We start from the raw sequence: 139,189 nt of genomic DNA on the forward strand, positions 1-139,189 counted from the left end.
TATCCATCTATCAGAATGCAAGATTCTTGCAAGTATCGCTTATAAATCAGACAATTAACTATTTTAAAAACAGAACGTATAAAGAAGCAGCAGTCTGAAAATTTAACTTTACCCCACACGCTAGAACTTTGCTAGATTCCTAGTTAGGCAACAATGCTCGGCTGTAGTCCTTCAGGTATTCCTGCATTATTCAGGTATTCTCAGCAGCTCCAGTCACCATAGCCAATGGGTGTTATAGTTTGACAGCATGTAGAGAAACAAGGATTACCCTCTAAATCTGTTTTTCAAACTTGGCAACCATGGGGGCAGGGGAATTCTGGGAGCTGAAGCCCACACATCTTAAAGTTGCCAAGTTTGAGAAACCCTGCTCTAAAGCATGCAAAGAGTTCTTTTTTAAAATATAGGAATGGCTCAGTCTTGTTTTAGGAATTAGATCACCAAAGAGAATATAGCATGCATTAAAGGGCAGGTAGCCATGTGTTATGGCCAGTCCCATCACCCAAGGGTCTCCTCCCCCTCACTGAACAGGGGTACCTGTGGGAGATTCCTATTCAACAGGCAATTGGAAAAACAAAATTGCCAACTCATTTCTACTCACTTTTAATTTATACAAGTAAATCATTATTCAAACCTTGCCCCTTAAGCAAGCATGGATAGGAACAGGAAGAACAAGGCCATGAATCTCTGATAGATTTGTACTGGATACTTTGTTTGAGTATATGGACTGCCAAACAAGGTAACAGTGATTTTCAATGTATGTAATTTACCCATGTGCACTGTGACATGATATCGTTCAATAGCACTTTTGCTACATGATCTGCTACATAATAGACTTCCATGTGCAGAACATGAAGCTGATGAATATCATAAATGGTTGTCATGCAAAGAATTGTTGGACTCAAGGTGCAGAGTTACATCTCATATCTGTATTTTGAAAGAATACATCTTCGGTCCCAATTAAATTTAAAAACTCCATGGAATAAATTATAATCTCTGGCATGAACAGAATTTAGCCTCACAGGATTTTATTTCTTAATAGGGAATGCAGAAAAATTGTCAATCTGAAAAGGGTTTGGGAACAAAACTTTCTTCTAAGCAGTCGTGGCCCACTTGCACAAAAAAGTTGGGATTTAACTCGGCAGCTTTGCAAAAATTACTTTGGGGGTATTTATTGCTCTGATAGGGTCAGTATTCACTCTCTGCATGTTGCCTTCTAAACATATGTTTCAGGCGAAGAATCAAAGCTAATTTCACTGTGTGAAAAGCAAGCAGATTTCATTACCGATTGTGGCTCCCCTTCAAAATGATAAGGATGTAGGATATAGGTTCTCAAAACCAAGTGTCCAAATGGGAATTTATGATGTAGAACTTGAACTTTATCATCCATAGGCTTCAATACAGGAAAGGAAAATTTCTTGACTCAGGAATCTCATAGCTAGCTTCTGAGCTAATACACTTCCCTCTACCACAACCAAGACTGTACACAGAGAGAGAGAAAGATGGAGAGATTTTACTTTCAGCTATTTCCTCTTTATGTGACATGTTAATATCACAAATAGCTGTTGGCACCAATGTTTTCAGGAGGGAAAGATCAAGGAGAGTCAATATGTGAACTGCCAGATGCTGTCCAATTTTCATCATTTCCAGCTAGCCTGGCCAATGATGAAGGATTATGGAAGCTGTAATCCAACAATATCTGGAAGTCTGTATGCTGCCAGTCCCAGCTTTCATATATATGAAAGAGGAAATCTAGTATTTCTCATTCATCCCTCACTTGGAATCTCCTCCTTACCAAATTGTTAGCAAAATTCAAAGTGAATTTCAATTAGAAAGTGCCATGAAGTTCTTTCTTTAAGCGGATTCTTCCCATATATTATTCTGACACATCTTGCAAGAAGTCATCTGTACTAAAAAATTCTCATAGTAAGCAGGTATATGAGCTAAACCAGCTGTGTGGAGTTACTAAAGTGGTAGAAAGAATATCAGCCTTAAATACAGCAGTATGAATCCTGCAGTGGTTAGGCCAGGGGTTAAAAGAGGGGAGTGAACAGACATCTGCAGTCATTAGAATGTTTTCTTCCAAGACAATCCAGACAACTTTAAATGTACCCCATCAGCACGTGTAAAGTAACTGTCCTGAATAATTATTTGGGGGACGAGATGGTAGAAATTTTTATTGATTTTATTCAGATTTATATCAGGGGCTTCGACGGAATGATCAAGATAGTCTACTATGATATACAGAAAAACGCTACCAGAAAATAACAAGTACATAAAAATAAGTTTTACAACTAACCCATTTTTATTTGAAAAAGCGGCATTAAAATAATACACAAGGCAGAACAAAATCGATCATCACAATAAAAAAAACCTGAGCAAATAAAAAAGCTCTTTGGTGCTAGAAAAACAACAAAGTATATATAAAACATCTTTCTATGGTGAACCTTCCAAAGCCAGAATACTATCGAGAAAAGATCCCTGGCTACGCTGGACTATCTACTTAACTCAGAGCCTGAAGGGACTCAAGAGAGAGACTCAACTGTATGCCCAGGAGGCTAATCCTCACGATAATTTCTCAGCATCTCCTAAGCAACCTGGTTCCTAAAATCCTCTGGATTTAGGAAAGCATGCACACTTTATGCTAGGTTGGTTGATTTTGCAACTAAAGGCTGCACTTCCAAGGGGAACAAAGAACATGGCATTCATGCAAGGAGGCTATCAAAGGGGAGAAGCCTGGGAGGAGGTCTTCTTTTCATTTGGGGATTTGGAGAAGCTGCGGTGTAACTACTGGAGGTGTAACACACCAGTTGTAAAGCTTACTGGGAAATTGGGAGTGTATGCAGCCTATAGGTTATATGTCACCTCCCTTTTACTTTGAAATGTACTTGTTGTACTTTGGCTGTTCCCTTTTATCATACAGGTAGTCCTTGTTTAACGATGCTAATTGGGACCGGAAACGCCATCATTAAGCGACACAGTTGCAAATCGAAAAGCCACGTGTCTGCACAGCTTAGCGATGGCAGTTACAGCAGTCCTGGTTGCCATTGTTAATCGAGGACCACATAGGTCATTAAGCAAGGACCTCATGTGATCACAACTTCCTACTTCCTGCCACCTTCCCTATTGATTTTGCTTGTGAGAAGCCAGCAGGGAAGGTCACAAATTGTGATCACATGATTGTGGGAGGTTGTAACAGCCATAAGTACAAGGACCAGTCATAACCACCACTCATTCAGCTCCGTCATAAATTCAAATCATTGCTGAACTAGTGGATGTTAAACGAGGACCACCTGTATACAACAAAGTAAATCCCTAAGTTCTGTGGACTAAGCAGGATCTTCATAACTATGCAAACACCTGTATCAAGTTCCAAACACACTCTACTGATCCTACCTGAACTGGCCATCCTAGAGCCCTAGTAAGGAAAACTCCATTTGAATTTTACTTGACAATAAGGACCAATCTGTACAATTTTAGTGTTCTAGTCCAAAAAGCCGTTGTTCCTTTTTTCATACCAGGACCAAATATGAGAAGAAATACCTGTGACTCATCTTTTGTTCTTTCTCTTAACATATTTTCTCTTGTCTCTTCCCAACTTGTGAGCGCTACTCCTACAACCTAACCCCAGCTTCAATACCAATTAGACCTAGATCTAGATCTTCTTTCTTTCATAGGAAGCTCCATTTCCTCCCTTCTTTCCAAAGACCCTGCATATTGCTCCATCCTTCTTGGTTCTTTTTTCTCAATCCTAGTCTCTTCTAATACTGCCCATATAAAACTCTTTTCTGTCTTTGTATACTTTAGATAAGACTATTTGAAAATGCAAGCTGCTTTGTCTTCTGGCACTTCCCCAATTAATACCATGATACCCTATAATATTTAGCTTAATTTCCTTAACTTTATTCAGTTATATGTGTGTAATCAGACATGTACAGATTAGGACTTCTGATAATGAATGATATCAGAATGCAGATTGGCCCAAATGAAGAAAGTCTGGAGATCAAGCAATGAAGCACTTCAAAAATTAGAACTTTGAAGTGAACCAAGAAGGAGAAAAATGAATAGCATACTTTGCTGGTTGTTGCTTATATTTAATCTTGTTCCTTTGCTTTCTAGTTTAGGTGTTGCTTGCTTGGCATGTAAATATGCCTGGGGTGAAGACAGGAATTCTTCCAACTGAATTATTTGATTATTCTACAATTGCGTAATGGCTGTTTGTGTAAAAAAAAAAAATGCCAAAGAAAAGAAAAGGGTGGTGTTATTCAGGACATTTGAGAGGATCAAATCCAAGTAGAAAACTGCAGCTTTCCAAACTCTTCCTTCGCTTTCCTCTTTCTCTCATTTTAAACTACAGTTGATAAAGTGGTTAAGAAGGAGGTGCTCAGAGCAACAGATTACCAGAACGGTTCACCATTTAGGTTTTTCCATAATGTTCCCCATCAAACCACTCCGTGTTAAAAAAAAAAATGCTATATTTTTAGATTATGACCACTGACTATATTTCAGAAAGATGATCTTACTCTGGTATCAGCAGGTCTTCTGATGAGGTCAAAAAGGCGATAAGATAACGAATATTGAAGAAGGGGATAAGTCGAAAAGAACGAGGAAATTCTTAGTCATTCTTCCAGTTCAATCAGTAGCTGAGCTGCTTAAGCAGCTGAATAGCAATCAATGGGTTAGTATTCCATCCAGGTTTAGATCCTCCTGAAAAATCTACAAGAACGTTGTGTATAATGAACGAGTCTCTCTTGCTTCTTTGGTTTCCCATCTCAGAATTAATCTGATTAGTTTTGTATGCTGCAAAAACCAGTTGGGGATTTGATTTTTGTTTTTTTAAAAAAAAGATACTTACCCTCCTCCCATACACTTGCCACACCATCTCTACCAGAAACCAACCCCATTGATTTCCCTGGTGATTTCAGCCTGACAATAACCAGCAACACAAATATTCTGCACAAGACAATGCCAGAGATGGCTTTGTCTCCTATTGGAGCGACAACAACATTTCTTCCTGCACAATGTCCTACCCCCCTCCCCACCTTCTTTGCTTTAAGAATCTCACATAATGCTCGTAGGGTTATACCATCTGCTGAAGCACCAAAGAAATGATAATCATCTGGCCCCTGAAAAGCTGTAACTGCAGCATCTATAAATAAGATAAAGTCAAAGTGCTGATCTGTGCGTGTTTATATTGTGGCACGCTCTCGCCAGCCGCCTGCCCACCCACCCACCTCCAAATACACTTTTCCATTTCAAATATATTTCTTGAAGGCTTGAGAACCGAACGGAACTGAAATACCAGAGAGAGTGCGGAAAGCCATTCCAGAACCTACAAATGAGAGGAACAGGAGGCTGACACATTATCGACTGAGGCAGGATAAAAGAGGAAGCAATTCGACTCTTACATCTATTTCACTTTGGTGCAATGAAGCGAGATCAAAGGCTTAGTCTCACATTAACCCAGAATAATACATACTCTGTATAAATGATGCAAAGAAAAAGACACGTTCGCAAGATGCGACAATCCCATCAAATGCCCCACTGCAAAGTTCAGGTCAAGATAGATTTTTCTGCATACGATTATGTTTATTTTATCATTTTACTATGGGCTCTAAATACTTGACTGCGCGTTAGTAATTATGTATAGATGGAGGTCAGCCTCTAACACTATCTTCTGCTTAGTTTCTGAGATAATACAGGAAAGATCTACGCACTGTATCATGCCAGCTGAAGAGCATTATAGATCTACTCTATAGATATGAAGTCGGTTTTAAGGAAGCAAATAAAATAAAATGTCATTAAAGCTCTAGAGGATGATGATATTATGGTCTATCACGTGTTAATCTCTGCCTAACCTCACAAACGTTGTTGGTTTTGTTGTTGTTGTCATTTCCTTTAATAGATCTCAGATTAAACCACAAGTCAGCAACTTTTTCATGCCCTGGAAGATATTAGATGACGGACGGTGCCCAAGATTTGGGCCATTAAAAAGATTTAAGAACTTTAATATTCGTATCAGAAGTGGCTGCAGGTGGTTTCGTGGGGTGGCGGTCCCCTAGGTAGACACGATCTGAGGTAACTGTCTGCTGAAGCAGATGCTCTATCCTTAGAAAAAGCCATCTGTAAGGACGAAGATCGCATCATAATGAACACCCCAGTCAGTGCTGCGTGCTCCCAGATGCTGCCATTCAGTGCTAGTGTGAAGGCGTGCTTCTTCCTTTCTTCACCCAACCCCAGCTCGATTGATACATCTAGGAAAGGTGCAAAGACTTTTCTCTTAATGGCTTTTCATCTGCAGGTAACCCAAAGAGACCTTTCACTTCTTTTTCCCTGCTGAGCTGAGACCCCTGCAATTACATATGCCTTAAAGAGAAAACAAAGCCCATTGGCTTTGCGGAGAGAAGAGTCTTTGAAATGGAACTTAGCCCGGCAGTTTTCCGACCTCCTTTCAAGTGAAGGATCCTTAATGGGTCTCATTGGCTCAAAGCTGTCAAAACCAAGGATTTCCAGCAAGTTCCTACTGTGAGCCCCATATGTGGTCACAGATCTGCCCTTCCTGGGTTTCTTTTTTTTCCTCTTTGTTTTATAGATGTCTGTTTCTAATACATGGTATCTTTTGTGGCTGTTTTCACCTCCTCTCCTATAAAGGGCAGTCTTTTCTCGGCTCTTTTTTCCAGAGTCCTTTTGCTGAAATAAATCAGGAAGGAGAAAACAGGGGAGCCTGTAAGATGGATTCAGTGACACACCTCCCCAGCTCTGCAGAAGAGAGGCCTCCATCCAGCCCTGGATGAGCCATTAAGCAAGATAAGCACGTGCTTTGGGCACAGAGTTTTTTCCCCTAGCTATCGTGCCCTTAATTTTTTTCACTGTCGCACTCAACCTTAGTTGATTTTTTTGTAATTGTCCTTATCTGCTATGTTCAACTTTAATCTGCATTGTTAAAAAAAAAAAAAATTCTTTGACATGGTGAGTGAGTTTGGTTTGAAGGTGTCATCAGATATCACATTTGTTTCCATCTCATGTGTGAGAGTTTGCTTCTGTTGAGGGGTATCGTTGTTGGGCTGTACTTAGGGCATCAGTTGGCCTTAATCCGAGCCTGTTAAGGGCTAAATTCAAAAGTGGGTGGGCTGGATCATTTTTAGAAAATTTGTGTTAGCCTTGCGAGGTAGTTCTGACAGGAAGCACGCCCAGATGAACTAATTCTACTTTATTGTAAGGTTACATTAACAGACTCTTGCAAGTCTGACAGTACATTTCTCTCCCATTGCCTTTACAGCACAAGAAACTAGGGAGGATCCTTTCTAAGACGTTTGCCATGCCCACATTTCTGCTGTGGGCTAAGCTGCCTCTTATCCAACCACTGCCCTGGCTATGGCTCTTCCCCCTGATTCCCCCTGATTCCCACATACCATTACAATTTGTTACATGTAACAGGTATCTGCAAGATTTATGGCACTCTTTTGCCCCTTAAAATTTCTCACATAAAGGGACCAACCTATCTGCAACTTTCTGTTACAGCCTATGTCACAGTTTGAAATTCTGCTTATGCAAATTAGCCTAATTTGCATCTAATCCTGTTCTGGAAATTTTCCAATTCAAGCTTTTCTAGAAACCCATGTTACTAATGAACTACAAATATTTTTTAATTATTCATAAATGTATGAATAAGTATATTCATATATATTCATAAAATACAGTGTGACTATATGACAGAAATACCAAGGAAACATTGCAAAAGCTCCAACCATTCAAGCTATATTCTCAAGTTGTCACAGCCATCTATGAGGAAGAAATCTTCCTCCACAGAATCTCTTGAGATGGGCAGATCCATCTTTTTCTGCTCCGTTATCTCTTTAGCCTGGGTTCGCTCATAAATGTAAGCTGTTCTGTTTCCACATGCATTTAAAAAACTGCATGAAAAACTGAATACAATGTTTTGAACATCTTCTCACACACATACATTTCCTATAATTTTAAAATGCCTTTTTAAAAAAAAATTGAGCAAGAATTATTCTGCAAGATTTGGAAAAATGGGCAATCCGAAGAATATATTCTGTTCCATACATTCATCTGGGAAAGGCAAATCACTTTGGAAAAGAACGATTCCAAAATGAACCTAATAAATGTTTTAATTCCATGTTTGATATGCATATATAATGTCAGCCTTATGACTAAAGCCATTCTCCTCAAGGAGAATGTAGAGTATTTTAGATAACATAGCAATACTTATCATTACATAGCAGTTAATCACATTGCTGTCAATTTTAATCTGCCTTTTCCTGCCCCATTTCTTTATTTCTTTACCTCAGTAAAGTATAAATCTCTTTGACTTTATACTTCTGTCTTGTTCTTTCCCTGGATTTCTAGCGAATGACTCTGAAATGAGTCATTCTTGGCCAAAAAAAATTATCTCTAGGACTGAGTTGAATATATATTGGTAACATTGTATTAATACGTTTCAGAAAAAAATATATATATTTGTTCACAGTTTTATTCACAAATGCAAGAATTATTCTGGAAGTAAGTGAAAAGGGTTAAACAAGGAGCTCTCAGCAAAGTGAATGAAATCAAGAATAAAAGTGATGAACATATTCACAATGAAACTGAAGTGAGCGAATGCTGGAACATTTTAGAAATCTGTATGGGAATAATGGTGATATGTCAAAGAGTAGAATTGAAATGAATGCTATAAAAATGGGTCCAAGAAAAAAATTATGGAAAGAAGTGACAACTGCTGGGAGAATTCTGAAAAATAGTAAGGCTGCAGGTATAGACTATGTAATTCAAGAAACATTAAAATATGTGCATGTTTTACTTGTGAAGTGCATGTGCAATTAGTTAAACATGTTCAAAGAGCTCATTTCTGCCTGATAATTGGAAGAATGCTGTTATTGTTCCCCTATCCAAAGGGAACGATAGCAAGAGTGAAGGCAAAAAGTTCAAATATATTAATTTATTAAGTGTTTGATAAAAGTCTGATTAAAAGGATATAAGAAGTGACCATGAGAAAAAAACTGGAAAGTTCAATATGGCTTTAGGCCCAAGAAGGTGTGCAGACCAGATTTTTGCTCTTCAGCAGGATATTCAGAAACAAATGTGAGAAGGAATTGAATTGTATCTTTGGTGATTTAAAAAAAAAGTATGTTAATCTGAATGAGTTTGAACTGTAGAATGTTTGCACAAATATGTAACTGAAGGGTGACTGCTTAACATAGTATATGATGGAACTAAAACTTGTGTGAGAATAAATGAATGCTTAGAGAATGGCTCAACACTGACAAGGATGTGCAATGTCATCTTGATTATTTAATATATTTATAGATATATATACACCATCTCCTCATTTAGCAACTGAGTTGTTTTCCAACAACTTGGTCATTAAGCAAAATGGTCACTAAGTGAACATGTGACTGAGATTGAGAGAGAGATGTTGCAAGGATCACTGGTTGCTGGCATCTCATTCAGATAAAGTTCTCTCCTACAGCGTCCTGTGCCTGACCGGTTCCCCCCCCCCTTTTTTTTTTGCCCCCTCGCAGGGTGAAGAGATTGCTTAAACAACCTATCTCTTCTTGAGTTGTTTTTCTCCACAGTGCAGCTTGTCCCTAAAAAGTGCTAACTGCAAGTTAATAAGCTCAACTCTGTGATGTTAATTAGTTGATCAGAACCCTCCTCCCAGCTGGCATTGCTGCCTGAAATTGACCAGACCTTAATCAGTTTCACATTGAAGGCTTTTGTCGCACTGGATTTGGTTGTTAAGTGAGCACATTGGTCAAATGTTATTTTTTTATTACCATTTACTACCGTCCTATTTGCAAATGGTTGTTAACCGAGGTAGTCACTACACAAGGAGTGGCCATATATACAGCATGAAAATGCATGTTGTGATGTGAGAGGTCTGTTGATGGGGGTGTACAGTAAAACTATACTTTTTCCTGCAGACAATGCTATGTTGTCGGCTGAGAACCCAGCCGAGTTACAGTGCATAAACTGTATGATTGCATGGTGGAACAAGGAATATGGATCTGCAAATTCAAAGACTAAGGAGGCTGTGTTTGACAGGGGAAACAGAAAGAAAGACTGCAAGTTATACATAAATGGCAGAAAACTAGAGAAGTAACTGAATTTGTCTACCTTGGCACAATGCTCACTAAAGACAGGAAATGGATAGAGAAATGTTGAGACATCCAAAAGCTGGCAGAAAGAAAGCATTTATCTCCTGCCTACAATTTCTTTTGCTTACTACTTTGTACTCCACTTTGGGACTTTACAGAACATTGCTAACTCCAAAAGGGAATAGCGTGATAGGGATATAGGCACATATCCTGCATATGTAAATACAAGTTCTAGTAACTGAATCTGTTATAAAATCATATGATGCTAACACATGCACTATACTAATCAGCTATGTGCCTACATAGTTCAAATTGAATAGAGCTAAAATATCTATTCTGGGATTGTAGGTGGGGGTGGGGAGAAGACTTTTCCTCCTGGTCCTGTGCGTTTCCTCTTTTCACCCCCTACTTCTTACAGGCCCACATATTTTCCGGAATGTGGCTTTTGACACGTCGCAACAAAGCAGGAGCCTGTATTCAGCAATGCCCACTCCTGCTTTAAATAAATTGTTTGAACATGTAGGGTTCGTTCCTAATAAATATCTTTTATTATTGTTTAGGAATTTCCCTATTCTTGATGGCACTTGTAATCTCAAGGCTAAAAGATCTTTTATATGACTTTGGTAAGTGTGGAGGAAGCATGCCACTTGAAAAGCAATGTGTCAGTCACTACCTTTGGCAACAAAAGTGGCTTGACACTGATGACAACTATCAAAGCAATGTAACAGCAAACCAGCAATTCCTTACGTTACAATAAATACAATTATATCCACATTAGCCAACATTTCTGCAAAACCTACTTCATTAATTAGATTAATATCCAATTTTCATTTGGGAGCACAAGACAGCATATAGAGCATTCCTCTTCCCATTCTTCCCCCTCAACAACAACCCTGCAAGGTAGACCAAGCTGAGAGACAGTGTCTGGCCCAAGTCACCGAGTGAGCTTTCATGGCTGAGAGTGGATTTAAATCTGCATCTCTCTCCCTATTCTAATGTGACATTTTAACCCAACTGCATCAAATGCTTATCAACTCCCTCTGAAAATTCTTATTCCAGTTCAGCACTTACAACAGGAAATGCTTTGTTTGGGGACGATATTCGGTCCACCCTTCCAGGTATCTAGTAAAACTTGCTGAATACACATGACTTAATTTATCTGGAATGGGAAAACAATATGAGGAGACAAAGTAGTGTATCTTTTGAAACAAAGGATACCTGATAGAACAATAAAAAATAATGAGAGGCAAAAGATTCCTTTCTATTTGCACATTAAAAAAATACAAATCTGCTCATTATCATTTCACTCTTTTCTGTTTCTCGAGTTGCTATTCATGCTGAAAACAAAAATGAAAGGTGCAGTGCAGCCAATGTTAATGACATTTAAGTCCCATTAATTTCAGCACGACGTTTAAGCACACGCATAAATCCCTCAGATTAAGAATTCTCAACTTTGGCTGGATGGCGTCTAATGATAAAATTAATCATGCAGATATAAATATAGAAGCCAGTAATTGCTACAATTATCCTAGGAAGCAGGCTGGTTTTGTCCCCACTTTGTGGAAGGTTCAGCTAAACTATGAGAAGGGAGGCTTCCTCAAACCCCGCACCCGAACTTATGACAAGAATAAAACATCTCCAGTAAAGAATCTCCATCTTTTATTCTCAGGCTTACCTGAGAAAGAAGAAACCGAGTGGACTTAAGCAAAAATAAGATCGTATGAGTCTCAAGCGCCTGCATTGCACCGAGGAAGGGGAAAGACTTTCTACAAGGTTATAGTCCAGTTTCTTTCCCCCCACGTTTAAGATTCCCCTCTCCCTGTACCCCACAAAAAATTACAATAGCCTATCGTTACAAGTTTCCTTGCCTAAATACCTGGAGTCAGGAATTGGCACCGTTTTTAAATGGACTACTCTTTTTCAAAGGAGGTGGGTCACTGTTTTGTAAAGCAAAACAGAACCAGTCTGATGTGGTGGGCAGGGTCCTGGGCCGGCCCTGGGGAGACCCAGGTTCTTGTCCACCCTCAGCCACAGAAGCTCACGGGGTGATTTCAGGCCACTTACTCTCGGTCTCAGGCTTACCTACCTCCCAAGGTGATGGTGGTGGTAAAACAACAGGAGGAGGAAGAGTACAATGTACTCCATCTTGAACGAAAGGTAGTATAGCAAAATGATTAACAAATGAGAGCTGTGGTGAAGACACTGCACGGCGACTTCACTAGAGTGAGTGGGACAACGTTCTTTTTTGCCTTTTTCCCATTGGGAAGGGTTGGGAGGGGTTACACAAAACTGCTGCATTAAGCCCTCTATCCCCAGATGCTTAATTAATTCATTTTAATGTGCTCAAATGTCAAACAATCCCACCCCCTATCTATACCACCAGACACCATTAAAGATTATTATTTGCCAGGTTGGGTAGATCGTCCTAGAGGGCTCCAGAAGCCATAGAAATGGCCTTGGAGTCATTTGCTGCCAAAAAATTATGGGTTGCCCAATTCTACTCTAAGCTGGACAAACAACCTTTAAATTTCCAAAGACTCCTTCTTTACTCTAGCAATCCATAAAGTCTTTGGGTTTCCTTTCCCAAGCTGGAGAGTACATGGAAATCAGTACCTTTTTGGAAAATATTTTTGAAACCCATGGAAGTAGCTTAGCCACCATGAGATTTGAATACATAGGGAAGATTTCAATGATTTTTTTTTCTTTTCAAACAATGCCACCAAAACATATTTTACCTTCATTGGAAAATGCAATGCAGGATAAAGTAAATGGGGGGATATTGATCATTTTGGTTTGCATGTCACCTCAAAGAGGGTGTTTGGTAAAAGAGCATTTTGTTGAATGAGCCAAGGGAACAAAACACATCTGACATTAGGCTTTGTCCTGATTTTATGGAAATTTGAGACCAACAAAGTGGGTGCTTACCCCCTCGGGTCCTGCTAAGTTGCCTCCTCAGGGAAGATGGTGTTCCTAGGAAGGATGAGCAAAGAACATTGGGAGTGTACACCAAGAGTATATAATCTCAGCAGAGTTGGCAGAGGTGCAAAGATCATCGCAACTGTCCAGGTAAAGTAAGCAGGTGCGATTGGCCCCCTCACTCCTGGCCTTCCAGAGGACCTTGAAGACCTGGCTCTGTCACTTGGCCTGGGGCAGGGAGGGAATATCTCAAGCAGGGAGATGGCTAGCCCCACAGTGGCCGGCTGTCCCCGGCCCGATTTTCCATCTTCTTGGATTGTCCTTTTTTAGTATTGTTTTAATTCTATATATATTATGTATTTTATATATATTTATAGTTTAATGTCTTTGTAAGCCGCCCAGAGTCCCCTACTGTGGGGGAGATGGGCGGTGGAGAAATCCAATAAATAAATAAATATTATATTGGGCAACAGCAATATAGGAAGATGCTGGAGGCAGATTATCACTTTAACGGTAACAGCAAAGGCACCACTTCATACTGTGTGGGAGAAATCATTGACAAACCATTCCTGAATTGAATTGGATTGAGATGGACTGGAACTGGACACTTGCAGTCAGAAGATGATACTTTTTACTACTCAGGACACACAAAAAAGAAGGAATAGCATTGCTTATAGAGTCAGGAAGGATATAGCAAGGATTCTACCTGGGTACAATGCAGTCAATTACTGAATAATATCAATCAGACTTCATGGGGAACTCTTTTAATATGATGATTATCTAAAGTTATGCTCCAACTACTGATGCAGAAAAAGAGGAGGTTGATGAGTTTTATGATCAAATTCAGCCTGAAAGTGATGGAATATGCAAGCAAGATGCACTGCCTGTGTTGGAGATTGGAATGCCAAAGTTGAAAATATTAAGGAGGAAAACGTAGTTACGACTGTATGCCTAGGAAACTGAAACAAAAGAGGAGAAATATATGTCAGTTTCTGCCAATCCAATGATTTCTTCATGGCTAACACAGTCTTCAAACATCCAAAATGTCATCTATATAATTATCATCACTGGACAAAATACATAGAAATCAAACTGACTATATCATTGGTACAAGGAGATGGAAGAACTTAGTTGTAATGGCAAAGATCTTGCCGGGGGTTGATTATGGAACAGATCACAAACTGCTCAGAAACGTCTTCTGTCCAAGCAGAAGAAGAAAGCCAACCATTTTCCACAATGTGATCCTGAGCACATACCCATCATTTTAAAGAACATCAGGAATCATTTTGAAGTCCTGAACCTACTGATAGGGAACCAGAGGAACAGTGGAATGGTATCCAATAAGTTGTTAAGAAGGAATGTGAAAAAAGAAAACTACTAAAGATCAAGGAACAGAAGTAAGCAAATGGAAGAAATTGCCAAGAAGAGAAGCCAAAGATCTTAGGGGGAAATAATAACAAAGAATTTCAGAGAGCCGTTAGAAGAAACACAAAGTAGTATTGCAACAACATCTGTAAATATGGCAAGCAACAAAAGAAGAATCAGCAAAGGTTCTAACCAAACTATGCCAGCAAATCTGGAGAACAATACAGCGGCCAACAGACTGGAAGAAATCTGTATTCCAATATCAAAGAAAGGAAAATTAACAGGGTGTGCAAACTGTCATACAATATTCTTAATTTCACATGCTAGCAAAATAATGCTTAGGATCATCCAACTCAGCTTAGAGCCCTACAAGGAAAGGGAGATGCCACGTGCTCAAGATGGCTTTAGAAAACGCCAAGGAACAAGAGGGATTATTGCTGATGCATGCTGGATAATTGTGAAAGCCAAAGCATACCAAAATGAAATCAATACCTGCTTTATTTATTATGGAAAGGCCCTTGATTGTGTCAACCAGATCAAGCTGTGGAAGGTGCTTAGGAAAATGGGAATCACAGCACATCTCGCTGCTCTCATGTGAAATCTATACACATGTCAGGAAGCCGCAGTCCAGACAGAACATGGTGAAACAGACTGGCTCCAGATTGCATACTCTCTTCAAACTCTCTCCTAATTTATTCAACCTGTGTGCTGAATATATAGCGAGGGAAGCTGGATTGGAAGTTGAGCTTGGTTTTAAAACTGGAGGAAGACACATCAATAATATGTACCATGACACTACTTTGGTAGCTGAATATACAAATGATCTGGAAGCTCTAGTAATAAAATTCAAGACGCAGAATGAAAAAAATTGGACTAAGGTTGAATATAAAGAAGACCAAACTAATGACAACAGGCACAGCAATCAGCCTTAGAATTAACAATGAAGATACTGAAGTGGTAGATAACTTCTGCCTTTTAGGATTAACTAACAACGGTAAAGGAACAGGCAGTCAAGAAATATGCCACAGACTAGCACTTGGTAGAATAGCAGTGAAGGTCTTGGAAAAGATGTTCAGATGCAGCGATGTGTTTATACCTACAAAAATCAGATTGGGCAGACAGTGGTTTCCCCGTGACACTCTATGGAAGCTAAAATTGCACTTTGAAGAAGCAGGATGGGAAGAATATTGACAGCTTTTAAGCTTTGGTGTTGGAGAAGATTCCTGAGAATACCATGGATAGCTAAGAAAATAAAAAATGGATCATTAACCCAGAGTGCTCACCTGAGGCACAAAGACCAGGCTAAAATTATCATATTTTGGACACATTGTGTGAAGACCTAGCTCTCTGGAGAAGTCTATAATATTGGGAAAGGTAAAAGGAAAGAGAAGAAGAGGAGGACCAGCAGCAAGGTGGATGGACTAATTTATAACCGCAATGGGTGCACCATTGGAAGATCTGAAGGACCAGGTTGGGGACAGATCATCCTGAAGAAAATCAACGTAGTTGCTAACAGTCGACAGTTAGTTATTGGCACATAAATTAATCAAAGTGGGTATTTGACTGAAATGGATTGTTGTGCTATCCACTAGTGAGATCAGCTACATCTCTGATGTCAGTAGTTTTGAAGAATCAGAAAAAATAATCCCATGCATTGCCAACTGGTGCCAGGTCCAATGTGAAGTGCTTGTTTCAACCTATAAATAGCCACGTGGCTTGGTTCCTATGTACCCGCAGCACCATCTCTCCAACTAGATGGAGCCTACCCTGTGTTATTGTGAATGCTGAAGAAGGGTGTTCCACAGTGTAGGGTCTGGAGATCTCGCTAGGTGCCCTACTTTGCTAATATTTCACAAGACATTAAAAACTATTCTGTTTGGCCTTGATTATGATAATGATGATTATGATGATCATCCTAATGAGGTGGCTTAATGTTGCTGGGGTTTATGATTTGGGTAGTCTATTTTTTTAGGGATTGGGTTTTTGATTTATTGATTTGAAGTATAAACCAATTAGGTTCTCTGGACTGAGGTAATATTCAAATGTTTGTGAATGAATGAATGATGCCTCTCCTTCCTCTTTAGATATGCCAGGCTTAAAATTGTCAAAGGCCTTTGCATTATTATGAAAACATGGTTTTCTCTCTGAGGATAGGGATTTTGATAGATCAAGATTCCCAAACCCATACAGCGGAGATAAAAGTAGAAGTGAATCCCCCATAGCTTGAATGGCCAGCATTAGAAGAGGGGGATTAGCCTCTTATGTACCTGCTGAAATTTCATGAGTTCCCTATCCAAAAGTAACAAAAGCCATAATAGGCCTCAGGATCCATCAGAGCTATTATACATGTATTTACTCTAAGTAGTTGAAGCACAAAGTACGATCTCATTAAGCACAAAACTATTGAGGTTTTGTAACTTAAATAAACAGGCAAATATTGATTTCCTCTAAGCTAAATCCTTATATGATACAACAAAGAATCCTGCATACCATTTCCAGAAAGAGTGGCCTTGAGTTTTTCCAATCAGAATTTTCAGCATCTCTTCCCTGACAGTTTCCATCTGAGAAGCGTTCTTCTTTATTGATTTGTTATAGATCTCAAGTTTATTGCTTTTCACCTGCCTGGTTTATCTGATTGAAGCTTAGTGAAAACATCCAAAACACCTCTCTTATTTCTACCTTAAAATGTCTGGACTTAATTAACTAATGAATTAGGATCACTAGCCACATTACTTTTAAAAACACATTAGTTAAAACATACATAACCAACACAATTATTACAATTATTTAAAATATTAATATAAAATCCTACAGAATCAGCTAAAAAGTAAAATCCAATTCTTGGAGTTTCTTACACAATACAGGTGGTCCTTGACTTACAACCATTCATTCAGCAACCAAAGTTACGAACATGCTGAAAAAAGTGACTTACGACAGGTGCCCACAGTTGCAGCGCCCCCATGGTCACATGATCGAAATTCGGGTGCTTGGCAGTCTGGCCGCACTTAAGATCACAGGGGCGCTTCAACTCCCCCAATTGCCTATCTTCCCCCATCTATGCCCTTTTATCCCCCTGCCGCCCTTCACTCTGCTGCCCCAGCTGGCCTTGCCATCTTCTTGCTCCTGCTGTGAGAAAAAAAAAGCCAAAAGCAGTCCCTGAACAGCAGCATGCCAAAACACCCCTTTGCTGTTGGGTTTCTTTTTTTTCCCACAGTGCAAAGCAAAAGCCTAGCCCAGCCCAGCCCCACCCAGGAGCTTTTTGCAAAGGGGTGTTTTTGGCACGCCTCATCAGCAGTGGTAGCAATAAGATGGAGAAGGTCAGCTGGAGTGGCAGAGCACAGGGCGGCAGGGGTCTTGGAGTGCAGGGCGGCGAGGGCGACTGCAGTTGGGACTGGACTGGGGCAACTACAGCTTCCCAGGGCGTGGCAAGCAGCCCCAGAGTTATGTGGTTCTGGGCCCGCTTGCTGTCCCACAAGGCAGGGTGCAGGATGGCCAGAAGGGCAGAGATGAGGGGGAAGATATGCAGGGGGGGGAAGTTGGTGGCAGTCCCTGAGTCTTGGGGCTGGGAGGGACCAAGCCTGGAATGGCTTGGCTTGGGGTGGGTACTTGCATAACAACCCACGATTCTCGGTTGATGACAGCAACTGACACTGTTGGGATTGCGATTGCTAAGTGACGCAGTCACGTGATGTCTTGCTTTACAACCACATCGTTTAGCGATGGAAATTCCAGTCCCAGTTGTGACTGTAAGTCGAGGACTACCTGTACTAATTTCTCTATCCAACTAAGTAACCCAGAAAGATCTTCAACTCTGTTCATACGTTCTATGTCAGCTCAGATGTTCATGATCATATGTCACAAATGTAACATTTTCAGGCTTTTGTTCTTAAATTGGAGAAACGTAAGATGCTCTATTCCAGTATTCTGAGAGCCCATCCTATCTCAAAATGAATTTGGAAAGTGTCTCCAAATGTGGACATTTGTACGATATGGAATGATCTGTCGTTTTAGCTATGTGAGGCATCTATTTTCAAAGAAAGTAAGAGCTGGAGGAAAGGAAGGCAAAGCTATTTGCGTGCCAAGGCAGAGAAAATTACAGTAATGGGTAGGTCATGAGTGTGTGAAGGGACCCCAATGATACAATTGCATGGAAAAGGTAAGCACCCCTGTAAACATCTGGACCTAAGTATGAATTTATATTTGCAGGGGGATGTTGTTTTTGTCACACGAAAAAGTTTGTCAGCTCCTGTTCACTTAGGAATTCATGAAACATACAATCTGGCCAGGGGGTCCTACATTTTCAATGCAGCTCTACAATGCTTCTTTCCCCCACCTGGGTTCAGTATTGTGTTATCCAGATTATGGGTGTGTGTGTCCAAAATAACTGAATAACTGCCCATCCCACAAATAAAGGGCAAATAAGATAATCAAGAAAGCACCCATTCATACCCCCTGGATTGAACACAGAATGAATGAAAGCTTAATGAAACAGACCCGATTCCACTCTTCACCTGTCACTGCACCCCTCTTATCACTACCCTGTTCGATATCTTGAACAGTTAGAAAAAAAGGAGATACACATGCTAAATATCATGCCCTACTTGGGACCATCTCAGACATCTCCGGTGACTGGTGGAAAGTGAACTGCCACCAAGGCAATCCTTATATAGCAATTTTGTCGTTCTAAACTCAGCATAAACAGTACATTCAATTTTTCCTTTTCCTTTTTAAGCACATTACAATAGCTTCCTAAATCAAAACTTGTCTATCTAAATAAATGGGCTGGCTTCCAAAAGTGCTGCGAATGTTGAAAGTTTACCAGGAGTCCTGCATGCTCAGCGCCTTTCCAAGGCATCTTACTTATGCCTGATCATTATGACTAAGGGCAGGTATGCCCCAGGTGCTTATGATAGGTCAGGGCCGATTTGAAGCATCTCTAACATAACTTTGACCTGCAGCTGACCTCCTTCTTGCCTGAATAACACATGTGAATCAATAAGGAAGATAATACTGCACTGGTGTGAAACGGGGGCACTTTCCCCACTTAGCTTTATTGTGCTTTAAAAAAAAAACAACAAATCCAGACAACCAGTCATTGTGACTCTCTTCCTCAGCACTTTCACTACAAACAGTGGGTTTCAAAAGATAGACTTGTGATTTGTATTCATTTCCTTAATGTACTCTTTGCACTCATGCAAATTCAGATAGATAGTTGAGAGCCAACACTGGTATTTTCTGCAACAGACTCTTAACTCCCAGGACTTGGGATGATAAGATGTGAAGATGATCATATATCCCTTGTATTTCAGTCATGTATGATCAGCCTTGAAGAGAATCTATCTCTCTGAGAATGACCAGATGCAAGTAAAGTAATCCCACCCATTTCTCTTTACCACATTGTTATACACTCCATGCCTTTTGAAGCAGGGAGATTTTCACTTCTTCAACAGTGAAGAAGACTTTAGCATCCACAGGATGAGGGAAACTTAGAGCCAGCATTTGACATGTCTTTGTAATATTAATGTTAATCACAAGTGTACAAGCAAGGACTAGAAATAAATTGAAATCCACTATGGAAGGCAGTAAATCCACTTACCATACAATACATTCATCCTTCCATCTTTCCTTCTTCCTACTCCAATCCATGCTTCTCCTGAGGTTATTCCTATGACTCCCCTAGAACTTACTGCCAAGTAAGCATCATTGCCATCTTAATCTTAACCATACAACAAGTAGACTTTCATAATCTTAATATAGATTTTCTCCATCTCCATGCCCTCACTTCACCCACAAAGCCTCTAGGCCAAATGTGCTGTTAAAATGGCTGCTATTTAAACAATAAAAATGTGCCTGAACAAACATTCTTGGCATCTTACACTATCTCGTCCTTTGTGTTCCTTCAAGCAATATCTAAATGGCATTGTTTTCGTTTAATTCTCTTCCTCTCTCCATTCAGAGCATCTACATTTCTGATTCTCAGTCTGTCATTTCCAATTGAGCCACTGGAAAGCATGAAGGTTAACGGTTCCAGGTCAAGATCTCAACACTGGAGAAGGAAGGAAGGAAGGAAGGAAGGAAGGAAGGAAGGAAGGAAGGAAGGAAGGAAGGAAGGAAGGAAGGAAGGAAGGAAGGAAGGAAGCTGAATACCCTTTACCTTCTGAAAAGGCACACATGTGTTTACAATACATTCCCAGAACCATCTCCTCATTTCTTGGAGAAATCTCTAGGAGGTGTGTTTCACGTATGCACAAAGAGCAGTTGTCGCCAACTAGATACAGAAGGGAGGAAAATTGCAAGGGAGAATCTATTTCTTCTTCCTCCTCATGAATATTAATCTTCACAGCAGTGCTGATAGAGAAGTGCCACAAGTGAAATACAAAAGCCAGACACTGCTGCTGTAGCAAAGTCATTCTTCCTCTTTCTGGAAGTAATGTTGCTTATGCTTAAGGCTATTCTATGGCAGAGAGTTAAACAGCACCTCATCTCCTGCGTCCTGAATAGAATAAATGCAACCTCCCACTCCAAATTAGGATTCAAAAGCTCAGGAAGTGAAAGCGACAAATTAAAAGGAAAATCTCTGTATAAATAAATCATTTCACAAGTGTGAATTGCACTTTGAGAGAGAAAGTGATCAGGACCGTGATCTGGACTGAAGTATTGCTCTGTGAAAGCTACAGCTGAGTCAAACATGATAGGAAGATGGAGACAGAGGAAGCAGGCTCAACAAAACAAAATAATTTTAGCTGAATTTCACCGTTGTATAGTATAAATTTTTCCATGTTTAGAAGGCTTTATAGAACTTTAAAATTCATTAGGATAAGCTGAGCAGGGACACAATACGTTCTCATCCGGGATACTGGGACGGAACACACAGACGTACGTAGATCCATTCATTCGAGAGCTCAGAAAAGAAAGCCACAAATTTAAAGGAAAACTTTTATGTGGGATTTTGTCAAAAATGATAGCAAGAAAGAGGGTTGTTTGGTCTATGTATTACAAGGACATGTTTTAATTATAATCACATTATTTGATTTCAGTGCTTACTTTTATGTAAACTGCTATGAAAGCTGGGATCAGGAGTTATATGTATATATGTGTGTGCGTGTGTGTGTGTATTTATATTTAAAATCTTTTGGCTACTGAAGCACAAGTTGCAGAATAACAGTAGCTGCCAACACACCTTTGTAGCTATAAGAATTATACAAATTCTCACATTTTACCAAAATAAATTTAAATTCTCACTGGATGCCAAGAAGAGCAGTTTGGATATGGAGTCATCTATGAAATGAGACTGCTTTAATTTTACACCAACATCTTACAACCACCTCCTGACTTCATGAAGTTTCCACCAACATCAGAAACAATGTGTATTTCTTCTTTCTGGATAACGTCTACCACTTTCTGTAAAGGTTTCTTGAAAGTACCTTTATTGTGTTCAAATATTATGCTGGATTGTATCCTAAGAAGCAATTCCAGAAGGATGACATAAATTCAAGACAGTATTTCTTTTCAAAATATGTGTATGTGAATTTTCTCTTCTCTGCACCGTGAATCAGAATTGCAGAGGAAGCTTTGGAATTGCTTCTGAGGGTGATTAGCAGGCTTAACTTTTCACAAACGTTACCTCACTGGTGATTCATTATTTAGGAGAGCGATACATACAAACTATTGGGATATTCCAAACAGACTAATAGGAGAGGACTAAAGATTTGTTTTCTTAATAACTACATTACAAAATTTGCCAGCATGGTTGTATCTGTCAACACCCTACATCAAAATATGCCTACTTGATCATACCCTGACAAGACCAAAAATATGTTTGAATTTCAAACTTGCTGAGCGAATGGAGGGATGACTTTCCCTGAGGGCAGATAAACAAGATGGATGGGCTAAACTCTGAATTGCTTAATGATCAAAATGCAGCAAAAACTGTCACAGAGAGAGTGCTTGACTCATCAAAGCTGGCTTTATGATTTCTGCAAAGTTCCTCCTCTTTTTATAAATAATAATTAATATATTATATTTATATAACAAATGGATATATTTATATAATAAATTTATATAATTAAATGTTAATTCATAAATGGAAATAATTAAGTTCACAGATCTAAACTACTGACCTGACCATCATCTGTTCCACTAGAGATGCACAATGGCATAACATAATCTTGAAAATTATAACTTTTTGACAAAAAAATACAGCCAAAAAAAATGCTCTAGAAAAAAATTCAGATCATCAAAAGAATAAGATTTATATGGTGGGTCAATAGAAAATTCAATATATATATTCATTACAAATCCAGCTATTGTTTAGCAAATAGCACAAATGCATATCCAGGGAGTCTTACATTCAGGAAAATGGGTCATAGCCTGAATTATCAATCACTTTACGTATCACCTGAGACAATAATTTAAGATTGAAAGCATTAATCAGATCAACTAATTAAAGATTTGAAGGTAAATGTTGGAGAATATATGCTTAGAATAAATCTTTGTGAGGCTATTTTAGTTTTGCTATTATAACAAAGTATAACAATCATTTTATTTCTTTGTACAACAGAGGGTAGTTTAATGAACTGCCATTTGCTATTGCAAAAAAGGAACATAAATTGATAATATGAAAATATGAGCCATTTATTGGTCAATTGCTTAAAAAGTAGATAATTAATGAACTAAAAAGTCTTCCACTCAATAATAAATTCCAGTTAATTCAGATTTCTACTTATCTAATCAATACATTGGGGTGGAAAGGAAGTTGAAACTCCTATACTTCATATGAAAATTATTCTGTATGTTTTAAAACCCAATTAAGTTGGGCTTCCGGGGGAGTAATGGCGGATTGAAGATGGCTCCGTTTTTGCGGAGCTGATGGCCGCAGCAGATAAAAGGAGCCAGCAAAGGATCCGGTTCTTCAGAACCATCTCCAGACAAAGGAGATGATTGGATCACCCACAAGTACTCCTTACAGGGGCTCCCTGTGAAGAGATCACAAATTAGTGATCTCCAGCAGGTTGAGCACTCTTGGAGTCGCAGGAAACATCAAGCCCAAGCTGTGGTTTGGAGCCTTCAAAAGGACACTCGATTCTCATACACTTCCTCTTTTTATTGACAAAGGAAACTACCCATTATCAATCTATTAGGAAATTAAAAACTGAAGGGCAAGTTGCTGCACACCAGAAGAATTTCCTTCTATCCTTGAAGAAAGAAGATTTAAGTAAGTTTAAAGATTAAAAAGAAAATTTTTAATTTTTGAAACAGCAAATGGGAGTTTAGAATGTTGGCTATGGACAGTTAAGGCACCAGATGGATTTGAAAGAGCAGTTTTTATAGACTGTTTCAAATTTTATAAAAATACAGCTGATGATTTTGGAATTCACTGTAAGAAACCTTACTGTGGGAAAGTTTTGACTCTGAAAACAAACAAAAGATAAGACTGGGTTTTGAAGGTTAACTACAGGGAACCAGAGAGCAATTAAAGGAAAAATACTTACTAACTTAATGGAGGAATATTATTTTATCTATAGAAGAATTTAAGTTGGTTTCGGAACAATGTGTTCAGGATTTATTTTTAAAACTTTTTCATACTCCTAAAGTGGAGTTAACAGAGGTTATAGAAGAAGAAAAGTTTCTGTTGGATAAAACAGAGGCTGAGGATGATTTGAATAAGGATCTTAAAATGGATTTTAAAAAACCGCCAGACTATAAAAGAGATATGGAAGACACAGAAGTAGTAGTTGTGGATTTGAAAAGGGACTTAAAAATGTTTGACTATAAGTGACGTGCAGAAGTTGCATTGGACCTACAAATTATGCTAGATGATGCTTTAACAATTAAAAGGGATATTCAGATTATTAATCAGAAGAGTGATTCTGAGAGCTATCTTATTCTGGAACCACAGAAGGGAAGTATAAAAACAGTCAGGGAGAAAATGATAAGAGATCATCATGCGGGACTTTATTTGAAGAAGCAACTGAAAATCAAGCCTTTTAAAAAGAAGAAAAAGGAGTTCATTTGATCAAGGTTAAACTGTATACATTGTGATTCTGGGTTGTTACTATTGGAATCTTTTCTTATGACCAGGACTGTACGACGAGGATTTAAAGATTTTTTTCATATGGGGATAAACTTTCTATGTCCCATTTGTTAGAGAAAGTTATAGGTTTGAATGTAAAAGGGACCTATTTGATTTAGTTTAAGATATATACAGTATGTTATCATTACTGGTATTTTTTATGCCTATGTGGATAAATCTTTTATGTTTTACTTATTAGAGAAAATTATAGTTAAAATGCATCATGGGTTTATTTGTCCACGATTAAAATATATGGGTTATTATTACTGGTACTCTTAATGCTTTTGCTATGTAAGATTGATGACTTTTTTATAATTTGGTTATTATTAAGGGATGACAAACGGGAAGAGGGTGTTTTTTTTTCTGTAATACTAGAGAAGGTCTTAAGTTATTGCAAATGTTTTTACCTGTTTGGAGGGAGGGGGAGTCACCTTTTATATGTCTTTTTCTTTTCTTTCTCTCATTTTTGTTTGCATATCTTTTTTAGTTCTGCGTTAGCTTTTATCTATGTACAACTTTAATAAAAATGTTTTTAAAAAAACTCCAATTAAGCTGAAAGAAGTAAAAATTTATTCAGAGACATAGGGTTGGTTTTTTTAGCATCTGTCCCCCATGATTGCAGAGTTGGCTTGTTTTGTCATGGCGCTTGTCCAGTTCTTACAGCAAAGCTATCAGTGCATGATGTCACAAGACGACTTGTTTATTAGCCATGGTTGCCCAGCTGGCTTCTGAGCCTAAGGGAGGGCTAGAAGCTGAGCACCTTAACCAGTATGCCACACTGGCTCTCTCAATTAAACTTTTATGTATAGAGGGAGTACATCTGTGAAAGCCAAGGGAGGTGTAGATCACGGCAAGACGGGGTGAATCTGCCTTGATCGATTGTTCTGTCTTGCATGGGCTGCTCATGTAAAGAGATTATCATAGCGGTTGTTGTTCTTAGCATCTGTCTTGCTTGGTTGCTGGTGGGAACAGGCAAGAATCCAGACATCAGGCCCTCCTCATTCTTGCCGTGATGCCTCACTAGAGAGGACACGCCAAAAAGGGATGTAACCAAGTCAGAGGGGACACAAGGAAGAATCACTTTGCCTATCACAACTGGCAGATTCACAAAACAGGACAGCAGCCTTCAGCAGTGACTTGAGACAAACACCCCAGAAGCAGGACGGGGACTGGCAATGACAATAGCAAATGTTATGCTGGTACGGTTTCGTGCCAGCTCAAGGGTGGGTGGATGGATAACATTTAACTTAGTAGGGTAATGTACAGATTAAATTCTAGCTTTCTAAGAGATTTTGCATATCTCTAAATATTGCAGTGCAATTTCAAACTGTGTAAAGGTACTGAAATAATAATTTAAACACACCCTTCGGGGAAAAATGTCCATTTCAATAATATTTTGAAGTGTGTTTTTCTTTTGCAATTTAAGGTAGAAGTGGAACAAACTTTGGAGTACAATGAAGATACGTTCACACTTTGTTTATCAAATGTGGACAAACAAGTTTTGGGATTTGTTTTGCAGGTTTCTGTAAAATCTGTCCTAGACCATCGGCTTAATACTGCCATTTGGGGGTTGGAGAAAATGATACTTTCCAGCTGACGGCTCCAAGTCTTGCTTTCCAGCAGGAAAACATCCCCCCCCCCCAAAATAAAATATTTAAGAGTGGGAGCAAGGAAAAGATTATCTGGTTTCTGTTAAATGCCCCCTGCCACCAAAATCATTTGTAGAAGCATGAATACTCCTTAGGCTGAAAAAGATCCACGAATTCATTATCCAAATCCCTTACCTATAAAGGTGATTGGGAAATTGTGATGGCCAATCTGTATATAGGTAATCCTCACTTAGTGACCACTTGTTCAGCGATTGTTTGAAGTTATGACAGTGCTGAACGAGGGGGGCTTATGACCAGTCCTTAAAGTTATGGACATCTTAGGGTCCCCGCAGTCACATGATCGCAATCTGGGCACTTGGCAACCAGTTCACAATTACAATGGTTGCAGCACCCCACAGTCAAGTGACCACAATTTGCAACCTTCCCCACCGGCTTTCCACAAGAAAAGCCAATGGGGAAGCTGACAGGAAATGCAAGCCACTCCCTCAAGTCACTCCTGCTCCCACTGCTTTTCCTCTGGGGAGCGTGGGGATCTTGTACTCCGTAGCGTCCGCCCACCCGTACTCCATAGTGCCTGCCTGCCCTCTGTAGCGCCTCCCTGCAGCACCCACCTGCCCACCTGTATTCCGTAGCACCCACCCATGACACCCACCTGTCTGTTGCTCTTGACCGCTGACCTGCTTGCCTGGGATACAGTTTCACCAGTGTAAACATGTTTCTGGATTCCTGCCTCTTCCCACATTGCAGTCATGTGATGTCCTTGTTTAATGACCCACAGAGTCTTCACTTAATGATGGCAATGGGGACTGCTGGGATTGCCATTGCTAAGCAATGCGGTCATGTGACGTTGCGCTTTACGACTGCATCGCTTAGTGACAGAAATTCCAGCCCCAATTGCTGTTGTAACCCGAGAACTTCCAGTAATTGGATGTGACATACAAAACAATAAAGAAAGCTGCAACTCTACAATGTAGCTTTGCGTTCCTGGCTACTGCATTCTCCACCCAAATCTAGGGCCACTGTATTTGGAGTGCAAAACCGTTACCACTAGAGGGCAGCAACACACTGGTGCTTTCTGTATCCCCTTGTTGCCATCTAGTAGTCATACAAAGTTTTGCAGGCTTGGATATGGTAGCCCTACCCAAATTCAGTCTTTCACAAACAACGGGACATTCACATGCGTGATATTTTGCTTCAGAAGGAGACAACTTGGCTTGTTCTGCTGGAATACAATTCATGAACCAAACCGATGGCAATTTCATGCATAAATATCTCATTCACTGCCTTTTCTTTTAATATATATTTCCTGGGTTCTATTCAGAGCATACTTAATTTGCTGTAATGCCAGAAAGTACCTGACCATCAAAACACTTCAATATTGCTTCTCCATTTTCCTTCTCTAATTAGAGATGTACACCTTTTCAGATTTCCAAGTATTTTTCTTTAGGTGTTTTACTGTTTTAACACTATCTGAATAAAAACTGGATATCAAAATAGTAGTGGCATTATGTACTTTTTAATGTTTTTTATTGTAAACATAATACATTATTTCAATGCAGATTTCAATGCAGTAATGTTTATATGAGTAAACATATTAACATTCTATTATTTAAAAAGCTTAAAGTATTGAAAATAAAGAGAAAGTAAAAATTCTATCAGTATCGTCATTTAGGATGTCAGTGTTACAACAGTATAACATAAAAAAGAATCACTGCAATTCACATTAAATTATTAGTTATAATAGTTTTAGTCTTGAGCTAATTATTAAGATAAAGATCTCCACTGTATTGTTACTTAATGTGTGTGTGTATAGTGTGTGTATTTATACTGCTATATAATATATATATACAGCATTACATGGTATTTTTCGGTGTGCATAGAACTACAGGTAGTCCTTGGGTTACAACAGCAGTTGGGACTGGAATTTCCATTGCTAAGCAATGCAGTGGTAAAGTACAACGTCACATGACCCCATTGCTTAGCAATGGCAATCCCGGCAGCCCCAGTTGCTGTCACAACCCCAGAATCGCACAGGACATTAAGCGAGGACCTCACGTGACCGCAACATGGGAAAAGGCTGGAGTCCCAGGCAAGCAGGCCGGTGGGTGAGATCTATGGGTGGGTGAGCAGATGCCACGAGCAGGCGCTATGGAGTGCAGGTGGGTGCCTCAGGCAGGTATTACGGAACACGGGCAGATGCATGGGTAGGCACTACAGAGCGTGGGCAGTTAGGTGCCACAGGCAGGCACTACGGAGCGCAGGTGGACAAAAAAAGCAGTGGGACCGGGAGCAGCTAGCAACCTCCTGCCAGCTTCCCCACTGACTTTGCTTGTGGGAAGGCGACAGAGAAGGTTGCAAACGGCGATCGCGTGACTGCAGGACGCTGCAACTGTTGTAACTGCAAGCTGGTTGCCAAGCCTCCAAATTGCGATCACGTGACTGTGGGGACGCTGTGACAAGGACTGGTTATAAGTCCCCCTCATTCAGCACCACTGTAACTTTGAACAGTCTCTGAACAAGTGATGTTAACCCAAGGACTATCTGTATGAAATACTACTGTTGTAGCAAATTGAGAGGGACTACAAAAATCAGAGTCAGAATGAAGTGGATTAACTCTCACCCCATTTTTCCCCTTTCTCAATCTTTTCCCCAATCCAACTAACGAGATCTGCATGTAGAAATAGGCTTCTCTAATCTTACTATTTGATGAACTAAGAACTACCACCAACCACATGTGCACTGGAATGTGTACTGCACAGCCCATTAAATCTGTGCAATGCAATATGGATGTGCATCTGCTTCCACCAAAAAGGCAGCCAGCTTGAGCAGAGGGATAGTGGTGTCTCCAGAACTTTGTGGAATCAAACCTAATAAAGATCAAGTAACTTTGAATACAAGTGCTTCAAACTAGGCCCATCGTTCAGCCAAGATTAAGGACTACTATTATCAAGTGAGCACATGTCTAGATTTTCCCTGTTGAAACAGAAGGTCTTGCTGGAATGTTTAGGGTTGATTAATGCTTCTTGTAACATTTATCTTGAATGGCAGGGATATTCTTGAACAATTTGGCTGGCTGTATTTGCTGTTGTATTAGACAGCCGTGTTAAAAGTGCCACCCATCATGATGAGCTGGAAGAAAAGAATGCTTCCATAAACTGTGCTGTCCACGCTGCTGACCTCTATTCTGCCTCAGTAAAAAGGCCAGCATATAGTGCTCCCTGAACCATTTTATGTGGGCCAAGTTAAGAAATGCAGTGCATGGAGGACCCTGGCTTTCTTTCACTCTCACCGAGCATCACCTGCAGACGAGAAAACAGAACAGACCCATTTAGAGACCTGACATGGTGATGGACAAGGGCACAAAGTGAAGCAGGAAAGTGCTCTCCTGATAATCCTGGTCACTCCAACCCCTCCTCCATCCCTGGAAGCTGTTACCCAGGCTAGTTACACATGTCTAGTGCTAGCCTGGTTACAGTGACCACCAGGAAGCACCACGCTACCAGTTTCAACCTTATTGAGAATCTTCAAGCATAGGTTGCCAGATGTTATTCCATGGGGTTCAAACCCTCTACCAGGAATTGAACTCACAAACCTTTGCACTTTAGATGACTATATGCAGTGCATCAGCTTAGGGAGCTAGCCAGGTCCTGGCGCTCAGCAACTGCGGGTAGGGTTATCATGGAAGTGCTATCAGAACGGGGTATATAATTTTTACAGTCTACACATGGTTTATACAGTAAAAACAGTCTGGCTGTGAGGTCACAGGCACTGAACGTGAAGCAGGAGAACAAATCACAACCATGGTTTCCTTCTCAACTAGTGGCATATATGAGAGTGTCAGCGCTATCAACAAGTGACCAAACAGCAACCAGAAGCTGCCATGAAGACGATGTAATTGTGACCGGCTTGCGCATATAACATTTGTCACCAGAATGCCTGAATGAAGCAGGAAAAATGGTGACATACGTAACCATGACACGCTGCACAAGCAACACAGGAATTGCAGCTGCATCACATCGGTTGCGAGAACATTGACTGGTTTGGATGAAAATTATGGTGCTCATGTAATGAAAGTGCTCAGAAATAATAAACATAGTGAAAATAGTAAATAATAATAACAGCCACACAAAACCCATTATTAGCAGAAGCAGCAGAAAACATGGAATGCAACCAGTAATGGAACCAGCAACACACAGCTAGCCAAACTCAGCTATCTTTCCTGGTTTAAACCTTCAGTGCAGCACAGGACTAGAGTTCTTCCAAGGCAGCACTAATCTTGGTTTTTAAAGCACAGCTCTTTCAAAAGAGCATTAAGCCATGTATAACAAATAGGTATGCCCTTCTTTTGAAAGAGTACTTAACCTGGGTTTCATAAGGAGCCTGCATAAGACCCGTCAATCATTTTGGAAAGTGCCTCTGTAGAAGTCAGGTGTCTGGGCCCTCCTGCAGCCAAAGCCAAAACAGCCATGGAGGGCAGTGTCTAATGACCAGGGCAAGGGGGCAATCCCATAGAAGTCTAAAGTGGCCAGAAGGAATTGGACAGACCTCAACCCTTGAATAATCAGCAACTAAATGCATACAAGATCATATCCATTGCCCAAACTGTAGTGATTGATGAAAACTACTACTTTAAAACCAGAACAGCTAAGAGGTCTTCAGGATGCTTTGATTATGGGCTATCAGAAGAACATGGCAGGAAAAATGTGATTCCAGGGCCATGTCTGTCTAGTGCTTAGAAGGAATGAGGAAGAGCCCGTAAAGTTCATTCATTGCTGCTAAACATGCTGACATATGCCCATCTCATTTAATCATATAAACTGCAATGTTATCCCTAAGCCCTACCTTATGGGTTAATGAAATACAAGTTGTTTAGAGGAAAAAAGCTTCTTATACAAAAGGCGTTGCTTTTTTAAAGTAGTGAGAACTTTGTAAAACATACCAGAGTTTTCACCCAATGTTAGCACCAGGCTAGGGACAGAATTTCAAAATAAGGCCACCCAACTTCAACAGTCTTCTTAGAGTTTGGCAGCCTTAACAAATCCAATCCAATTCATCAATATTTAAAAACGGTTCCCCAGGCAAAAACAAGGAAAGGCTAAATACTAAGGCCATAATGGTAGATAACATCAGAATGAAATCCAGGTCATTTAATTCTGGGAAAATCCTCCTTGAAAGTCATAAACATTTAGGCTCTCCCACAACCCCTCCCAAATCCATAAAACACAAAGAAAACAATATGCTAGCTTGCCATTTATCCCTACTATTTTCAACACAGTGAATATAACACTGGGCTTGGAAAAATAAAACAGGGCTCCAAATATCCACTTAAGCTAGCATGAGAAGCACCAGTGTTACGTGAACCCAGAAACTTGATATGATTGCTATAGGAACCACTGGTGTACAAACACAGATAAAGTGGATGGCTATGAAATAGTATTCTTGACATTAAACTGGGCAGCCTTGGACAAGTCACCATCTCTCAGACTAACTTATTTCCTTGGGTTTTTGTTACAAGGGTATAATGGGATAACCTTAAGTATAAATAAGTTTGTCAGCAAATCCTGCTGAATGTATCTAGCCACCACTACTCCTGCTTATTCTTCAGAATTGGTTCAGGAAAAGACATATACAGGGCAGATATTCTTGAAAGAAAATATTGCTTCGCAGCATGGTCCTAAAATTCATCATATTCTAAGGTGCTTTTTACATCAAATGCTGCAAATTGGGTTCTTGCTGAAAGAACAAAAGGTTGATCCATGGTGAGTGTTTCATGGCTCTCTCCAACAAAAGAATACAAAAGTTCTTCTGCAAATTGGAGCTGCGGAGTTTGGGCAGGGATTGATCTGTATCTAGAACACTGCAGAATTGTTGGAGAGATTCTTGCAGTGCTACCCAATTCCAAACTGGAGTTTGTTATTTTTGGCGCAGACCTACTTTGATGCTCCAAGCACTTCATCAGTCCAACACTAAAACAAATAGCTCCCATCCTTCTCTGATTCTAAACATGGAGATAGTGAGTGGGGCAGAGATTAATTCTATAGTTGCATTGGGGTTCTTCTGCAACTGGAGGGACAGTCTTCATCTTTGCCACAACTGAGCATTTGGAGCTAAGGAACTGAACAGGGTTTGCCTCCAACCCAAATACAGTGCAAATTTAGGGTAAGGGGAGGGGAAGTAATGTACCGGCATTCATGACCTGCAATTTGGCTATCAAAACAAAATGTGTAAATCCTTATGCAGTTGTACAATTATGTAAGCCTTAGTGCTCAGACAAAGTTCTAGTACACCCTAAGCTTTTCTCCTCAGCTCAAGAACATCATTCTGCAAAGAATGTGAATCTGACCTGCTTTCTGGCATCACAGGGTCCTTCAACATTATTGTTGATATTTTAAATGAAAACCATCTTCAGCAATACTGAATCTGGGGCTGTTGATGTTAGAAGGACAGAGGATTAAGAAATCCTTTGCTGATGTCATGGTTCAAGGAAATGCAGCTGATGTGCAAAGCTAGTCCATGCTTGATGCTACACAATTCCACAATATACCTGGTTCGCCTTAGTCTATTTTGTTAAACTAGGTATGAAGAAACTAGGACTTCATATACGGCTCAATTACAACCCCAAATGCACCTCAGATAGCATGCTGAACAACTGGTCCTAACCAAACCTGTTGTTGAATGACTAGTCCTCACACCTTTCATCCAATGCCCGTGCATCTCAGTTAGTATGGGCAACAGGTGAAAGGGGTTAGGAACTGTTGTTCAACATCATCTGTAAGGGTTGTAGATTCCATACTCCTGCCTTAAGTGAAGCTTCTTCAACCCAATGCTCTACAAGTGTGCTAGAATACAACTTACATACAATTTCCAGCCAGGGTAGAAGTTGGTCCACTGGACTGGAAATTATGAGATGTAATCAAACACATCTTGAAATTACCAGGTTGAGGAAGGTGGGCTTAAGCAGGGCATAAAGATCCTGAAGTACAGAAGTGGACACCAACAGGGTTGCAGCCAAATCAGCTTTCCAGCCTCAACCTTTATGAGAACAGATAAAGCAACTTCCACAGCACCATGAAGATAAGCTCTTTAGAAGAAAATATAAAAGCATTAGTGCAGCAATTCATCCAAACTTCATCATGCATCGTAGACATTTTTAAAATTTCACAAAGAAAAGCACATCATTAAAGAATACTGCCGTATCACCATTCTTATGCAAATCCTTCCAGATAGTTGGGTGGAAAAATTCCATCTCAGCACGCAGTGAAAAATAAAATGTTGCTGTGTGAAAATTTCTGCTGTACTGAGCGCATCTATCACATGTATAATCCAAACTACTGTATATGTGCCCCGACTACAGAATTAGTATCGATCCATTCACCATGTAAACATCAAGTACTTTCTATTATTACCTGAAATAGCATGCTATCACAATTTCTATTTCCTTCCCCCCTATCTTAAATAGAAGTCTTGCACATTAGCTCTTTCCTTCGCATACTTTTTTGCACAGCTATCTAACTATAGTGTTCAAGGCTTTTTCCCCCCTCTGGGTTTCCTGCAGACATCTGCAGTATTACTGTCAAAGCACTTTACTTCCAGTCGCCTCTGACAGAAGGCAGTGCAACTTTCATTTACCCAGAATCCTGTGCCTGTGACATGGTTTGGCAAAGTTTGCCCAACAGTCTTGTTTCAAGGCCATCTTTGCTATAACTGCCACCTCTATCAAACAAGGCTTTCCAAGGGTTACAGGATTTTCAAGAGGTCCAGCTAAAGCAAGAATGGGTCACCAGTGTCAGGACAAGAACACAGAAAAGGCATTAGACTTTCATTTCTAGTTTGCACTTTCTCTTTCCTGCTCTGTTAAAAAGAGAGACAGGGAGGAGGAAGAGAGAGACGCTCATACTAATACAGCCTTGGAAATGCATTGCAAGGCTTAAAAGATTGCATTTGGTCTGAGAAGGTTCCTCAGAAACTGATGTTCCTTCAGTTCATCCCAGAATATTAAAAAGCTGGGAACAGCTACATTAGATGTGAGATGAAGGGTACTATCACACCATTTAACCACTGCAGATGAAAAGTAAAGAGCAAGCAGACTCTTACTGATGGTACTACTTAACAAAGGCAGCGAGTCTCAGCTGGGAAAGTACCACCTAGTGCCTAGATTATGGGTTGGGCTGCAAAAAGTCTTTTCAGCCACTAGATGGCAGCAAAGAGGAAAAAAAGTAGTAACTCTATCTTGCCATCTAGTAGCTATCTTGATTGTTGCATGTCTCTATCATGGTTATCATTCAGTTAAGGCATAAGCCTCGGTTAAGCTCAGATCTTCTACCCATATCCTCATCACCAGGCTTGCTGTTTTGGGCACAGGCTCTCAAACCAAAATTTGCATCTCTTACTTTATGTGTATGCTTTCAAACTAAGGCTAAATTGAAGAGAGAGAAAAATCTTCTTGGGATGCCAAGAAGTATACTGCATATGGATTGAACCCTCCATCCCAGCTATGGGAACTACTATTTGTGTGCAAACTAAAGTAAAACAAGTTTGGTTCAACATCGGCCATGACTTCTCACACAAGCATATGCACATTAGCCTCTCTTCCTCCCCATTCACCAATCCATTCAATTGCTACAGATGGGTACTTACTGCTGACTTACTATTTGCATTCACGTATAATCTCCAGCAACTAGTGACCGTCACAAGCCAAGCTATTTCTGTAATAGAATTGGAAAGTAGGATAACGCTGTGTGCAGACCAGAGATTTCAAAAAAGTTATTATCAGAAAATATATCAAATGATATCAATGAATTAAACACACAGAAAACATTTGCCTAAGAAAACATAATTTTTAAACTTCAGATGTGTGATGTATGCTGGATTTTTTGAAAAAAGCCCAAGAAGTTATAAACCAGTCTTCTCCCAGTAGGTAACAGCAATTTGTGGTAAACTTCCTAAGTTTGTTTGGTTTATTTAAGTTTGAACCTGTTAAGGAATTCAGGATACTGTAGACTGTTCTTCTCTGTATCTTCTCAAAACAACTTTTTGAGGAAGGATTGTATGGAAGTCATCATTAGCTTCACAATGGAGCAAGATCATGTGACACCAAAGTAATTGCAGAGTAAACTAGTTAATATCCCACGTATAGTCAATACCTTTCAATTTGATATATTCCCCTCAGCATTAATTTACTTCGTCTCAGGTCTTCCACTTTTATCTACTATTTAAGAACTTCATGATCTTCCCAAAGATGGGTTCCACCCGTTTGATTTCCACCCTGCGTGACTTATTCCTTTTTTTTCCCCCTTCCAAATCTTGTTGATAGTAAATCTCTCTCTCTCTCTCACACACACACACACACACATATATATATATATCTCCAGGGCTTAGTGCCCTCATGGGCCCTCCCTGGACAATGCACCTGACAACTGTAGTGTACAAATCTCCCCTCCCAGCAGAAACATCGTTCCAACAGCTAGTTAAATTCCATTACCCTGTACCTGTTGTACAAAAGAAAATCATTCATTTTCCACTCCACTCGACCACACCAGCTCCTCTTCAACGTAATCCTATGATACCACTACCCTTTCACTGCTACCTCATAAAGGCAGGAAACAAAAAAGAGTTGCACTGGCTACCCTAGCTTTCCTCCAACTTTTTCTCTTTGCTAATTCTAACTTTTTGTAAAATATGCCCCCTTGTCGTATTTATCCCTAAGGGAGAAAATCCTAAATTTAATATTCTGCCTACCCTAAGGATGATTGTAAAGATGCGGGGGGGAGGGGGGAAATCCAACCAACCTTATTTGGGGAAAACAAATTAAAAAAAAAAATTGATCTGCTGGAGATGCCACGTGTCAGTCCCCAGCATTTCTAGAAGTTGAACCTGTCAGAACATATCTTGTCCACATCTAGAGGACACTTCCACACAATCTCTAGTTTCTCACACACACACACACCAGTCCTCAGAAGTATTTTCAGAACACCCCATCCATGTCTTCACTATTGTCATTCTCCAGATGACCAGTATGGGACTATCTTGTCTTTCATCTTTGCTAAAGATGCAAGAAGTCAGAATGGAAAAAAACCAGCAGTAACAAAAAAGGGGAGATTCTCCCCCTGCCCCAAAGAAAGTGAAACATTTTTGAAACAAGGGGGGGGAACCCTCCAAATAAATATTTACTTTAGAATAATGAATGTAATCAGACAAGGAAATACTGCTGTCCTTTACTCCCCAAACTATTTTCTACTAACTGTAACAGGAAGAGCACTAGAGTTATCAGAGCATTACAAGTCCTTACCACAGGAACAGCGCTCCAATGCAAGAGCAAGAGAAAAAAATCGGTGCCTAATTTGCTTGTGGGCTTCTCTGCTTCACCCAGAGGTCAGCGAGTCTGTTCTTGGCTAGGCTTCAAATAACAGAGGAAGCCCAAAAAAGTGCCAGCAGGAAGATCTTAAATTCTATTCATAAAATTATTGTCTGAGGAAGTTATACTGTCACATTTAAGACCTGTAAATTGTAAGATTAAACCAAGTTATGCAACTTGCACCGTTAAGTTCTTCAAATAGCAAAGTGAATGCAGATCTATAAAGGCTGGTATAAAAATATTTATTTTTATTATTACATTTGTATCCCACCTTTATTTTGTACAATTTAAGGTGGCATACCTAATACTCCAGCCTCCGATTTTATCCACAACAACCTTGTGAGGTGGGTTGGGCTAAGAAAGTGACTGGCCCAAAGTCACCCACCTGGCTGTACCTAAGTAACGAAGGAATAGAACTCACAATCTCCCAGTTTCTAGGCCAGCACCTGAGCTTGGCACCAACTATTCCCCAAACATGGTACCCATTTCTGCAGGAACAAAAGAAGTTACCTTCCTCAATTTAGGAACCCTGATGAAATTGTAGTAAAGTTCCAAAGAACATTAACTCAACAGCAGCAGCTTATTAAGCCCAGAAAAATTACAAGCAAACATTGTAACTGCTGTGGAGGGAGCCAAGAGACAGGACGAGGTATTTCTTTAAAAAAAAAAAAACTTTTTTATTAAGTAAAATGAACTACAAAAGAAAAAAACAAAGAAAGGAAAAGAATACATATACATACAAAAATGAACTTTACACTAGAGCAAAGGTTGAAATGAAAACATCCTTATAAAAAGAGCAAGGAAAAGATAAAAAAAACATTTTAAAAGGCATTGTAGTAGCCCCCACCCCTTTTCCCAGCCAGAATGAAGCCTTCTTGACCACTGATGGTATTTTATTGTACTGGGCTTATATTTTTTGTATTAACAGGGAGGTGAGATAGAAGTTAATTGGTTCAGCTGCAGAAGCACTTCTGAAACCCAGCACTATCACGAAACCCCAGGGGAATGGCGCTGATCCCATTCAGTGCAAATCAGATGAATAGAAGCCACCAAAATGTATATGCACGAGCATCTAAGTGCCACCTAATGCACAACTTCTTTCATGCCTCGCAGGTGTTAAGGTGTATTGTGAACTGTTGGTCGCCCCGCACACAAAGACCCCGCTGGCGTGTAAATAGGCAGACAGACTGTTGCTGAATAAATTAACAGCAGTGTGATATAGCAGAGTATAGCCTTCAGCAAGGCGAAATGAGAGTAAGGGGTGTTCAAGGAAACCTCTTTCTTAAGAGCAGTGGGCTGTTATGAAGGCAACTTAGTTTTTGTCTGTGAAATATTGGAAGACAGGCATCTACACAATGGAACAAGATTGCCGGCACGCAGCTGAGTCTTGATTCTTCAAGGCAGGCCAGAAGGAAATCTGGTACATTCCACTGCACATTATCTCAGACCTCCTGCACACCTTTATAATTTAACCCCTACTGTTATTTAATCTTTCAGGTCTGGGCTATGTACAGAAGCAGGACATTTGGATTTATTCATTTGAAATGCATCCAGGCATATTGCTGAATTTTCTTTTAAAGGCAGTGGCACAGTTCAAGTTGCAAGTGGTGGGACAGCATTCATCTTATCCGCCTCCTCCTCATTTAGAGAGGAAGAAGTACAGATAAAATCAAGCCTCCTTGAACAAAAATGATACAACATGAGGCTAGGGAGTAGATGGGTCAGAAGAACTATTTTATCCCATGGCTTTGTGCAGACTTCTTCCTGACCCCAAAGCAGATTGAAGCAGGTGAGACACATGGTATGCAAGCAGAAAGTCCAACAAACACGGTGTGTGTGACAGATTTAATCTTGTCCAATGCAGGCCAAGCCTCTGGATTCCCAACTTACTCATAAACTCGACAGAGCTAAGCCTTAAATATTCCTTCATATTACCTTTGCTGCACACCTGATGACGCTCTCTATCAAAGGGAAAACTCCTCCTAAACTCTTTTCTTGACTTCTCATGTGGTACTAGGCAATAGTTCATTTAAAGGACTATTATATAATTTTGTGCATCACCATGTTTTTAATGTGCAATGAAAAGGAAAAGATTTCCTATCCCAAAGAAAGCTTCCACATCTGAACAAATATGATGTAACAGATCATTAGCATTGCAATAAAAACAGTACTTTTCTTTCATAAACTCCCAACCTTGTCCATTCAATTAAATAATCAAGCTTTACATATAATCAACAAGCAGGTATCTGAAATCAATTAATACATGACACCTTACTTTATAGCCACCACTGTGATTTGATTCAAATCCAAGTTTTTCTTTCCTGTTACTATAGTTCCTAGTATTATCAATACATGCAAAGATTTGAAGGATATAACATTTTAGGGACATAACTACATTAGAAACATGTATCATTTTCATACCCATTTAATTATGATCATCGCCACCCCAAAATCCTGTCAGTTATGAATTGGTGAGGATGCTAAGAACCACCATTAAGCTAGCCAAGGTTTTCAGCACAAATATTTGAGACAACATACTTCAATCTCTACTCAAGTAGGTGTCCTCATTACAAGTTGGATAAAACATTGTTTTAACAGGTATTCTGATAAAATACTTTAGGTAAATACTTTACCTATTGATTTCTATTTAGCAATTTGCAGAAGGCAGACATATTTTCTCTCAGAGGTACATAATCCAGTCTGGGGATGTCACTCAAGTGCCTGCACACACACACACTTGCATCAGACTTTGGGATGATGTCATTTACATGATATCATCATTGTGGTTGGCTGTAGGGGCCGCTGCCAGCCCTCCTTGTTGTTCTGGAAAAAAGAAGGCTAAACGTGAGAGAAAATTTGACGTTGGGACCGTTGGAAAGCCAACTCAAATTCTTGGAAAATGCAAGCTGAAACTCTGAAGTCATGTGACATTACAGTCAGAGTTTCTGAATTAGCTACTGCAACTATAGATTTATTTTCTCCTGTCTCCTGCCTTCAATTTGTTTAGCTTACTACTTCTTGCTCTTTTTCTGCAAAATGCTGCTGACCCTGAAAGGGAATAGCGTGACAGGTGTGTACGTATGTAGCTAAACCTTTTACAACAGTTTAATCTATAGGCATTTTCACTGTATCTTTTCTAAACCAATGTATAAACAGGTGAGATATGTTTACTTATATGCCATGAAACATTTTGTTCATGGATCAAACAACCAGAAGACAGTTTTTCATACCCTTTCCATCAACAAAGAATTTCCCAGGACTGCTTTACAAATGCGATAGAACAAATATAAAACATATGGAATCAAGACCAGGAAGACAGAAACTCACTGGGTGAGTCTCTCTCAGCACAACCTATCGCAAAACGATGATGCTGTTTAAGGTAAAGAAAGTGCTATGGATTTTGCCTTGATTCCTGAAGAAGGATGGCATATAAATCTAATGACAATAATATAATAATAATGCAGCTAGGTTTCCACACTCTGGTGGATCACTTCTCCTGGAACTAGCAATTGACATCCTTTATAGCACCAGGTAAAAAAGTTTGTTTCCTCAGGCATTTTAACTGTGAGTCCTATCTTGGATTACCATATGTTTTTTATGCTGCTTTAGATCTGATTCCTGCTCTTCTTATAATACAGATCTGTCCATTCTGGCACTCTGTTGGATTGTAATTCCTGTCACTCCAGCATGCATGCCAGCACAAAAACCAGCAAAACCTTCCTCAAGAAATAAAAAAGGCCTCGCTCTGATCATCTCCTACTATATTGGTGATGATGGGCAGCAAGATGCAGACTGTGGAAAATTACATCACAGCAGAAGGTCCCCTTGGGAGACAGATGCTCTATAGGGTGCTCTATAGAGGTCTGCTTTAAAAGCAGACACAATACATTTCCAATTATAAGCCTCAGTTTGCACAAAATACTACACTGGGCTCACGGTAACACTAGGGTTGTACAAACCCAGTGTGGTTAAAGAGCAGTCACATAAACCACAGTTTTACCCAAAGCTTGTTGAAGATTGATCCAACTCCAAAGACAGCCCTCCCTTTTGGCTCCCAGGTTCAAAGGTGGGAAGGTAAAATAAATGCAAAATAGGCCACTCCAGCTGCAGTATGCTTTTCCCTGTTTATTTTCACTACCAAGTTAAAAGTGTCTCCACTTCTTGTCCTTTATTTCTACAACACCAAAAAACAAAACAGCATGAGCTACTCTGCTATTTGAAAGAGGCCTGGGAGACCAGCCAAGATGGCTGTTCCCCAGTAAACCAGGATCGCTCCTGTTCCTGGAATACTGAGTGACTGGGTGAAGATGTTCTCATGGCTGCATTTCTCAACTAGTTTCAAATCCCCTTCAGATAAAGATTTTGTAACATAAATGAAGCTAGGCTTCCTTGGTCCTTTAATCTGCCTATCAATTCAAGCCGACAAGGGGCACAAAGTTTTGGAATTCAATTGGTAAGTAGGTTGTTTACAAAATAAATCTTTATAGGCAGTCCCCAGTTAAGAACGTCTGAGTTATGGACAACTCATGCTTACGAACGGGCTGCCTGTTACTAAAAATGGTGGATGGCGTTCTCCTTCCTGGAGCCAACAAACCACTGAAGCCGTGCAATGTTTTCATGAGCCGCTGAAGCCGCACATTTTTAATATACAGCGTTTTCAGCAGTTCATGAAAACATTGTGCAGCTTCAGTGGTTTGTTGGCGCCAGGAAGGAGAATGCCATCCGCCATTTTTAGTAACAGGCAGCCCATTCGTAAATACGAATTCCAACTTACATACAAATTCGAGTTACAGACAGGCTTAGGAACAGAACTCATTCTTAACCCAGGAATTGCCTGTGTCCTCTACAAAGTGCCATATAACTGCTGGGGAATTAATTACTTGGGATTTATTCTATAAGTGGAAAATTAATTAAGAGAAGTTTATGTTACAAGTGGGAAATACATGGTACAATATGGAAAGCAAAGGTTTTGAATGGGAAGAGGATATCAATTAATATTTTAGGGTATGGGTGTAGCACACCAAATTGGAATTCAATTCAGAGTTGCCTCTAACTCAAACAGAGTTGGGTATCCTGGCCCAATGACATGTGGAACAGCTGGTATAAGGCAGTACTAGATGTCCACTAGGGATTCAGATCCAATCTTACTTCAGCCCTGAACAGTTACCTTTTGTATACTAGAACAAAGATCAGGGGAAGTAGTGTATGGATACAACAAATAATTCTTTACCGGAAAATTAGATTAGGTTAAGACACAACCCACTTAAAATGAGATGCCTTCTAAGTCCAGTAATTTATTTCCATGGGAGAAATCTAAGGAAGCATTCCTATTGAAAGTAGCAGGATTAAGAGCTAATATGTGCTGTTCAAAAGAATATTTACAGCAGGTGAGTCAATGGTATCTGGCTGGGAATTGTTTATAAGACTTCTATCTTACCTTTTTTCTCCAGAGAGCTTACAAGAGGCTCTTTCTCTACTTTACAACAAGCCTCTAAGGTAAATTGGACTAGGTGACTGACCAAAATAATCCAGTGAGTTTCCAGTGAGAGTTGACTTCAACCTGGCTATCCTCATCCTAGTCCAAATTCTTAACCACTATACCACATTGGCTCTCATTTGTGGGAGTTGTAGTCCTAGCACAGCTGGAGAGCATGGAATCAGTCAAGAGAGGTTTATATCAATTCACATAGGAACTATTTATTTAAAACATTTGTATAGCTATTCATATTATATAAATATGGGTGACTAACAACAATTAAATAAATAACGAGACAAAAAATGTAAATTAAAAAAAACCCTTTCAAACCACCAAGTGCCATAACAATCCCATCCCAGAACCACAAATGCTGGGCTCACCTCCCACCTGGCCCATTGCTTAAAGGAAAAGCCAGGTCTTAATGGCCTTCCAGAAGGCCAGGACGACAGGGGCCTTCTACACCTCAGAGGAAAGATGTTCCACAAGGTAAGTGCAACTACAGAAAAGCTTGCCTCCTAGATCCCACCAGATGACAGCATCTAAGAGAAGGGACCTGGAGTGAGCCCACCTTTTCTAATCTAGTGGGATAGGTAGGTGTCCTCAGGGAGAGGTGGCCCTGCAGGTATCCTGGTCCAGTGTCATATATGATTTTAAAGGTGATAACCTTGAACTGCACCCAGAAGAAACTGACAGCCAGTGCAGCTCACACAGTAGAGATGTAACATAGGTGAATCATGGGATACCCATAACTGCACATGCTGCCACATTCTGGACCAGCTGAGTTTTCCAGGTTGTCTTCAAGGGCAGTAGAGTATGTTGCAATAGTCCAAATGGGAAGTAACCAGGGCATGAATCACTATGAGTAGAGCCTTCCAGTCCAGGAGTGAGTACAACTGGCACACAAGATGAACTTGTGCAAAAGCCGCCATGGCTGCCACCTTCTCCTCAAGCAGGAGCACCAAGTCCAGAAGAACCCACAAATTGCATACCAACTGTATCCATCAAGAGTTAGAGATGGCATCTCTCCAGATTTGGGAGACCCAAAGGCCCAGAGCCACTCCATTTTCCTAGGGTTGAGTCAAAATCCAGCTCCCCACCATCCAGACCTTCACAGCCTGCAGGCACTGGGCAAGCACCTGAATGGCATTACCTTCTGGTCTGAGGCGGAGATCTGAGTATCATCATGACCTCCCCCAGGGACTTCACACAGATGTTAAATAAGAGGAGTGAGAGATCTGAGCCCTAAGTGAGTATTTACCATCCTCTCAACAACCTGCCCTAAAAAGGGAAGGTTGGAGACTAGACAAAAGTTGTCCAACACAGTTGGGTTCAAGCATGGCCTCCTGAGAAGGGGGTAAACCTGACCACCTCCTTCAAGGCCAGTAGAAGCACTCTTCCCACAAAGAGTCATTAACCATCGCTTGGACCCAGCCACACAGAGAGGCTTTTTGCAATCCACATTAGCACAGGTAAAGCACTCTCTTCAAATAATTAAAGCAGCTACTGGCTTGGCAAGGCTCACACGGCTGCTTTAAAAGCTGCTCCTAGCTTGCTCTGCATGGGTGTTCCCACAGCTGCTCTCTTTCCAAGAAAGCAAAATGGCTGTGCTTGGCCAGGTGTGCAGTCTCTAAAGCAGCCTCTCAAGTCAGCTGCTTTAATGGTTTGATGCTTCGTTTGCACTCCCATACACATTGCAAAGCATCTTGCACAGCTTTTGCACGGCCTTTGTTCCCACGGAAAGATATGCAGCCTTTCCTAGCCGGGTGTTCTCTAAATCTTAAGGCATACCATGGCCCCAGGGAGCCTTGGGTGGGGCGGGTGTACTGCACCTCCCATTTGTGAAGTCTAGGATAAAGTGGCTGCATGCTGTGTTAAGAAATGTTCCATTTAACTGCTGTTTACTTAGCCACGACTAGCTAGGTCCATTCCTCATGCTATGCCATAAAACGAGGTTTATAAGCCACAAGGGCTGGATTCTCGGAACACGCTAAGCCCAAACCAAACAAACCTCCCGAGGGCCTGCCGCCAAGTGTGCACCCGGTCAATCAGTGTAACGCAACCCTTGTCCTGCAGAGGGAGTTGCGGCGCCCTGACACTTCCCGGAGAACAAAGGGTCTCGGAGGCTGCAAGTCGGAGCCGTCACGGTTGACAGAGTAATTACTACTCCCTGCAGAGAGAGCAGCGAGAGCCGAAGTCCCGAGCGCGGTTCCCCAGCCCGAACGGAGACGTGAGGGCTCGAGTCGACTGCAACTCCGTGGGGTTGTATTTACTCGTCTGCTTGAGGGAAAGAAAAGCACTGGCGCGTGCAAGCGCTCCTTGGGGCCAGGCGCGCGTCACGCCGCTCAAGCAGCCCGCCCGCGAGCGGCGGTCGGAAAGAGCCACCTGCCGGCGAGCGGGAGTGGGCGGGTGGGGGAGGCGGGAAGGACGCCCCCTCCGGAGGCGGGGAAAAGCTCAGCGGACCACGTGGGCCCTCGCCGAGCGCGCCCCTGCTAAGAATCTTAGCGCTCGCCTCCAGCTGGTGGCGCGAGGCCGCTGCGCCCTGGGCGCACGCGGAGAGGAGCCGGGGGCGCACGCGTGCCCCCGCTCCCATTGCACGGCGTCGGGAATTGCAGGCGGTGCGGAAGAGCGCGCCTCGCCTGACGGCCGCGGGGGCTTCTGCTTTCCGAGTCACGACCTCGCTTGGCGGCGGCGGCGGCAAGATAAACCCCGGAATGCCGAGTGGTTAGTCGTGATTGAAGGAGCAGCCTTTTCTTGGCAGGTCGCCACCCTTTCTGTGGCAGAGCTTCCAGGCGTTTCGTGCGCAGCGATAACTTCGCTCCTTGGCTTGCGGCCCGAGCCTGTGGCGCCGCCCCGTTCCTTTGGCAGTTCCGTAGCACGGTACTTGAAACGGAGCGAAATAGCTTCTCCCCCTACGCGCGTGCAAGTGACTGAGAAGAACGAGCTTCAAAGTTTGGGGCGAGCCTGTACTGGGGAGCTAACGAGTTGGAGAGGGCGAGGAAGAGGCGTAGCTTTCGGTTAAGGCAGCTTACAAAAGGCAGTTGGTGTGTTTATGACCGAGCACTTTCAGGATTGTGGGTAGTTAAAAGATTACAAGGTGGGAATGGCAGGTGAGAGCAAATGCCAGTAGTATTCCAGGATAGAGCTCTTAAGTAGAGAGAAGATACTTAGGTGGATCCAGGACGCAATGATACCTAGTATATGATGAAGGTTCCTTGTCCCTTTCTGGCCATCCCCACAAGGTTGGGATGCCCTGTTGCTGATCAAGGAAATCTAAGTAAACCTTTTTCTGAGCTTGCACAATCTATTGAACTGCAGATGAACCAACCACATGCTAGTCTAGCATGTTGTGGAGATCCACTTAAGTGAATTTTGAATTAAATTAATTATGGCTTAGCATGCCTTCTGAGCAGAACCACAGCCTGAGGTTGGAAATAGTCAGGATATAGTCACCTTGGGAGAATTATGCGTTTTGTAGCCTAGAAGCCATGTGGGGCTGTGCTTTGGACACCTCGGCAGGAAAGAAAGGGAAGAAAAGACCTCTTTGCAAACCGTGGTGCCTGGCTGATAATAAATTGTTTGGCTTGGCGGGTTATAGCTTTATGCTACTGCGGACTGGCATTAGATCACTGAATTTGGAGAGAACTGAGCCATTGTTCTCTGCCAGAATCAGAGCTTCATGTTCCTTAAAGGAGCAAGCACATAACCAATTCTTACAATCCTTTTATTTTTCTCCAGGAAAAGCCAGAGCAGCAAGCTTTTCAAAACATAGGAGGACTAAATGTGGAATTCTCTTCAAGCCTATTTCTCGCTTTTTTGTTATAAAGTGCATTGCCCTGTAAAAGAAGGGCAGTAGAGCCTCATGCTGAAACACAGAACACGGATTTCGGAGAATTGCAATTTCATCTCCAAAAGTGATGGATCAGAACTGTTCTCATCTGACTTCTCTGTGTTGAGCTTTCTGATCCCAAGAGAAGAAACACTCTGCTCTGAAAAGTATTGTTGGCAGATGTAAATGTAATTAATACCCAGATGCCCTTTTTCTTTCCCAGAAATCTTTCACCTCTTAAAATGTTTGAGTTTTGAAGAGGTACATGGCAGAGAGTTGAATCCTGCAAGTGTAATTTTGCTCTATTCTTAAACCCAGTGGGTCTCAGAAAAAAAACAGAAAGTAACACATAGTTCAAGAATCCATCAAATAATAATACAGTGACTTAAGGAAATTGCTGAATTAATGTGGGGAGCTAGCTGTTTTGGGGGGATATAAAAAGATAGCCTATGTTCAGCTTGCTGAGATTAGCAACTGCTGTCATTCACCATGCAAATTTATTTATTGTAGAAGTACTGTATTGCATTTCATGACGTCTCCCTCACAAAATATCCTTACTACTAGGGTGTGTGCAAAAGACATTTGTAGGCAGCAAGCTCACTGATATGCTTTCTGATTGTTTTGTAACTGACCCTGCCAATTAAGGCACTTCTGGGCAAGTCTTCTCCCCCATGGAAGCCATTTTGTGAATGTGCTGAAGACATGCCATCACGTTCCACGTTGTGCCCACCAGCCCTAAACAGCTGGCTATCATATCCTAATTCTTGAGTATTAGAATCAATTTTACAAATTAACCTGAGCTGATATTTATTACGTTGATTAGTGTGCCTCTTAAGTGTACTAAAGGTTGCAGCCATAATGGTTGACTTAATTCCAGAAAAGTCCAGGAATATAAGAAGATTCAGTCTCAAACAGTGTGGTCGGTTGATGCTGTAGAAAGGATTGGTCATCTCTAGGACTAAGACTAAAATGCTGGAAAAGAAAAAGTCTTAAACAGGGTCTTAAGTTCTCAGCCACTATTTTTCCAAAACATTCAGGTTAGACATGAGGGGAAGAGGTGGGAAGAGTCCAGTCTTTTAATCCTAGTGGGTGGAAAAGAAAACTTTGGCAGTATGATACGGAAAACGGTGCCGCACTGTGGTTTTAAAAATAGGAAAAGTTCTTTCTCAATGAGCATTGCTGATCAGTTTGCTGTTGGTTATTTTAATGCCTCCAAGAGGCTGGCCAAATTGCTGCTGACATGAAATCTCCCCTGATAGGAACAGGGGGATCCATAGGGAGATACCCCTCTGGGCTACTTCCAGGCCAAGATCAAAGATGGCACCATTGGGATCCCCTGCTTCTCAACAACTATCCCACTTCTGCAGAAAGCCCGGCTTGCGAAAATCACTTCCAAATCCAGCACAGTGTTCAACACCATCAAGCGACAAGACACCGTCGTGTTGGGGAAGCGGATCGGCTGGCCGTGCAAGATCAACTCACTGGCAGTTACCAATAAATCAGAAGGGCAGACTGAGGGGAAGAACCTGTTGACACAATCTGTCAGTGGCCAGGAGCTAGGTTTTCCTGACATTGATCCAGCTAGCCATGATTGGTTGTCACACCTCTCTTGGGTGTTTCTCCACCTGTTTCTGCGTGGGATCCAACTGAGAGCCGGGTTGCTTTCCACAAAATTGAGAAGTGCGCAGGGTCTTTCTCACCAAGTGACAGACAAGCACTGCAAAGGCGCTTGTAAGGCTCCAGAAAATTTAAACAATATCCTACAAGTCTCTGAACTCACCCAAGATGTGAGATGTACATGCCACAACCAGGTCATCCAGCACTTAGAACAAATGCTGTGCAAATGTTGGGATACCTGGGTAGAACCCATCATACCATCAGGTATGTCTTTTATTGAGCCCGACCTGGTTGTGGAGACATCAGTTATGGATCCTAGATGTCTCCATAGTGTCCGGATACAGACCGAAGGAGGCCTGGGACTTTAAGATCATCAAGTACGGATGTCCAGATTGTGTCACCGAGATTCTACAGTGGGCTGCTACTCCTGCCGTGATTAAACACCTGCGCATCATCATCTCCGATGGTGGACTCTTCTACGATCCATCTGGCTGCGGCCTCTGTGGTGTGGGTTTGAGCCGTGGGGACATTATGGACTTTTGTTTACTTAACGTCAACGGTTTGCTCAAATGCTACAACCTGAACACGAGAGGCACAAAGACTGGACGTTAATGGACTGCGTAGTGGTCGTCTACAACCTAGGACCTACCTCTGACTTCCTTTTGACTGTCGGTGATATTTTCCCCTTAGAGAATTGACTTATGGGGGGAGGAATGGTTTTCTTGCATTTCCATTTTCTTCGCCTGTGTTGTTGACTGCTCTAATAATAAATGTTAACTTGCCAAGGTTGAGAAACACTGCTTTAGAGAAACAAAGGACCATCAGAGCACGAGAGGTCAAATTATTTGAAAATTGTTCAGAGATTCCAGCTAGTGCAAACAGGGCTGCCCAATGTTGATGTAGATCAGGAGACAGCAAGCTACGTCCAGTGGGCCAAATGCGGCCTGCCACCTGTTTTTACTGTATATAGCCTGCAAGTGGATGGGCGGGCAGCAGACTGCCAGGCCCAAGCCACACCCAAGCTCCTGGGGCAAAGGGCAGGGCCAAGGGGTGGGGTGGCAGCCTATCAGTGGCCTCCTTGCTGGTTGGCCCACACCCTCCGTTGACTGCTGCGCTCCTTGGCTCGCGCACACGCCAGCAAAATATGGATCGCTTCTCTTAAGGGAGATGTATTAATGAGATGTAGTAAGTGGGTGAGAGGACCTGCTTATTTGAGAATTGCTCAAATAAGCAGAAATGAACTTGATTTCACCCTTAGATAAGAATCTGTGGGACTCAAGTCTCTCTGATAGGAGCTGTGGGGGGATCCCATGTAAGAGCAACATATAATAAAACTTTTTTAAAAAGAAAGCATTATAGTATACAAGGAGAATATAATCCAACCAGATTTGATTTGGTATGAGAATTGTAATTATTTAAATTTTCTATTGCAATTAATGCAAAGTAAAAGTAGCCATTTCTGGAATTTGATCACAGTTTGTTAAGGCCACAGATTTCACCAACAGTGAAATATATATATATATATATATATATATATATATATATATATATAAAATATGCATTTCACAAGCCTGTTTGACATCATGCTGGCATCCATCCATATTGCTTCTGTGAGAAACCAGCTGTTTTGGGCTTTCCTGAACCGTTGCCTAGCCAGAAGCTATTCCATCATGCTACTGAACTGTTTTATTCCCAGCTGGTCATAAGAAAAGTAAAATAAAGTCACCTTCAAGTGATGCTCAGTGCCTGGTGACTTAACATGGACATATCCAAGCAGTTTCCTGAGCTTGATACAGAAACTGCCATTGCCGCCACCTGGATTTTTTTTTAACTTTCCATTCTCTTACCGCCTGGGAATTTTCTGGTGGTCATCCATCCGTGCACCAGTCTTTATGTAATGTTTATAGGATTATCTATTTAGAAAATCTAAAATGCACGTCATATGGATGCAGTTCCAGCTCCTGGGTGCTCATGTGGGTGACTGGCTGGTCCAGGATTACATTTCAAGTGACTTCCTATGCCCTTAAAATGATCTTGATAGTAGTAATTAGGAGGAAGAGGAATTTACTCAGATTTTACTTGAAAATGGTTTGAGAGCCAGGCTAGTTGATATTTTTGCTTGCTTTATCTGTTGCATGACAAAAAACTCAGGAGCATAGTGAGGTAACCTTTTAAATAATCAGACCGATGTATGTATTAAAGGGATTTTATTTTTCTTGCAAATTTATTTCTAAACTTTGTTTTCTTCCACAGTGTTTTCTGATTCTTGAAATAGTGTTAAAGCTTTAATTCTCCAAAATAGTCTCTTGACTATATAACTTAGAAAATAATTTCCTTGAAATATGTTAAGATTCTTTATTTAACATAGCTTGCCAGCCTGTCTGCTACATTTATTTTGTTTTACTCTGAGCTAACAAAGTTAAGACATACTTTTCTCATACTTAGGGCTAATTAAAAAAAAAAAACTCTAAAACAAAAATGTTATAGAGTTCGCAACAATGCGTTTAAATATATTATTTTTAAAGGAGTTATTGTTTTAAAATACATAGATTTTCAGTTATTTCCTTAAATATCCATTTAATTTGTAAAACCAAATTTCTGTCTATGCATGTAAAAGCTAGCTAGCCACTTAACAATTTACATCTCAAAAAAGGAACTATATTACACCCCAAAAAGGGGAGAAAAGAATGAGTGAGGATGTACATACATACATACATACACATAGATAGATAGATAGATAGATAGATAGATAGATAGATAGATAGATAGATAGATAGATAGATAGATAGATGTTCTTAAATTGCAATATAATGTAAATGCCTTTGATCCTGATTTTTTTTTTCTTTGCCACTGGTTCTATTTTAAAAGGATACCCCAATGTACTGGAAGTAATCACACATTTAATATAAAGTGTGACTGGACTCGAAAAACAGTGGCTGCAGCCTTGACCTCCTCGGAGAAAAGTAGGATGAACACCGCTTTAATCCCTAAAATCAGCATCCTATATAAATTACGGGAGCAGTTTAATCCAATCCTTGGCAGTGACCTCCCCCTCCCATCTTTTTTTTTTTTTTAAATCCTGCCTTATTCCAAAGCCTTCCCAGTGAGATAATGTGTGAAGGAATGTGCCAGGAGCCATCCAGCAGACAAGGCCAATCTTCCAGCTGGATCCCCAGCAGGTCCATATGGGCTTATAAACACATGCTGGAAAAACAAAAAAAGAAAGAAACGGCTCTAAATAGTTTGCTTATGAGGCAAAACACTAAAAGGCAGTCTTGTGAATGAAAATTTGCATGAGTACAATAGGCTATAAAGGCATTCTCAAGCTGCCCCTTCACCTTTTATAGCCTGTGGTTGGGGCAGGCGCTCTGACAAGCAGCACTGCCAGATTCTGGCAGATTAGCTAAAGAGCCTCTATTGCAGAAGGATGGCTGGAGCGTAGGGCAGACATTCAGGTTTCCATCAATCCCTGGCCTTGAAACCTGAGATGCTGAAATCTTTCAAGAGGTTTGGGAGGCCTGGGTTTCATATCTGCTTATCGGGATGCTGTGAAGAGCCTTTGAATTACTGGCAGCTGAAGAACACTCCCCTCTACATCCTTTTTTCCCCTCTCCTTTTGTTGGCCTTATCCATAAAAATCTGAATGGTATGTACTCTTCTCATTTTCCCTGCCAATATTACTTTACATACACTACCCCAACCTGGCACAGAAAGGTGCAGCAATTAACCAACATGGCACCACTGAAGTGTGGATAAACAATGCAAGATTTTAGCACACCAAATAACATTTTGTACCAGGTTGAAGAAGAGTGATACTTTCCTGCTGCAGATATGTTTTTATTGGACATCAGACTATTATTCATTCTACTTCCAACTTAAAAAGTGGTTCCTATCAGTAGGTCAGGAATAGGAAACTAGGTCTGCGCCAGATCTTTTGGACTTTTGAGTCCCATTAGCCCCATCCAACATGGCTAATAGGCATTGTAGTCTAATATAGTTCACGCTGGCTGGGGAATTCTGGGAGTTGAAGTCCACACATCTTAGCATTGCCAAGGTTAAGAAGCACCTTCCTACATTATTACTGGTGAAACCCAAGTGAGAGGGGAATGTGCTCCAGATAGCCAAAGCCTAAGAAACTTTGTCAAAGTCTGTTACTATACAATTGTGCCTGGAGTTTTCTTGGCAACGTTCTCAGAAGTGGATTGCCATTGCTTTCTTTCCAAGCTGAGACAGAGTGACTGGCCCAGTCACCCAACTGGTCTCATGCCTAAGGCAGGACTAGAATTCAGTCTCCTGATTTCTAGCCTGGTGCCTTTAACCAATACCCCAAAGTGGCTCTCCCCTTGTGATGATTTGGTTAGAAAGATGTTAAAGGGTAAAGAATATAATGGGAATTGCTGCCTTGCATACTTGTGCAAAAGGAATTCCAGAGGACAGTGAGGGGGAGGGAAGCAGGAAGAATTGTGCATACCTAATATCATTATTTCATATTATGTCCAGCTCTGCAGAATCTGCATAAATGGTCAATTGCAAGAAACCCACGCCTCACCTAGCAAACAGCCACCCTCTCCGCTGCTCAGAAGCCACATTTCATGTCTCACATGATGAGGGGGAGCGAACGGATGGGCTTGCAAAACTGTCCCCAGGTATGATGCATGAAGCCATGGCTTGACGTGAGCCATGTGATAGTATTTTGAAAACAAAGACGGTCTGAGAGATTTTGATGGAAACGGCAGCTTTACAGCACTGAAACATTTTGTCTCAACATTTGACAAGCGTATTCCTTCTTAAGAGTCTGCTGCCTCAGTCAGCCTCATAAAAGTACTGACAGTAGCATAAATAAAGCGTAAGGCATGCTGATTGAAACATACGCTTATTCTTAAAACCACATTTAACATTTTTTAAAAATGTGCTTGAGGACGAAAAAGTGTGCTTAGCATCATCTCAGGTTGAAGACTCACAGCTGACCCCAAAAGAGCAAAATCCAGCGTTTAAGTTGCTGCCTCATAAATGAAGAGAGCTAAAAAATGTGTAGTTTGATACTAAAGGGCTAGGAATGAAGGAAAGGGGGGGGGTAAACCAGCCTGACACAGGTCAAGCGCAGAATACAGCATCCCACCTGTTCAGTTCAACAGGCTGGTGTGAGCATTACTCCTTAAAAAAGTCATCTTTTCTTCCCTCAGGACACTGAGAACAGTTCAAAGTTTCTGCCCTGGAATTAAAGCTTACTGAGATTGGCTCTTCCAATCAAAGGGTCTCTCTTCTCCCTCCCAAAACCATGATTTCTCATACTAGCTGTGTTTCACGGGGGGGGGGGGGGGGGAATGCAGTTGCCTGAAGGTAGAAAAGCATTGCGTGGATGAGATGCTAAACTTCTGAAATAAGGAAGGGGTACTCAAAACTGTCTCTTTCTGTTTGCTTTTGCTCAATCTCTCTTGACTTGTATGACTACCTCATGGCCTTTTTTAAAAAAATAAAGTAGTCCAGGGGCAAATAGATCTGTGGTCTTTAAAATCCCCTCTGCTCTGTGTGTAATAAGCTCCCACCCAATTGTTTAGCAAAAATGACACCAATTAAGATGGGCAAAATAAAATACGGCATCTCAAATGCTGATGCAAAGAGTGCTAAATATTAAGTACTAATTCATTTATACATGAGGGGGTTTTGAATTGAATAATTGGTGATCCCAGTATGAAATTTCCAAAGACCCCAAATTATGTACCAATATATTTCTTCCCTGCTTACTATAAATCCAGAATTCTTAATCCAGCATCTGTCGTGTAGAAACTAGCAAGGAACAACTTAACTAATCTTACTTAGCTTGACCTTAATATCCATTAAGATGAGCTTCACTCTGTATGAAAGTATGAAAAAGATTACTTAGGGCAAGGATGCATGTCAAAAACATAAAAATATGGGGCAGCACATAGATCTTTTGCCCTCTTCGGATTCCAGAGATTAGCCAAATGTAGAGTTATGGATCTCAATGCAGACCTACCCTATCAATGTAGAGAGGCCAGGATTGGAGCAGCCATGGCTGAAGCATCTCTCCCTGCCACCATTCTTATTCCATGACTAAAGATGGATGCCTTGTCATTAGATGGCAGCTGCTCTGGTTTCACTAATGGAGCACTGGGTGCTGAATAAATATTCAGAGCAATCAAACTGTGGCCAGATTCAAAGAGAATTTGAATCCACACCTATCATAGTCTAGACTAGCTGAACTGTACTGCTGTGCAATTTACACAGCAAAAATGATAGCTAAAGTCTCCTTCAGCTCCTGGTGACTACAGGGACATATTCATATAGGGTTTTTTTTTTCCTGGCAACAAGACAGAATGGGTTACCAAAGCCTACCCTAGTCTATGGCCCTGTGAGCCCTTCAAAGTACTGTAGGCCAGGCCAGGAAACCAAAACGAAGAATACCAAGGTACCGTTGTCTAGGCTGTGGCTCTTTCTTCTGTCTCTCAAGATTATTCTCACTGCCCATTGCAGGTCCTGGGGTCTGCTGGTAGTCTCCCATCCATGTATTAAACAGATCTAACCTTGCTTAGCTTTTTCAAGGTTTAACTGCCATCTGCAATTAAAAATTGGCAAATGCAAGTATTTTAAATGGGATGAATGTGCTTCAATTCCTGTAGGGAAAGAATATAAGCTTTTCTGGGTGAAGCAGCAGAATGTGTTAGCCACTAAACTCTTCATGTCCGTGTATTTGCTGATCATATGATTAGCACCACTGAGAGGCAAACTGTTTCCATTGTTTAATAGCAGGTTTTTAAAATGCACACTGAATTCAAAGGCAAGGCATACCATCTTCTAACTAAGTATTTTAACAGTAATTTTAAATACATTTTCACATTAATGTGTGCTATAAAGTCTACACTGTAATTACTGTGAGACTGTTGACAACAGTACCAAAGGCATTTCAAAAAAAATTCTAGGACTAAAAAGCATCAAGACACTTGTTCAGCCCAGTCATATAAAAGACATCAGTGATTTTACCAGCATGCATTAAAAAAAAAACTTCATAAATGTCTGAAGCACATTGGCTGCTGGTGTCCAACTTGTATTTTTCAGGTATGTACAAACCAAGTTCAAAATAACACTACATGGATATTTTAACACACTTTCTGGACACTCTTGTTCCAATCTTCCGGAAGAGAAGACATAGAATGAAAAGTGCCTCAAATGATATGACAAATGTCATTCTTTAAAAAAAAAAAATCCCTGTTTTCTGCTTCATTTTTGACCTGGATAAAAGATTTTAGTTGCTTATAAAAGACAGATTACAAATGTTAGTCTCAGAATGCTCATGAAAACAATCAACCATATACTAAAAGAAATGGAGACAGCTTGGTTGAGCCAAGTGCAGACTGCTGGCCATGCATTATAGGCTGTTTGGTGACTAGGGAAAAGGAGATTTCCCTGCAATTCCCACCTACCTTCCTGCCAGGTGAGATGTAATCCCTGTCTTGTCTTTTTCAGCCTCAGTCAAGGTTCCAAATAATACTGTCTTGTTTTCAAAATTATCTAAGAGTGACTGAAAGGTACATTCCATATAAATTCTGTCTCAAAAAGTTTCATTCCCCTGCAAAAAAATCCAGCAAAGTGGGGATATCTACAAATCATTTAATATCCAAAATTTGAAAATCTAGTATGAAAGATCTGTGGAAAACATATACAAATTAGCTTGTGATTCAAGCCAAGTGTAAACACTTAAAAAATTGTGCTTTCAAATCAGCTCATTAGTAGGGTATCTAACATTTAAGATTTTCTGCCAATATCAGAAAAAAGTGAGCATCCCTCAAATCCTATATCAAAATATTTGTAGACTGAAAGACTGAAAGAGCATCTTTTTTGTCAAAGAACAAAATATCAGGATACAATTCAGTCATAAGGAAGCAATAAGAAATCATCAAACATACATATGCTGAAGTCTCTCCCATTGATATTTAGAAGTGCCCAACTCTGGATGAACCATACTCTAAAATCTGGTTCTTATGTATTGCTACTATCAGAAAATACCAGAAAATATTTTGACAAGCTTTTTAAAAGTTAGGCTTTGTTTTCTTAAATAGAAAAACACAGTAAAAATGCTCATCAAATTAAATCACGGTATAATCTCTTTATCGTTGTTTGATGTTCTATGCTTTGTGTTGTCTGTATTTTGATTTTAAATGTTGTTAGCCGCCCAGAGTCACTATAGTGAGATGGGCGGCCATCTAAACTGAATAAATAAATAAATTCAATTAGGAAAAAACTGACATGATGCATCTTATTCAACTATGAATTTTAGTTTACAAAAAAAATAGCCAGCTTCAGAAGCTATACAGAGCCCTAGGGCAGGAGTAGTAGTCCAGCCTCCCCTAATCTGGTACCTTTAGGGCTGTGGAGGCTAGGAAATGTGGAAGCTGTCATCCCAAAATGTCCAAATGACAGCAGGATGGGAACTGCTGCAGTAAACAACAGAAGCAGTTCATGGACAATATAAGAGCTCCACTGAATTGCTGTTTGCCCAGAAATCTTCTCTGAAGGACCAGTGCAGCCACCCTCTTGTCACAGGAATTTCTTCATGCACAATTGTCATTTCACATTATTGGGAAAGAGAAACACTACATATTTATGGGCACACACAAACAAGCCATCTTGGGCCATCCTTAGCACTTTTGAGGTTTTCATTCAGTTTTCTTTGCATGTTTCCTTTGGACTGCCTCACTCTTCTCTCCATCAAGAAAACATTCACAGGCTGAGGAGATGCCGTTTGAGGGCCCGTTGGCCTCATCCTTTGTCTGTGAACCAGTTGGCTTCTGGCCAAAGAAGAGGCAGCCCAGGGTTTCCTCCAGGGAAGCAAACGGAGAAGTAGTGCATCCTGTCACCATCATCTTTACCTGCAAGAAACATACAGCAAGCATATCAACTCTGCAACTAAAACTGGACAAACTCAGCCTAAATAATACCTTTCTGACAAAACAGATTCAATGCAAAGCTTTGGGCCAATTAAAGTGACCTGAAATTATTATTTACAATAATACTTTTATCCCACTTTTCCTTGACATCCAGTACAGTTTGCTTTTAATAAACAAGGTAGGGAAAGCATGCAGAGCATGGTTCTGGAATTCTTTCCAGCCCTTTTAGCAGCAGGAGCCACAAGAGGAGACTATATTTTCTTCTGTGTAACAAAGTAATGTGTTGTGTTTGTGTGTTTTTGCTCCCCCCTTCTGTGTGTATGTACACACTGGAAAGCACAAGACACATTGAATACATTCCACTCTGGGTCACATGATCAATAAAGAGATGAGGGAAAGGTTTAGACTGAAGCAGTCAGCAACATCCTGAGCCACTGCCCAAATGCCTCTCCCGCAAGGAAATTAATTCTGGAATATTCTTCTCTGAGGTCCCAAGCCAGATTCAGGACACTTTGAAATGTAATCTTTCTTTTGCCAGTTTCTTCCACCATACCAAATCAGGCCCCGTTCTGTTTAGTTTTCAAAGACTTATCCTGCTGACAGGCAGTGTCCTGAATCCCTTGACATAATTTCTTTCCAACATTCTGTTGAGCTGGAATGAATGAAGAGACAAACCTCCTAGTGATACATTCTGTGACTGAAGGTTCCTCTTCCCAGGAAAGAATTTAAAACATTTGCCTATTAGTCCTGCCTTCCCAAGGAAAAGAAGATAAATAACTGGGGGGGGGGGGGGGGGACTGATTCTGGCAGAAGGAAATATGGGTTAAATGGGTTCTGGCCAACTTTGGCTTGCGGTCAAGTGGCCAATCATTATAGTACGGTTTGCTCCTGGCCATTTTCCAATATAAAAGTAGAGTACATCTACAGACAGGCACTGTTCATAAATACTGAGAAGCTAGCCAAATCCTTAGCAGACCTTGTCATCGGGATCCCAGTTGTGCTGATAAATACTAAGCCAAGATATGAGCAACAATGTGAATTGTCATTAGTCAGGAGAAAATATAATCAGTCTGGCAGTGAACAGAAATACCATGCAATAATCATACAATAAACATGTGAACCACTCCTTAGAATGCCAAATTGCTTCAAATTAAATTTATGGAAGCGATGACTTTCTCACACGTTCCTGAATGGTTTCCCTTTTATTCTTTAGGTCCTAATAGAAGACAGATGTGGAAAATATATATGAACCAGAACTTTGATAGCTGTAGTTCAACACATCTGGAGGGTACCAGATTGAGAAAGGCTAACATATATAATCAAAGCTGGAAAGGATTGTATTATTATTATTACTATTATTTATTATTATTAAATGTTCAAACTATCATATCTGCTATTTGAATGTGCCTAATAGATGCAATTAGTGTAACATGATAAAAATATGTTGAGCAGACAGTTGCACACATTCATAGAAACCATCAACCCCATGAACTTACCTTTGTGGCCACCAAGAAGATGGTATAAAGTAACATGAGATTGTGCTTTGTTATTGGAAGGTAAAAGGTGCACTGCATCGTGAAGAGCACTGCTCCTATCAAACTTACTTGCACAGGACTAGAAAAAAAGGAACACACAAAAGGCAAGGTGTATTTTTCAATTCTCTATTCTCAAAGTACATATTCACTCATCATTGCTGTTAACACCGAGGCTCATTAACAGGGCTTCCTTCAGACATTTAATCTGTTAACTTGTTTATAGGGACCAATGTTCATCAGCTGGCTGCCAATTCAAAACATGTTTGTTGAATTTTTAATGCAGCAAGGAGTAAACCCAATTGATCCCAATAACACTTATGTCAAAGAAAATATGGTATTGCCCTCTAAGACTCTCTTGGTTATCTTATGCTATGCTATTAAGGAATTAAAATGAAAAAAGAAAATTCAGCATAGACTTTGCTTCTAATGATAAATTGGAGTTACTTTGTCTTCAGTATTTTTTTTTTAAAAAAGCACCTCTATTAAAAGTTAGAATATTAGGTAATACGCATATTACTTGTGAGATGTCTATACTACTTTGCAGGCAATAGAATACACTTAAGGTGATGTACCAACTGAATAAAATTTAATAATTAAAAACATTAAAAATAGAAACCGTAAAAAAAATCCTAAAGGCACAATAAAACATAACTATTTTCATTTATTTATGGCATGTTCTCTTGCAGACTAAGATAAGGAGATATATGAATCACTTGGAAGCAGATGTTCTAAAAAGCTTGTTTCTTGTGAAGCTAATCAGGTTTTCCAGAAATGTAGGAGCTAAAAAAAAAGATATCTTAAAACATACAAGAGGAGGCACTTGCTGAGATGTCCTAGACTTTTTTACATCAGAAGTGAGCGATCTATCTCAAGAACTGTATGCAGTGTTTGGTTTCAATTAGTTTCAGGTTTGGTTTCAATTTACTTGATCATGCCATGCTTTGGAGCCGGAGTAGGGAACTACAACACCCAGCAGTCCCAGCCAGCACAACCTATGTTGAACCATGCTGGGAGTTGTAGTTCTGCAACACCTTAAACAAGGCTCATATCCGTGGTTTAGAATTACATTTAAATCAGCACTAAACTGCTGGATTCTCCATCTGCATAAGGTAAACTCCTTTTTAAAATTCTATTAAGCATGTTGTGTTTATTAGAATTATATGGCTGCCCAACTCACGTAATTGCAACTCTGGGCCGTGTAAATCAAGTAACACACACACACACCAACAATATTACAAGTAAAAAAACACACCATCAACAAAAAAGGAAATCCATAAAACAATGTCTTGATTCCCTAAGGCTGCAACGAAATGAGCTCTTTATAAACATTTCTCTTTTCATCAGCTTTACACTGCTGCTTGTAAATATTTAAAACTGTTTTTTCTTGGCCAGCATATATTTTTAAAACAGGGGGGAAAAGCACACATCTGTGGTGAATTAAACTGACAGAAATTATAATTTTCATCATAGCTGAAGGATTTAGCTCATACGCCCAAATATATTGTGTTCTTCTCTTCCTCCACCTAGTTTTTATGAGCAAAGCTTATTTCTGGCAACAAGTCTGCTTGAATTTCTCCGTTTCTCTCTTGTCATTCTTTATTACCAAGGATAGTGCCATGGAAGCAGGGTGCCTAAGTGCTTCAATGCCCCTGCTGCTTTTATCACACTGGAAGTCACAGCCCTGTTTTCAAAATAATCATTTCCACAAAAAAGCTTGTCAGGAAGTCAGGCAGGCAGGGCAAAGGGACCTTAAAATGCCCACCGTGAGTTCATTTACCTCTTCCAGCAGCAGGCCGTGGCCCGCCAGCCAGTTACAGCTCTTACTTCCTATGTCAGAAATAAAAGTGGAAGCAATTTAACGTTCCCAATTTAGCTTCTGCAAGGCCATGCTGGATGCTGTAGCTCAAGCAGTATTCCCCGTGTGCTAGGAATGTGTTTCTCACAGCACATTAATATCACTCCTGTGAAAGTCAGAAGAAGCCATTTAGCCACTGAATCCAACTCCCAGCTCTGAACAGGAATTGAAATTCAAGTATCCATGACTGCGGGCTCTCCAGCCTCTCATCCAAGGAAGGGGAGTCTACCACTTCTCTGGGTAACAGCTTCAACTGTCAAATTATTCTTACTATTAACCTTCCATTAGAACGTGCCTTCCTGTGACTTAAATCCATTATGGAGTTGGTCTTCCAGTCGGCTGCATTCTTTTTTTGACATACGTTGTTTTCTTTTAATTGCCCAGAATCATTGAGACTCAAAATTGACTTGAATAAATAAAGTAAAATAAATAAGACTGCTACAGTATTTCCCCCTCAGTCTTCTCAAAGCTATGCATTCAATCCAGATCCTTCAATCCTTCTTCACTGGATCACCACCCTCCTCAGAGCCTGTTTCAGTCTGTCTGAGTCCTTTAAATGTTAAACGTTATTCAGAGCTGGACAAAATGCTTGAGGTGAGGTTTGACCAATGCAGCATAAAGTGAAATGATTACTTTCTGCAATGTAAACACTATAATTCTGTCAATGCAGCTTTAAACTATACTTGTCTTTTTTGCCATGTCACATATTCTACTTGAACTTTTTCACAAGTTCTATTGCCAGACTAGGTAGATGTCCCATCTTCATGCCATGGATATGTCTTCACAGCAAAGGAGATGTCTTTACAACAGATCCTCCATCTCAGCCCACTACTGAGGCAGTCTGAAGCCCATCCAAGATGTTCTGATATGAAAGTAGTATTTTATCTGGAAAAATGACCTACCATCCAGGCAATGCATGGTACACAGAGGAGATCTGAGGTGACATCATCAGATATGATTATCTGTCAGCTACAATTACCCCAGCAGGTAATTCTGTCTAGTCCCTGGACTTGGTATCTGTTCCATCAGTGATATTTTGGCTGTGAAACAATCTGGAACCTGTAAAACAATGGTTGCTGCTCTCAGGAAAGCCATGTTCCTTAACTCCTCTCCTCTCAGAATGGTCTTTTAAAAGGTTCATCCCTATAGAATGTAATCTGATATGGAGATAGCCTCAACATACAGCCATATTTTTTTCCTCTCCCATTCTTTTGGATGATCAGTTCTATATCTGCTGTAATTTGATATCTGGCTCTTCAATAGTACTTGTCCGGCCGCTGAGTTTCAGATGCAAAAATTTGGACAATCACTAGATGCCAGCAAAGTGAGACAAAAATTCTTTGCTACCACCTAGCAATCAGTAGATCAACTAGCTGGCAGGTTAACAATCCGTTTTGGAGAAACTGTGTGGATATACCCAAAGAACTGAACATCTCTTACATATATCAGAATTCTTTCTTGAACTCTGACTTCCAAAACCCATATGCGGTGGCAGCCTCTGGGCTGCACAAATCCAAGCAACTATTACATTGCAATTAAGAGGATGGTTGTTAGGTGGATGGAACATTAGTCCTTTGGAAAAAACAGAAGAACAACTTGATTGGATAGAGTGCTCAGACCTTACTACAACACTCTGGCCCACATTCTGAATGGCAACTGGTGGTGGGTTTTCCCAATGTTGGTGATTTTAGAATTTCAATCAGAGAAAACAATGAATCGCTGCTCTTACAACATCTTACATACAAACTCTACAGAAGCAGCACAGCATAGCCCTGTCCCAGATGCCAACGAACGGCATACTGTGAGTGCAGTGCAATTTACACCTACATGGAACAGGAGGAAAGCACAGCAAAGCAGCCATGTGGAGAAGCCTTTGTGAATGCATTTCTTAAATTTCATTTTCTTATTTTCATCACATTTTTCTAACTCAGCTCATTATTTTTATTTCAGAAGCATTAGTCATCCATCCAATTTGGTATCATCCCCAGATCTGATTAGCTTTCCTTCCGCCTCTTTATCCGAGTCATTAATAAAAACAAATATAGGCCCAACGATGAACCTTGTGTCCTCTCACTTGATATAGCACTCTAGTTTGATGTGGAAGCATTGATAAGCAGTCTTCAAGTATAATTTCCAAGCCAGCTATGTATCCAGTTAATTGTCATGCCAAATGTCTACAGCATTCCCACAATTAAGGAAGTTAACCAATCAAAGAATGAGATATGGTGAATCTGGCAAGATTTGTTCTTGCCAAATCTATGCTGGCTTCTGTTGCATTGTTTCCAAAATGCTTACCAAGCAATCACTTTATCTTCCCAGATACTGATTTCAGGCAAAGCAGCCTGTAGATCACTGGATGCTTTTTCCCCTTTTGAAGACAGAAAAGGAAAATATTTCCTCTTCTCCTATCAGCTGGCACTTCACCCATTCTCCAGTTTCTCAATGATAATGCACAGAGGGATGGCCAGCCCATCAGCAAGTTCCTTCAGGACTTTAGGTTGCAATTCATTTGGCCCTGGAGATTTAAACTCATTCAAAGTAAATAAATATTCCCTGACCAGGATTCTATCAATCTTGTTCTACTCCTCTACCCAGCTCTTCACAATTGCCTAGTGGAACAAGAACTCTCATACATGGGAAGCCTGAGCCAAATAAGGAGTGCCTTTTCTTCTTAATTTGAGCATAACTGAAGCAGCTAATTTTATTGTTCTTAACGTCCTTCATCAACCAGAGCTCCATATAATCTTTGTAATTCTGTCTCTGCAATTTTAGCTCTCTCTTCATAGTTTTCCTCTTTCCATGTTCTTGATAGGTCCTTTTGCAGTCTTCAGATCTTTGCCATGCTTTCGTGCAGCCACATTGGATTCGTCTGACATCCTCCATTTTTTCCTCATTAGAATTGGTGCAACTGTGCTTAGTCTCCCAAACAATTTCATTTTTTTAAAAAAAAATCTGTGTTTGAAAAGCATCTTCCATGTCTTATCCTTGGTCAGGCAGGTGACAGTAGGCATTTACAATAATATTACATTTCTTCTTCCAATTATTTAATCCAGATGTTCTCTATAGTTTCAAGTTCTTTTTAAATTTCTGAGCAGGAGTGGATAGTTTTAACTCCTCCTTCCTCTTACTTCTGTTCCTTTGAACAAATCGTGTCCTTCAACCAGTGTATTCCAATCTTGGTACTCATCCCATCAGGACTCTTTTATACCTATGGAACCATATTTCCTATAGTAAGAATTATGTTCATCTTGTGTATCTCCCATACTCCGAGTATTAATGTACAATGGATGTTAACTTTTATGTTCTGAATTATTTTTCACTGAGTGGTTTAATAGGTCCCATCATAGCAGCGTTCTCGTTTCCTTCAAGTCTTTATTGGAGGTCTATAGTACAGGGTTTTGATGAGATGCAATTCATATTGTACCAGCAGTCCATCATCCAGACAACTCAGACCATGGTACCAGTAACCAGATGGCCCCCATCTGCATCATTTCCAAAACTAGTCATACCCCTGCAGTATTTTTTTCCCCCTTTCTAGCCTTTTTTCATAGACTGAAAGTATGAAAACATCCCCTTGGTGCCCAGTTTTTGAATCTTCTTCCTAGAGCTTCAAAGTCATGCTGATACAGTTGTAGCTGCTCTTGACACTGTCATTTTTCCCCAAATGGATTAGCAGGGAGGAATAATTATAAGTTACAAGCTGAAATATGGCAATTCGTTGCTCCAATCCTCATATATCTTCTTCAAGCACAATTATGCTCTTGCACTTGCTGCAAATATACGCCAATTTTTATTTCAAAGCAACACACAAGCATGACACAAGCATTCTAGGTCATGCCTGCAAACCATGCACATTCATCTTCACTTCTGTTTATTAAGGCACCACCAAATAGGAAAGCTTTTTCTTCCTTGTTCCCTTCTGAGGTTAGCCAAGCACCAACTGTCAACTTAGAAGGAAAATTTGTTAGAGATTCCCCCTTTTAAATTTCCTTGCTGAAGTCTGCTGCCAAGCTCCTCTTAGCTTATTCTGTAAACTCTTACTCTCAATTATTTTTAATATTGTTTTGAAGTTTGACATATTAAGATCTCCATCACTACAACAGCAAGATGCTCATGGAGGCAAAGATAAAGTAGGACTGCTAAAAAGCATGGGCCTTGGCAAGATGTTCAGGACTGAGGGAAGGACAGATCAGCTTTACCTCTCAGTACAATTCTTCTCCCAAAGTGAAACTTACACACTTATACATTTCACCAATATGAATGATTAAAAGTTATTCCTAATGCACAAATTCTCTCCATGCTCTCCATGCAAAAGGTGGGTCAGAAAGGAGAATGTATTGTTCCAAAAATCTTTTCCTCCAGGAGTCCCTGCCAACACCAGTTGAAACAGAAATCACTGACATATAGGAACAACTCCAAAAGCAGTCTACCAAAAAGACTGGCTCAAAGGTGATGATTTGGCTTCATAAGCCTTAAGACCAAGCTTAATGTCTTGCTCCCACCCTGCACTCAGATGGTATTTTTGATGCTTCTACCAAAGATTAATGCAAAAAACAGGGAATACATGATACTTGTACTGAAAGATCTGAATTCTTCCCACTTGTTTACCAAGAACAATTTAAGAAGTTGCTACACTATTAACCTTCCAAGGTGTAAATAGCTCAGGGCCAATCTCTCGTACCGTGAACTTAAGTCAGCTGTTTAGCTCTGCAAGGGGGGCCCTTCTGAAGATGCCCCTCTTGTCAGAGACCTGGCACACAGCAGAGGGCCTTCGCGTGCAGTGCTTCCTTGGGAGTTGCGTCTGACTCCCGCTCTCTTGGTGTTCAGAAAAAAAAAACATTTGTAAAGATGCATCTCTTTCTCCATGTTTTCATCTGTTAATTATATTCTATGAATAACAATTTAATATTTTAAGCTTTTAACATTTTATATTTTGTTTGAATTTTGTTAGCTCCTTTGAGTATTCACTAGAATAGATAGATAGACAGACAGACAGATCACATTCTCAATTATAACTGAATTAGAAACTACGGTTTAATCCCAATTTCCTAATCAGGATATGATGCTAATCAATTATTTTTGTTATGCTCCATCAAGTCAACTCTGATTCCTGACGGCTACAAGACCAAGTCCCTGCACTCTTCTTGGCAACATTTTTGGAAGTGGCTTGCCAGTACTTTCTTCCTAGGGCTGAGAGAGAGTCTGTGGGCTGTGTCTAAGGCAGGATTAGAACGCACAGTCTCACCGCTTCTAATCTAGCACTTTACCCACCAGACCAAGCTGCCTCTATAATCAGTATATAAGAGCAAATGAAAGGCACTTGTCACTAGTTCTGCAAACTAAGAAGCAAACAGCAGCTGTGGCTAAAAGAAACACTGCCTGACCAGCAGAAAAAGAGCTGCAAATCTGATCCCTTCAGGATGAGTGTGACTTGGTTAAAACAAGTTAAACCTCTATTCCTCGACTACTTACTATTATAATCCCCAAATCATCTTGTCTGGAACCAACATGGACCGCATCCAGCCTGTGACTCCTTCCCTACAACTGTCTGAGAACAGCAGCATGCTTATGGCGTCTCACTCTAGATCCTAGGCATGGCAGTCTCTAGGACACGTTCCACTAAGTGTAGTAGTATAGTTGGTGGTGAAGATAACTGGAAGGCAAACTGAACACAGACAGTGGTTCTACTCACAGCAGGCTGTGCCTATCTGGATTTTGCTCACACAAACTCAAGCAGGGTTGCTTATATGGCTGAGCATCTCTGCTTTGAATTTTCTAGGTATCCACAGTATTCTTATTATTGTACTCAGTGCTGGACTGATTTTCTAGTCTTAAAGCTTTTATACAAAGTAGTAGTTGTATAAATACTTTTGGTGAATGATAATTAAATCTTCTCCCCTTCTTAGCAAAGTAAGCAACGTTAAAACAAAGTTCATAGTGGTGGTTTTGTAACTATAGTCTAAGTAATATTTGTTCCTTGGGCATAGCATTCCTGAGGAAGAAAATATTCACTGAACATTTCTGGCACTTTTCTGATCTCAAATGTAAATTAGATGTAGGGAGAGATTTAGGACTATGGAATCAAAATACTGAGGGCAATCTTGAGATATTTAAAGTAATCAGGGAGGCATGCAAGAGAGATTCTTGTAATAATGATTACTTCAATTCCCTCACACAGACTGGGTACATTCATGTTCAGGTCATGAAAAAAAACCCACATTTCTATATATCCTAAATTATTGTGGTTTAGAATAACTGACTTCAGAACTGACCAAGCAGAGGCAACCCTAGGCTTAATCCTCAGTAGTGACCATGATCTGCTGCAAGATATAACTGTTGTAGAAATAACAGGAAACAGTAACCATAATGCTATTATATTTAGCATACAAACAAATGGGAAACTCCCAGCAGGTTCCAACAGAGTTACATTTGACTATAAAAGCGGAAACCTCTCAAAAATGAGACCAAAAGAAAAAGTTAAGAGAGCTAAATTAAATTCTAAAGAAATTAGAAAACTAGAAAGTCTTCCACAGTATAAGAATATGTCAGCCAAATCCAGGCCAGTCTTTCTAGGAGTATAAAGGAAGCTATGAAAGTTTAGGAGACTTCCTTCAGGAAATGGAGAAGAAACTGTTAGCCAGTTCGCATGGCTTCTGGAATTCTTTCCAACCTCTTTACCAGCAGTGGCCATAGTAGGTGTCTATAATTTATTCTGTGTTACAAACCATGTCGCACGTGTGTGTGAATGTGTGTGTTTCTGCTGTCCCTTGGGTTGAATCTCTGCGTATTTCTGTATGTGTTTGCACTGGGATGGGCTGCAGAGTTTCAGATCTGGTTTACAGGACCAGGAGGAAGCAGCTACCCAATTCCCCAACAGTGAGATTTTTTTTGGGAATGTATTTCTCCACAGCTCTAGCTGGATCCAGCCCATTTTCAAGTGATTTTTTTTCTTCTGCTGTATTCTCTCACCATAGCACAGTTGAACCCATTCCATTCATCTTTTGGAAAGTTGTACTGCAGACAGGTGGATGGACAGGCAACCTCAAATCTTTACATGACTTTGTCTAATATTCCATTGGCTTGAATGAATAAAATGGAGCACATGCTCTGGCAGAAAATATGCAAGGAGATAAGGAGAAAGAATTGGAGGAACAGGAAGCATTTGAGAGGCATATTACAAAAAAGGGAAGGGGGGCAAATAAGATCATCTTTGTATATATTTGAAGCAAAAAAGAAACCAGGAAGGCAGTTGGACATTAAATGATAAAGGAAGGAAATGCATCCTCAGGGAGGACATGATAATTACAGCGAAGCTGAATGAATTCTTTGTCTCTGTATTTACAGATGCATGTACAGAAGCCCCTAAACTTTGGCAAGAAAGAGCACAGCCCAAACTGGCAAATTCAACAAGCTGCAATTTTTTCTAATAACATGCACATTCTAAAAGAAATGAGTGTGCCTTCCAAGTGGACAAATGTAAGAAGCAAGTAAGCACAGAGGTTAAAAGGCAGATACCTGAGTCCGGACTGACCTTTTTCCAGGAGAAAGCAACCCAATAACTGAACTGTGGTCACGAGACTACACTGTATCAAATCACTGGATAACGAGGAGAGTTATTTAAAAACTCAAATGTAAAACTGCTGATCTCCTAGCAATTATATGTAAAGTATCACAAATATCAGATTAAGGAACATCTTGCAGATTATAGGCCAATCAGTTTAACATCTGTTTCAGGCAAATGGGTAGAAATGTTTTAAAAATGAACAACCCATGAATATGGAAGGACAAGCCTTGTTGAAGAATTGACAAAGGTAAATCCTGCTTCATCGACCTGTTAAGAGTTTTCAACAGGCATGTGGATGGAGGTGACCTGTCAACACTGTATACTGTACTTGAATTTTCAGAAGGCTTTTCACAAAATTTCTTGTCAAGGGTTCTTGCCCTTTTTTGGTTCATTAACTGGTTTTAGAAGAGAAAAAAAATACACTGAAATGGACACTTTTCTAAACAGAGGGTAATAAGTTGAGTCTCTCACAGATTTGAATTTTTAACTTATAACAGTTTTTGATTCAGGGTGAACTGTCTAAATTTGTGGGTGATACTAAACCATTCAGAATGGCAAAAAGCAAGAGTGACTGTAAAGAGCTCCAGAAGGATTGCATTAAACTGGGGGAATGGCTGGCTAAATGGCAAATGCAATTTAATTTACATAATTGTAAAATGAAGCATATTGGGGCAAAAATTCCTAAGTTCACCTACACATGGATGGAGTCTGAACTTTCTATACTTCACCAAGAAAAACATCTATAGCATGCACTGCATGTGTGTACAGTTCTATCGCCACATTTAAAAACGATATAATGAAGCTGGAAAAGGTGAAAAGGAATGCTATTAAAATGATCAGGGGACCCTTAACACCTTCTCTTCAATAAAAGGACAGAATGTTTGTGACTCGACTTGGAAAAAGATGACTGAAGGGGGATGTTATTGAGGTTTATAGTCAATTACATGGAAAAAATGGACAGGGAGAAGTTATTTTCCTCTTTCAATACACTAGGACCACAGGCCATTCAATAAAGTTAATTGGAAGATTTAAAACAGAGGAACAGACACACTTCTTTGTGCACCACATAATTAACTCTGGGAAATTCATGTCCACAAGATGTGGGGATGACCACTATCTTGGATGGCTTTAAAAGGGGACAGAGGAGTTCTTGAAGGAGAGGTCCTTCAAGGGCTGTTGGTTCTGAAGAGTCCGTGTTGCCTTCATGGGGGAACAGCATGACTCCACAGACCAGTTGCAGAGGAACAATGGTGAGACAGGAATATCTCTCTGGTTCTTCCTTGTGAGCACCACAGAGGCATCTGATTGGCAGTGTGAGAAACAAAAGGCTGGGCTAAAATGGGCTTAGCCTGATCCTTAGCTATTCTTATGTTGTTATATTCTAGGGAAAATGTGTTTGCCAGCACCAATGTTCTCCACAACATACAACTTAAAGAATGTATTATAAGACATCCACCCAATTCAAGAACCAGGCCAAAGTATTTGGCTATCATTTTTCATCCATTTGAGGAGCAGTGCACAAAGATTTGGGGGACAATTATTTGGGGGTGCCAATTTGCCCATTCTCTGGTAAATGAAGAATTCTGCTAGGCTGCCAGTTTCAGTTTGTTTCTGTGACAGCAAGAGATTTTGATTTAGTAACCAAAGAAAGGACTACCTTTCTACTGTCTCCTGTTATAATGATAACTTCATTGTCACTAAACAAATTAACAGAATTCAACTATAGATACAAGAAAACATTGTAGATATCCCGACATTCCGGGAGTTATCTGGCCCACCACTACTCAATTTTTGCAAAGTTACAAGAACATAGTGTCCTGCAGTATGCCAAATTTCAGTATCGCATGCTTAGAGGTTTCTTAGGATACCAAGCTGCCGTGGAAAATATCCCCCCAAAGGGAAAGAGTAGAAATAAACCATTTTATATTATTGCTTTTAAAGTCACATTACTGAAGAGCTACTTATACAGATCTTCCAATGCAAAGGAAAAAAAATGTTCCCAGAACTGTCAATTGTTATGTGCCTTTTCACTGACTTACTATGACATCTTCAGCAGTTCATTAGTTTCAGGCTTCCATATACCTCTCACCAACTGTTCAAAGTTGGATATTAGACCGCCACCAGCTCCTGTAATTCAATACAAATTATTACATGCTTAAATTGGTTCAAAAGATCTTAGACACTCAACCCCACTTCTAGTTAGGACAACTGCAAATCCATCACATTACTTTCACAGGCACAAGATAGGGCCCTAAGTTATAGGTAGAAATGAAATGACCTATTTTACAGTTATTGAAATTGGATCCTCAAATTGAGACTCTATAGAAAGTATCCTATTCTGAGACGGAAAGGTTTAATCTTTGTTTAAAAAAATGGAAGCAGCAGCTTCACTCTGAAGTTTAGAATCCATAATGGCTTCATACTGTAAGAAATCAGTAAAAGAAGAAGACAGGGCTATATCTTACTGGGTACAGATAAGGAGGAGAACTAATTGCTTGTCACATGACAGCAATATGCACAAATTAAGAATTTGAAAAGAGGCTGCAGAAGGACTGACTTCTTCTCAACCCTGTAATAATCTAACAGGCAAGGCAGGTCAACAGATCATTTTATGTCATGGAGCCCAGTCCCAATGGACGACGACATCATCATCATCATCATCATCATCATCACCACCACCACCACCACCACCACCCCTTTCTTTCCCAGCTTTCATTTCCAGTGAAAGAAAAGAACTGTAACTTCACAGTACAAAAACATTCATCCAGCCCAATTCTGCACCCAATAACATATGAAGCTCCTCTGGGGTCAGCTCATCATGTGCACCAGCTCCATGACCAACTATCAGGCCAGCCTGTATCTTAGTCCTGCATGCCCCCATTTGGTTGGAGAATACAGTAATGAGTAGAAATTGCTTCAGACAGGAAGCTTTTGCAGATCTTTGGAGGGCTTTTCTCAGTTCCACTCAGTATGTCAGAAATGGCTAGATATAAAATGAATCTATTAATGAAGAACTTTGAATCTTTTGCGCCTGGATTGTTGTAAAAAATATTGTTATGTGTTCTGGGAAAGATAGTTGTATACTTGACACCAAAGGCTGGCTTGATAAAATGAGTACATTCTCAGACTCTGAATTTGCTCTTCATTGATGCAATGGAAAAACTGGACAGTTTGATTCTGTACAGTCAAGGTTTCATTTGTTGCTGAAAAACTTAGTTGTATTATATATGTGGGGGGGTGTATGTGTGTGTCTGTATACACACACAAATGTTATATCTTATTTTAATCATATCTTCATTTATACATTACATTTGCTTTTTTGTTCCAATTGTTTTAAAACAATAAAAAATACTTTTTTAAAAAAAGAAAAGAGTTTAACACAGGTAATATGCTCATATACAAGTTAATTTTACACACATTTACTAGGCAGAACTTTCAGCTGAACATTCAACACGTAGAAATACCAGGCTTGATTTTTATTTTAAGTGCAAAGGCATAATAACAGATATGTGAAAACCCTTTCGGCTTTAAGTTCTTCAGTTATATCTATTTATTTATTTATATTCAAATATAAATTTGAATTAAAACATATACAAAAAAGTTAAGAGAAAATTAAGGAAAGGGATTTAATCAGTTTAAAAGACATGGGGAAAATATACAACACTAACTGAAAGGAAAATAAGAGGACTCAGAGGGAAGCAAATAGAGATAGAGAAAACATGTTTTCCACAGGTCAGCAATGTTAGCCATCGCAGAAGATTTTATCAAAAGGCTATGAAGTAGTGCCATAAAACTAACATTGCATCCCTGGACATGTTGATGCTTCCTACGAAGGGAATTTATTTCCAATTAACAATTTTCAGAGGGCTGAGAAGCAGCCAAAAATAAATAACTCTAAACAGTTTTGTATGAAGTCAGCCTTTCTTCTCCAAATGGTCCCAGACACTCTCCATGAGAGCAAGGTAAGAACAGTTCAAAAATTAGTTTTAAAACAGAAAGGTTTCATGTATTACCTCTAGCCCAACCAACTGCTATCATGATTAGCCAGGCGTCTGCAAAGCGTCTATGCGCATGGACAATCCCGCCTGTTATCTTCCAGGTTCTTGTCACTTCCTTCATTCCTGCAATCATCAGTCGTATAGGTGGAAAACAGAAACAGCGGTAGGCTAGATCATGTGGGCAGTAAAATATAAGATACCTAAACAACCAGGAGGAAAAGATTCAGTCTTCTGAAGATACTCATAGCAAAACCATGCCAACTAAATGAAACACATTCTCAATTAAGAAATCTTCTTAAACATAAATGTTAAGAAATAACCAATAGTACAAGGCTGCAGGCTGCTTAAATATGTATAGTTGGACTTTCAATAAACTACAGTACATTTCAATATCTATTATTTTAGGATACCCAGCAAGTTAAGTATTCATTAAAATATTACTGCTCCTGATAGGCTTTTTAAAAATGTTGGCTTTATTTCTTATCGCATAGTAAGTTTCTGAATTTTATGTCAGGGGAAATTATCTAGTGGATACCTAGCCTTAAAGGTAGCCTTAATATATAATATGGATACCTTTTTCGAAAAATACTCTTCTTTAGTTACATCTATGACTCGAGAATGTAGAAAACGCGCACACACACACATCCTAGATGGTGACATATAACTGCAAGACCACATGACCCTTGCATGCAACTGTATATTCTTAAATCTAATGCTTTAGCCCAACATATATATATAAAGTATATAAAGCCCAACATATATATATAAAGTATATAAAGAACTATGCCAGACGCATCTCTAAGCCATATATGGAGCCTGGGACACAAAATTCAAGTACACATAAGACAAATGGAAAAGAATGTACAAATACAGGATCACAATTCAGTGGGGAGGGGAAAGGAACAGGGAGATAGGAATCCAGTATGGAAAACAAAATATAGGTCATTTCTATTTTTCAGGTGCTGCACTTCACAAAGTTTCTTGCTGTTTTATTGCTTACTAGTAAAAGTATTTTGTACTGGACTGTCAAAACGGTTTACAGAAAAACAAAAACAAAAAACAAAAACTGGAAAGTCATTCTAAAATAAACCAACAGAATGAAAACAGTATCAAAACAAAAGATAAAAACAGAGAGCAAATAGCCCGGTAAGTCTACCTAAGTGAAAAGCATACTAGTCTAATTCATGGTTGCTTCAGCTGGGAGAAGCTTCAAGGGATCAAGGGATGCTGCAAATGCTTTAGCTTTTCCCTCAGGGCAGAAAGGTTCAGTGCATTCAAAATGCATAGCAAAATGTTGCAATGCCAACTGCTGCCTTTCTGGAATTGAGCTGCGCTGACTTTCGTTCAGGTGACTTCATGCCATTTCCCCCTCTTCCAGGTGTGTAACTCTCCAACCTGCTCCACTAATATTTTGTAATCAATAAACTTGCTCAGTCCTTCTCTGCACCTCCCACCCTGGCCCCTGCCAATTCTTTATTTACACACACACACACACACCGTTTTGTTTTGCCCCATTTCAGAATCCATACTTCTGTAAATTCAGGCAACCAAAAGATCCTGGTACTTGGGCTTGCTAATAAGTCCCTCTTACCCAGGAGTGGCACCGTTCAATTACATAAGGATTAGATTTTTTTCATTGTAAGGATGCAACAGTGGCAACATGCAAAGAAAGAGAGAGAGAGAGAGAGAGAGGTGGGTAGGTGGGTGGGTGATAATCAGTTGAGCAAGAAAAAGTCACCCAACAGGCTACTGACTTTTAGCTCCTTTCCTTCAACTACATTTGGCCAGAAATGTATAACTAAGGGGTTATTTTTCCCTCTCTATTCCCAACTCTTTTTCCTTTTTTCTTGTGATTTTCAGATTGCAAGCTTGAAGGCAGGACTGCTTTTTAACTATCTTTATAAGCTGCTGGGAAAACCTTACAAATCCTTCAAATGTCTATCAATCAAATCTTTACTTCAGTCATAGATCAGCATAAATCCTTCAAATAAAATGCATGCGCATTTTCAAAGAAGTTCCTACACGGCTTTATGACAATCTGCATTTTTGATACTACCAGGACAACATTAATGATTCCCATTTTGTTCTGATGATTAAAATAGCATAAACTATGCAGTAACTTGCTTCTGCGCCGATAAATTCTACTGCAAGTCAAGCTCAACTCCTGGTCCTTGTAATTTGTTTGGGAACAATACAGAAACTACCTTGTTTGGGGATGTTTTTAACTTTCTAATCTTGCTGCAGCCCTGGGATTTCTTATTCATTTATTTATTGTAGAAACGGTATGACGCTGCCCAACTCTATAACAATGCTGGACAACATACAGTAAAAACAATCATACCGTGCAATACAATTGAAACAACAGTTTCCCACCACCAGCACCAGAAGAAAACCAATCATTAAAAGACAACCCACTACAATCCATGCCTAGAGAAAGAGCTAGATTTTTCGAGCTCTTTTGAACATAGCCAGTGTTGGGCCAAATGTGTTCCTGACATCCTGACAGTGGCACACTGGACTGTAATCCTGTTTCAGTTTCCGTGCCTCTAGAAAAAGATCTTAGCAACTTTCTCCACTGGTATCCACAGGGTAAGCCATTCAGTTCCTCTCAGTCTGCTCATGACAGAGAAAGCTCTACTACCTTTTAAATCAGTGTTTTTCAAACTTGGCAATTTAAGATGGACGGACTTCAACTCCCAGAATTCAGGCTGGCTGGGGAATTCTGGGAGTTGAAGTCCATCCATCTTAAATTGCCAAGTTTGAAAAACACTGATTTAAATGAAGTGGATGTTTGTTTCCAAAATTCCCTGTAAATTAAGGGAAATAAATTTAACATACTGGAAGACATCAGGTTGGGGAAGATTAGCTTAGATTTAAATGAAATCAAGCTAATGGTTTGGCTTAGTCCTGCCCACCCTTTTGAAATGCAGTGGCTCTCAACCCTCCAAAGGCTGCATAACCCTGATGCACATTTTGCTTTTCCCATGTTTACAGAGGATCCTTAAATGTTTAAAAGGGTTTTTGTTTGTTTGTTTGTTTGAGGTTGAGGGACAAGATTCTTAACTGTCTAAAACCACAGAAAGATTCTTGGCAGCTGCATTAAGAAGGGTTTGTTTTGTGAAGCAGATGTTTCTAATACTTAAACTGACAACTGAAATCAGCAACTGGCAGACAAAGGGCCAGTAAGCTTGGGGAATGCAAGCTTATAAGTTATCAAGGCAAAAACAAGCAGAGTTACAGAAGTAATGGTGCCCATGGGACTGTTGAGCTGTCCAATTTGGGGAACAAGAAGAGGGTGGTCCACACCCACCCTTTCTTCAAAATGCCCTGGAAGGTTAAAAGATAATTTTCAGAGAATCACTGGTACCCAAAAGTGAGGAAACCACATTGGCAGAAAAATCAATAAAGCCTAAAAGAGTTATGAAAAATCTTACAGTAGGACAGATTTAATCAAATTTGGTCACTATATCAGTTACATTAAAAATATTTTTCCTCCTAGATTATCCTTAGCTATATAAATGTCATTAGGCTGACATACTGAATAGGGATGTTTCCAATGTTTCTATTTCTCTTCAGGACCACATCTTCATCTGAGCGTATGTATTCCCAATTGCAATAGATATTTTTCTTTTGTTTTTGCATAACTGTGTAGTTTTGTATATTTAAATTATAATTATCTTCCATATTCATCTTGCAAAACCAAAGTGTACTCTTTTAAAAAGTGCCCTGTACTGTTAACTAGGAGTCAGGGTCAGTGTATGCAACTTGGGAGCTCAATGCAACACCAGATTTGCAGGCCCCCTCATCTAGAGTAACACTGCAGAGGGAATCCTGAAAAATAATGAGGAGGAGGAGGAGGAGGCGGCGGCGGCGGCGGAGGAGGAGCTAAGATGGACATGGCCCATTTGAAAAGCCCATTAGCTCAAACTACCTGTCAGCTAATATGGTGCTGCATTAGCTTATGAAGTGACATCACTCCCACCATCCCCTCAGCCCAATGGATTCACTGGCTAACCTGGAGTTGAGCTAGCCTGTGGTTGGACCTACCTGCCTGAAAACCCCGCTGCCGAAGCCAAACACAACCTGCTCTCTCAAGGGCAATGCAACAGAAACAGGCAGTTGTAACCTCTTTGCCTTTAGACCTTCAGATTATTCTCACACAGCCAACTTCTACCTGCTGCTCTACTTAGGGGGTTTCACCTTTCTGAGGCCCAATGAAGCTCCATATGTTGCAACCCCCACTTAAACCAGCTGTTAGGGATCAATTAGTGATTCTGCAGTCCACCTCCCATTTTTCACCTGCCTATCACAGTAACTTTTTAAAATCAATATTAATACAGAGTTGCAATATATTCAGTTTTATAATAAATTCAGTTTTTATTTATAATAAATTCAGTTTTATATTGTAGCCTTAAGGAAATAAGTATACAAGCACTGTAGATAAAGAACTACCTCTTTGCAGAATGTGAGGTGATAGTCCTAAGAGTTACCAGTAGATGTCACTAGTTACAAAGTCACTTTTGAGTCAAGTGACTGAAGAAGCTTTAGATGTGAACGCTTAGGGTGGAATTAAAATTTTCACTTGTGCACTTGTAGCGATCTGTCCCTTGCTTTAGGGGATGTGCTCTACACGTGGTGCGGACACAACTGGCAGCCGTTTTTCAAACAGCTGCACTAGCCTAGAAAAACGCACAGCTGCCCCTGTGCATTCAACTCTTCCTAAAGATTTGCACAGCTCTCTTTTCAAGATAAGGAACTATCTGAAGGGAAACAGAGACTTTCAGCACAACAATACTATGCAGACAAATTAGCATTTCAAATATTTATGCAAATCCCTATGCATTCCTCCTCTTCCACCTTGTGCTCAAGTGGCCACCTTAAAGCCACTTCATGGAAAGTGTTTAAAAGGCATCACTTCGCCTCAACAATGTCTATGGAATCCAAACTGAATTGATTTCTCAATCTATACAAAATCATTCCAAACCCAGAGTTACTTCATAGGTTACAATTTTCCTACCTAGAGATCATCTATTTATTTATATTTCAAATTTAGGTACCGCCCATCTCACAAAAAAGTGACTCTGGTGTCAGGAATCAGAAAGGTGAAGGGGATGTTTTTATTCTTCAAAGATGCTAAAGATACCAAAAAGAATTATATAGTTCATTTTTTTAAATAGCCCAGAACTTCTAAGATCTAATGCAGTAACAAAGAGATCGTGCAATATTCATAGAACTCATGGGATTTTGGCTAATTTTTAATACAAAAACTAGAATTTTGGAGATTCTTGAATGCCATCTAGTGGTGCTGCATAGGCTATTGTGCTAGCAAGCTCTATGCTGCTGATCCTCAAGCTATATGAAAGAAAATACACATTATTATTTGCTCTGGCAGCAGGTTTACATCCCATATAAACCAATTGGGCAACCAAAATATGTGAAAATGGTTAACATCCAATCCAAAGAACATTTATGCATATAAATTTAGAAAAACTGCTTTATATGAATCCATGCTCAACATGAATATTTTTCTCCTTGATAATGATTTGCCTGAATAACAGGATTATTTACAATGGTTGCTTGTAACAACATGCCATTATTTATTCCTCTGATTACTGTATATTTATCCAATTTTTGGACAATCACTGCCTTCTAAAACAGATCACATCAGTCAAAAAAAGAGAGAGAAAGACCCTGTCTTCAGAGATAAAAATTAGGAAATCAGTTCTTCCAAGACAGAATAAAGGGACAACCCATAAGCCAGTATTTATATTGGTTTCAGCCCACATAATCTTCACTTGCTCTGTTGTGAAAATTATGACGGTCCCCTCGTAGATGGATATGGTCAGATTGTTGCCTTTCAACTCTCCAGTCACCAGGTAATTTTTAATAGGAACTGAGTAATGTAACTGGAAAAGAAGAGAAAGCAGGATTTCTGTAGCTGCTTCTGACCATGACATTCTTGCAGGGAGGCAGGGAATGAAGATGCCCAGTGACCCTTGGTCTCCTTCTGACTGAGAAAGGCAGAATACACTGTGCATCACAACCATTTCAGTTTCCAACCCGTAGCCCTACATACCCAAAGATCATTCCAACTGTATCTCGCTGCATCTACATTCTGACTTCAACAGCTTGGGATAAATCTCAAATTGTCAGTCATTTGTGACAGACTAGCCACACATGGGCTTGGATTCCAAGTTGTTCTTCTGTTTATGAAAATGGGAGGGGGACAAATCTGGCAATTTCCTCTCTACCTTCATTCCTATCTCTAGCACCACCACCCATTCACATCCCCCAGCATCTCCAGGCAATCCCCAACCCACAAGAACATAGCAACGCGTGTGTTATGCACAGGGAGCTCAAAAGGAAAAGAACTTGGAAACCCCATGGTGTCAGCACAAACCGTTCACAGAAGGAAGCTTCAAACTCCAGCCGTGTGTTTCCCAGAACAAGCTGTGTTCGTCAGGCCATGAACCGAATGGCTTAAGACAAAGCATACTCTCTCCCTGCCATTAAATACTAGTCTACGTTATTCGTGCTGGAGCTGAGAAGCTGCTGTGGTGAAAGCAAACGGTGCTAAACAAAACGTACTCAGCAAAACGCAGGAGGCAAGAAGTGAATTCAGCAGTTTACATTGCAGCAACTGCAGAAGGCTGAGATTCAACCATTCCAACCCCATTCAGTTCTGTTAATGAGGTTTATTACTTAATGAGAAGCCCTAAAAAGAACAGCATGTCTTCTATTTACACGTAATAGGACATCAGTGTCAATTGCAAAGCCGGCTAACTGTTGTTGCTGGGTCTATTGGTTTGATAAGAAGTTCACATGGAGTACATGGAATCTTAGCTCAGAGTATTACTAGCCCATATGTATCTTTTCTCTATTCTTTGTGACTCAAATCTTAAATTTCAAGCAGTCACGGGAAGGGCAAGTGCCATAAAGGTATCAGATTGCTGGCTTCCATTTATAGTCTAAGAACGGATGTAGGCAGCCTGACCCAATTTTCACTTTTCGAAAGCTAAACACCGCTGAGTTTCAATTGGAACTTTTTTCCTAAGCAGCCTGTAAGAAAAGCACCAATGAACACACGTGAAATGCATCTAAAAACCATGCTTTTTTCCCTAGCATTTATTCCACATTTTGCTTATAGACAGATGTACCTGTCAGTCATTTGAAAACTGATCTTAAATAACCCGCCTCCCATCCAAAACATGAGGCATTAAAAAAAAAAATTAAGTACTGCATTTAAAATCCTTCAGTGCATTTTTTTTTAAAAGGGGAATTACACTGCTATAACAATGTTGAGTTACTAGAATGGAGGGAAGGAAGGAAAGAAACAGGGAGGGTCTTGCTGGCATTGGACTAACTGATTAGGCCAGCCCATCAGGATTATTCATTTATTTTATTCATTTATTACTCCAATTTATATCCCAGCACAATCACAGGATTCTGGTGGCTCACAAAATAAGCACTCACAATAACAATATAAAAACATAAGACAATTCAAACCCAGACACAACAGAGGGTATTTGTCCCCAAAAGCCCTCTGGAAAAGCTCTGTCTTTAGCTTTTCTCTAGAAGGCAGATAGTGTTGGAGTCAAATGAACCCCCAATGGGTGGCCATTCCAGAGGGCCAACCCCAAATAATGCTTCCAGGCTTTGGCCTCCCTCCCTCCCTCCCACATAACAGCTCTGTACAAAATTCGCCATGCTGTTTGCTCTCCTAACCTATCAAAGAATTAGTATATGTTCACAATCTGGGGGTTAACTATAGATTGTTAACAGTTGGTTTTATGTCTGTCACTGTACACCAAATGCTTACTATTTCACACATTCCTAATTTCTTTCCTAGAAATCCAAAGTGCTTCAAATTTAAACAGTTAATGGTTAAATAATTACCAATCTTTCAATCTATTAAAAGTGCCTAGACAGTTGCTTGTATTTAAAATCTGATATTGTTTAAATTATCTACAAATCTATCCATCAGAAGAGGACTTTTTGTTCTCTCCAGCTAAAAAGAGCTTCTTCTAGGGTGAAAGGTTTTTTTCCCTTTCAAATTACTGATAGAACTGTAAGCATATTTATGCAAATTTACTGTATTAACAATCATACAATTCACTGACAGATTTCTTTAAGCAGATGACAGCTTTAAAATGAACTCTTTATAGTATGGCTTGAAGCCATATAAGCAATAACTTTGAAGTATGTATTAGTTATCAAGAAATACCCCATATATTAAAAGTTACTTACCAGACGGATGAGGCGAGAAGGACACCTGTGGTGTTGGCAAGAAATGCAACGGGAGGTTCTGCTAGCATCAGCGAAGATAATATGGACCCACCAAAACAGTAAAGCATAGCACTAAACCAACATGCAAGTGGGCTGCTATGTGCTACTTCAACTACTCCTAAAAACAAGAGAAGAGACAAACAGCTGTTTACAAGGAATTTTGCTTTTAATTTCCTGCAAAAGGAGAAAAACAACAAATGACTCTTTAAATTCCTTGATCGGGCTCACTGCACTAAACCACATATTTAATCATGGCTTGTTTCTTAAGCCATAATGATCCTGGTACACAGACAGAAATTCTATCCCACTTTGTTCTTGATTAAAAATAAACTTCTACAGTATTTGCTGTGGAAATTATTAATAGTACAGCACCGAGGAAAAAGCCTGAAAAACATTTGACTATTCTGAAGGCAGCAAATTGGGCGGGGGGGGGGGGGAATAGGAAACTTGTCAGCAGAAAGTATCCATGAACTTCTCGAGCATCCTGAGTCACAAACAACTTGGTATGGAGATCTTGGGTAGGAATACACGTTGTTTGGTAGCTCACTTTCAAGAACTGTAATACTGTTTTACTGTTTGAAGGTGTTACCTGATTTGTGTGCAAGTAACTAGAAAACTTGAATTTTAGAATCTGAAATTATGCTGTTCTTCATAAAGACAGAGCAGATTGGTGTGGGGGGGGTAGTTCTCTTTAAGTTTAAATGATTTAGAATTGAATGAACCTGAAATTTCAGATGGAATTCCTTTGAACAAATCGTATGATCTGTTACTGTCTCTAATGCTTATAATACATCTTTCCCACTTGATAGATAGTTGAATCATCCATTGATAAATACAAAGGGATTTTGGATGTGGGAATTTCAATCATCATAGCTCTTAATGGGGGAGTTGTAATTCAGATAGGAATGGGAATTGTTGGAAAATTTAGTGAAAAGTTTGAGTTGATTCTTAAGGATGGACTCCCACTCAGTTTGATTTGTTTATGTATAAATTTTCTTCTTTAGATTAAACTGTTTCCAGATGTATTGTGTCTCATTGTGGCTGGGAAGTTCTCCAAGTCAATAACATTTATTTCTTATGGACAGGTGGGATTTACTGATTAGGCAGAGCAAGTTATTATGTGGATTTGATAAACACAAATGGCTTTCTTCAAACAATGCTATGTAAATTCTGTTGGACTTATGGTGAGAAGAATGATTCAGAGGAATTTCAAAACATGTAATGTGTGATATAGTCACTGCAACTGATCAGGCTACGCCTAACAGAATCCAATTAAGAAAAATCAGATGTTGGCTTCATGATGAGCTGCTGAATATGCTAAATCTACATGAGTAGATTAAAGATGTCAGGACATCTAGTTACTGATGTTACCATGCAAGAAAAGACAGAACTACAATGGGTACATGGAACATAAGAAACATGAATTAGGAAAGCTCAATACACTGAAAAAAGACATCTTAGACATCAGCAAATTTGGACTGGAACTGGACACTTTCAGTTAGAAGATTATGCTGTTTACTACTTTAGACCCCAAAAAACAAAGAAGGAACAATGTTGCTTTCATAGTCAGGAGGGATCCAGCAAGGGCAGTACTTTGGTACCATGCAATCAGTGATCATAATATCAATTAGACTTAATGACAAGCTTTGATATGACAATTATCTACTTTTATTTATTTATTTATTTATTTATTTATTAAATTTGTACACTGCCCATCCCCCCTGGTTTATGCAGAAGATCAGGTTGACAGCTTTTATGGTAAAGTTCAATCTGAAATTGACAGAATATTCAAGCAAGATGTGCTGCTTGCGGTTGGAGAGTGGAATCCCAATGTTGGAAATAATATGGAGGAAAATATAGTTGGATTGTATGGCCTAGGAACCCAAAATGAAGCAGGAGAATGACTTACCAATTTGTGCCAATCCAATTATTTTTTTTCTTTCCTAATCATCCTTCAACAACCAAAATGACACCTGTATTCATGGACCTTACCAGATAAGAATACACAAAAATCACAATGACTGTATTATTCCTATATAAGGAAGTGAAAGAGATAACAGCAAAGATGTGGCCAAGAGCCAACTGTTCATGCTCAAGTCCCAAATCAAGCTAAAGTGGAAGAAGAAAGCCAACTATTTTCCATGACATGATCTTGAGCATACAGCCACAATTTTCAAGGAGGTAAGGAATCACTTTGAAGTCCTGAACCCTATTGATAGGAAACCAGAGGAACTTTGGAATGAAATTAAAGATGTTGTTAAGGATGAATGTGAAAAACAGTTGCCAAAGACCAAGAAACAGAAGACAGCCAACTGGATGTCAGAACAAACAATGGAAATTGGTGAGGAGAGGAGAGGAGAGGAGAGGAGAGGAGAGGAGAGGAGAGGAGAGGAGAGGAGAGGAGAGGAGAGGAGAGGAGAGGAGAGGAGAGGAGAGGAGAGGAGAGGGAAGCCAAAGCCAAGAAAGACAAAGATCTCAGGAACAAACTTAATAAAGAATTTCAGAAAGCTTTGGAAAAAAGGAGCAGCAGCATTACAATGACATCTTTAAAGTCAAATTTTTCAAATTCTTTTTCACAGGTCAGCAACCCAGACTAAATAAAACGTATTAAATAAAATCTATATCTTTAAAGTCACTGAAGGTGGAAATAGACAATGAAACACAAGAAAGTCTTCCAAAAGATCTCCAAACATCTTCCAAAAGATCTCAGAATTGGTATGCTAAAGGACATTAATCCACAGACAGCAACTGATTCAAAGAAGATCAAACAAAGATGGAAGGAATATATTGAAATTCTGTACCATAGAGATGTCTACATCCAAGATACCTTAGAAGATATTCCCTATTTATAAAAACCTGTGGTACCAGAAGATGAAGTTAGATCAGTTCTTTGGTCATTATTAAGTTGTTATCCTTGAGAAGAAGCAGCTTAACTTCCTGACCTTCTGGATAGTTGCAGGAAAGCATCTGGTGACATCATTGGAAGAGGAATAGCCAAAGTTTCCTTCCACTTTTGGAGAGTTTAAAGGATGGGAATGGGAGGCAAAGCACTTCCATTTCCACCCTTAAAAACTGCACAAGTTCCAAAACATGGTTGAAATTTTGCTGACAAAATCCACTGCAATTTGGTAGCACAAGCCCAAGTGCCAAAAGGCTGCAGGAAGCCTGAGGAGTGCTCACCCCTGCCATAAACCATGGTTTAAAAATCTCAATGTCCAGTTCACATGTCATACTAGACCAAAAACATACAAGCCACATTTTGCTTTAATGTAATCTGTGAACTCAGACTACTGCCTCCAAGAAGAAACTTGACAGGGTTTATTATTGGCAAGAAACATGTAAATCTTATCAGAACTCTTTCAAGGAATATAGTAGCAGAATTTTTGTTTGTCTGAATGTTTATATCCTTCATGCCAGCAGTAGCCAATTAACCCAATGAATGCAGCATATCAAAATTAGCATTCATTGATGAAATGAATGAATTCTCCCTAACAGTGTTCATTCTTTAGACTGCAGTGTGCTTTTTTGGTTTCTTGATGACTTCTAAAAGATGAAGGCCTGACAGTTTGGCATAGACTTTCATGGCCAGTATCTGTTGGGCAGTGTTGGGCTTCAGGGTTTAGTGACCGTGGTCTATGCAAGAGATTTCCTGATGTTTCTCTGGCCACTATGGCTGGCATCTTCAGAGGCAAGGTAGTCTGCTATATAGACCACAGGCAACTTAGCAGGGACTGACTGGGCTTCTGTCTTTATATAAAGATGCCAGCAATAGTTGCCAGTCTCACATTTATATCTTAAACAGGCACCTGAAGACAGGATCATATTTTCGCCACTACAAACCATATAGCCTTGACTGCCCTCTGGGCACAAAGTCATGCTAAAAATTATCACCATCATACAAACAATATCAACAACCAGCCGATAATTTCAAAAGTATATAATATGCCTAAGGCAAAATTGATTAGATTAAGTGGCACATAAGACAAGGCCTTTTCTGTGATGTCCTCAAGACGTCAAACTCCCTTCCAGTCAGTATTAGCTTGACAAGAAGCCTTTACAAACCAATCTTTTTACTAATGCAGCTCTCGAAGAAAGTTACATGATCTGAAGCTTACAAATTGTACTTAATGGTCATACAGATAAATATATACAACATTTCTTGCACCATTATTAAGTCAGTATAAAAAAATAAAAGCAGTTGCATAAATCCAGGTAGCCAAAATAACTTCCTTCCCTTTTTCAGCAGCATAAGCAAATTTGGCCGCTAATGAACGATTGTATCTTTCATTCCACATGCATTACTTTGTGGAGGTTTGGCCCTGAGAAGGAACTAAGTAATGTCTGCACCAACAAGTATCAGACCAACCTATTAGAAACAGCTAGGGAAAAGCTACTTATAAATATTTTTGAGAGGCTCAGGGGGCTGAAGCTAGAAGGCACTGCTTTGTTGTGGCAGTGCAGGTATTTTGGAACAGCCTCCGGACTGGTTTTCTGGAAAATGTTAAAAACTGGATTGTTTCAAAGGGCTTATTTTTTAGGTTTACATCTGATGCCATCTTGTTTTCTTTTTCTTTTCTTTTCCTTTTTTTTTTTTTTGCATTTTTATGTTGGATCTGGTGATTGTTACGATGGTGATATGGATTAGTTCTGACCTACCGTGGGTGTATTGATTTCTCTTTTATATATATTGTAAGCTGTTGAGAGTTGTCCTGATTGTGGCAGGGTGGAAATGTAATTAATACAATAAAATAAAACAATAAAGTAATATATACCAAAACCTTGGAACTTACTGATTTATGAAAACCTTTAGACTTACTGAGTTCGGAGTGTAGCTAAAAATATGTTTTTGCATTGTTGCAAAGCAACTACCACTCTGGACTTAAATCCAGAACTGAACAAATGTATTCACTCTCAACCTCTGAGTGGGCTACCTATATAATGGAAAGACTATCAGTATAATCTCATGTGGTCAAATATTAATCTGTTGGTTTAAAACTGAGTTGCTTTTACATATCTATTGTAATATACATGTGTGTCTGTTTTGTTTCACTGGGATTTTGTTCTTTTTTGGTTAACTGTTATTACACACACATACACACACACATACATGAGCCAGTGTGGTATAGTAGTAGTTCAGGTACTGAATTAGAAGATAGGAGACCATGAATTCTAGACTCCCCTTAGCCATGGAAATCAACTGGGCGACTTTGGGCCAGTCATTCTCTCTCAGTCTAGACCGGAAAGTCAAAAATCATCTATTTACCAACTAGTACAGAAAGTCCCCTAGATACGAACTTTCAAGCTGCAAACTTCCGCTGATACAAACAAGATGAACCCGGAAGTTGGACCAGAAGTTGGGAGAAAGCGTGTCACAAACTAACCCTTTCCTGCCATCTGTTCACTTCCAGTTCTGACTTCCGGTCCTGACTTCTTGCATGGTCTGTTGTGTTTGGTGTGTGGCGACTGCAAATGTCTGCAATTAAGCGCAAGAGTCCTGAAGAGGAGCGGGGTAGCATGAAGAAGCGGTACTCCATTACGATGCTCATGAAGATGGAGATATTGAAGAAAATAGAGTTACAGACCAAGCTGATGGCAGAGGGGTTCAGCTTAATTGAGAAAGCACTATCACTGTTCGAGATGCAGGACCCTAACATGGAGCACTTCACCAAGGTGTCTGCAGCTGTCCATGATGCAATCCAGTGTTACAGCGTCATTTATGAGAAGAGGAAGGCCACCACCCAAAGTTCACTGGACCGCTTCTTCAGGAAGGTAGAAAAAAGTGCTGCTTCAACTACAAAGGACGAGCCTACGCCATTTCTGCAACACTGCCGCTTACGTAAGGTGCAAACTGCGCATTTTTCTTTTTTGCCTGTTGGACTTATGAACAAAACGGACTTACGAACAGCCTCTCAGAACGTAACCTGTTCGTAAGTAGGGGACTGTCTGTACTGCACCAGTATGATAGGTTACAGTCCATAACCTTTAATGAAGGTTATTCTCTGTCATTTGATTTGGGCTGGTGATTTTATACACATACACAAAGAGTATAAATTATACCAACATAAATAATATAAAAATGGAAGAAATTACATGCAAACTATGGAAATAGACTCAATTTAAGATTCCTCCAAAAAAGCATCTTACTGCAGCTTTTCCCTAGCTTTGATGCCCTCCAGATGTGTGAACTTCAACTCCCAATATTCTCAGCAACAGTCACAATGGCTGGGGAAGGCTTGCAATCCACGCAGCTGGAAGTTTCATAGGGGAAAACAATAATGTTTTCCAACAACTTGCTTTTAGTAATTTGCAATACTTTAATTATGCTTATTTCCCTTAACTACCTTTCTTTCATTATAAACAAAAGTTAACTAAGAGCCACTGAATTGGCTCACCATCAAGATCTGTCTCCAGTAACAACAGAAATAATGAAATAATTACTCTTAATCAGTTAATGTAATACCTTAAAAACTTTTGAAAAATTACAAAAGGAACCTAATTTACCAGAAACAGCCAAATAGCTAGCTAGCTCTGTGTGTGTGTGTCTGTGTATTTAAATTAAAATAATTGTTATATTCCCTGTTTAGTCCCAGTGCCTTAGCAGTCTCTGAAACTCAAGAGCCTTGAATGTTTACAGATAATTTTCATAAAGGCAAAACCAACAAATCAATATTACTTTTAAAAAATTACAAAAATACATTTGGATAATGTACACAAAATCTGCATAAGTACATTGGACTATCCTGTATTACAAAATCAATGGTCTAACAGTTCTAAGAAATATTAAATATGTTTTATATAATTTAAAAATCTGGTTGTTTTAGCAAAAAAAATTTTTTTTCAGTGTTTAAAAAAATTTGGTTGTCAGCCTTTTTATGCTGGAGATGTAGTAAATTAGCAGGCATATTAGTACAAATGCTGTGGAAATGTCACTGATGGTTACTTACTGATTAGCTATTATTGAGAGGAAGTTACCATTTAGAGAACTTAACACGCTAAATTGTATTTCTAAAAATTGGAAATTGTCTATTTATGAAGAGCTTGGGATTTGTGTCTGTGGACCCCTTTCTTAAAAGCCCCCAAATCCAGAGAAAGACACCTACATTTGCATTTTGCAATTTAATGAGTGGATCTCTACCAGCTGCCAATACATTGATCTGTGTAACAGTGCTGGGGTGGTTTCCAGAGGGACAGTTTTTAATCCTTTCTTTCTAAAATAATTTTCTATGAGTTTTGAAAAAGTAATGATAGAAAATGAAACAGAAGACAAAAGTGTACTATTCCCTTGCAAAATTATGTACATGCCATAGGGCAACCTGGGAACACGTTAGAATTTGAAATGAAGAGGCTACTGCACATTATTTTATACAATAATTACATTAGCATAAAACCAGCATTCATAACAGGTGGCACTACCTAGCCAATGACACCTGATCTTTAAAAAGCACAGAGTTGGTATTTTATTGTTCAGACAGCTTAGTTTCCATATTACAACTGCACTAATAAAACTCAGAGCTGTAATGATTTACAATGTCATGTTAGTAGTATAAGTTTCAGTTACTAGTGAAATGATTGTCATTTTTCTATCCTTGCAACCTCAAATATTAGAAGTAAAATTTAAAGTAACAATAGAACAACAAAAGGGGTGTGAAAGAGAAATATTTGATTTTTTTTTGGCTGTATTTTGCAATTCTGTATGTGACTGGTCAACAACTGTAAATACATTTTACTTACTAGGTAAGTGTAAACGTAGCAAAGGAGAATGGCCTTTTAAAGAACCTCCCCTTCTCCCTGCCATGCAACCCAGATAATCATTTTTGAAAATCAGCTCGCCTCAGAGTCAACAATCCCATCTGATTGGAAGTTTGAAGTAACTGGGAAACTTGAAATATTTTTTTTCAGATCCTGGCCTAATGATATTTTAAAACAGTGTTTCAAATGCTTCAGGCATATATGCATTACCCCTTTAATTAATGTTGTCTTTAAGAAAAAAACTTCAGTGGGGAGGGGGAAGAATGCAGTAGGTAGCAAGTTCTGAACCCCCTTCTCCAAAACTCTGCAACAATTTTAATTCTACACAGGCGACATACTATCATAACCTGCAGATATCCCCATACCGCTGCTAACACTGTGTAGATACACACACACACACATTCTTATGTTTTTATTACTGATCACGTGCACATCCCACTTTGCAAGTTTTGTCTTTCAAAGCAGTGACATTGGTTTAAAAAAGAGCAGGCTCTTGACTTCAGGTTCACAATGTCAAAGGAAGAATGGAGTGGGAGAAAAAGCAAGAGAGGAAGAAGTTCAGTTCTCCAAAAGAAAGAAAGAAAAGGTATGCAATATATATGAAGTCTCCAGTCTTTTCTATTGCCAGGGTGCATGGTGGCATTTCTCTCACCTAAATACCCTCACTCTGAACTTATAGTTGAACTTGGAACTAATGACAAGGAATGGGTCACTAAAGGTCCCCAGCTTTACTGACAGGTGGCCAAGTGACAGAATGTGTGTGATTGTTCAGTAATAGGAGAGATCATTTCAAGTGAAGCAAAACTCAATTTAGATAGAATATAAGAGAGGACAGGTGTGTGTGTGCGCATGTGTGTGTCCACTATTATTATACTAGTGCTGACAACCAACTTCCAAGAATCAGTGTAACGTTCTTCACTAAATATCGCAATTTCTGCTTTGCTTCCCCTTCTCCAAGGGAACATATGCATCCAGAGCAATAAAGGAGAGAAAAAAAGAAGTCAAATCAAATTTACTTGTTTCAGAGATGAAGCAGGCAAATGTGTGACTATCCACGTGAAATAATTCCCCTCCCCATTTGCTATCTACTGATTTTACAGAAAGTTACCTTGTCATTCTACTAAACGATGTATGAAGTTAATGAAGCTAATATGGTTTAAAAATAGAAAAGTATCTCACAGATTAGTTCCTAGTGATGTTACGTAAAAAGAACTCCGAGTTGGATCAAAAGTCTCCCTTGCCCAATATTCTGCTTCTAAAAGTAACGCCAAGTGCCTCCAGGACGTTGTTTGCTCTATAATGAACCTACACAAGTCAAGCTTCCACCTAACACTGCTGGCTAAGAGCTGCAGACAGACTTATCTTCTAATCCTTTCTTTTTGAAAAACATTCATCTTAATAGTGAACAGCTTGCAGGAACTACATGAAGTTTCACCATCAAGAAAACATGATACAGTACAATAAAATAAAATCCTTCCCACTAAGCCACTAACTGTGAATGATTTCTTCCAACCGTTGAATGTATATGAAATATACTTGTGATCCAAATATATTGCATATATTACTTTCACATTATTACTAATGTCATTTCAGTATCAGGCCAAAACAATAATTTCCCAGGTATTTTTTTTTTAATTTTAGAGTATGATGCATTAATATGCTTGAGTGTTTTATTATAATTTTATTATAATTTTCACTTTTGTAAAACTGAGAGTTATTGAAAACCAGGTATAATTTTTTTTAAAAAAAGTTTTTCTATGCGATTGTTCATGAATAAATCTCATGGAGTCAAGTTTCAAACATTAATTATGCTGTGTTGAAACAAAAATAGCCATTTTTGTCAATCCTAATAAGCAACCGCCCAAATACTAAAAATAGGAAGTTTAATTTTATTTGGAAAATGTTTGAACTACCTTCAGCATAGGCTAGCAGGCCTTCATATTAAACTCATATTAAGGATGAGTTGTAGGCCTTTGGTAGCACCTTAGGAATGCTTGTTGATTCTGCACATGCTCAGGAACTATGGTTGCTCCTTCCTTCCCTAGAACTGAAAACAAGTTTTGTAGTCCGGATCCCCGGCCTACTTACTCACTCACCCCGCTGCTCCTTCAGAGAAATGACGGAGACCATATAATGCGCTAAGTCAAAGAAGGGGAACATGGGCAAGCGAGAGAAGCGAAGCGGTAAGTCCCCGAGGAGCTCCATCGCGACAGACCCTGATGCGCATGCGCCGACACTGCCAAGGGGCGAGCGAAAACGGGAAGGTGCGCTTGCACGAGAAGGGGGCGGGACCAATGGGAAAAAGGCGGGGTTAGAGGGGATTCTAACGCCCTCCCCGTTCTTCCTGGCCTATAGCCGCGGGCGAGAATGCGGCTATTAAAATTAAAAATCCGCCCATCTTTTCTGTCAGGCCAAACCGCCGTCAGCAGGGCGGGCCTAAAAAGGTGTTCGTGCCACGGGCGAAGGAATGATTGGCTCGGCTCGAGTTTAACGTCGTCCAAGTCTGAAAGGCGATTGGCTGAGCTTTCGCGGGGTAGGCGGGCGGAGAAGAAGGAATTGCGGAGAGCTTGGGAGTTGCCGGGAGCGCGTATTGGGGCTGCGGTCGCTGATGGGAGCGGGTCTCGTCGAAATCCGTCGGATGCAGGAACAGGCGTTATTAAGCTGCAGCTCTAGGTTCAGCCTATCAGCGTCTTGGAAACGGAGCGAACATCGTAAAATCGAGACAAAAGAAGCCAAAGCTACAATATAACCGTACTTAGACCATGTAAAAGGGGTCCCCCCTACCCATTTAGGGCATTACAGACTTACCGGTTGATGTCTTTTGGGTGTGTTGGGCTACAAATCCCAGGCAGATGGAAATCTGTCCTGTAACTGCATCGGGTATATTTACAGCCTCGTGTGTCAAGGTTCATTCTGGTCTGCAAAGGGCTAATTGAGCCCAGCCGAGACTGAGGCTCTTTTGCCAAGGCACAGCAGAGCACTGAATAAGGAGTGTGTGTGTGTGGGGGGGGGGTGTTTTGGTGCCTTCCAAGTCAGTGTTGACTCCTGGCAAGTGCCTGGACAAGTCCCTGCAGGTTTCTTGGCAAGGATTTTCAGAAGTGGTTTGCCATTGCCCAGTTCCTAGGGCTGAGAGAGAGGGACTGGCCGAAGGTCACCCAGCTGGCTTTGTGCCTAAGGCAGGACTAGGACTCGCCGTCTCCTGGTTGCTAGCCTGATGCCTTAACCACTACCCCAAACTGGCTCTCATGAATAAAAGGTTAAATGCCTGGAAAGCGGTGGATCCTGACAAATGCAAACCAACTCTTGGTGTGCCTGTTCAGATGCATCACGGTGCTCAGTGGGGCTTTCACCTCGTTAGAAGATTAGATCACTGAAACAAAAAGGAAGAGGTGCTGTAGTTCATTCTTCCTTCAGAGGCCCCTTTTTCTCATTTTTCGAAATAGAATAGCTGTTAACTGGAGATAACCCTATTTTTACCACACACACAAAAAAGATGGATGCATTCATAACTGACTTCTCAGAATAAGAATAGATCATCAAAATTATTTTTGTCACTTCACTAATACTATATTGTGGAACCTATTCAGTGGCTGTGAGTCCCACTGAAGCCCCAAGTCAGATATATTCCTCGCTAAGCTATATAGGTAGCTGTTGTTACAAGATAATTTATCATTGAAATGAACAACTGAGATTTGGAATCTTGGGTGCTTCCCAAACAGGCTCTTAAAATGCACAATAGCAGTTGCCAAAGGCATAATGACCTCTTTTACTCAAGGATTTAAAATACTACTGCATAAAAGTTGAAGCCACTTGTTTAAGATATGAAGTCCAATAAAATATTGGCCTATGACCATAATAACCCTTAACATAACTCAAATGTCATGTTTGTCATTAGGGGAAATTCTCTGAATTTTCATGAACTCTGATTACAGGTCATCTTGGAGATCAGTCTGTAACTGATTAATTATCCTTATTTTTACATAGCAATGCTGAGCGGGATTCTTTCCCCTTTTATTGGATAAGTTGTGATGCCAGTCTGCCCCATAACTGAAAATTGTATCTTGCATACAATACGGGATGCTGAATTTGCAGATGTGATAAAAACACAAAGTCACGTTCTTTGCAGTTCTGCTTGTTATCCACTGAGTGGCATTAGATGTACGTGTAGGAATATAAATCCAATCATGTCTGACTTTTGCTCCCAGGTTGAGCAAGGCTGAGGGGGAGATCAAAGAAAGGAGAAAGGGGTGGACACTGCCAGCTTGAGGTCGAATATGGACCACATTCTGTCTGATCCTAGTAGTGTTTATTTAAGGTAGGACAGTAATTTGCTCACTGTATATCCCTGGACAGTATATTTAATAGGATCAACCAAAACTCCAAAGAACTGTTCATCTGAATGTAAAAACAGGCCTGCTGGATCAGACCAAGGACCATCTGATTTAAGCATTTTGCTTTTCACAGTAGCAAGTCAAATGTCTGGGTATTCACAAGTAGGAGGTGAAAAACTACATTCTTCTCCTACATACTTCCCCTGTGACTGGAATTTGAAGGCATACTGTCCCAATCTGGAGGTGACTTGAGTCTTCAAGACCAATAGCCCTGAACAGACTTGAGTTCTATGAATAATTTATTTTTAAAATCCCCTTTTAAAGCCATCCAAATGAATGGCCAACACCATGTCTTGAGGTGATGAGTTCTTTAGGCTAATTATGTACTATATGCATAATTTTACCTGTTCTAGATCTCATTCCAATTAGCTTCATTGAGAGACTCCAGTGCTATGCATGATGTTACACATCAGTGAAGTCCATGCCCCCAGTTGTCTTTTTTCTAGGCTCAAGAATCCCAAATGCTCTCGATTTCTCTTGAAAGAGAACTGTTTGGGTCCTCTAATGTTGATGTTCTCTTTTTCCAGCTGTGTTATATACTTTCTTTTCCAAATTTGGCAGCCAGAACTGTATACCATGTTCCAGGCACAGATGTACTTTATATAAGGACATTACAACATTGGCAATTTTGTTTTGAGTCCATTATGGTAGCATAGAAAAGCAATAGATAAATAAATAAATAATTCCTAGCATGAAATCTGTCATTTTCACAGTTGCCAGCCACACATGGAATCAACACATTCCTTGTGCTATCTACTATAGCCCCAAGGTCTCTTTCTTCGGATTAGACCCCATCAGTGTATATGTGTTTTGCCCTAACGTGCATCACTTTACACAGATTTAAACTGAACCATGTTTGCCACTTGGTTTAAGCATTCACCCAGTTTAAAGAGAAGTTTTAGAAATTTTTCTGTTTGCAAATTTTATTTTCTTCGGTAATTCTTCTATTCCTGATAGATGTAGTTTGGTTTAGTTTCTTGTAATTCTTTCATCAATTGTTTGTTTGGGTTGTTCCAGCTCTCTTATTTTAGCATCCAACTGTTCTCTTTGTTTATTGTATTCTCTTTTTTGTTTTGCAACTAATTTAATTAAAAGGCCCCTTATGCATGTGTGTGTGTGTGTTTAGGTACTATAAGCTTCAGGAGCTCTTCATAGTCACTTGTGTTTTCATCACCCTGACCATGTGCATCAGATCACTGTTTACCCCAAGGCAGAATCATTTATGAACAAGTTAAAAGCACTAGTTCAACACATATCCTTCAGGGACTCCACTTCTTATTTCCCTCCATTGAGAAAATAGCCCATAATAGCTATTTACTTAAAACCCTTCAATGAGGAACTTTCTCAAAGGCTTTTTGGAAATCCAGTTATACAGTCCTGACATACTCACCTCCATCCACATGCTTGTTAACACTCCCAGAAAATCCCGAAAGGTTAATAAGGCAGGATTCCCTTGACAGAATCCAGTTTCCTTCAGTGAAATGCTTAGTTCCTGTAGATGCTTGGGGTTTTTTTCTTTCTTTCATTACTGTTTCTATCAATCTGGTTGAAACAAATGTTAAACTCACCAGTTTATAATTTCTCAGACCTTCTCCAAATTCCTTTTTAAAAGTTAGTGTCATAGTAACTATCTTCCAGACCTCTGGCACTGAGCCTGATTTGAAGGACAAGTTACATATGTTTGCTAGGGTTTCAGCCATTCAATACTTGAGTGATTTAAGAATTCTCAAGTGGATGCCATCAAGACCTGGTGATTTGTCACTGTATAGTTTCTTAAGATGTCCCAGAATATCTTCTCTGGTTGCACCAATTTGCTTTAGTTGTTCTGATTCCCCCCTTGAGAAAATTAGGTATCTGTGAGATACAAAGGGCAATTGCAAAAACATTGATTCAGTTTCTCCACAGTCTCCATAAATGCCTTGAGGATCCTTTTTCACTCCTTGTCCCCTGATGTCTTGACCGCTTCTTAAGATGAATCTTTTGCTCAATAGATAAAGATAGAGAGATAATCCCTTTTTAATTTTGTTAATTTAATTTAATTTTTGTGATAGCTGGGAGAGAGCCCCACACTATTGAGGTAAGAGTTGCTGAAATGGGACCGCTTAAGCCATTCAGTGGTCTTTATGAGAACATTGGCTCATAAAGTGCATGGTCTTTGTTCTCTGTACATAATGCTCAGAATATTAGAAAGAAACAAGATGAGACTGAGGTTACAGAAAGACAAATACGTTGTAATGGGGTTAACAGAGAACTGATGGGATGATTTTGTTGACTGAAATACAGTAGCTAAAGATGTTGTTTCTTCAGAAGAAACAGAAGCAATACAGAGGAAGGAGGAATTATACTGCATGTTAAAACTATCCACTCTTGCTTAAATGAATAGGCAAAATTATAGAGAACATCTGAGTAAAATCATTGGAAGAACAAATAAAAGCAATACTGTTGTTGCTCTTCACTATCATCTGCCTGACCAAGGAAAAGATGTAGATGATCGTTTCCAGAAACAAACTTTCAGTATTACCACATAGAATCCCCCCCCCCCCAGCAAACTCACAAGATGTTGTGCTTTCATGAGATTTCAGCCTTTGGAGATAGGAAAAGTTGCCATCTTCCCTTTATCCCAATGAGAAATACTAAAATACATCCTTAAGGAAGATTGAATGTTCAGTTTGGTTTTGGACCCACACTGATATGCATGCTGAGAGTTGACAAGGATTAGACTTCTCATTATTTTTATGTCGAAGAAAGAAAAAGAACTTGCAAACAGGAAACAATGTTAACATTATGCCTCCCACCCCGAATTGACCATTACACATAATTGAGCACCCGCCTGTTTGGGACACTCTACATTCTCATCAGAGGCTTTATCTTCCAAGACAAGATGTTTCCTTGTTAACAGCACATTGTCCTCCCTTGCCACCACCATCTTCTACCCACGCCTGGTGCGTGGGGCACTATCTACAGGTCCCATTGCAGTCTTTGGGATCACGAAGTCCAAATTAACATAATCAGATTAACTGCATGGAGCTGTACATTTGAAAAGGACAAGGGGAGGGGTGGAAGAAACAAGAAGACAAAGTATTTCAACAAAGGGGAACCCTAAGGAGGGCAGAAAGGGTTTATTGCTGTTAGGCTGCAGCGCTGAATGCTTTGCACCTGCATGGTGAACAAGTCCTCTTCTAACGAAGGGCCCTTAGATGGTATTAAACATGGGAGGGAGGGAGGGAGGGAGGGAAAGAAAAAGGCTGAATGAAAGAGGGACTGAATGAATCAGCCTGCATGCCATTAATTGATTTATCAGGATAGAAAATGTGCAAATGGCTGGCGGTGGTAAAACGGACCCGTGTGGTTCCTACTCAGCGTGGAGAGGAGATCAGCCAAGTAATCTGGTCTATTGAGATAAGAGTTTCAGAGCCTCTGCAACAGAGTGATAAGAAATGCCAAAATCCCAGTAGATGTCAGAGCTGTGTTTTTGGCATTGTTTTTGCAAATGCTGCTGGAATAATTCTTTTTCTTCCTATCATCATCATCATCATCATCATCATCATCATCATCATCATCATCATCATCTTTATTCATCAAGGAATAACACAATATAAAGAATGACAAAAAGAATTACATTTTTTACTGATGTTATTTGAAAATTAAAGTTCCAGCCAGGAACCTGGAAATTATCCAAATAACGACATAAGATAGGAGAAAACCATTCCTTCTCCTCCTTGCTCTTTCTTTTTCTTTCTTTGTTTTTGTGACTTAAAAATAAACTTTTAAAATGCCAAAGAGAGAGGAGGTCTACAGGGGCAAGCTGGCCTGCTTCAGGCAGCAGATGTTAGAGGACCAATAAAAAAGAACAGCTTCTGCTAATTTTTCTTTTTCTTTTTGAGTTATACCACTTTGGGTTTCTGCTTCAGACCCCAAAATTATTTGGACTGTTTCTGCAGAATAGCTCTAGTTAGTTGCTAATTTTGGAACGATTGGCTCTGTTTTGTTATGAACAATGACTGGCCTAATCCCACTTGAAAAGTTGATCAGCATTATTACTAGAAGCTTCTGCAATTAAGTTTACTCTTTTGATTCTTCTGTACCTGAACTAGGTAATGTGGTGTGGGGAAAAAAAAAACACAGTAAACTCTCTTGCTGCAAAGCAGAACACCAACCTCTGGAATCATCTGTATGTACAAGAAGACCTTTGGGACTCATAGGCATCGGAGGTTCTTACAAGATAAACATGATGAGTGGCTGCAGAAACAAACGAAACGAAGATAAGCTGGAACGGTAAAAAATATGCTGGACAGCTGAAGAGACTGGTAGGGGAACCGTTCTGCAGTTTATTGTGGTGGCTGGCTATGGCACCATTTTGAGAATAAGCAAAAAGGTTACTAACGGGACAGCCCTTCCCTTGTAGTGTCTGGCCGTCCCACCAGATCTAGCAAAGGGGGCATGCTCTGGGTACAAACAGTATCACTTAGTGGGCCCCAGGAAGCGTGCCTTCTTGGTCATGGAACCTGTCCTATGGACCAGCCTCCCACCCAAAATATGGATGGCCCCAATGCTGTTGGCTTTTTGCAAGGCTGTGAAGACCAGGCTGTTTAAAAAAAAAATCTGGTCCCAAGCCAGTCTAAACAAATAGCCTTTTTCCCCTTCCCCTTAGAGCTGAATAGACAGTATTTCCATGGCATTGCTCCTATGTTGGTGGTTATTTTGTTTGGAAGACTGCGACACTCTCTTCACCATCCCCACTACTTCACAGTTTCATAGCACAGCCTAGGGAGAAATCCTAAACATGTTTGGGAGCTGTGTACCCTAAAAGTAAAGTGAGGGAAATGGATAGCATTGTTAAGCTGCGCTGGAGATCATTTGAAAACCAAGTTGTGGTGGTCTGTGTGGCCTAATCATAGTTCCTGATTAACCTCCGCATTTCTGCTTGTCATTCTGCTTCTGTGGCATTATATTTGCTCAGACATAAAACGTTCAGTTGCAAAATGCAAGCTATCCAGATGCAAAACTATACACCTTATATTTAAATAGCCGCGTGTGGCAGAAGTGTCACAAATAATAAAATCATCAGCAGTTACTATAAACACTTTCTTCACGCCTTCCTACCAAAAGCCAACTTAAATGCTTTATATGTCTTACATTTGAAGTGTGGCATGGCGTACACGATCACAGTGTTAGATAACCTGTTATCTAATAGCTTACATTAGCAATTCTTACAGCTACTGTTCTAGGGGTTTATGATATCAGAAGGATTATTAATCTAGGTAGACCAAGACAGAGAGAGAGAGACAGAGAGAGCTATTCTGATGATTCAAGTGCAGAAGATACCTTTCTGTGAGTATTGTGAGATATCGGGATGTGTTGCGTATGTCTGGAGAAAATGTGAAAAAATATTATTTAAGAAATTGTGTTCACCTTGAGCATCGTCCTGCCCTTGTGCTGAGAAATGGGTTGGAGTCAGTGGCTTAAACCTTCCAATTCTATGATTCTACATTTGGAGAGGACCCCAGATTTGGAGGTAGCCGCGCAGTTTTTTACAGTGGTTGTTTGCCAAGTAGCAACAAGAAACACTGTAGTTGCTTGTTAAAATAGACAACAGTTGATCCTTCTTTGCAATCTGGCCATCCTACCAAAAAAAAAAAGGCGGGGGGGGGGTATATCCAAAATATTAAATCTCACATTCAGCTTCCTCCTCCCCTTTAAATTCTGGTCTAAGCATCTGCTGTTTTAAAAGTACAATCATGGCTATGAAAAAAGAGTATTGCTTTTTCTCTCTAGTTTTGGATTTCAGAGGTGACTTTTAAATGACCTCTGACCTCCTTGGTCAAAAGTTAAGCTGTCTATTCTCTTGTTTCCTTTTTCTGGTGACATGATAAAAGAATAAGTCAGATGTGTGCTGTTTACTGCTATCCTCACTTAGTCATCTCTGGCAATCCTCTGATGACTTTTATTTACATTTCTCTCTAGTGCACCCTGTGAAATGATTCCCAAATAATTAAATACAAAAGATATCTTGTTTCCCCTTACAGCTGTTTACCTTCTACAAAGGAACCTAGGTGTCTGGTTTCAGGATACACAAGAGTCTGACTAACAACTGGATTTTATATTTTCAAAAACTGTGAAGGGAAGAAATTAATTATTATTTGTTTCTTCACCCCTAGGGAGAATTTGGGGTGCAACCTTCAACCCCAAGGCAGAGTTGCATTTGAGTGGCTATGTGGTCCCATTTATGTTCCATTTTAAGATTCTGATCTCATGCAGGCTTCATCCTTTTAATACCAAATGAGCCTTTCAATTCCTGCTCTCTTTCTGCTTTTTGAAACATTTTGCCTGGTGAAGAGACCTGGAGAATTCAAAAGCTTGCTACTTACTACTTAAGTGGTCTAAAAAATTCTTTGCCCTGTCATGGATTCCCTTTTCTTATGGGCAATAAACGTCCAATTTTCAAAGTAAAAGAGTAATGTAAAGCGGAAAAAAGAGGATTCATCCAGCACTAGTGATTGAAAAATCCCATAAAGATCCTATAACTTACTAGTTTATTCATCTCTTCCCAGTTTGCTTATAGTTACAATGACCATATGTCCTTTATTATTATAAAGGACAGTCCTTTACAGGTAGGCCTTGGGTTACAACCATTTGTTCAGCAACTGTTCAAAGTTACGATGGCGCTCAACGAATGGTACAGTGGTACCTCTAGTTATGAACTTAATCCGTTCCGTGACTCTGGTTGCAACTCGAGTTGGTCTCAAGTTGAGGTAAATTTTCCCATAAGGTTCAATGTAAATACGGTTAATCCGTTCCGCCCTCCGAGGAGCTGTCTAAAGCTGTCCTTTAGATTTATTTATTTTTCAGAAACTCACTATTGTCCTTTATTTGGGTCATTTAACTTTTACCGTACAAAGGGTACCACTTCATGCACAGTCTTTCACATTCATGTGAAAAATATGGAAATTAAATTGTCTTTTTAAAATAATGTTACATATACTGTTTGACTTTAGATATTTTTACTAGAATATGCATTTTTTCTTGGTTTTGCTCTTGAGTTTTCCTTTGTAAAGCAAAGTTATAAACAATTAACATTTTTAATCCTTATGAACCTCTTTCATATTTGCCCCTTTTTCAGGTTTGTCCTTTATTTTTTCCAAGAAAATATGGTCGCTGTACTTAAAATGTATTTCTAGTTACGGATGGTCATAAAGATGGGTGCATGGTTACTTTCAATGTAATTTAAGTATAAAGTATTCAAAGTATTTAATAAACATTTTTAATATACAAATTAGCCCTCCCTAAATCTCACCTAGTCATGGACTACAGCATTTATATTTCTGGAAGCTGATGACTAATCTAGCCTACTTTATTGTGTTCGTATTTGACTGCTTAGCAAAGAGAGAAAGAATCTGTTTTTGTTGTCCGAAATGGAGAAATGTGAAATGTGTAGATAATTGGTTTCTGCCTGATAAAAGTAATTCCTAGGAAACTAAGTATAGAACCAATACTGCTTTCAAATTAATGCTGTCTTCTTGGTTGCTTATCATCCACTTAACCTGTATATTTATAAAAAATATTATTGCAAAATTATAATAGCCTCCAGCGTCTGTTTCTTTGCAAAGAAACTTAATATTCAGTTGCTCCTGTTGTTCCCAATAGCTGGGAGAAATTGGAAAACCAGTTCAACTGTTGTTAACAAAATGACAGTTAAGACGTATTTTTAATATAAAAAAAGACTGATTTTGCAAATCTTTTTTTAATATATTAGTCATTAAATAGGGAAACGTACAGGAAAGCATATAAGAGATTCTTGGCCAAACAAAGGGGGACTCACAAGACATAAAAAGTGCCAACAAAGCAAATCTTTGGTAGATACGTTTAGTTAAAAACACAAGTTGCATATTAATAGCAAGAAGATATACAGTAATAAGACAGGATACTTAAGAAATACTACCACATCTACTTTTATCACCATCACATGAAATACTTACTTCCCTTTTGCTTTTGCATCAGAACAATACTTTTTCGTTTGTTTAGTGTATTTGGAAAAAGTTTTAATCACAGAAATAATAGTTAAAATGGACAATGCCAGCACAAACATGGATAGTTTGGGACTTAATTGAAAATATTTAACCAGTACGTTGTACCACATATAGATCTAACAGCAGTTTTAGAATTTCTTCATACATTCTTTGCATTTTATGTTGTCGCTAAAAGTACTAGAATCTCATGAATCATTGTTATGTTTTCACACATCGAGTCCTCAGGCTTAACAGTCTAAAGATGTGGCTATAGTGTATTCAGACCATCATCATCATCATCATCATCATCATCATCATCATCATCATCATCTTCTTTTTAATTCTTTCCAACCCAACAGAATCCTGGAAAAATATATGAAGGGGCTTGGGATTCTGTTCTGTCCATCAGCAAGATAACTCTCTGAAAACTGAACAAAACATGGTTATATTTTCCATGGGGGGAGAAGCTGGAAAAGAAAGACTGACTTCCAAAATGGGCGGGATCCGCTCCAGAGAGAAAATCTGGGACAAAGCTCTCAGTGCATCTTGATGGAAGACAGAGGTGGGCTCGGTAGGTTGCCAATGGCTCCATTCGAAGCCCCCCTTGGCCTTCGCTCTTCCTTCCCAGTCATGCTGTTCTGTAAGATTTCCCTTCTTTGTTCTTTTTTAAATACAGTCATTGTAATAACTTCTGTAGTCGCAATTCAATTCTCAGGATTACTTCTTTACTTCAAATGCAACATTGCTAGCATCTAATTCAGCATGATTTACTTTGAAATAAATCTTTCTGCACTAGGCTGCTGCTGTCTTAGGATAGAGACCTTGGGCCCCTGGAACAATGTTTTAGGATCCTCACAATAGTGATAATACTGTAGCTAAAGGTTCTAAACTTGGGAAAGGAATCTGACACCAGAGCCCTAATAAACCTGCTTCTTTTTGAGGCCAGACCAGAATCCCAGAAAACCTCAAAGGGGGTGTTTCTTAAGCCACTCCCAGTCTTTCACTATACCCCACTCCCCTGGTTTAAATCTTTTCTCTCCCAAAGTTAACAATAACTTAAAGAAGGACATTTGCGTGGCTGAGTTCACATACCGTCTTAAGCCATGTTTTTTCTTAACCAAAGTGTGCTGAAGAAGGCATCATTATTTCCTTTGCCCACAATGCTAAGTCGTAAGCTAGGATTTAGAAAACACACAATGACTTTGTTCACACCATATCCTAAAGCTAAACATCTGTAAAAGTTGCATGATTGCAGGCCTCTTTGGATGTTCAAGCTCCATTAGTCTTCCGCTGTGTTGTCATTACCTGTGAAGCATGCTAACTGTTGAGAGCCATAGGAGTTACAAAAAAACTTCTATTACTTCTTGCTACTACTCCTACCTCTATCTTGCTATTACTCTTATAATGTTTGCCCCATCTTGAAATAATGTAAAATCGTCCTTTTAAAAACGTTGGAGTTGGAAAAGAGCAGATAGTATAATTAGCACAAGCTCTTTATTTCCTTCACAGTAGCCCTATAATATATTTTAGAAGAGCCTTCACAACTTGGTGATCCCCCAGCATCAGGGACTGTATCTCTCATTTGGCGTTCAGCCATAATCTTACAGATGGTGGTTTCGCCCCATTGCCTCAGCCAAGCACATACACCAAAGGTCTGAACCCATGGGTCCTCTCACGCTAAGCAGGACTACTAGACCAACAACACACCATCAGTAGGGTAAAACTAACCTGTCTCATGTCAGTCTAATGGCTCTAATCCCAGCTTCTGAAATGCCCTATCACTTTTGGAGGGCAGAGTTAATCTCCACTCTAATTACAGACTATTCAGACTGCTTTCATATGGCAGTCTTGCACTACCTACTAACAATCAGGATTGGGAAGTCTCCACAACTGGAGCCAAATTTTGTAACATTGCTATGTCAGTCAGAAGTTTTTGCATTTGCTTGTTTTTCTAGGTGTATCTTGTGCAGGTATGAATCGTTCTTTTTTCTTTATTAACTGGATGCAGAGTAATATATTTGTTCATTTCTGTATGTTTGGTCTATGACTGTATTTTAATAAACTAAATTAAACTCTCTCATTTGGCTCAGCTGGAATGCAGTAACAACAGTACTGGTGAGGTAGAACAGTCTGAATTAGTATAAAAAAGATGTTGTTACCTCTATAAATTTAGTCCTAGGCTAAACCTTACCATGCCTGTTACTTCCCACCCCCCAAAGCATATTCTTTAATAAAACTAATATAGGGGGATTGAAGAAGATTACGACTGAGAATATATGTTCTAAAATGTATTAGGAGTGATTTTTTAATTAGCTGCAGTTTAATTCGTTAATTCATTTACTGGCATGCTACCAGTTAATACAATGTACAGTTCAATATGCATGACTTTATTGAGACATATGCATTTGAATCCAAGAAGCTTTTAATATCTGCAAATATTCATAAAGCAAGTGGGCCAATGAAAAAATAAAATCTTGACAGACAGATGAAAGAAACATGCCAAGGAGCAGAATGTTTATTATCAAGAGATTATAGACTACTTTGTAGGGGGGCAAAGTACTTTATAAGCAATTTACCCAATCTGCTGCCCTCTAGAAGCATTGAGCTCCACATCTCTGCCTCTCAACTCTATAGTTTTTATGAGGTATCCATAGAAGGGAGAGGCCCTTGACCTTGGCAATAATCTCAGAGTTGTAGTAGCCAGTGAAAGAAATTGGAAATGATAAAATAAAAACCTGCATTGCTAGAAACACACAGGCCACAGAGTTTCTGCCCCCATTTAAAAGTTTTGTTTAACCGAGAAGATAATATTGGTGGCTATTTTAGAGTTCAAATAGTGGTTTGTAACTCAAGGGGACTTGTGGCTCTTAAACATGAAGTCATTAAAAAAAATTAGAAACTCGGGAGTGGCTGCCTCCAGTGATGAGAATAAAGGGTCTGAAGGACACCCACTTATGGGACAGTTTGTGCAGAAGGTTAAGGGCAGTGGGACCCCCCATCAATAGGAAACCCATATTCTTAAAAACATTGTAGGAGGAGAACCGTCAGTCTATGGCAGCCAGAAATATTAGCTTATGCCTTTTAATAAAATGTGTTAGTCAGAAAAGGTGCTGCCAGACTCCTCCTGAATTTTAATCTTTTTTTTTTTTTTAATGGACATAGGAGTGAAGTTGAAATTACATTTGGGGAAAGAAAGGAGCGCACTCAACTATCCCTGCTTCATTTCCAGTTTGAATTGGAGTGTACTTAATCACCTCCAAAGTAAACCTACCAACCAGAAACTGAGTTCTCGTCTGGCCCAAACAAACGTCTCATCCTCTCAGGTTCTGCAGACCAACTGCTTAACAAAGTACCAATTCAGCAATTACGGTGACATCTACTTGGAGATGGAACTGCACTTGCCTTTTTATTTCATATAAAAAGTTGCTCCGGATAACAAGTTTTTGGAAAACAGTGTTTTCGATAAACATTGGTATCAAGAATAAAGTGGTACATGTGATCCTGTTCTCATTTTATAGACAATTAAATGGCACCTATGACTTATAAAATACCGCTAAGTAATGAAACAGTTGTTTTTCTATTAAACTGTGCTTTTGTTTTAGAAATGATTTAGTTATTTTGATCTGTGCAAATGTTGTGAACAGTCTAATTAAAGCCAAATGTAAGAGTTTTTTTCCTTACACGTAGAAATCCAGTTGAAATAATCATATTTAAATCCACAATTTTTAAGATAGGCATGTTTGAATATTTCAGAAAGCAACTAAAAAAATCCATGATTGGTTATATTTGAGCAGACATAGTGGGCACGATCCATTCCCACCCACTTACATGTATTCACTCTGCATTTTGGCTTGGTTAGATTTTTATCTAGCTCAGGTTCTGAGATATACTGGAGGAAAAATAGTAAGTAAGATGCACATATCTTAGCATGAAGATTGCACTGAACTGGGCATTGCGGGCAAAGAAGAGAAGGACACTTAGCAGTGCTCCACTAACTTTGATATTTATGTATCTTAAACAAAAAGGTTTTTAAAAATGAGTAGCCTTGGCTCCAGAGCAATTCTTTTTTGCAGATGCTATCCGCAGGACCAGTTCGAAGGCAGGAAAATGGTCTCCTCTGTGGAATCTACTGTACATAAGGATAAAGCTAGCCCTGGCTTTTAAAACAATTTAAAGCAAAGACAAATTAGCTATTTTTTTTCTTATAATACCCAATTTAGAGTAGACTGGTAATATTTCCTTCTGCTACATACCCCTTGAAATGGGCACCATGAGGAGTTCCCATGCGAGTTTTAGATGAGGCCGCTCAATTTATGTGGTTTCTCCCCTTAAGAAAGAAGGTGGGGGAGAAACAACATAAGTTGTTCACTGTCATATGTTAGAGGAAGTAGGGGAGGATCTACCACAGGAGAGGCACAGCTGCAGAACTTGTTTGACTTAGATCTTGAATTAATCTTTGTCAATCCAGCAGCCAAATCAGCTGGAAGTGAAGTTCCCAGAATTCCTAGCCAGCTGTTCTAAAACTTACACTCAGCCACAAGCTACCGGCCCTGGCAATTTTCACTAGTGTGCCACAATAAAGGGCAAGGAGTCCATTGGTGACTTTCTCTGGTCCAGGTCAAAGTCCCTTGCACTCAAAATCAAAGCCCTTTTTAGCAGGCTAGGCCGCTGGAATTCTTTTTAACTATTGAAAGCCACCTTCTTCCTAGGAAATAGTTACATAAAATACAATTGAGTTTAAAAAGACCAAGACAGACCAAATAAATAAATAAATACGGTATAGAAGCAACCAACTAGCACAACCAATATCAAGGGGAACTATCAGATTGCAGTCAGGGTGATTACCCTGACTGCCTGATTATGGAGATGATGTCTCTGACCAGCATTCTGGGATGTTGTTGCTTGTGTTGGGAGAAGGGACCTCAGAGTCTTCAAGGAGAGTCAGTTCTTCCATGCGTTCCAAATGTGGATTCTGCTGGAACAGGCCCAGTATCCTGTCTCGGGGATTCATGCCTGTCTGCTGCAGCCCTTGCTCCCCAAGGACCTTGACAAGGAAGTTGATGTACCTCATGGCTAAGCGAAGAGTCTCATTCTTGCTCAACTTTTTGTCAGGAGGGTGGGTGGGAATCAGCTTTCTCAGCTTGGCAAAGGCACTGTTGACATTCTGTTGCCTCCACCTCTCCCTGCTGTTGGTGAAGATCTTTCTGGTCATTCTTAAGATTGGAAGAACTAGGAAGAGGATGACAGGAGGAGGGAGAACATTATAAAGGACATAATAAAAAGACAACATGACTCATTCAACTGCAACCATGAGGTAGAAGGCGTGAGTCCAAGATTTGAGTTTAGGGTACTTAATGTTGAAAATGAAAACTTCTTAACAGCAGGGCCCTCAACAGGAGATTCCATACCTGATACAAATTTAGTATTGGCATTGCATATGTATTCAGGGGAGTCAGATTCTAAGCAAGGGGTACCATTATAATAGCAGCATCTGCGCGTGCGCATAGACATATATGTAGAAGCGATGAGATGATCTTTTAAGTTCCTTATGCCAAAAGTGTGGTGTTCCCTTTATTGGGACCAACCTGCATGCACAAAGGGATGTATGAGCATTCTCCGGCATTCTTTTTTTTTTAATTAAGTTTTATTGAAGAATTTTGCACAATAATAAAAGCAGTACAAATTTAAGAAAGAAAAAAGAGTAAAGAACATAGTGAATAGATAAAGAAAGGAACAAGAAAGAAAAAGAAAAGAAACAAAGAAAAAGTATAAAGAGGCAGCTTCCGATCTTCTTTACAGCAGTAATAAATAAATCTATCATCTGACCTCCTTCTTTAAGGTTACATCGTAATTCCCTTCTTCCCATATTTTACCCTTTCTAATCATCAAATCCATAAATCACCAATTCATTGTTTTCTGTTTTCAGCAAAAAGTCTATTAAGGGTTTCCAGCTGCTAATAAATGTACCATTCTCCAGAATTCTTCATAAAGCAAGATGTTGCAAAATTCAGGGAAAAGCAAGAAAGTACAAAAATTAAACCAGACAAAACCGAAGGCCAACTCTTAAATGGAAGTTATGGATCACATGTAAGAAGTGTATAGTGTTCCTCACTGACAGGTTGCTCAAGGGTAACTACATCTGTCTAGGGCTCTTAAAATGTATAGGTAGTCCTCGTTTAGCAACCACAATTGGGACCCATAATTTGGTATTTAAGTGAAGCAGTCACTAAGTGAAATTGGAACTGTGCTTATGATCTTACTTCAGCTTTCCTTTGTTTTACAGACCTGTAAAGGTCGTAAACGTGAGGATTGGTCACAAAGTTATTTTTTCATCACCAGTTTAACTGTGAACAATCACTAAATGAGGCAGTCAGTAAATGAGGACTGTGTAGTGTAAATTAGGATTCATGACTGACCTTAGGTCATATGTTCAGGTTTGTCCCTTGTTTTTCCCTCACTTCCACAGGCTCAGTACATTTGCTTAGCAGCAGCTGAACACTGAATTGCCACTGAAACGGAATATATTTAAGATGTGCCAGTCTTTGTGAAGTAGTAAACTACTAAAAATTATCCGAATTCTGAGGAACCACTGTGTGGTTTCTTGTCAGAAAAACTAAAGGCACCTCTATCTGACAGCCTTGATTTGCTTCAGAGCCAGCTCTGGTCTGGGTGTCTGTACAACTCTTTTGTACAAACAAAACAAAAAACAAAACAAAAAACAATTTATACAACTGTTTGTACAAAAAGCCAGTTTGGCGTACTGGTGAAGGTGCTGGCTTAGAAACCAGGAGACCGTGAGTTCTAGGCCTCCCTTAGGCATGAAAGGCAGCTGGGTGACTTTGAGCCAGTCCCTCTCTCTTGGCCCAGCCTACCTCACAGGGTTGTTGTGGGGAAAATAGGAGGCAGGAATATTAGGTATGTTTGCCACCTTGAGTTATATATAAAAAAGACAGGATACAAATCTAACAACAACAACTCTGAGAGCTGAGAAGTCTATTTTCCAGCTCTACTGTGGTTTCCCTGAAACTGGAGTACCATAAAACTGTTTTTTTTCTTTCGCAATGCTGCAATGCTCCGCAAAAGTTGTACATGCTCACTTCTCCAATTGGTGCTTCAACCTTGACACCCGGCTCCTGGATTCAATCCCCCCCCCCCAAAAATTCTGCATCCTGTTTATTTAAAACATATTCCCTCTCAAGCCATCCCAGCACCGTGTAACCACAGTTACAGTTAATGAAAAATGTGCCTTGTTGCGAAAATGCCAATATGTTATCTTTTCCCAGTCACAACTCTCAGGAGCTGTGAAACGCAGCAGAGAAAAATATGGCTTGGCAGCTTTATCGCATGCGCTCCCTCTCTCTCAGCAACTGTTGAGATTATCTGGAAAAACGGATAAATACGCACAATGTGGTCTGAAAATGTGGGATATGGGGACTAGCAGTCTGCTTTTATTCCTTATTTTATTTTGTATTGAGCGGGGACTGGAGGATTTTTGTAATTCCAACAGGTGCAGCAGAAAATGACTCTACGGTACGCCATTTTCTGCACTCTCCAGTGGGTCAACCGGCAGGAGCGTTGATTGACTCGTGATACTTCCTGCCTGCTATCAGTGTTTTGAGGACAACAGAAGTGAACATGATCACAGGTCATCTCGTAATTGGTTTGCAGGGATCTGGATTGGCCCTCATGGGACAAATGCAGTTAGACAAAGATTTATAGACTTTGTTTCACGGACGTGGAAGGTTAATCCTGAAAGGATAAGACCAACGCCAGGGCAGCACAGTTGGCTCGCTGACTCCGATGGAGAATTAAACAAACAAATAACTAGAACTGAAATGCAGAATGCCAGTGTAAACCAGCACCCCCTGCTTTTGCTTCTGTGCCCTCTTATGTATTTAATACGCCTCATAGGCGCATGAGATACCACAGTAAATGAAAAGCCTGCAACTTTCCATTAGCACATCACTCCAGTGTAAGTAGCACTGTTTGTAAAAGGGCAACGAGAGCTGTCTCGCTTCCTTTCTTTTGCACTTTTCTTTTGTCAACACAAGCCCTGTGAGCAAATAGCAGGCTTTGTGGGTTCCTCAGTTAGATGGCAAGTTTAAAAATGCATCCTTGTATCTCTGACATTTGAACAAGATGGGCAAACAGTAATGCCCTCTCCATCTTGGGAATCTTTCATAAAGAGCTGTTCCTGGCTCCTCTTTCAAAAGATGGGAGTGGGAGAACATTTATGGCAACCAGTCATGAAACCCAAACCAACATACGTTTAGCCACATCCTGGCTGTGCTACCCGCAAATGATGAGCGCGGTATTTAGTTACAGCTTGCCGACTCGTTCTATCCCGTCAGAAAACCGTAGAGGAACTACAGTAAATATTCCCGAATAATGCAGTAAATTTCAAGTGACATTAAGAAATCAAAGTGGCCCAAATTAGATTGGTTATTTGGGGTTTTATGAGCAGTCCTCATAACTGCTGTTATTCAGCTCCTCTGTTCTCTTATGATGCTGAATTTCAAAATTATAATTGTAGAGAATGTAGAATTCAGACTAAGTTAGTCCCGAGAAGCACAATGCAAAGAATTAATGATGACCAACTTAAGCCCCATTAATGTAAAAAGGATTGAGACAGGCTGGGCTTAATACAAATGCTCCTCGTGAATTCTAAAAGCAATTTATTTGGAATCTAAGCATATTCATTAACAACTAATAGCATGCAATATATTCTAATAAAGTATCGCCCATCTTCTGACATGTAATATGCACTTTTATTAAGACCTTATAATGTATTCACTGTATTGGAACAGTTGAGATGGCACGCCAAGGGAACGGCTGAAAAATGCAGTTGGGTTTTCTGCTGGCACAGTTCAGGCCCATGTCTTCTTTTTAGGGAGAATCCCTCCAAACAAGACACCAGGCAAGGGTTGCAAAGAGCCCTGTCGGCTTCCTCTACAGCAGTGTTTCTCAACCTTAGCAAGTCTAAGATGTGCTGGCTGGGGAATTCTGGGAGTTGGAATCTACACATCTTGCTAAGGTTGAGAAACACTGCTCTGCAGTAAGGCTTATATGGGCAGCCAGAAAAAGGACAGTGAAGTTCTCCAAAACTACCAACCAGGTCCAAAGCCTTACATAAAGTTTGTACCTCAAGAATACAGTTGGCTCATCAAACCTCCTGCTGAAGATGGATCCCTCAGAATGAGCTATCAATCACACACACACACACACACACACTCCAGGCATAACAAAGAAAAAAATCACGCACAGTATAAGGCAGTTTCTCTAATAAATTCCATAGATAACCTAATTAAAAAAAGAGAGAAATCTGGTTGGTTCCCCCCCCGCACTTTTTTTTCAACTATAACTGAGCAAAAAGTGTGTAAGCTGTTGAGCTCTCCAAAAACAAGGTTTGGGAAAGAAAATTCTCCAATTTTAGGCTGGACATTTAAAGCCGTGCAATCTGCAGTTCAGCGTCGGCCAAGACTTTGTGTGTAGAACAACCGCCCTTGTTAGTGGGAGATATGATTGGTGTCAGTTCAGATATAGCTTCTTGGGACAAAGGAAATGTTTTGTTTCACTCAGCTCTGAAACACAAAGGCCAACAGTCCACACTCCACCTTTTCCCACAAGCCATGAGTGGGCAACCTTCAAGCCCAATGTTGCACTTGGTTTTACACTTCTCCGTGTGGCTGCAAAATGGTGATGTCAACAGGACAGCAGAGCGGTGGAGTCCTTTTGCATTTCGGGAGGGAGAGGGCCAAAGAGCAAAATGGATGCTTGTTCTACAAGTTTTGCTCCTTAAATTCCCCAGATCCAAACAAGAACCCCCCACCAAATTGCCATTTTTTTCCCACACTTGCCCACTCTGTAGGATGTAGAGTCACCTATAGAGGTCTGGAAAGCTTTCAGTTGCTCTCAAAGCTTCCTGGTCTGGCAGAATGCAGAAGTAAAGAAATATTACAGTCTTTATATTGACAAGGCCAGACAGTAACTTAGGGCATTTCACTAGGAAGAAGTCAGTTAAGCCCCATTGTGTAGTACTGTCTAGGGTCGGAGAAGGCCTATATAGTACCCTCTTCAGAGTAAAGAATAGAGGAGCCTAAATGCAGTATTTTTTTTAAGATAATTTTTTTTTAAAAGTAGCATTACCTGTTTCAAGAAAATGGTTTCATACTTAAGAATGGAATTGCTCTCACAATCTTCACGCAGAGCTAAACTGGATCCCAACCAACATGGAACAAAAAAATCTAACATCTGCCAACATTCTCAGCCAGCAGGTTTTCAGAACTAAAGCAAAGAAGGAGCTGAAATCCAGAGAAAGATGGCATTTTCTCCCACTCCCACCCCCTTGTACATTAGAAATGTACAACAGTCCTTGTGTCCATAGCATATGCACAAATGTCACTACTGTGTGTGGCAAATGCTCTCCAATCTTATTCATGTTTCAAAAACCAGCAAAAGTGGTTTTCCAAATCCAGTAATAGGACAAAGAATTAGTAGTTCTGGTTGCATTTGCATGTCACATATACCCATAGTTACCTTTCTATGGTTTACTCAATTAACCCAATTTTCAAGTTCACATGATACTCTGAATCATAAACAATCTATGGAAGCTGGGTTTATACAACATGTTAAGTTAATGTATGACTGACTGATTGGTTCAATGTGTTATGTGAACATGACCCATGCATTGCCTTGTCCTAAAATCTACCAGAATTCCAACGTCACAGTACAAAGTCTAATACAGAACAGAATTTTCTAAAAAGCCCCTGCAAAATATATTATAAAAACATCAACATAAAGTAAATCTCTGTTTCAGTGCCCTGGGCCCTGGGAATATCTCTATGCAAAATCTATTCAGGCGGTTGAAAGCAGAAGCAGCCCTAAGGGATCCTCAAACAAAGCTGTGTTTTGGTCAGGCATTCTTCAGCTGATGGCCATTCATGCAGCCATAACACTCACAAGGACTTCTGTCTAGCCTGGTGAGCATATGGAGTTGCACACAAATAAATTTAAGGATAATATATAAATACATCCATAACTCAGTTTTCTTCTGGTCATTATTCTGTGACTCAAGCATCAAATGACACATATGTGAATGAGTCTTCAGAAATAGAACTTCTGACTCCCACACTGTTTCCTGCAGTTTCTGAGTGCCTAAAAAATGAAGAAACCAAGCGTGTGCTATAATGGTTGATGTGTTGGAGCAGAACTAGAGACCAAGGTTCAAGTTTACCCTGGGCTGTGAAAGTTCATTTTGGAGCAATTACTATCTCTCAACCCAGGGTAGCTGTTGTGGAGGAAAATTGGAGCAGTGAACATTATGTCTACTTCCTTGAGTTCTTGAAAGGAAAATAGAGTATGAATCTAATAAATAAATCAGAACTCAATGCTGATCAAACAAATGACATACAGGCACATATAAGCTAGATGCAAGGCTATAGTATTCATTTACCATTGCTTACAAAAGTGATGCCAACATTATGTAGAGTGTCAACAGTGTTAAGTGTTGATCCAGTGGTGCTGTTAGGGTCAGGCTTTAGAACTAGTGCAGGACATCACTGAGCAAAATGAAGTGCTCCCATACATCTGGGCTATCTTATTTTGAAGTTAAGACATGATCATTTAAAGAGGGAGGACTGTGAGGCTATTTAAAGTAAGGGAAATAATACATTCTGCTATCTAAACATATCCAATTAAGTCTTGGGTCTAAAATTACTGAACTTGCTCTGTCTTTATCTCTTCAGGCAACAACAGCATAGAACATGACTGGTGGCTGAAGGGGATGTTTCCCAACAGAGTTCCTGTGAATAGCAGGCAAGCTTCAAAATTCTATAAATCAAGATATAGTTACTGTACCATACAAGGAGGATATGCAATTCTTTCATGTACAGATACATAAAAATACCTTGCATGCTAACAATCAACTCACTATCTAAATACCTTTCTGGGGGGGGGGTACCTTCAAATGAGTCTTGACCCCTGGCAACTACCTGGACAAGTCCCTGCAGCTTTCTCAGTAAGGTTTCGGAAGTGGTTTGCCATTGCCTCCTTCCTAGGGCTGAGACAGAGTGACTGGCCCAAGGTCACCCAGCTGGCTTTGTGCCTAAGGCGGGACTAGAACTCATAGTCTCCCAGTTTCTAGCCTGGGGCCTTTAACCACTACACCAAGCTGGCTCTCGCCTAAATACTTAAAGGAACCAAAATGGTACCATACCTCCCTGAACCTCTGCAAGAGATACAACAACAACACTGAATACACAAATAAGTAAATAAATGATATTCAGGTGGAACAAAGTCAGAAGGCACCCCAGAACAACTCATTGAGAAATGAACATAGCCAGTGACACAGAATAATTAAGTATCTGCAGACAAGGTGGGAATGGTGGAGAGGAATGGAATGTCATGGAAATGAACATACAGCACACTCAACCCTTGTTATCCACAGGGGTTACATTCCTGAAAACCTGCTGCAGAAATGGAAACCTTGATTATTGAAGCATTGATCCTAGGGAGATGGTACGTTCTGTTATTAGAACAAGATGGAGACTTGTTAACATAACAAACACCGCGAGAACAAGAATGTGGTTTCCATTAGTGTAGCTCATGCCGAAGCTGCTCGCTAAGGCTCTCAGACTTCTCTCCCTGCTGCGCGCGGCTGCATATAGCTGCATGTAGCCCACGTTTGATGAAAAATGGGTTACACTTTTATAGAAGCGAATAAGCGAATCTGTGGAACCAGAATGCATGGATAATGAGGACTGAGTGTGGTTGCTTGCTGAGCAACAGCACTCAGGTGGCACCATTTTGTGGCAGGGCCCCTTGGTTTCCTATATTAAGTAAGCAAAGTGTCAACATGTGAATAAGAAGAAAGTCTAAATGGTAGAACATGGATAGAAGGAACCTGAACTATGGTGAAATTCCCCATCCTGGCAAAAACCGTAACAGAATTGAAGCAGAACTGAAACCATGTTCTCCAGCTCCTGCTTTTATCTAGTGGAAGATGGTAATTGCATTTTCATGCTACCCTGAAATCTTGGAACAGGAAGCACGACACAGACTAAAGCAAGTGGCCTTAAGCATAAGACTTCCGGGCCCTCAAGGACAATTAAGAGAAACCTTCTTTACAGTTTAAAGGTTCACCGAGAGAGAGAGAGAATGCTGGACAATGATTTTCTTTTAAACCCTACTTCCCTGCACTCCAGAAATGTTCATATCTCATTCACTGAGGCGGTGCAAAATCATGCAGGCTCTGCCAAAATATATGGCATAATTTTATTTATGTCTGTGTGTTTGTATTTATTTAATTTCCGTTGCTTTCTTCTGGGGTGGTTTTCTGACTTCCCAGTCTAACCAACAGCTATGAAATTCCCAGTAGGTTCCCCCATTTAAGTCCTAACCAGGGCTGATCCTGTTTAGCTTCTGAGATCAGTCAACATCCATTTAGGTGCACCTGCTAAGGCGCCCTCAACTAGTACCCACAGTTAAATCCATGCAAATGTATCGTATAGAAATCTTGAATTCAGGTGAGGAGGTTGAATTGATGCTGATTTCCCTCCCCCTGTATGGTAGATCGAACAGGGGGAAAAAAAACACAAAAACCCTTTATCTGTCTCTATTGCCATGTTCTCAGCAAAATAGGCCAATGAAGCAGGCTAGTTCCTTCTGCGTCACTGCTCAGAAAAACATTGTAGCAGCATTTAGCTGACTGATGGCCAAAGTACGCAACTCTAAAAACATATCTGGCAATAGTGTAAGTAAAAATTAAACATTTTAGCAGGCAAAGGGGTCCCTGATTATTGATGGAATCAAAGCAGACAGGCAGGAGAAGACTGTTCCAACAGACGTACACACAAACCCCTTGTAGCCCCTTGAGGGAAGCTATTTTCTGTTTTATCATATATTTTAAAGAGGTTCTGCAAAGGGCAGCAGTGGAAGGACATACACTGGACTCTCTGGAAGAAAGGGTGTGTTGTGTTTCTTAAACAAGGAATAAATGTTGTGGGATTCCCCACTTCTCTTTCTGAAGACACAGGTCAAGGAAACCAGTGGTTGAATTGTTTTAGGGTAGCATCTGTGAGGAAGAGTTTTATATTCTGCAACAAATCCCAACACTGTTTTAGTTCTTTTGTTCCGGGTACTCAACACCAAACTCCTAGACACAAAACCCAAGCACAAAAAGTTTCTAACTGCAACTGAAGGCATATCTAGTTAAAAGATATGTCCCAGGGACTTTTCTTTAAAGCAGCTCTCAAGAGCAAGAGAATCAACTCATAAAAAAAATACTGTAAAAGCAACGATTTTTAACATTCAGAAAGCAATTTAAAATCACGATCTCATAAAAACCAGGAAAATCACAGCTGGGCTTTGAAGAAGCAGGATAAAAAGAGTATTTTTGAACTTTGGTGTTGGAGAAGACTCCTGAGAATACCATGGACAGCCAAGAAAACAAACAAATGGATCGTTGAACAAATCAACCCAGAGTTGTCACTCAAAGCACAAATTATCAAGCTCAAATTATCTTACTTCGCACACATTGTACAAAGCCCTAGCTCTCTGGAGAAGGCTCTAATACTAGGAAAGGTGGAAGAAAAGAGAAGAAGAGGATGACCAGCAGCAAAGTAGATGGACTCAGTTATAGTGGTGATGGGATTAGGGACAAATCCTCCTGGAGAAAATCTATGAGCTCACTTAACAATCAACGCCAACTTGATGGCGTATAAAACATACACACACATACACACACACACACACACACACACACACACAGCAGCAGCAGCAGCATATACAGTCAACCCTGCTAGAAGAACATTATCAAACTGGACCCATATCACTGAGAATAACAGTTCTGTTTAGGTAAGACCCAACCACAACTTCGGTCTTAGCCCTCCTTCCTAGGATCAACTGTTTAAGCATTTTTCTTTTTTGTACAGTATTACATTCCTATTATATCTTGATTTAGAAACAGTTCTAGACTAAATGCTCCCATAAATCAAGCGTTTCTTTCATGAAAGAACACAGAAGTTTAACCTAATTTATATTTTAATTTGGGAAAATTAAAAAAAAATTAGGTACAAATTGTAACGATAAATTTTTAAGCGGTTACATTTTGAAATCTAAAACAAAAATAAAATGAATATATTTTCCCCAAGTCAGAGGCTTCAGAACTTGTACGAATGATACCTCCACTTCTGACCATAGTGTACTAGAAAAAAACCTTGCAGAATTTTGGATTAGAGTAATTATGCAGCAATTAAATGCTACTGAAATTAATGGGACTGCATTCTAAGTAATACTTAAGTTCACCTAATGGTCTGCTTTTATCTGAATTACCAGAAACATAACAATTAGAAACCAGGCAAAACAAGCTAAATTAGAAAGACATTCACTCTACAAGTAAGGAGGAAGCAGTCATTTGGTACAGTTAGAAGAGACACCCGTTTTGCAAATCTATCTGTTCAAAAATAATTTCTCCACTGATTCCAGTTGTTTTTCGTAAATCTATTCTTTGTTTCATATAAGCGTACAGTATAGATCAAAATTAGCCTGCAGTCCTGTCAAAATAATGATAAATAGGCAGAGGAAAGCATTTCTGAACAAAGATGAATGGGAGAATAACTGGTCAAGGTAAAATATAGCCCCTTCTGGCCCCCAACCTAGGGGAGAAATAGTTTAACCCTTTCTCCCATGCCGTTTTTTCTAACCTAATCACCCCCAGAAGCTAATTATATACAATAGTTCAAGGGAACAATTAACTCCATCTTCAACAGCAGCATCTCAAACCAGATTATCTTTAACCTCAAAGATACACATGCCACTACCACATGTAAATTCAACTTAGGTGCGGTCAAACAAAATGTGGCAATGAAGATACAAGAATAATGTTTTGTTTTTTTTAAGAGTTTTGTAAACTTTAGCTCTGGATATGTGTATAGTGGGAGGGATTCATATCAAAACCAGGATATAGGAAATAGGGTTTAATCCCTTCCTCTTTCATGATTTTCTCCATAAAATTACTACTCAACCACCTGACATTTGTTCTCTTTAGCAAAGCAATGAGCGGCAAGAGTGTTTTTATGTGTATCTTGCAGTTTCAGTCTGGCCTGCAAACGTTCATAATCTGCAATTTCCACCAGGTTTCAGCTAGATTTATTTTAGAAGTGGTATTTTTGTGAATAGGTCAGGCTTGGGTTTTAGAATTCTGATGAGCAGAGCCAATCTAAGATATTCAGGGAAAGGTGTTAAGAAGATTCAGCCATATTAAATTTGCTCGTTCAAGCCAATCAATCTCAGGGAGAGAATTAAACATGTGCTTAAATCATTCTCACTGAAATCAATATGCCTCTTGACTGTATAAAATATATGGCATATATTCAGGAAATTCCTACGTGCCTATAATAACTTATTGCTATAGGACAAATATTTTGACCTGCTTTTCCATTAAGGTGAAGACTAAGCTGCTGGTGACTATGTTGGCCTCTCTGCATTGTCATTTTTTGGCCATAATAGAGAAGTGGCTTTCCTTTAGGCATGGATTTTGTTTGACTGCTGTCATGCTGTGAGACTAAATCCCAAGGATAGCCTTGCTTGGTTGTCACTAGTACATTTTAAGGCTATTAATTTACTTTTTCAATTTGGTCAATTCGACACTGATGATGGAATAGATACGGATGCTTTTTTAAAATTATTCTAATCAGATGTACAAAGCTGTTCCAATACATTATACATAAATATGCTCCAAAACGATTAACATTTCAATAGCACTCATTTCTTACAGAACCATTATTTATAGCAGTTTTAAGATGAGGAGAGCTTTATAGGAATTATATGAAATGCAACATTAGAAATTTATATTCTATCTCTTGGAGTAACTTAAGGCTTGGGTGAAACACTGTAAATATTCAGAGATGCCTCATGAACTAGCGGGCTTTCATAGTAAAATGGAAAAAAGCTCCCCAATTAAAAAATAAAATAAAATGCAGATAGGCTCACAAAACAATTAGTAAAATTGTGAATGAAAGGAATGGACCTTTCATATTGTATAGAACCCAGAACGTGGTATATATCAAATGCTTCTCCAGTTTAGTGGCTTTATATTTACGCAATGGATGATAAAATCTTAAGAGCGTTCTTACAAAGCTTTCAAAATGTGGAACATCTTTGTCTTCTGGAAACTTTCCTAAATAAAGGCATGCTCAGCATTCTCCGGGTGCACCACAGGTTGTAGCATTTCATGCTTTCCTGGAATGTCCTTTGCCCTCGCTGCATTTTTGTTTTTTAAAAGTGAGGACTCTGGTCCTCCCTATTTTGACATGCGTGATACAAAACCCCAGTGGGGTCTTCTCAGGCAGTGTACGAAATGCCTCTGCTTAACAGGTGACTGCCTGTCTCCACTATTTTCCACACTGTTGTTGCTGTGCTGTAAACACTGTAATTGCAGCCTCAACTGGTTATAGGTCTGAATAAGATCCCATAAATGGGTACATACGTACCTAAAGGTAAAAGAGCAACAACTTTATGAAATCACATTCTTAAGCTTTGGAAAAAAAAGGTGGAAAAAATATGAGTAGTTTGCAACTTACCTTTTCCAAAGAGCACAAGCTGGTTTTAGAGAGATGTTCACCGCTGTTGAAGCCAGCAAGACTCTCCTCCCCGCAGCCCTCGGCTGTCTCAGCTTCAGATCGCCAAAGCTGCTCTCCTGACAATCCAGCCAAATGCCGATCCCAGCCTGCCGCCTCATTTATAGAATCCGGGCTCCTTTGTCTGGCGCGTGTCAGCACTAATGCGGCCGATCTTGGCAGCTTATTCCACATCTCCTGGGAGATTCTTTTCATGCTGCCATCTTCTGCTCTACTTACTCCCAAGTGGGAATAGGTGGAACCAGCAGTGCAAGACATGAGGGTTCCCCTCAAATCCACAGCACTTCGAAGAAAACCTGGAAGTATGGGTTCTGCAAAAAGCCAGAACCTAGCGAATTCTGCAGCCAGGCCAAGCTTGAATTTTGTTTTGGAATCCAGCAGGAAAGAGGGGTTCATCTATGGAGTATCAAGTCAACATCCAGTGCCAAGTGTTCCTCCCCATTAAGTATCACATCCTCAAACAATTAGATTAAAGATTTCAGGGAGAGAGCAGGATCGGTAGGTGTAGCTTCTACGGGAGTGGAAGCTGGACTGCTCTTATCAAAAATTAATATAACATCAATGCAATACTTTATGAAAAGGAACTTCTATGAAATAGGACTGCTGTTCCTTTTACAAGACACGCAACATTTTGTATCTGATACGCATGCAGAGAGTAAAACATTTCGTATCAATTGCAGGCATGTTTAGATGTCCAACTGAAAACAAGGGAGCTAGGGGAGAGATGGTCTACTGCGCCAGAAGTCCAGGTGCAAAAAATCCCAGGTTCAGAGCCTGATATTTCGATGTGAAGCGGGTTTAATGCCTAGATATAGTCTCTTTCTCATCCTGCCTCCACAAAAAAACTGCTACAAGCCAAGAGAAGCCTCAAGTACTCATCTGAGTAGAAAGACAGCATATACATCAAATAAAGAGAAGTTTCAGCATGATGGTAGAACAATGCCTTGATTTACTGTACAGCAGCTTCAAATGTTCTGCCAGGTAGCAACTTTACCGAGGGGAAAAAATTAAGTATGAACTTAACTTAATACTTATGAAGTATTTCACATATGGAGGCAAGAAGTTTCCCTAAACTCAGAGATGAGCTGGTAGTTTATGGAAATAAAGCAGTTTTCTTTACCATGGGCTGTAAATACAGTGGTACCTCGGTTCACGAACTTAATTCATTCCACGATTCTGGTCACGAACCGAACTGGTTGTGAACCGAATCAAATTTCCCCATAAGGTTCAGTGTAAATAAGGTTAATCAGTTCTGAACCTATGTATTTTTTTTTTAACCATCTTTATTCTTCAAAATAGTCGAGATTGTCGACTTCGCCATCTTGTACTCCGAGGCCAGATCAGTCATACGAATACCACGCTCATGCTTTTCTACAATTTCCTTCTTCAATTCAATGGTTATTTTCTTCAAAACCTTCTTACCATTCTTGCTCTGCACTTTCATGTCACCTTCATTATTGCTCTGCACTTTCTTTTTACCACCATGCTTGATCTGCACTTTCTTTGGAGCCATGCTGGATGTATTGTATATGCTAAAAAGCACACCAAAAACCTTCACAGCAAGTGTGTCTGCGACCGCGATCTCACCTAGAGGAAGCCACGAACACATGTCAGAGCAAGGAAGATGGCCACGAGTCGTGTTCGTCACCTAATGCGGAGTTTGCGAATGGAAGCAAAATTTTGCGAGTGCTGCTGTTCGTGAATTGTTTGTGAACAGAAGCGTTCCTGAACCAAGGTATTACTGTATACAGATGACCACCAGAGACCCCACAGGGTGGGACTTCTCATATCTCTTTGCTGCCATCTAGTGGTTATCTGAATTCTTGCAGCCCAGATATGGTACAGTATGCCTGCGGTACCAAATGGTACTCTCCAGATGTATTGGTTTGACAACCCCCAGAATTCCCTTTCAAACCCTTGGTACAGTTAGGAAAGGCATCATCAAGGCTGGTTCAAACTATGATTTGTCCGCCTATAGAGTAACTTTAGCCAGGCATCATGTCCCTCTTGTCTTGAGAAAAAAGAAGGCTGAATTAATATGCTGCAGGAAACTCCAAATGTTGTAGAAGTGCAAAACACCTCTCTTTAAAAAGCCTAAGGACTACACACGCAAAAAATTCTCTGCCCCATAACAAGGAGTATGCTCCAAAGTCATGGAAAGCTGAGTATGACTTGAACGGGGTTAGCCCAAGGTAGCCTAGACAAGAAGTACAACTCTGAGTATTAACTCTCTCTTTATTGTAAGGCTACATTAACAGAATCTTGCAAGACTGCAAGTATTTCTCCCTCCACTCCTTTTACTCTCTGGAAAACTAGGGAGGGTGCCTTCTGAAACATTTCCCATCCCCCCCCCCCTCCACTTCTGTGGACTGAGATATCTTTTACATGGCAACTCTTCCTTCTGTCTCCCAAGGTCATTCTCACATACCATTACAGTGCATATCTTGGTTGAAGTTTTATTATTTTGCTATCCTGGGGCAGATAGGGCCACCTGACAGGAATCCTAAGAAGCAGCCCTCTTGCAGGAAGATAAGAAAGCAGGGCTTGTTATGGAATCCTATTCCACACTCCTTCCCTCCTCCAGCCCACCAAGGAGAAGACAGCCCATCCAATGTGACCAAAAGCCTCCACACTTTTTAGACCTAAGCGCACAGCAAAAATAGCCTTTGCTGAGCCTCTGACAAGCTTCCAAATATTAATTGGTAAGCTGCAAACCACTGGATGAATTGCAGATTGCACAGCCTTGCTTTACGGTATAAAAATGTTCATTTTCTGCACCATGTTTTCATTCAGTCTCTCCTCCAGGCTGTCTCATCATTTTTGAACTTTTCCTTATTTTTTTCCCTCTAACTTGTCAACAGATGGTGAACTAGGTATTTCAGAACATTGCTGAGACCTGTAATTATCTAAAGACTGGCAAACCTGAGTTAGCTAGCTTTGCCCAATCGGGTATCCTCAGATTTGGTGGACTTCAGCTCCCAGGATTTCTGTCCACAGTGGATAATAATAAAATCTGTGCTTCTCTCAAAAAATTGCAAAAAGAAGATAGTCTCTACAAAAGTGCTAAAGAATCTCAAAACCCCAGCAAATTAATGTAATCATTTCTAGTATCTGTGGATATTACTCTGTGCGTCCTGAACAGGAAGGAGGCATCAACAACAACCTACCAATCAGTAATAAAAGAAAACTCAAGGGGGGGAAATTCTCATCACCTAGGGAATTTATAGACATTAAACAAACTTTTTCAGGAGTTAAATGATCTTTTAAAATTTTTACACAGCCCAAGAATGTCAACACTTAAAATTTCAGTGGCTTGGAAAAACAGGCCACACATTCATGTGTTTGCGAGTTCCTCTTCTGAAGGACTAAACTGGAGGCTGTTCTTTTCTCATGGTAAATTAAAGCCACAGTCCTGCCCTCTGAAAGCTATGTCAACCGCTTCATTTAGCACAAGTGTTATGTTAACTAAATCCCTCACTGCCCCATTTGGAAGAGGCCTTTGGCCTCACAGAAGTCTCATTTCCATATAATTTACATTGGAAAGTAGCCCCAAACGCCTCCACTGTGCACCCTCCTCCAGGCCATTATTTATCCCCCGCCTGAAGCAGAGGGATATTCTAGCTAGGAGTCTCTAATGTGGGAGGGAGCAAGACTCATTTATATCTCTCAAGATGCAAAAAAACTCCCCAAAAGAAATGCATCCACTCATCGGATGCCCATGTAACATTTCCTGGGGGATGGGTTTCTGTTGAATCAAAACGGAAACCGTTAAAATCAAACTAAAACGTTATTCAGAAGATACTTTATGACTGGAAACATTCTGGTTATAATCATGGATGTACTTGCCTGAGAACACTGACACTGATTCAGTGGGATTTATTGTATAGGTCCACTGTCCTTCTTATAAATGGACTTCTCAACCCTTTGGTGGCCCTTCATAAGAGCTGTTTACAAGGGTGGCTGAGTGGGCTGGACATGTCAATGAGGAAGTCTCCAGTTTCCACGAACTGTAGGTAAACTTGGATTCCTAATGTCTTTTGAACCTCCCCTCCCCTCAATGTGCAGGACAGTGCTAACCAGCTTAAGTGTTACCAATACAATGCCTTGAAAGCACATTCAAAGTAGTGTCCTGAAAGTGTTCTATAAACATGACTTTCTAACAGCAATTGTTTAGATGCATTTGCTTTAAAAAAATACATACATTGATGATTGATATTTAAAGAAATAGTAGAGAACACCTTGGCCTTGTTCCCACAACACACTTAACTGGGCCAGTAGAAGGGGTAATATGTCATTGGACAGTGTTGTCCAAACTTGGCCACTTTAAGATGAGTGGACTTCAACTCCCAGAATTCCCCAGCCAGCCATGCTGGCTGGGGAATTCTGGGAGTTGAAGTCCACTCATCTTAAAGTGGCCAAGTTTGGACAACACTGTTGTAGGAGGACACACAGGGTCCAACTGAGCCCATGAACAAAGTCCTAGGAAGTTAAATGTAGCCCTAAACAGACCCACTCACCTGCAGAGTTAAACTAACTCTACCCAGTCAGTTACGTTGTGGGAACACCTAAGCAACAGTGGATTGGAGTAACTGGGGTTTTGCATACCTAGTCCTCCAAGAAAAATATCTGGAGAGAAAAAGTAGCTGAAAAGCTAACTTCTTTGTAATTGTTGCCAAGGGCGGGCAACTCAGAACATACATCCCAAACACTGATTGGCTGCAGCCTACAAGCCCCACCTCCTGCTGCCTGCCGGGCCTATGGGAAGAGACTAATGATGTCAGGAAGGCATGCTAGCATTTTCCTGATGCAAAGGCTCAGGAAATATGACGCATTTGCAGAAAGACGTAAGTAGGGATTCTGTTCCCAAAATGGTTATTTTTAAGCCAGTTAAAAAAAAACCCACTAGTAAGGACATTTGAGGGGGTTAAGTAGTTTGGTCTGGTGTTACGGGTTTCTTAATATTTTTTATTGTTTTTAAATTGTAGTTTTTGAATTCTTTTGGTGTTTTATATTGTTTTTAATTCTTGTGAGCCGCCCAGAATCATATATTGGGCTATATACAGTGGTACCTCTAGTTACGAACGCCCCTCCTTACGAATTTTTCGAGATACGACCAGCTCCGGCCCCAAAAATTTACCTTGACATCCGAACTCCGCCTCTACTTACGAACTGGATCCGCGGCCATTTTCCCTGCTGCCACATGGTCACGGCCTCCTGTGGGCGAGATCGTGGTAGCAAGGAGATGTTCGGTGAGGCTTGTGGTGTGTTTTATGGCGTTTGGAAGGTTTTCGTGGCGTTTGGAAGGTTTTTGAGGTTTAAAAATAAAATGCATATGTTTCAGAACTGTTTAGCCATATTTACATTGAACCTTATGGGGGAAATTTACCTTGGGGTGCGACCAAATTCGGAGGGCGGATTAGCCGTATTAACATTGAACCTTATGGGGAAATTTGCCTCGTGGTGCAACCAAATTCGGAGGGCGGAACGGATTAACCGTATTTACATTGAACCTTATGGGAAACTTTACCTCGACTTGAGACCAACTCGAGTTGCAACCAGAGTCAAGGAACAGATTAAGTTCCTAACTAGAGGTACCACTGTAAATTGAAGAAGGAAAGAAGAAAAAGGATAAAGTTCCAAAACTGTCCTTTTAACATTACTTTCTGGTAATATTTTTCCATCTATCAATTAATTATAATACTTTCAGGATGCTGTCCACACAGGAAAGTCACAGCTCTGTTATTTATGCAAAGGGATGTGCATCTTTTACATACATATCTAGTTCACATCTATTTAATAGTAGTTGATTCACACAGAGCCAGTGAATTGGCTAGAGATGTGTGTGCTGTTGAGGAATATCTAATCAAATATAAAACATCTGGAGGGGTTAGAAACAGTACGTAGGGTCAGCATCATGCTCTCTCAAGAAGCTTCAAGAGGCAGCCCTGACTTTTTTTCTCTATAAAAAATAATATAGGCAATATTTTAAAAATATTGCCTATTTTAACAAAGTAAACAGTAATCAACAGATTACAGATTAGGGCTTTAGAAGCTTATATTAGAGGGAATAAAATGAAATAAACTTTGCCCATCTGTTAGTAGATGTAACAAACAGAAATCGTGAGATTATAATAAATCTGGATTTGTCCTTCAAAGAAATGTAAATGTAAATCATTCTCAAACAATAAAAATAGCAAGTAATATAACAGCTGCACCTGCCTACTGCAAAACTGAACCTCTGTCATAACCTTTTAACCTTTACAATTCACTGATATTAAGATACCTGAAACAGGAGTGACCATGTGATATACTTTGGGGCTATATAGCTCAATTTAATTCCAGGCCTTAAAATTTTTCACATTTTTTGGCTAGATCCAAAGAACACACTAAGCCAAGAAATGTTAAGAAAGATTACCAATGAGAGCGTATCTGAGGCTACTAAACAGTTGCTAAAATCTAATGAAGAAAAAAAGCAAGAAGAGGAAAAGATTACAGTAAGTCCTTTACGCAGCAAGCATGTCTTGCTTAAAGTTTATGAGGAGGTGCTAGATTTTCACCATCAGAAATAACAAGCCCATAGCAGTTTAGCGAGCAGCTAAAATAATGATACTCAGCTGTAATCCACAGTCCAACTTTCAAACTCAGGGCACACTCACACATAGAGTTTGTGCTGTTCCATAGTTAGCTTAATTCCCCTGTGATTTATTTTTTTTTATTTTTTTTATTTTCAGATCAGCTGTGATGCGTACAACTAAAAACACTGCTGAGAACAGGCCATTTTCCCATTGACGGGAACCTCTTCTTTCCCTGAAGAGTTCACACACTATGGTATCAACAACTTCCATAGAAAACTGGTAATACCATGATGATACATGGGCAGTGATGGCATCACACGGATGCCACCATTTGTGTTCTTTCATATGATGTCCATGAGTTCCTTATGGCAGGGTTCCTCAGCCTTGATGACTTGAAGATGTGTGGACTTCAACTCCCAGAATTCCCCATGGCTGGCTGGTAAGGCAGGGAACCTGCCTTACGGTATTTGTGTGATATCATTTAGCTACCTGGGAATGCCCATATGTGGTCATGTTACCATTTCAATGTTCATCATTTTTAAATTGGGAGCAGACCATGATGGTCTTTTTAATACCCTGGAGGTTCAGGTTGCTGTTTGAAGGTTGTTTTTACCCTCTGCTGTTGGTCAGCTAGAGGGAGCGTTGACGGGCTTTTGTGGGGTTCTCGGTGTTTCACGTTCAGTATAATGATGAGAACCATGGGTTGGTTTGAAAGTGTTTCTGAAGGTTGTGGAATGAAAACAGTGGCAGTATAGAAGGGGTCTCAGATTTTTTTTTCTTTTCCTCCTGTAGTGTTTTGCCATGGTCCACGTTCTGCCATTTAATTTCAGGTGGTTGTTGCTGCATTTGTTCAGTTGTTAAGTCGTGTCCGACTCTTCATGACCCCATGAACCATATCACGCCAGGCTTTCCTGTCCTTCACTGCCTCCCTGCATTTGCTCAGTTTCATGCTCATTGCTTTAGTGATGCTATCCAACCATCTCATCCTCTGCCGTCCTCTTCTCCTCTGGCCTTCAGTCTTTCCCAGCATCAGGGTCTTCTCCAAAGAGATCTCTCTTCGCATTAGGTAACCAAAGTATCTGAGCTTGAGCTTCGTTATCAATCCTTCCAATGAGCAATCAGGGTTGATTTCCTTTAAGACTGACTGGTTTGACCTCCTAGCAGTCCAGGGGACTCTCAAGAGTCTTCTCCAGCACCACAGTTCAAAGGCATCAATTCTTCGGCGCTCCGCCTTCTTTATGGTCCAGCTCTCACAGCCATACATTACTACTGGAAAAACCATAGCTTTGAGTATGCGGATCTTTGTCGGCAAGGTGACGTCTCTGCTTTTTAATATGCTATCTAGGTTTGCCATAGCTTTCCTCCCAAGGAGCAAGCGTCTTTTAATTTCAGGTACTCCTCCTGCAAACTATGGCTAGCAGTTTTTCTTTCCAAATGAAGCATATTTCAAACAGTGCTTTCAGTTCTAATGTAGAGGGTAAATACAAATCACTGTTTGACAGTTCCGATGTACTCTAATAACATACAATAATTTCCTCCACACTGGAAACCAGGAAGGGAACTTGAACACAAAAGAGGAGGAAAAAAAAGTCATGCAAGTCTGAGGGCCAAACTAAGGCTTGCTGTTACATATGAGTCATTGCCAGTTTCTACAAAGGAAACAAATCTAAAATGTGAGAAGAATTGTGCAGGAAACATAGCCCTCCAAAGAATACATGACTCTTTCTTTCCCAGATATTTCTCAAAACCCTTATTTGAAGAAGTCAGGGTACATAGAACAGACTTCACAATCTAAACACTAGATCAGAGAACCTGGGGTTCTCCAGAAGGATTAGATTACAACTCCCATCATCCCCAGCCTTCTTGCCAAAACAGGAGGAAAATGGTCATCCAACATTTGTAGGAGGAAGGTAAAGTAATCCTTTACTGAAGACCTAGAGATATTACCTAATACCTTCAGAAGGAGCTTTGCATTCAATGTTGGCTAGCAATCATGGCGGTCAAGGTTTGAACAGAGATGATGGCCAATTACCTACAGCCCTTTTCCTAATTTCTCTTCTCTACTATAGTCCATAATCCTTTGCAGGTTTATTCAGAAGTTATTAGTCTACTGTATTATATGGTTATATCTGCATAGGATTACTGTAACTCACACACTTATGTGTGTGTTCCATTGAGGTTTCTTTTTTGAAAATCATCGTGGTGGGTTAGAAAATAATAAGGATTGAAATCTCAGTAAGTCCCAGCAACACACATTTTTGATGTCTATGTGCAGAATTGTTTTAACATGCTTTTATGGTGGAGGAGGAGATCCACAAATGTTCCTCATACATCATGTAACATGCATTTTGACGCCTAGGTAGTTCCTCCCTCTGCAGAAGAGCAGAAAAGGAGGTGTAAACCATGTTGCTGTGACTAGCAACCTCCCAAAGAATCCAAGTCACATATTAAACTCTGATATGGGGGGAACTAGGCCAGCCTTGCCTAAATAAATATCTGAAGCAGGCATAATCTCTCGAATAGCAATATAGTCTGCCTGCCTTTGTACTCATCCAAGCTTTTATTGTTGCATCCTCTGCGATAATCCAAACAGATCAATTAAAAGTTGCACCCATATCTGACCATTTGACTCAGATAGGCCACCTCCCTGCCTTTTGGATCTGCTCACTGCTCCACACCCCTTTCCCCTCCCCAAAGATCTTGAAGGTCTCGGCAGCCTGCAGGTGCAGTCTCTCTTCAATATGGTGAGAGTTATGAATAGTAAAGATTTTAGCTCAAGCACATGGAGGCCATTCAGATGCCCTTGGGTAATCCCCAGTTAATCAGATTATGCAAATTCTTCCGTCAACCCCCTCACCCTTATTCACCAGTCTCGAAAATGAGAAAATTAGCCAGGCTCTCTCGCAAAAACACCCAAATGGCAGAAAGTTACTTGATAGACACCCTGTTCCTCTCCCATGCTACCTGACTATTTCAAGGCACCATTCTTCTGGCTTCATGACGTGCTAACCATCCGCGAGTGAAAGTCTCACTCCTGCTTCATGTTTTGTGTTCACATTGGGACGCCAAGAGACAAAAGAGTCTGGAGCTGACAGCGGGCATGGCTGGGAGTGGGACTTTGGCCCATTCACCCTTTCCCCCCACTTTTCAAAACGCTGATCTGGCAAAGCTGGATTCTGAGGGTGAATATAAAGACCCCATCATGAAGAGCTCCCAGGAAAGACCATCCAGCTTTCTTTGAGGGAGCCTCAAGAACTACAGAAGAGAAATAATAATCTTCCCATGTCTCCATGATGATTGAAAGATAAAATGGACTGTATTCAAAAACCAGCTTAAAAAACAAAACAGAACATCTCAGGCCCTGTTCCATGCTCTAGCCTTGTGGATTGTCTGAGAGGGGTACGTTGGGATTCTCATGTAGCCCCTTCTATTTTTCCTGAATTTCTGGATTAGAAGATGAGGCCACTCTAGTTTTTCTTCTCTCTCCATCCAACAGACGGGCTTCTTATAGCAGCTTTGATGATACCTTGGAGAGGAACAGGAAGGAAAGGGTGACAAGAACAAACAGAGCCATCATTGTGCAAAACTAAGCAGCCGTCCCAAGGCATTCTTAGAAGTTAAAAATGGGGAGTAGCTACAACTCCGTCAGTGCTTTGTTTGTAAACCTGCCCGGACAACAGTAAATTGGGCAGTATTGGGAATAAAATGGGTAAAACAGAACAATCCAGTTAGTCTTCTGATGAATGTGTGTTTGGCACCTGTCTATCCAGCCCTCCTCAAGCCAGTCATTTTCTTTGAGTACCCACAACACATTATCAAACTATCAAATCTTCCACTGGCTTAACAAAGTGGGAACATTAAGTCAGTTGTACTTTTACTCGGGTTGAGAAAAGGGGCATTTCCTGCCCCTTTTTAGATCTAATTTTTTTTTTTCAAAATCCTCTCTTCAGGAAACCTTTTCTGCATTAATCATTAAACATTGGTAACGCTCTAACACAGGGTTCCTCAACCTTGGCAACTTTAAGATGGGTGGACTTCAACTCCCAGAATTCCCCAGCCAGCATGGCTGGCTGGGGAATTCTGGGAGTTGAAGTCCACCCATCTTAAAGTGGCTAAGGTTGAGGAACCCTGCCCTAACACACCGTTTCTCAGCCCAAGCAACTTTAAGATGTGCGGACTTCAACTCCCATAGTTCCCCAGCCAGTGCTAGCTGGGGAATTCTGGGAGTTGAAGTCCACACAACTTAAAGTTGTGTTTTAACACCATGACTTGGACTCTCTTGCTTTCCCTGTTGTCAAAGGAAACTATTTTAAAGTCCAGTTTAGATGTATACAAGGGAGAGAGGGTGGATTGGAGGGAAAACACATTTGGCACTCATGCCTGTAATCAGATGTCATTGTTCACGCTAGCTTAGGATGATGAGATTTGTCATCCTAAACATTTTGAGAGTACAAACTGACCAAGGTGGCAAAAAAAAAAAAAATAGTAACAGAGTAATGTATTGTCGAAGGCTTTCACGGCCGGCATACGATGGCTGGTGTGGGTCTTCCGGGCTGTGTGGCCGTGTTCTGGAAGTTTCCAGAACTTCCAGAACACGGCCACACAGCCCGGAAGACCCACACCAGCCATAGTAACAGAGTAAGTTTCTATTATGACAAGTTTCCAACAGGAGCAGCTGAGGGTGTTTTTCGCGAGCTTCCCAAAGTCACAGATGTGCTGATAAAATCTTGTATCTCTGCCTGGCAAGAGGTGCTTATATAAAAACACATATATAAAACTAGAACGCGGCTCGCTAAGGAGGCATGGATGAACAATACCCTGCAGTAAAAGTCCTTTTGCTAAATCCCAGCAACTGAAACACGAAAGAGAACCGTTCCTGTGGCTCTTAAATGAATGCAGTTGGAAAATGTAGTCTGCCTTTTCGGGAAAGCTCCAGGACGCTTTTTACCACCTGCCCCTACCTCCGATTCAGTTGCAGACACAAAACCCATTGCCGATAAAGAAAAGATTGATTTGAACAGTAGGTATTTTTCTCACCATAAATTCTCAACCTATGAAAGTCGGCAGACAAGAGGCACTGTTCTCACACTCCACAAAAGCACAAGGAGCAGAGATGCCCAGCCAAGAGGCACATCTATTGCAGCCCAAGGGTGGCCGTTTCAAAACGCTCAGCCAATCGGGGGTGTTTGTGGGCTGTTTCTACTCCTGCCATCAGTTGCAATTATCTCTGTCTTGGAGAATCTGTGCAGAAAAAGTTATTTCAAGTCAGCAAGAAGAACCCTGTTATTTTCAGTTGAAGCCTGTTGAAGCTGAATCTAAAAAATATGAATTGAAATACTAAGGAAATGGGTGGCATTAAACAAGTCATCCTTTCTCAGACTAACCACATAAGATCCCTGGACAACTAGCTTATCAATCAAAGCTCCTTGGAGAAAAGGCAAAACTTGTATGTAACATGTATGTATGTTAGCCCCATCTCTGTTAGCCTTCTTGAAAGCCTTGAAAATGTTCTTCCATCAACCCTGGGGATCCATTGTGGTTGTATGAGGCTCAATGATGGTTGTTCTCCTGCTATCTTGGGGTTCTTTTATGTTTTTATTCTTTTATGTTTTCATGTTTTATTTTTATTGTTATTTATGTTTAATGCTTTTTATATTGTCATATGGTTTTCATTGTTATTCGGCTTGTAAGCTGCCCAGAGTAGGTTGTAAGTTGTGAGAAGGGCAGCTATATAAATTTGCTAAATAAATAAATCAATTTGATAGATAGATAGATAGATAGATAGATAGATAGATAGATAGATAGATAGATAGATAGAATCCTTATGTAGGCATTTCTTCCCAATTAGTGTGAATTGACTATTAGATTTTAACACTGCAGTTTCTAAATCTGTAAATTCCTCTTTAAGGATGGTTTTCCTTCCCACTCAGATTCTTCAATCTGGTGCCCTCCTAATATACTATGTTAGGGAAAGGTGGCTAACGTTGCTAAAGACTCCAATTATCTCAAAGAGCACCTTTTCCCATCTCACCTGGAGGACGGCAAAGAATTGCTTTCCTCTGTTGCATTCCAAAAGCAACAGTGCATTATGCACCACTCTAAATAATGCCTCTGTTAATTATAGTTCATAGCCTTTAAAGCTTGCAGGCCATATTTTTGTAATTAATGAATACAAACGTTAATGCACCTAATGCTAACATATGGCTTGTTCGCTTAGGAACTGATGAACGACAAACCTTCATATGGCAAGAAATCTCCAGGTGACTGTAATAGCTATCAGTTATGACATCTGCTACAGCAGCTTGAAGAGCACAGCACCTTACCTATACGCTCATCAATCATTCCCCCTTCAGAGGATCAGCTCCAAGCAGACAGAAATAGGGCATTTTTTAAATTTCCAGTTTGCTATCAGATTCTCAAACCTCTCTCTTAGCTACTACTATAAGGAAAGCTCAGAGAGCGAGCATTGGCAGTCCTGGGGAGGCAGAATGGTTTTCCATTTGGATGTGAAACAGCTGTTTGACCTGATACGTCCTACAGTAACCCAGACGCTTTGTACCGTGCGGAAGATGGTTCACAGGGAAGTACTGTATGATGATAAAATGGAAAATTCACAAACAAAATATTGAAGGAAGTAATCGAGATCTTACAGATTGGAAGGTGATGTTCACTTTTTCATTCAGTCAGTTAAGCACCAGCAGCACAGTGCAAAAACTAACAAGCCACAGTGGTACCCTAATTAATTAATCCACTAAAGACTGCAGCCCCACCGTAGAAGAGCTTACAAAATGTCAATTGTTAAGCTGACAAACAGAAGCTGATCCTGGAGCGCAATTGGTTGTTTTTTTTTAAATTAGATTACAAGACAGTTTTAAACGAGCCCTGAAGACAGGTTTAGAAAGGCCTTACTGCTTCTGGCTTCTGAATTTATCCCGTTCCTTTTCAGAGAAACAACTGTTAGAGGCTTTCCCCCAGGTTGATTGTGGAGTTTTACACCTGAAGCAGAATTACAAATGGTGGCTCCTTGCAACCAGGGGCAAGGGGGCAAGGGGCAAGGGGCACTGCCCTACTTTGGCTTTGAAAGTATGTGCGCGGACCCGAACATCGCACTCGTCTGCAACTGCTCAAAGCAGCCACACCATCTCCTAGGATCCTTTGGCTGCAGCTGTCTTGGGATCCTAAGAAAAGATGCACTTGGCCTGGGGATCCCATGGAAGTGTGAAACTTGTTAAATAGTTGCCTTGGGTGTACATTTCGCGTGCATTCCCCCCTGGCTTTTGGTTATTATACTGTTTTTAAGTGTTTTTATCATGTTTTAATGATTTTGTTTTCATGATATTGTTTAGCTTTGGGCTTTAACTGCGTGCGCCACCCAGAGTCACAAGTGTGAGATGGACAGCTGTATAAATTCAATAAATAAATAAGGAGTTGCAGACAGGGGTGATGTTCGTGCATTTGCATGCTTCAGAGTGCCTTTTGCCTTTGAATCCAAAGCACTGAGAGCTCTAGAGCAGTGTTTCTCAACCTTGGCCATGCTGGCTGGGGAATTCTGGGAGTTGTAGTCCACACATCTTAAAGTGGCCAAGGTTGAGAAACACTGCTCTAGAGTTTGGGGTCAAAGTCTCTTGAGTTCTGCTGGCATCTGAAGCAGAAAATTGCACCTACGCCTTTCCCTGAGAGTTAAAAAATAAACCAAGAAAAGACTAAAAAATGAACAAACGACTTGCTGCCTTCTCTTGCTTCCTAAATGCAGCTGCTTGAGGTGACTTCCTCACAAAAACGCCTGCATCTGACGAACAGCATCCGTGGACAAAAGGAGTAGGCATTAATCCACAGTGGAAAGCAAATCCTCTTCAAGCCTTAAAGGGAATTTGGAGAATTCCCGATTTCTGATCAGGGCAGACTTCCATTCAAATCAGCCTTTTGTCTCTCTTACATATCTAGGCCCATTCACAGGGCTGCTTGCTTTTTCCTAACTCGTGCCTTCTGGCCAACTTGTCTACACAGCCCCACAAATGTTTGTGCAGCCCTTGATTTGCCCTTCTGTGACGGAGGTGAGGAATCAGAGCCCCCTCTGCACCCCTCCCCGGTTTCCGCTCATTCTCAGTCAATGGGAGCAATTGCTAAGTGATGGAGAGGAGAAGGGAAGGGAAGATGGAGTGGGAGGAACGAGGGCCCGGGAGAGAAAAGTATGGGTTTGTGTTGGGCTCTTCATTCCTTATTCATTGTAAAAGGGGGATCACTCCAGCTAACTGGCCCAGAGAGATAAGGATTTCAGACAATCTGCCTAGGCTTGATAAGAGCAGCTCACATTGCGGAAAGATTATTTGTTAAGAATCTCCGTGGAATAAAATATACAGCCAAAGGCCTTATCGCTGGAACTCATTATCCATTCACACACATGGTCGCCATCACCAATTTTGCTATAAACACATATCATCTGCTTGTAGCTGAACCTCACAAGGGTAATATAGGCACTAAACATATCTGTGTACTGGGCAGGGGGAGGGAGACAGACAGAGGGTGAACGCAGGCTTAGAATCCTGCAGCTACAGCCATTTCTCCTATTGTTTGAATCCATCATTCAAATCTAAGCAATTTCTTCTAAGGAAACCCCAAATTCTTGTTTATGGTTCACAGAGCTTCATAAGGGAGCTAATACCGTCTGAAGGTTGTCTCAATCTCCTTACTTTCCTGCAAAGAAAGTTCTAAAATAAGGCCAATCTGGTGGCCTTCAAACATTTTGGATTATGACATCCATAAGCTAATGCTGTTGGGTGTAATGAACTAGATGGGTGGGAGTTGAAACGTAAAACATCTGGAAAGAACCAGGTTGCCTACCCGTGCACCATAGATGTATGAAATTTTACACTTTCTGTTTATTTACTAGTGAGGATGCAATGGGTGGAGGCAGGTTGCTCCACAGAGTAGTAAAACTGGGGATTTGTTGTAATCCTACAAGAAGTAAAGGGCCATTAATACTCAGTGCTGCTATTTTTATTTTGCACAGAAAAGCTAAGGGGTTAACAGGTTAAGAAGGCCTACTGAAAGAGGTTTGGAAATGTCATTTCCCCAAAAACTGCAAACATACCTTTAAGTCCTAGGGCGCCCATTAAAATACCCTAAGAAATTAAAACAGGAGGATGTGATGAAAGAAGGGGCACTGGTAATGAATAATTTCTTTTTATAATCGAATGCACCCTCAATGAAAAAAAGGAAAATTTGAAACAATAAAGAATAATGTTAGATGTGCACTCCACAAACCTATCGAGGTGAGTGTTGACGTTTATGCCCTTTCTTGGCAGTGTCTAGCAGCTTTCTGTTGCCTAGCAAAATGTTGAAGAGGGCTGCTAATGTCCACATCACAGTGACATAAGATGCAGAATATAAGATAGTCATCTTTTCTACTCTTAGTTAAAATGTGTGTTCTTTTGACCATTTGTTTGGGCATCTTCACCTGTGCCGTGTTTAGTAAAAAGTTGCCCTTGTGTCTCTGGACAAAATGCTATGATGCATCTCTCCCTTTACACCCGAAGTAAAAAGTGCGCTTTTCCCTGGTGTATACAACTTCTTCTGTTTCTTCCCCCTGCCCACCCCCCAGTTACTTACATCCATAAAAAAAGAGAGAAAGAGAACTTTTTCTAGTTCTTTTCACCCTCTCCCTCATGTATAAACCTACGTGTGGAATTTTTGCCTTTTTTATTATTAGGTCATGGCAATGCCCTCTGTTCTGGCAATAACCTTTTTTTAATGACCAAGGGAAAGAAGAGAAACGTGAAAGTCCAGGAAGCTTTTCTTGGTTGGGGCTCAGCCAGCTGCCTTTCCAATGTTCTTCCTGCTCTGACAGTTCTGCAGACTCCTTGGAGGCCATCAACTCAGCCTCATCCTGCAAGGACTTTTCCTGCCTCCAACAGGGATCCTGTATTTCAGCTACAAAAGTCCCAATAACCACTAGATGGTTGCAAAGAATTAGCAAAGAATCAGCATGGAAGAGTCAGTTCCCAGGCTGAGAAAATTTCCGGAGACTGTTACGCGGGGGCATCCGCAGCGATAGTCACCCGCTTCAAAATGGCAGGCCCAACAGGGTGATCAAAACCCTGGTCCTTTTTAATCTGCATCACATGCACTGCACTCATGTAAAAAAGGGCAGCACTTGATCCATTTTGAAGCCAATGACCATCACTGCACACGCCCCTGCTGTTATTTGAACAGCCTACTTTCCTGTTACCTGTGAAGATCCGCCTCCTTCAGACCATGGTGAGGAGCATGGAATGGAAAAGTATTGTGCCTGTGATTCTTGGAGGACAGCAAGGATGTATTCGCCCATAGCTGACCCTTCTAGGTTAGTCTACATCTAACCTAGGTAACCTATTAACTGTATTCACCCATAGCTGACCCTTCTAGGTTAGCCTACATCTAACCTTGGTAACCTATTAACTGTATTCACCCGTAGCTGACATCTCTTGAGAAAACAAAAGATATGGGGATGGGTCCACTGCACAAAAGAGATCAAAGAGAAATCCCAGTTAAGGGGATGAAGAACTTCTTGAACCATCAATGATCTCTAAATGTTATATCTCCTTGAAGCAAAATGTATAAAAACCCTGATCTCTGTGTGTTCGGGGAGCCTCTTTAGATAGAGGTATCCCCTTTACTGCTGCGCACCAATAAAGGAATTTTGCTCTAAAGAGTTTCTCGTGTCCAGCAAAGTTATTGGCAGTCGTCTCCGGGCTAAGAACGCCGTTTTAGGTCCAACAATGGGAAGGCTATTACAATCAGAAAGCCTCCATCCTCAGGTGCACAAGGATATATTGGATCTTGATGGGTACTTTTTGGCTCCCTTTTTTATACCAATTTATGTTCAGACACCCTACAACCTCCTAAAAGGATCAGTTATGAGAGAGATGCGGTTGGTTTCTTAGTCACAGATCACAATCCTACCATCATCTATAGAGTTACTAAGTTCCTGTCTGCAGTGATTTCCATAGGAAGGCATCAGATGTCCTAATTTTGAGTGAAGGCATTATTATTATTGTTAGATTCTTATCCTGCCTTTTTTATATACAACTCAAAGCAGCAAACATAACTAATCCTTCCTCCTCCTATTTTCCTCGCCACAACAACCCTGTGAGGTGGGCTGGACTGAGAGAGAGGGACTGGCCCAAAGTCACCCAGCCAGCTTTCACGCCTAAGGCAGGACTAGAACTCACCATCTCCTGCTTTCTAGCCTGATGCCTTCACCACTAGACCAAACTGGCTCTCTTATGAGAGAGAATTATTAAGTCTTTTCTTTATTGTATTTGTCCCTCATTATATTTCTATTTTATCAAATGCTTTATGTTGTTTCATTGTATCTTGTTCAATTTTTCCCTTTCACCAGTTTTTAAGTCTTAATTTTTAGGTTTTATGTAACTGTTATACCGTATTTGTTGTATTTGGTTATTTCTTCTGTGTTTTTTGCCTTGCCGGTCATTGACTATAATTACACAAAAATGATTTGCTTGATTCTAAATGGAAAATACTTCCATTGCTGGAACTTTTGCAACCCCATCCCATTCTTCTCAATAAACCCTGCCAAAGAAAATATGAGAATCTTGCTTGCAAAAGATTCTTTCAGCTAGGCAGCTGCTAAAGAGCCTGCAACAGAGTTTTGTATATCTCTTTGCTAACATTTAGTGGTGGTCTGTACTGTATTTTTGCAGTCCAGATACCATATACCCTAGCCCATCATATAGGACCCTCCCAATGGATTGGCATTATAACTTCTAGAATTTCCATCCAGCATGTCTGTTGTAGTACCAACACATCTCCCAAGGTGCGTTGAACTCTTAAGCATTTTGGAAGGGAAAAAGCTTAAAGTGCCTATTTTGTCCATTAAAGCCTCCAATTCCATGCCCCAAAATATCCAAAATTTTAGGCCCTGCTTCAGATGGTGTGTGTGCGCACGCATGTATCTTATATTAGATCACACGTTAGAAGGCTGTGGACCAGAGATTGCCTATTCCAGTTTACCCTGTCTTAGAGCTTTAGGACTAGTCATTTGTCCTGCTAAAGAGAAGACAGCTCTCACTTTGAAGAGCTGCCCAAACCAAGCCTAATTTAAAGATGTTGAGCCCTAAGGAGAGAAACTCCTGGAGTTGTTCATCCACACATGGTCAACCAACTGAGTAACATATTGTCATGTCATGTAATTCTGTCTCTTTAAGAAGTATTGCTTTCTTGAAAAGTAAAGAGAGCATCATATGTTTCTATGATATATTTGATATATTTGATATAAATTTGATATATATCATATGTTTCTAAGATATGGCTGATGCTTGAAATGTGTGGACTAGGCTTCATAAAAACTGAGAAATCAGAGGACTAGCTGATTAATGCCACATTCTTACTCTGGACTAACTTCCAATAAATTTAGTGGGACTTAAACAGAAAATGTGTCTTTCTGTCTATATCTGTGTGATAACAAAGAACACAGAGAAAGAAAGCAAATATAATAACTTTCTTTTTACTGTATTGAGTAGTTGACTGCAATAACTTGTATGCTGGCTCAGCTGAGTTATTTGCTGGGGACTGGGAACTGGAGAGTTTGGGGTATCTGAAGAGCTGGCGTCTCTTGATGGATTGATTGATTGATTGATTGATTGATTATATGCCTTCAGTTGTTTTCGACTCCTAGCAACCAGATAGATAGATTTTCTCCAGGACGATCTGTCCCTAACCTGGTCTTTCAGGTCTTCCAATAGTGCACCTGTCGCCACTGAAACTGAGTCTATCCACCTTGCTGCTGGTTGTCCTCTTCTTCTCTTTCCTTCTTTCCCAGCTTTACCTTTTCCAGAGAGCTGGGTCTTTGCATAAAGTGTCTGAAGTAGGAAAATTTGAGCCTGAAAGAATTGCTCCTAAAGGCCTTCCCCAAGACTGTACTAGCCATTCATCCTTAACTCGACAGAAAGCTATTCTGGCATGAAAATGTGCTATTTCCAATGCCAGTTTCTGTCCTACTCTATGGGCTCTATTTTCAGTCACTGGATAATATCAGAATAATGGGGTGGGGGGAACACTACTTTAGCGCTGGTGAAGTGAAGGGCAACTTAAAGTAATTTACTTATGAGCTTGGGATAAGATGACAGAAAAAGTATGTTGCCAGGACCTTTTGTGCTAAGGTTGGTGCAAGTGGAGAAAGGCCTTGGTACATGAGGAACCCAGCTTTTGTTAGATTAGGGAACTGGAGAATACATGTTCATCAGGGAGAGTACAGGCACCCCTGCACTTTATTACTATCTCAGTGGAAGGAAAGAAAAGAAGAGGATGACCATCAGCAAGGTGGATGGACTCAATTACCATGGTGATGGGTGCACCATAGGAAGGCCTGAAGGACCACACTGGGGACAGATCATCCTGGAGAAAATCTCTCTCAGTGGTTGCTTAATAGCTGATACTGGCTTGATAGCCTATGATCCTCACTCTATCCCACATTATTAGATCTTGTCCTGTGAAAATTATATGAATGAGCCCAGCAACAATATTAGCTGCCCGGCTGCAAGCTTTTGTTCTTTTCATGTTTTTCAGAGGTTCCCTGAAGAGAATGATAATTGGGCCTAGAAGCTGCAAGAAAAAGGAATTCCCCAGGAAACCTGGCATCGTAGAACTGATCTGCTGTGGAGTCAGGCTTCCAACCTGCTGGCAACAATCCTTCGAAGCAATAGTGCAGCCTGGACTTTTGTCTTTCAGAGTCCCTTTCATGAGGGTCTCCAATGTTTGCTCAGAACTCCCTCGACCAGGCAGCTGGAGGCCGACGTTACCAAGACATGAACAAAGCCCACAATTCAGGCCGATTAGAAGCATCAGAAACGTAAACAGGGGAACTTTTCATCCCAAAGAAACTGCTCCAGAATCAGGGAGGAGATGCTGACAGACAGCATCGCGCTAAGTGAGGTATAATGTTGGTTCAAGATGAGTGGCTACAAAAGTCAAATGGGAGTTTGATGGCACTGTCATGGCACTTCACGACCTTGACTTCCCAGGCTGCTTGAAAGGCCAAATGCAGCATTAATTAGCTAATTTAGAGGGAAGGGGGAAAGGCTGTTTCTGAAACAAGCGTGAGAGCGGGAAAGAAGTTAATAGGGCTGGGGCAAGTGCCACTTAGAGCATCATTATGGAAGCAGGAAGGGAGGGGTGGGCAGAAACACGCCTGGGAGAAGTACTCTTCAGTTTAATTACCAGAGAGCGAGAAGCTGCTATATTTGACAAATGTTTTGGTTTTATAGTTTTTGGAGCCCCGTACCAACCAATGCTGAATGAGCGATGCTGAAGGAGTTTCAAAAAGACAAAGATGGTGGTCATAGTAGTGGTGGAATCCCCTCCAGCTTCCCAGAACAGCATCTTAAGGTAGTTTTACCACTTGGCAATTGCTTCCATATTTATTTTATCCCTCCAGCCAATTTCTTTCCAAGCAAGGCAACATTTTCTCAGTAAGTATAGCCCTGCCATGAGGTCAGATAAGACAATTAGCTCAGTTAGCCAATGAATTTCTAGAGCCAATGAAGAAGGCTCAGTAAGGTATTTAACCCCCGAGAAAGAAGAGAATATCTGTAGCTCAGGGTTGTGTTGTGGAGTCCTTGGGGTTCTCTGAGCTTGGTTGTTTCCTGCAGACGTTTCATTACCTGGCTAGGTAGCATCTTCAGTGCTAGAAGGGAGTCGGGTTTGCTCTGTTTATATACAGTAGCTTGCCCTGCCAGAGTTTTCATCATGTCTTCTGACTGCTAGTTGGTGTTCATGGATGCGCTCTGCTAGTCTTCTGCCTGTCTGTCCTACATAGTGGCTGTTATAGACCTTTACACTGTATGTTGTAGACTCCTGTTTTTTCTTGTTAGCAGAGTGCATCCATGAACACCAACTAGCAATCATGATGAAAGCTCCTTAATCTCACAACACATGGACAGACTTAACCATAGTTTCAACTGGGAAACTGTCAGCATCTTAGATCAAGCTAAATCCAAAAACACGAAGGAATTCCTGGAAGCTTGGCATTCAGACAAGGCAGCCATTAATAGGCACATAGAGATAAACAACATCTACACACTATTCAAAAGAGACAATAAAAAGGAAACAAAAAGACCAGAACATCCCCTTGCCAGCAATCAACACCCAGATAAGCAGGGATTAACACTAGGATCAACACCAGACAAACAATCAAGCAGTAAACAACAGCTTTATCCGGGAGCTACCAAAGGAAAAAAAGCCAACTCCCCCACCAATACTGACAGGACAAGCTAGTATATATAAACAAAGAGCCAACCCCACTCCCTTCTAGTACTGAAGATATTACCTAGCCAGGTAACGA

At 40.2% G+C, this 139,189-nt stretch overlaps 2 protein-coding genes and 1 long non-coding RNA gene across 4 annotated transcripts; 1 reads left to right on the forward strand and 2 right to left on the reverse strand.

Annotated features, from left to right (window-relative positions):
- Window positions 1-54,069: 54,069 nt before the first annotated feature.
- On the reverse strand, window positions 54,070-89,495 carry TMEM38B (transmembrane protein 38B). 2 transcript variants are annotated; one of them, XM_007423937.4, is made up of 6 exons: window positions 89,338-89,495; window positions 79,454-79,610; window positions 71,222-71,406; window positions 69,248-69,335; window positions 57,751-57,868; window positions 54,070-56,236 (listed from the first exon to the last, which is right to left on the reverse strand). In XM_007423937.4, the coding sequence occupies exons 1-6, from the start codon at window positions 89,444-89,446 to the stop codon at window positions 56,024-56,026; spliced, it is 870 nt and encodes a 289-aa protein (XP_007423999.1). In that variant the 5' UTR covers window positions 89,447-89,495; the 3' UTR covers window positions 54,070-56,023. The 2 variants fall into 2 exon arrangements, with proteins under 2 accessions (XP_007423999.1, XP_025019694.1); XM_025163926.2 differs by having other exon boundaries at window positions 89,330-89,468.
- On the forward strand, window positions 87,711-111,931 carry LOC112540164 (uncharacterized). The gene is made up of 3 exons (XR_015793710.1): window positions 87,711-87,827; window positions 89,287-89,424; window positions 111,383-111,931. It is a non-coding gene; the product is annotated as an uncharacterized LOC112540164 (long non-coding RNA).
- TAL2 (TAL bHLH transcription factor 2) lies at window positions 102,806-104,859 on the reverse strand. Its single transcript, XM_088129924.1, has one exon. The coding sequence runs from the start codon at window positions 104,848-104,850 to the stop codon at window positions 104,497-104,499; it is 354 nt and encodes a 117-aa protein (XP_087986050.1). The 5' UTR covers window positions 104,851-104,859; the 3' UTR covers window positions 102,806-104,496.
- Window positions 111,932-139,189: the final 27,258 nt, after the last annotated feature.

Source organism: Python bivittatus, unplaced genomic scaffold (genome assembly GCF_059951505.1).
Source record: "Python bivittatus isolate LINGU-HERP-01145 unplaced genomic scaffold, Pbiv_v1 ctg000850_np1212, whole genome shotgun sequence".
NCBI classification, from domain to species: Eukaryota; Metazoa; Chordata; class Lepidosauria; order Squamata; family Pythonidae; genus Python; species Python bivittatus.

Excerpts from the sequence above, each read along its gene's own strand:
- TMEM38B (XM_007423937.4), bottom strand. The coding sequence starts at position 89,446 with ATGGAGCTCCTCGGGGACTTACCGCTTCGCTTCTCTCGCTTGCCCATG. Across the intron at positions 57,869-69,247 it reads GAACTGCTGAAGATGTCATA|TCCTGTGCAAGTAAGTTTGA; the intron begins GTAAGTCAGTGA and ends CTTTTTTTCTAG. Across the intron at positions 56,237-57,750 it reads TCTTCTTGGTGGCCACAAAG|GTAAAGATGATGGTGACAGG; the intron begins GTAAGTTCATGG and ends TGTTTCTTGCAG.
- TAL2 (XM_088129924.1), bottom strand. The coding sequence starts at position 104,850 with ATGACCAGAAAGATCTTCACCAACAGCAGGGAGAGGTGGAGGCAACAG.